The sequence below is a fragment of the Scyliorhinus torazame genome, chromosome 2, assembly GCF_047496885.1.
Source record: "Scyliorhinus torazame isolate Kashiwa2021f chromosome 2, sScyTor2.1, whole genome shotgun sequence".
NCBI lineage: Eukaryota > Metazoa > Chordata > Chondrichthyes > Carcharhiniformes > Scyliorhinidae > Scyliorhinus > Scyliorhinus torazame.
Window position 1 is genome coordinate 235,269,345 of NC_092708.1, and position 144,179 is coordinate 235,413,523.

The 144,179-nt window shown below is 50.7% G+C and overlaps 1 protein-coding gene across 1 annotated transcript; it reads right to left on the minus strand.

Annotated features, from left to right (window-relative positions):
- Window positions 1–11,318: 11,318 nt before the first annotated feature.
- On the minus strand, window positions 11,319–112,120 carry gpr176 (G protein-coupled receptor 176). Its single transcript, XM_072485080.1, has 3 exons — window positions 111,398–112,120; window positions 53,824–54,076; window positions 11,319–14,846 (listed from the first exon to the last, which is right to left on the minus strand). Exons 1-3 carry the CDS (start codon window positions 111,561–111,563, stop codon window positions 13,724–13,726), a joined length of 1,542 nt encoding a protein of 513 aa, XP_072341181.1. The 5' UTR covers window positions 111,564–112,120; the 3' UTR covers window positions 11,319–13,723.
- Window positions 112,121–144,179: the final 32,059 nt, after the last annotated feature.

The following is a 144,179-nucleotide window of genomic DNA, read 5'->3' on the forward strand; positions in this document are numbered from 1 at the left end:
GACTCGGGTTCAATCTCGGTTCCGGGTCACTGTCGGTGTGGAGTTTCAACATTCTCTCCGTGTCGGCCTGGGTCTCACCCCCACAAACCAAAGATATGCAGGGTAGGTGGATTGGCCCCACTAAATTGCCCCTTAATGGAAGAAAATAATTGGGCACTCTAAATTTTAAAAAAGATTTAATATCAGAGGGGTAAGGCTGACCGGGCCCTCCAGGCATCCCCCTGGGGCCGGGGGAAGCTGTCTCTGTCATGGACCTTCTGACTCCAATGGCTCCTTGGATGACCACAGAGGATGGCCACCTCCATAAAGATGGCAACTTCCTCACATCACATGGGCTGTTCTGCCACCAGTAAAATTCCAGCACCCAGGAAAATAGCCCTTAATAAAGCATTTACTTATTTAAATTAGCTGCTCACCTCCAATTGGCAGACAATTGATCTTTACCTTGTCTCGTTACTGGCAAACATTGTTTGAATATCCTTTTACCGTTTACATGTTTGTAAAATGTTTTTTAATTTTTCCCTTTTATATTACCCACTAAACCTTTCACATACTGTCTCTCTATGCCCCTATTTATAAAGTCCATGATTCCATACACTTTATTAACCATTTTCTCAACCTGTGCTGCCAATTTTCAATTATTGTGCATCGATATCTGCAGGTGAGAATGTGCATCATTTGTATCTGAATTATCTCTATTTTTATTAATTCATGTGCTATGGACGTCGCTGGCTAGGTCAGCATTTATTTGTCCATGAGAAGGTGGTGCCTTCTTAAACCGTTGCAGTCCATGTGGTGTGAGTACATCCACAGCACTATTCTGGAGGGATTTCCAGCATTGTGACTGTTATAACCTGCCTGCTTACCATTGGCTGGGGACTAATGACAATCCCACAATCCTGTGGGAGTATGAGCTTCCCCAATGAGGGGGGTGGAGAAACCATTAGTAAACTCCAAGTATAAATAAAGCTGGCCAGTTTAGGAACCAGCAGGAAGGAGTGTGCAGCAAGGAAAGTTGTTGCTGCTGTTTTATATATATATATATATATATATATATGTGTGTTATTGTAAATAAATGTTATTACTTTGTATCCTTAAAACTCGTGCTGGATTCTTCGTGGCCCTCACAAAACTGGCGACGAGGGTTAAAGTGAATAGCTGTCTACACTGCTGAAGCCACCTCCTTGGATTTTTGTTGGACACAGGTTGGAAGTTGTTTTCTATTATACCATGCCTCTGTATGGACGTTTGGATGTTTTTGATGCTGCGCTGGAAAGCTGGAACCAGTACGCACAACGGATGCGTTACTATTTCCGGGCAAGCAATATCACCGAAAACGAGTGCCAGGTGGTCATATTGCTCACCGCCTGCAGCCCGCATACGTTTGGGGTGATTAGGAGCCTTACGTACCCAGCTGCGCCGGACATAAAAACGTTTGATGAACTTGTGAATATAGTGGGGCAACATTTTAAGCCAACCCTGTCCACGATAGTCCAGCGTTACCAGTTTAATACCGCTGAAAGGACCCCTGGAGAATCCCTTGCCGATTTTCTATCCAGGCTACGCAGGATTGCGGAATACTGTGGCTATGGTGAGACCTTGTCAGAAATGTTACGCGACCGTTTGATTTGCGGTATTAACAATGCGGCCACCCAGAGAAAGTTGTTACGTGAGCCAACATTGACTTTTCAACAGGCCATTCAAATAGTATTGTCCCGAGAGAGCGCAGAACGAGGAGTGCAGGAGCTACAGGGAATGGAAGTGCATGCCTTGGGGCGCAACCCCTTCCATCCGAAAACGTTCCCCCGCACTCCTGCGGTACCTTGGGCGAGGCGACGTCCAGACCGATGCCAGTGGCCGCCTGACATTCCTCCCCGAAGGGAGCCTTCTCCAGAACCAATGGGTGAGGAGCCATGTCCGTGTCAAACTTGTAGGCGCCGACCCCGTCGCGGACGCCAGTCCTGGGGGCGCCAGAGGCGCCGTCGTTCCAACCGAAACTGGGACCAGCCCAGGGGCCGTAACTGGGACCAGCCCAGGGGCCGTACCTTCCATGTGGATGAACCTGCGGCGACTACTCCTGAGGACGTGGAGACGGAGGATGACTGCCTGCAGCTGCATTGTGTGGCAACTCCCCGTGTGGCCCCCATTAAGGTGACAGTACGGGTCAATGGTCACCCGCTTGAGATGGAGTTGGACACTGGCGCAGCGGTCTCCGTGATCGCCCAGAGGACATTCGACCGCCTCAAGCAGGGTATACAGACCGTTACATTAACTGACTCACAGGCCAGGTTGGCCACCTACACGGGGGAACCACTGGACATTGCAGGAACTACAATGACCCCTGTTGTTTATGGACGCCAGGAGGGGCGTTTCCCACTTATCGTGGTGCGCGGCCATGGGCCCAGCCTTTTGGGTCGGGACTGGTTGCGCCATTTGCGGTTGCAATGGCAGCACATCCTCCAAACAGTTTCTGAAGGGTTGACTGAGGTGCTAGGACGATACCCAGATGTATTCCAGCCTGGTTTGGGGAAAATAAAAGGGGCCATAGCCCGTATCCAAGTCGAACCAGGAGCCACGCCGCGTTATTTCCGGGCGCGCCCGGTGCCTTACGCCTTGCTCGAGAAGGTAGAAGGGGAGCTCACTCGTTTGGAGAGTTTGGGTATTATCAGGCCCGTCAGTTTTGCTGACTGGGCAGCACCAATTGTACCTGTCATGAAGCCAGATTCCACAGTTCGCTTGTGTGGCGACTATAAACTTACAGTGAATACGGCTTCCCGACTCGACCGATATCCAATGCCTCGCATAGAGGCTCTCTAGGCGAAGCTTGCAGGCGGACTCTCCTTCACAAAATTAGATATGAGTCACGCCTACCTGCAGTTGGAGCTGGACCTTGCCTCCCGACCATATGTAACGATTAATACACACCGGGGCCTGTATGAATATACACGGTTGCCCTTTGGAGTATCCTCTGCCTGCGCTATTTTTCAACGTGTTATGGAGGGCATTTTGAGAGGTTTACCACGTGTTGCTGTCTACTTAGATGACGTTTTGATTACAAGGACGTCGGAGCAGGAACATTTGGAAAATCTGGAAGCTGTCCTTAGAACCTTTTCGGAGGCTGGAGTCCGTTTACGTCGCACAAAGTGCGTATTTCAGGCAAAGGAAGTAGTCTACCTCGGTTATCGTGTGGACCGCGAAGGTTTGCACCCCGTCGCAGAGAAGGTGCGTGCGATTCAACAGGCCCCGCCCCGACTGACACTTCGCACCTTCGTTCTTTTCTCGGTCACGTAAACTATTACGGGAAGTTCCTCCCCAATCTGGCAACTACGCTGGCCCCGTTGAACCTTCTGCTAAAGAAAAATCACACCTGGGTTTGGGGTCAGCAGCAAGAAATCGCTTTCCGGCGGGTAAAGCAACAATTGTTGTCATCTGGGTTACTAACCCACTATGATCCTGGAAATCCTTTGCTCGTCACATGTGATGCATCCCCGTATGGTATTGGGGCCGTCCTGTCCCACAAGATGGAGAACAGGGCCGAGCGACCGATAACTTTCGCCTCCCGCACATTGACTGCAGCGGACAAAAAGTACGCGCAGATCAAGAAGGAGGGCCTGGCAGTGGTTTTTACGGTGAAACGCTTCCACCAGTACGTGTATGGCCGCCATTTCACTATCGTGACTGATCATAAGCCTCTTCTGGGACTTTTCAGAGAGGATAAGCCAATACCGCCCATTGCTTCTGCACGGATCCAGCGCTGGGCTTTGTTGCTTGCTGCATATGAGCATTCTCTGGAGCACAAACCAGGAACGCAGATAGCAAATGCCGACGCACTGAGCCGATTGCCTTTATCGACCGGCCCCATGGCAACCCCCACGACCGGTGAGGTGGTTGCAACCCTAAATTTTATGGACACCTTGCCTGTCATGGCATCACAGATCCGTGAGTGGACCCAGACGGAGCCAGTCCTGTCAAAGGTTCGGCACATAGTCCTGTATGGTGGGCAGCATAGACAGCTCCCAGGCGAATTGCGGGCATTTTCCTCCAAGCTGTCAGAATTCAGCGTGGAAGACGGCATCCTCTTGTGGGGGACGCGTGTGATTGTCCCGGAAAAAGGCCAGGAGCTGATACTAAGAGACTTGCACAATGGGCATCCAGGTGTGACCAAAATGAAAATGTTGGCCCGGAGTTATGTCTGGTGGGCAGGCCTCCACACCGACATTGAGAAGGTGGCCCAAAACGGCTCCATTTGCCAGGAGCATCAGAAGCTTCCGCCGGCCGCTCCCGTACATCACTGGGAATGGCCAGGGCGGCCTTGGGCACGCTTGCATGCAGATTTCGCAGGCCCTTTTCAAGGATCCATGTTCCTTCTATTAATCGAGGCCCAGTCTAAATGGCTTGAGGTGCATAAGATGCAGGGGACAACGTCCTGCGCAACAATTGAAAAGATGCGTTTGTCCTTTAGCACGCATGGCCTCCCCGAGGTGCTGGTCATGGATAACGGCACTCCATTCACGAGTGAGGAGTTTGCGAGGTTCATGAAGGTGAACGGCATACGCCATATCCGCACTGCCCCTTACCACCCGGCTTCAAATGGGTTGGCAGAGCGCGCAGTGCAGACATTCAAAAGAGGACTAAAGAAGCAGTCTTCCGGATCAATGGACACGAGACTGGCTCGCTTTTTGTTTACGTATAGGACCACCCCCCCCCATGAGGGCAGCTCCCGCAGAACTCCTAATGGGCCGGAGACTTCGCACCCGCCTTAGTATGGTTTTCCCGGACATTGGCGCAAAAGTACGCCGCACACAAGAACGGCAGGGACAGGGATTTTCTCGGCATCGGCCAATTCGGCAGTTTGCGCCCGGTGACCCAGTGTTCGTTCGGAATTTTGCTGGTGGTGCCCAGTGGGTTCCTGGCGTAATCTTTTGCCAAACGGGCCCTATATCTTACCAGGTGCAAGCCCAGGGTCGTCTCCAGTGCAAACATGTAGACCACTTTCGGTCCAGAAGACTATCCCCTCCAAAGATTCCCCGCCCCGGAGCTCATTTCTACAGCCGCAGAGACCAGAGACAAGGGAAGGTAGTCCTCACAATCGTCCACTGGTGCCTCACTCAAAGCCTGCGCAGGTCGTTACAGAACCGAATGGAGATAGAGACGCTGACATGACGGAGGCAGCAAACTCTGACTCCGAGATGGAGACACAGGACGCATCAGAGGGGGAATCCTCGGGTCCACGGGCCGTGGATTCCTGCTGCAGATGGGAATTTTTTCCGAGACCAGGAATTACCAACTGTAGCAGAGAGACTGGTCCTGGAAGAAGAAGTGATGACAACAATTGCATTTATATAATCACTTTAACAAATTAGCAAGCGCAATATCACAACACTCCGGGGTTGTTTTTGCTGCATACATCTCCGTATTTAAGTGGCAATCTTGTGGTGCAGTGGGTAGCAACCCTACCACTGGACCAGAAGCTCTGGGTTCAGGGTCCTACTTCAGGCCTTGATGGACACAGGTGTGTCCATCAAGGCCAAACAAGTTGATTATCAGCCTGTAAACCCTTCCAACATGGCAGGGGGTATGAGCAGGAGCAGCACAAGAGTTGCCTGGTCTGCAGAAGACAATGACAAACCGCTGCCTTTGCCAAGCATAATCATGGACCAATCCAATGGAAATCCATGGTGGTCAATGCCCTCTTAGGGCATGATACCAGGAGGATACTCGCTTAAATATATGTTTATGTAAATATTTCTGTCATCGCAAGGAGTGATGCAATGTCACATCATGCAGCCATCTTTGTTAGCCTGCACAGTAAACAGGACATGTAGCAGTAGAAAGAGGAAACCTCCATTCGAGTCCCGTGTTCAACCTCTACACTGGCCTTCAGCTTCCTTTATATTAGTCCACAAAGACATATTGCAACATGGCGACAGAGGTGGGATACAAACTTTTCTACCTTGTTTCCATTCCCATGAATACAGTATCGCAGGCTGATGCCATAACTATTTACATAAACATATATTTAAATGAGTATACATATTAGCAAGAACACCATCAATATTTGATAAGCTCATAATGAGATATTAGGATAAGTGATCAAAAGCTTGGTTAATGAGATAAGGATTTAAGGGGTGATGTAGAGGTTGCAGGAAGAAAATCCAGAGCTTAAGGGCCTAGGCAGCTGAATCCACAATCGCCAATGTTAGGGGGCTAAACAAATCAGGGTTTGGCAAGAGACCAGAACTGAAGGACAGAGATTATTATTTTTTTAAAATAATTTAATAAAATATCAATAACAAAATGAGAAAGAAAAAAGAACCCAACAGGGCTAAGTGCAAAACACAATCTAAAAAAGCAACCCCCCAAACCCCTCCCCCCCCGTACATAAATAATAAATTAACATTAACACCCCGACTAAACACAACAGGTGTATACACCCCCTCAGACCTTCCAGTGTAAATAACATAAACAAAAATAAAGTTACCCCCCACCCCCCCCCCCCCCACCCCGAGCTGCTGCTGCCATTGACCAATGTCTATCGTTCTGCCAGAAAGTCTAAGAACGGTTGCCACCCCCTAAAGAACTCTTGCACCGACCCTCTCAAGGCGAATTTCACCCTCTCCAATTTAATGAACCCTGCCATATCGCTGATCCAGGATTCCACGCTTGGGGGCCTCGCATCTTTCCACTGAAGGAGAATCCTTTGCCGGGCTACCAGGGACGCAGAGGCCAGAATTCTGGCCTCTTTCGCCTCCTGCACTCCCGGCTCCTCTGCCACCCCAAATATTGCGAGCCACCAGCCCGGTCTGACCCTGGATCCTACCACCCTCGACACCATCCTCGCTACGCACTTCCAAAATTCCTCCAGGGCTCGGCATGCCCAGAACATATGGGTGTGATTTGCTGGGCTCCCTGAGTACCTAACACACCTGGCCTCACCCCCAAAGAACCGGCCCATCCTTGTCCCGGTCATGTGTGCCCTGTGCAGCACCTTAAACTGTATGAGGCTGAGCCTCGCGCACCAAGAGTAAAAATTCACCCTCCCTAGGTCATCTGCCCACGTCCCCTCTTCGATCTCCTCTCCCAACTCCTCCTCCCTTACCTTTCAACTCCACCACCGAGGCCTCCACCTCCTCCTGCATCACCTGGTAAGTTTCCGAGATCTTCCCCACTCCCACCCACCCCCCTGAGAGCACCCTGTCCTGTACTGTGTATGGCAGTAACCGCAGGAATTCCATCACCTGCCGTCTCGCAAACGCCCTTACCTGTAAGTACCTGAAGGTGTTCCCCGTACTTCTTCTCCAGCTCACCCAAGCTCGCGAACTTCCCGTCCACAAACAGGTCCCCCAACTTTCGTATCCCTGCCCTGTGCCACCCCGAAAACCCTCCACCTGTTCTTCCTGGGGCGAACCAGTGGTTCCCCCATAATGGGGTCCACGCCGAGGCCCCAACTTCCCCCCTATGCCGCCTCCACTGCCCCCAAAGTTTGAAGGCAGCCACCACCACCGGGCTCGTGGTATACCTCCTTGGAGGGAGCGGCAGCGGCACCGTTGCCAGCGCCCCCAGACTCGTACCCTCACAAGACGCCGTCTCCAGCCTCTTCCATGCAGCCCCCTCCATCACCCACTTGCGCACCATCGTCGCATTGGCGGCCCAGTAGTGCCCACAGAAGTTGGCCAGCGCCAGCCCCCTCCTATCTCTACTCCGCTCCAGGAACACCCTTCTCACCCTCGGAATCCCTCGTGCCCACACAAACCCCATTATACTCCTGTTAACCCGCCTGAAAAAAGCCTTCGGGATAAACACGGGGAGGCACTGGAACAGGAAAAAAAACCTTGGGAGCACCATCATTTTGATTGACTGCACCCTACCCGCCAAGGACAGCGGCAACGCGTCCCACCTCTTGAACTCCTCCTCCATTTGCTCCACCAGCCTTGTAAAGTTAAGCCTATGCAGGGCCCCCCAGCTCCATCTCCGCCCTTTTTAGTGGGAGCTCACCAATCCCTCTCTCCTGGTCCCCTAGCTGAACTACGAACAGCTCGCTCTTCCCCATATTGAGGTTGTACACCGAAAAGTCCCCAAATTCCCTAAGGATCCTCATTACCTCCGGCATTCCTCCCACCGAGTCCGCCACATACAGCAGCAGGTCGTCCGCATAAAGCGACACCCTATGCTCCTCCCCACCCCGCACCAACCCCCTCCAGTTCCTCGACTCTCTCAGTGCCATAGCCAGGGGTTCAATCGCCAGTGTGAAGAGCAGGGGGGACAGGGGACACCCCTGTCTCGTCCCTCGGTGCAACCAAAAGTACTCGGAACTCCTCCTATTTGTGGCCACACTCGCCATCAGGACCTCATACAATAGCCTAACCCACCTGGCAAACCCCTCCCCAAACCCCTTCAGCACCTCCCACAGGTACCCCCACTCTACCCTATCGAAGACTTTCTCAGCGTCCATCGCCACCACTATCTCCGCCTCCCCCTCCCTCACCAGCATCATGATAACGTTCAAAAGCCTCCGAACATTCGCGTTCAACTGTCTCCCCTTCACAAACCCTGTCTGGTCTGCATGGATGATCTGCGGCACACAATCCTCAATCCTCGTGGCTAAGACCTTCGCCAGCACCTTGGCATCTACATTTAGCAAGGAAATCAGTCTGTAAGACCCACATTGCAGGGGATCCTTGTCCTGCTTCAGGATGAAGGAGATCAGTGCCCGGGACATCGTCGGCGGTAAAGCCCCCCCTTGCCTCATTAAAGGTCCTAACAGCGGGCCCAACAGGTCCATATATTTTTTCTAGAACTCGACCAGGAAACCGTCCGGCCCCAGTGCCTTCCCCGCCTGCATGCTTCCTATCCCTCTGATCAGCTCCTCCAGCCCAATCGGGCCACCAGTCCCTCTTCCACCTTTGGAAACCTCAATTGATCCAGGAAACGGCCCATCCCTCCCTCCTCCCGTGGGGGCTCGGATCGTACAATTCCTCGTAGAAGTCCCTGAAGACCCCATTGATGCCAACCCCACTCTGCACCACGCTCCCTCCCCTGTCCTTAACTCCCCCGATCTCCCTAGCTGCCTCCCGCTTCTGAAGCTGATGCGCCAGCATCCGGCTTGCCTTTTCCCCATACTCGTAGACCGCCCCTGGGCCTTCCTCCACTGCACCTCCGCCTTCCTGGTGGTCACCAGGTCGAATTCGGCCTGGAGGCTGCGCCTCTTCCTCAACAAACCTTCTTCAGGCTCTTCTGCATACCTCCTGTCTACCCTCACCATCTCCCCTACCAGCCGCTCCCTCTGTCCCCGCTCCCTCCGCTCCTTGTGGTCCCTAATGGAGATCAGCTCTCCCCTCACCACCGCCTTCAGTGCCTCCCATACTATCCCCACTCGGACCTCCCCATTGTCGTTGGTCTCCAAGTACCACTCTATACTTCCTCGGACCCGCTCGTTCACCTCCTCATCCGCCAACAGCCCCACCTCCAAGCGCCACAGCGGGCGCTGGTCCCTCTCCTCCCCCATCTCCAAGTCCACCCAATGCGGGGCGTGGTCCGAAATGGCTATTGCCGAATACTCGGTATCCTCTACTCTCGCTATCAGCGCCCTACTCAAAATGAAAAAGTCGATTCCAGAATAAGCCTTATGGACATGTGAGAAGAATGAAAATTCCCTAGCCCGCGGCCTTGCAAATCTCCAAGGGTCCACCCCTCCCATTTGGTCCATAAGTCCCCTCAACACTCTAGCCGCCGCCGGCTTCCTACCCGTCCTAGACCTGGAGCGATCCAGTGCCGGATCCAACACCGTGTTAAAGTCTCCCCCCATTATCAGGCCCCCCACTTCCAAGTCTGGGATCCGACCCAACATACGCCGCATAAAACCCGCATCGTCCCAGTTCGGAGCATACACATTGACCAGTACCACCCTCTCGCCCTGCAACTTACCACTTACCATTATGTACCTACCGCCATTATCTGCCACAATGCTCGACGCCTCGAATGACACCTTCTTTTCCACCAAGATCGCCACCCCTCGATTTTTGGCATCTAGCCCCGAGTGAAACACCTGACCTACCCACCCTTTCCTCAGTCTTACCTGGTCTGCCACCTTCAGGTGTGTCTCCTGGAGCATAACCACATCCGCCTTGAGCCCCTTCACGTGCGCGAACACGCGGGCCCGCTTAACCGGCCCATTCAGTCCCCTGACATTCCAGGTTATCAGCCGGATCAGGGGGCTACCTGCCCCCCTCCCCGCCGACTAGCCATGACCCCTCCTCGGCCAGCCACGCGCCCGCACCCCACACCCAGCCCGTTCCCCACAGCGGCATACCCCCGTCACGACCCCCCCACCCACTAGCTCTAGCTCCTCCTTGACATTAGCAGCAACTCGATTTACCCCCCCCCCCCCCCCCCCCCTCAGCTAGGACCCATCCTAGCTGGTTTACTCCCCCATTGCACTTCCGCAAGTCAGCTGGCTCCTGCTGACCCCGGCCACTCACGCCTCCCCTTCGACTCCTCCCATTGTGTGGGACACCCTCCTCTCCCGCTCCCCATCCACAGGCTCTCCCCCTCCCCCCTCCGTTCTCAGCGCGGGAAACAATCCTCGCTTCCCCGCCCTCCCCCCCCCCATCAGTCAGGACAGAGATTATTGAGGGTTGTAGGGATGGAGATGGTTATAGAAATAGGGAGTAGAAACGCCATTGAGGAATATGAATACAAGGATGAGAATTTTAAACTGAGGCATTGCAGGGTTACAGAATGGGGGTGGGTTAGGGGACAGGCAGAATTTGGGGACTGGGTTCAGGGTTAGTGGGATAGGGAACTGGCAGGGGATTAGAGGACTGGGGCTTGGTTAGGGATTGGGGGTGGGGATAGAGCATTGGAGGAGGGTTTCAGGGTGAGAGGCCAGTATTCGGGATAAGGGCAGGATTAAGGGTCTTGGGCCACGGTTAGAGGATGGAGCGAAGCTATGGGGATGGTACAGGAAATGGCACTGAGGTAGAAGGTCAGCCATAATCTGGTTGGATGGCGCAGCAGGTTCAATGGGCCGATTAGCCTACATCTGATCCTGTTTCCTTTGTTCCAATGTTGATCTGGGAGCCAATGAGCACAGGAGAGATGTGTGAATGGGATATAATGCAAGTTGGAGCCAGGACTGATGATTAAATAGTGCATGTATCCATTGTGGCTGCCTGGCTGCAGTGCTTTTAGTCATTCATTGTCTTCAGGAAGAATCCACAAATCTGAAACACGCTCTAAAATTCAAACTATAAAATGGTTCAAACATAAAATAACATTCACAGATTTGTTTAGGAAGTGCAATTTGCAAAAATACAACACCAGGTCAATAATTTATTTTCACACCAGACCCAAGAGCCTTACAGTGAGGGTACAGAGTTATCTGTGTGTCTAACAGCAATACTAAATGTAAATCACAAAACGTTAGAAACATACACATTCATGCTGTCTAAAAACTGGTTAAAATCTGTGCAGGTCAACCAATGTCGGCCAAGAAAAAAAGAATAAAAATGTTTTTACATTAGAAACAAATAAATGATTAACAATTTCAAATGTAGAGCACAAATTTTATATTAAATTTTACATTATTTTATAGTAAAAATACTGGCCACATGACATCATGGCAGCGTTTATACTTTGTGGAGTTTATCATACCAAATATACAATACACTAAGTAGAATGATGAAAAACTGCTGATATTTTTTTGTATAAAAAGATAACACTTCAGTGTTGAAAATTGATCCAAAGCATTCAGCTGGTCAGTAAAGTTCAATCTGCACCCTTCTTCTGGTTGCATAAAGGATCAGCTACCAATGTGACTTGACAGACCAGATTATGGTCAAGTTTGTGTTTCCAGAAATGGTGGAATAGAAAGCGGTCAGTTTCACAGTGCATCAACAAAACTAGGGCGTGATTTACCGACCGCGTTCCAGGACGCAGCCGGGAAATCCCACGAGAGGCCTCTTCCAGGATTCCTGACGGTCGTAAAGCCCCACGAGATCCAATGAGGTCTCGCGAGACTTCGCGATCTGGATCCCGCCCCATAGTTAAGTGAGGTTAACTGCTGACTTAACTATTCGTACACCCGATCTAACCAGCGCCCGGGATCTATCGGCCTCGCCGAGGAGACCCCAGCTGGGCACCGTTTAGCACTGGTCACTAGGCTGAACGGCACTTTGGGTGGGGAGGGGATCACCCCAGGTGGTTGGCTTCTGAGCAGGGTGGCACCCTGGGACTACTCTTGCCACCCAGGTGGTTGGTTTCTGAGCAGGGTGGCACCCTGGGACTACTGATGCCACCCAGTCACTGTCTCTGCCAACCTGGCACCCTGAGTGCCACCCAGGTGCCAGTCTGGTGGCACTGCCAGGGTGGCAGTGGCAAGATACCCAGGTGGCATTTTGCCCATTCTGGGGATCAGACCTGGAAGTGCCCCGCCCCTATCAGGTGGGACGCAGTGGACCCCACAACAGGTGAGTTGTAGCGTTGTGGGGATGGGTCCGGGGTTGCCCGGGGTGGGGGGAGACGGGGCGCAACAGTAATCCTGAACTATTAATTTGCAGCCTGTACGGAGCTCAAATGCCGGCATGGAAATTTGAGAATTTGAATTCAGTTTTTTTTTAAAGTTAGAAATAAAGAAGTACTATCAGTAAGAGTGACCATGAAGCTGTCGGTTTGCCATAAAATCCTCGTAATCCTTCCTTTCGGGAAGGAAAACTGCCATCTCAGCTAGGCCTTTCGGTGACTCCAGTTCCACATTGATGCAATTGACTCTGAACTGGCCTCTGATGTGTCCCAGCAAGCCACTCGACGGCAGCAAGCAAACCAAGAGGAATGCCCATCAGGGAAACTAGGAGTGGGTAATAACTGCCAGCAGTGCCCACATCCAAGAATATCATTTAAAAAGAAACCGCTAGGGCAGCATGGTGGCGCAGTGGTTAGCACTGCGGCCTCACGGCGCCAAGGTCCCAGATTCGATCCCGGCTCTGGGTCACTGTCCGTTTGCACATTCTCCCCAGTTTGCGTGGGTTTTGCCCCCACAACCCAAAAGATGTGCAAGCTAGGTGGATTGGCCACGCTAAATTGCCCTGAAAAAAAAATGAATTGGGTACTCTAAATTTAAAGAAAAAGAAAAAGAAACTGATGTAAAGGATTGAATTGTGATAAGCAGTTGGAAGAATCAAAACTGCTGCCCTCACATGATTATAGACAGGTTCCTCTGTGTGATTGTGGGCAAGACGAGCTGGAAAGGGGATAGGACAGCCATCGAAGTATGTTTCATGTGTAACCAGTAGCCTAGAGTTGCTGTCTGCCCCCTCACTGTCACGATAAACAAGACCAAAACCAGTTTAAAAAAAAATGTTTCAGCACTCCGATATAAATTGTATAAGAAAATAAATAATTTTTGAACAGTTAGTAGGTCATTCCCTTTTGGGATTTAACAATGTCAATCAGAGGACCACCCACTCATTCTTCCACATCAAAATATGAACTGTGTGCACAGTTCTGAAGATACGGTAAATAGAGCTTTTCAGCTGAAGATGAACAACAGCTCTGGGTACAAGTCTTTCTCGTCAGAACTTAGAGGAATGTTGTATTCAATACCTCATTTTTTTCATGAAAGTTTGACACACATGATATAGACATTGCTATGATACTCTGTGCTATAGAGGTCCATGGGGCTGAGTTTCCAAAATAACGTCTACTGTTGTTAGATTAATTCGAAAGACTAAGAGTCCACTTTAGGAAAAATGCTGACTTTATTGTTCCGACTTATCTTCCAGTCTGTTCTGAACTTTGGCTGCTTTTCAGTTGTTTGAATGAGCTCTTCTGGTGTGTTGCCCAAGGGAGGCAAGAGCCTTTTCTTGCTGTTCCGTGTCTCAGAAAGCCACTGTGGAGGCAGTTCGAATGGGCCAAAGCCAAACTGCATTGCATACTTGTCAGAGATTGCGTCTGAATCTGGAGATGCCGCTGCTGCTGCCCCGACTGCAGCGGAGTCATTGTTAGTGTGTGCGGCAAATTGTTCCACTAAAGTCTGTTCCACCTCCAAACTGGTGGTAGCTATTTCTTTCTGTCGGCACTCAGTGGATGCAAGTGACTTAATCTCATTTTCATCGTCCTCCTCCTCGGGGGGTTTGAAGATCTGCTGCTGCCCGATGTGAAACATTTCAAGCAACTGACTACCCGAACGGACCCCAGGCTCGAGAGTGGCATCAGTGAGGCCACCAGAGCTTACGATGTTCCGTCTACTGTACCTACGATGAAGCTGAATGACAGTCCCCACTAAGCATTTCCGAACGGACTTATTAACAGTCAGAAAGAGTAATGGGTTAGTGAGCAGCGAAACCTTGGGCAGCCAGACTGCCGTCAGCATTAAAAAGACAGAGATGTCGGAGATGTTAAGAATGGTTCGGTAAATCACGAAAACCATATAGGGGACGCTACAAACAATGAAGATGAGCACCATGGAGAGAAGCATAGCATGCAGTTCTGCCTCCCGCTGGGAAACATATGGAATTGAAATTGTGTTCTGCGGAGTTCGTAAAGCAGCAATGATTACTTTCTTCTTCTGGCTGGCGCTGAGAGCTCTGCGGATCAGAATCATGAACAAGAATACCACGGCAATGGGCAGAATCACCGTGGTGATGTTGTATACAATTACATAAGCCAGGTGCCCGAAGGAATAGCTCCAGGAACTATTGCACGTGGACATGGCATAGACATCTGAAACATTGGTCACTGCGAAAACTGGAACACTTGCTAAAACTGCATGAATCCAAATGTAGATCACCAAGTCCCGGGATTTTGTATCCGAGATCTTCCTTTCTAAAGGATACAAGACAGAGTAATACCTGTAATTAGAGAGAGAAAAGAACAATCAATGAATGCACAAATCTCTCTACCTCTTTCAATCTCTTTGAATTTATGTGCAGTAAAAGTCTTGCCACACGTCAGACACCTTTGGTATTCCTTGCAAGTGTAAAACTTACTTACAGTTCATAATTTTCCCTCACTATTTACTGTTCACTTTGATTATTACATTACATATCAACTTTCCAGCTATGACTGGGATTTTCTATCTCCGCCTGGAACATCTAGGGTGGCAGCAAAAAGTCCATTGACTTTCGGCAGGAATTCCGTACCTATATCTTACCTATATCTCCGAGCCCAGTGCCTCTATGCTATTTGTTACAATCACTTCTAAATTGCTACTTCACACCAATGTGATTCACTCTGAAACTGGCTCTCTGAATCACATTGTCCACATTTTTTTTTTGACAGGAACCAAATCTTTGATGAATGGATCAACAATTCATGGCAGTACCAGCAAGTGTTTCAAATACATTTTCAATTCTTGTTCTTTGATTCTGCTCTTCTCTGATTAGGGTGATCGCTTTCAAGAAAAATAACATTTGAAAATTGAGTCCCTGGAGAAAATCAACAACTCAAACTCGGTCTTTGAAACCTCTGGTGGAAAGTTAAATTGTTGGCTATATGATTGGTCTGCATAGGAACAGAGGTGCAGAGGGGGTCACTCAAACCCTCAAGCATGTTCCTCCATTCAGTCAAGATCAGGTCATGGCTGATCTATATCTTCACTGCATTCAGCTGTCTGAGCTCTATGTTCCTTTACCCTTGTCTAGCAAAAATCTATCAGATTGAAAATGATCAACTGAGTGAGCAATTGCCTCTTTCTGTCAGAGAGAGCTCCACACTTCTCAAACCCTTTCCATGAAGACGTGTTTTCTGACTGCACTCATGATTGGCATATCTCTGTACATCTTTGGACTGAGGGAGGAAACTGGAGCATCCGGAGGAAACCCACGCAGACACAGGGAGAACTTGCGAACACCACATTGTCACCCAAGGCTGGAATTGAACCCAGGTCCCTGGTGCTGTGGGGCAGCAGTGCTAACCACTGTGCCACCATGACGTTGGTGACTTATTGGGTGTGATTCTCCCGAATGAAATGTTCGTCCCCACCAATAGAAAAACTGGAGTGATTCCCGCTGGCACTAGGAGCGAATCTGACGTTCCATGCGATGGTACTTAGAATCTTAGAAAAAACAATATCAGTGGTTTTTTGCCATTCTTTGGCATGTAGTAAATTTTTTGAAGAGGATCTGAGTTTTCCCTGGACCTGAGAGGGACAAGGCCTAACCTCTCTGATGGGACTTGCTCCTCAGAGATTGGAAGGGCGCCCCAATATCAGAATGATGCTGCAGCAACCCCACACCAACCGCCCCTCCTCCACCCCTCCCAACCAGCTGCCAACCTAGATTGCTGGTCTTTCCAGGAAGGTTTTCAGGTCTTCAGAACAAACAGACAGCCTGTTTTTTAAAAAACTGTAATTATAAAAACAGCAGCTCCTCAGGGTTAATGGACCCTATCACAAATAAACAACAATTATCCCTCCTTTGATACTGCGTGGATCTGTCAATCAAAAGGCTATGGTGGCGAAGTTGAACATAAATAATGCAGTTCAAAGCTTTAAGGCTTCTAGGCAGGCACAGACTTGAAAAAGGTATAGGGCAATGAAATTGACAGTGTAAAAACTCAGTTCAAAAGGTTTCCACCATGTTAAGGGGCATACTTGTACCATCATTTCATGCTAACAGACAGTTTAAAAGGGTTAAAGCTGTAGATGACCCTCGACCTGAGCGCCTCTCGCCCAACAGAATTTCCCCCCCAACCCCCACCTCCCATGAAGGACCTCCCTCGGCACCTGGAGGCAAGTGTAGGGAGGGTACTCACCTCCATGCCACCCATTGGAGTGCAAGCTGCCAGGCCCAGTTTGTGAGGACTTGCACCAATTTACGCCAGCGGAATTCTCAGCTGGGGCTGCTGGAGCATCCCAGGAAGCAGGTGAATCTGGCGCCCTGCCATAAATAGCACGGTTGCTTCACAGCTCTAGGGTCCTAGGATCGATTTGCGACTTGGGTCACTGTCTGTGTGGAGTCTGCACGTTCTCCGTAGCTGATGTTGAGTTTAAGTTCCGGCCCGCCGATTCTCGGGCTCCCGCGGGATCACCGCCATGCCGGTCGGGGGCCGTTAAAAGCGCCCCCCCCCTCTCCGGCGATTCTCAGGGCCTCGACGGGCCAAGTGCCCACCGAGTTCGGCCGAGTCCCGCCGGCGTGGGTTACGTGTGGTCCCACCGGCAGGACCTCGGAGTGCTGTCTGCGGGGGCCGTCCTGGTGGGGGGGCGGGGGGGGGCCTACCAATCGGTGGGCGGGCTAGTTCCTTGGGGGCCTATGTTCCTCTGCGCCGGGCCCCTGTAGGGCTTCGCCATATTGCCCGGGGGCGGCATGGAGACGGGAACCCACTTGCATGCGCGAACTCGCGCCGGCCGTGGCACGCCGGCTTTCGGGCACCGGAGCCGCGGCCAGCACTCCGGCGCCTTACTAGCCCCCTCAGAAGGGGTGGATACCTGCCATTTGAGGCCCGCTGACGCCGGAGTGGCTCGCGCCACTTTTCACGCCTCAGAACGTGGCCGTGGGATTGGAGAATCCTGGCCTTGGTCTCTGTCTGATGTCCATGTGATTAAGTCTCCTCTTGTGAGTGCTTTTTGCTTGATTTCAAAATACAATTCAAGGATCATTATCCCACAGAGATAAACTTCAGACTATATTGTGGTATCTAACTGTGCAAAAACCTTTGCTACCACTACATGTCCGTAGCCAAAGTATCGAATTACAGAAAACAATTTTTGAAACAGACTTCTCAATTGTTACAAGTTGCTGCTATCGTGCTGGTTTTGAATACAGGATGGTTCAGCAACCATACAGTGAGTTGGCTGCAGAACACAAGAAATAAAAGAAAAGAGAAGAGAAGAGATATTTGGTATATAAGATGCTAGGTTTGTGTCATAATATACACCAGTATATTATGGTGCAGACACACACACACACACACTGATGGACATGCAATGGGACCAATCAGCATACACAACACCTCAGCCAATCACCAGTGAGAGCACACGCACTATAAAGACAGGGGACAGGAGAGTTCCCGCTCATTCTAGTAGCAGCCAGCTCGGAGCACAGAGCTCACAGCCTGCAACACAGACATTCACCATGTGCTGAGTGCATCACATGGTTAGGACTAAGCAAGGGTCAACAGTTAAAGCTAGTATTGCATTTACCCACAGTTCAAGTATGTTAATATAGTTAACCTTATAATAAAATAAAGTTGCACCACTTCCAGTGTTGGTGACCTGTTTGTGATCCAGAACACCCAACACATCATGGTACAAGGAGTGGTTGTATACTAGCACTTCTGAGACCCACCTGCAACTAATCAGCATTCCGGCATCCTGAAGTATGGAGAACATCAACCCTCCGCCGCCGCTCCGCATCGCCGGCAATCTCAGGGTCAATTGGAAGATTTTCAAACAGCGCTTCCAGCTCTTCCTCAAAGCCACGGACAGGGAGAACGCCTCGGACACCAGGAAGATTGCTCTGCTCCTCTCCACGGCCGGGCAACACGCCATCCACATCTTCAACTCCCTCACATTCGCAGACGACGAGGACAAGACAAAGTGCAAAACGGTTCTCCTCAAATTCGATACCCACTTCAGCATAGAGGTCAATGAAAGCTTCGCGAGATACCTGTTCCAGCAGCGCTTGCAGGGTAAGGATGAGCCTTTCCAATCCTTTTTAACACACCTCCGCATCCTTGCGCAGTCCTGCGGCTATGGGCCCACCTACTACTTCATGAAACGCGACCAGATCGTATTTGGTGTTCTGTCGGACGCCCTGCGTCAGCAGCTCCTTAAAATTAAGCAACTCACCCTAGCGACTGCCATCGAGACCTGTGTCCTGCATGAAAATGCCACCAGCCGGTACTCCCACATACAGGCGGCTGAAACGGCGCGGCAAGGTCCCCACGAGGCGGAACGGGTCCAAACAATTGAACACCTCCAAGGCTGCAGCCTGGATGAGGGCGGCCATTTCGTGCGCTTTTCACGGCCTCCCGCGCTTGTACGCGCCATACGAGGGGACGGTGACGTGGAGGAACGTGATGCGCAGGCGCGCACCACGCAGGACCGCACCGCACATGCGCGGTGGCGCAACGAGCGTACTGACGTCACGCCGTGTGGCAACTGTGGCTCCGCCCATTTAAAGCGGCAATGTCCTGCAAAATCTCGACAATGCCTACGATGTGGCAGACTTGGCCACTATGTTGCCTGCTGTCGAGGAGCTCAGCCTGCCAATTCGCATCGCTTCAGCCAGCCTCGCAGGAACGTTCGGGCAATTCAACCCACGTTCACCGAGTCCGATTCCAACTTCCCGCAGATCAGTGACACCGAGGACCCGAGGGAGCCTTTTCGAGTCACTGTTATAACAAAGAACAGGCTGTCCCCGAATCAAAACCACCAGCCGCTGTCGGTGCTCAGCATTGATCCAGACGACGAGTGGTGTGCCACCCTGACGGTCAACCGATCCCAGATACAATTCCGCCTGGACACTGGTGCTTCCGCTAATCTCCTAGCGTGGTCAGCCTTTCAGACCCTTGGGGTTAAACCAACCATTCTTCCGTCGACCTGCCAACTAGTGGACTACAATGGCAACGTCATTTCTGCTACCGGTTCATGCCAACTCGAAGTGACGCACAACTCGCGAAAAACCATCCATCCCTTCGAGTTCGTGGGCTCCTCGAGGGACTCTCTGCTAGGCGCACAGGCGTGCAAACTCCTAAACCTCGTTCAACGAGTACACTCTCTCTCCAGAGGACACGTCTGCCTTCCAGGATGCGGACTTCAGGGCGCAACTCAATGCCATCATCGACCAGCCCCGAGACGTTTTCGAAGGCATGGGCACGCTTCCATACACTTACAAAATCCTGCTCAAACAAGACGCCATGCCTGTGGTTCATGCATCTCGCAGAGTCCCAGCACTCCTCAAGGACCGCCTCAAGCAGCAGCTGCAGGACCTCCAGGACCAAGGAGAGCTCTCCAGAGTGACGGAACCAACCGACTGGGTCAGTTCCATGGTGTGCGTAAAGAAGCCTTCCGGCGAGCTCCAGATCTGCATTGACCCAAAGGATCTGAATCGCAACATAATGAGGGAGCATTACCCTATCCCCAAGCGTGAGGAGATCACGTGCGAGATGGCTCGGGCCAACATCTTCACCGAACTTGATGCCTCGAAAGGATTCTGGCAAATTCAACTAGACAGGTCCAGCAGAAAGCTGTGTACCTTTAATACCCTGTTTGGCAGCTACTGCTACAACAGGATGCCATTTGGGATTATATCGGCATCAGAAGTATTCCACCGGATTATGGAGCAAATGATGGAGGGCATTGAGGGTGTGCGCGTCTATGGTGACGACATCATCATTTGGTCCACCACCCCGCAGGAGCATATCAGTCGCCTCCAGCGCGTTTTCAAACGAATACGGGACCAAGGCCTTCGCCTCAACAGAGCCAAATGTTCCTTCGGCCAGACAGAACTCAAGTTCCTAGGGGACCACATCTCCCGGTTGGGTGTGCGACTGGATGCAGACAAGGTGGCAGCCATCACGGCCATGTAGAAGCCAGCGGATAAGAAGGCGGTCCTCTGATCTTTGGGCATGGACAACTTCCTGGGGAAGTTCATCCCCAACCTCATCTCCCATACCACAGCTCTCCGGAACCTGGTCAGGAAAACAACAGACTTCCAATGGCTTCCCACCCACAAGCGCGAATGGGAGGAGCTTAAGGCCAAGCTTACCACGGCCCCGGTATTGGCATTTTTTGATCCCACGAAGGAAACAAAAATTTCAACGGATGCCAGTCAATCCGGCATTGGGGCGGTGCTCCTGCAACGCGATGAGGCCTCATCATGGGCCCCCGTTGCATATGCGTCCCGTGCCATGACCCCCATGGAACAGCACTACGTGCAGATCGAAAAGGAGTGCCTGGGCCTGTTGACTGGGGTCGACAAATTTCATGATTACGTGTACGGCCTCCCCCAATTCACTGTCGAGACCCACCATCGCCCGCTGGTCAACATTATACAAAAAGATCTGAATGATATGACCCCTTGCCTCCAGCGCATTCTGCTTAAACTCCGACGGTACGATTTCCAGCTCCTATACACCCCGGGCAAGGACCTGATCATAGCCAATGCTCTGTCCAGGACAGTCAACACCCCGTGTGACCCAGAGGGGTTTGTATGCCAGGTTGACACCCTTGTGGCCTTCACGGCCTCCAATCTGCCGGCCACGGATGAACGCCTTATCCACATTCGCCGCGAGACTGCGGCTGACCCCCTACTACAGCGTGTCATGCGCCACATGACGGAAGGGTGGCTCAAGGGCCAATGCCTGCAGTTCTACAATATCAGAGATGATCTGGCAGTAGTCGATGGTGTTCTCCTGAAGGTAGGCGTTGACCTGTTCCATGCGTTCGGCAGGGACTATGTTCTAATTGTAGACTATTTTTCGAACTACCCGGAGGTCGTACGCCTGCACGACATCACATCATCGGCGGTCATTCGTGCCTGCAAGGAGACCTTTGCTCGTCACGGCATCCCACTCACTGTGATGTCGGACAATGGCCCCTGCTTCGCGAGCCAGGAATGGTCCACCTTTGCCAGCAGGTACAACTTTGTGCATGTGACATCCAGTCCCCTGCACCCCCAATCCAATGGCAAAGCGGAAAAGGGCGTCCACATCGTCAAACGGCTCTTCTGCAAGGCTGCCGATGCAGGATCCGACTTCAACCTCACCTTGCTGGCCTATCTTTCGGCCCCACTCTCCACGGGCCTGTCGCCAGCCCAGCTGCTCATGGGTCGCACCCTCAGGACCACGGTGCCGTCCATTCACGTCCCAGACCTCGACCACGTTCCGGTCCTTCAGCGGATGCAACAGTCTCGTGCACAATACAAGGTGGCGCATGGCGCTCGGGCGACTGATCTCCCTGCTTTGGTGCCGGATGATAACGTCCGCATCCATCTTCCAGAGTGTGGCTGGTCTGCAACTGCTGTGGTTCTTCGGCGGGTGTCTCCCCGCTGGTTCCTGGTTCGTCTGCCAGATGGTTCCATTCGCCGCCGCAATCGGCGTGCCCTTCATCTCATTCCACGCTCGCTACGTGATCCTCCACCGGTGCCACGCACTCCTGTTGTCCCCAACCTGGACTATGTGGAGATTCCGAATACTCTGCATCTTCCTCACTCTGCCATGGCCCAGCCCGTTCCTCAGCCGGTGGCTCCTGACCCACCCTTGAGGCGGTCAACCAGAATTTGTCGCCCACCTCAGAGACTTGACTTATGAGTTTTACAATGTTGGACTCTTTGATCTGTCCTGTTATCCTGTTTCATCGTTCCAGTAGTTTGTATATAATGTTCATTTTGTTGTTGGTGTGACACCCTATTTCTCTGCACCAGGCACCTTCCCAGGTAAATAGATTAGCCTCATGTACATAGTCATGTAAATAACACGCGCACACATAGTCAGGTACATTCACTGCACGATATTTATTGTCACGCAGGCACATGTTCTTTATATAAAAGGGGGGATGTCATAATATACACCAGTATATCATGGTGCAGACACACACACACACACTGATGGACATGCAGTGGGACCAATCAGCATACACAACACCGCAGCCAATCGCCAGTGAGAGCACACACACTATAAAGACAGGGGACAGGAGAGTTCCCACTCATTCTAGTAGCAGCCAGCTCGGAGCACAAAGCTCACAGCCTGCAACACAGACATTCACCATGTGCTGAGTGCATCACCTGGTTAGGACTCGGCAAGGGTCAACAGTTAAAACTGGTATTGCATTTACCCACAGTTCAAGTATGTTAATACAGTTAACCTTATAATAAAATAGAGTTGCACCACTTCCAGTGTTGGTGACCTGTTTGTGATCCAGAACACCCAACACATCAGTTTGCATTCAAAGTCATGAAAGGTTTGTACAGAGTAGGTATCGGGGTGGAAGGGGTTGAGAAGCAGGGGACACTAATTGCTGGTGATTGGCAAATAAACCAATGGCAGCAAATGGTTAGGATCCACAGGTGCCTGAAGAAAAACATGGAAAAGCTACGAGGAGAAGGTTGGGAAGTAGGATGAGCTGAGTTGATCTCACAAAGAGCCAGCATGGGAGAGATAGGCCAAATGGCCTTCTTCCATGCTGTAACCATTCTATGATTAGCCACAAAATAACAACATGCTACTAATCTGAACCTTGCTTACAGACTTACGAGAGATCAAAAATAGAACAAGCGATGTGATGGCAATTAGACTGTTGATTTAAGGGAGTACACCTGTTACTTTTATTCCTACAGCTAAATCATGTCACAGATTCTTCCCCCAGTATTGCTGCATAAGAATTATGCGAGCAATTTTCAGCTTGTTTTAGCCGTCAGCGAGAACGGGGACACGGGTGCAAAGTAAGTCGCGAATTGGGAAACGCGATTCTCACTGGTGAGGTCACATTTTCTGATTTTCCAGGTCCCTCGCTGGTGACGTAATGACAATCCTGGCAGGGAAGGTCATGAACTTAATTTAAATACATTAGCATATTATTAATGAGCCCTCCTGCAGGGACTCCCCCTGCTCCCCCCCCCCCCTCCGCCCCCCCCCCCCCCCCAGCTGAATCCACAAGGTCAGAACAGAAGCGACCATGAGGTTCATGGGTGGGGTGCCAGGCGACACAAACACACGGCGGGGGTGAGTGCAATCAGAATGAGCCCCACACTCAGGCTGTACTTTGAAGCCAGAGGGTGAGGTTTCTGGAGGTTCAAGGCCATTGGATATGGAGGCCAGGCTATCAGGGATTAGTGTCTGGGTGGCTGGCTGTTCAAGTTAGAAGGCTCATTTAATTCACAGCACAGGGGAGCTGGGGAGTGAAGGTGCATTCTAAGGATGAAGTTGACTTCAAGTTGCCTAATCAGCTCCCTGACACTTCCTGACAAGCCAACTGTGGCAATTTAGTCAGCATTGCAATGCAGAGACTTCCTCGGCCTTTTGGCTAAGATGAGCGTGAGGTCAGGTGTAATGCCTGGATCTGGTATGTCTCTCTTGTGAAGACTATGAATTGGATTGAATTTGAATTGGTTTTTGGAGCAGGCAAGGAGCTGGATTAGGGGTTTGCCCCTGTCCACACTCTGAGCTCTGGCTTTGGAACTCTGATAAAGTAATTTTTAAAAATGGAAGGTGAAGACGCAAACGAGGTGGCTGCCGCTGGAGTACTGTACATTTTGTCCCTTTTCTTAGTCTCACAAATTGCTTACTCTCGGAAACCCACATAGTTGTTGTAATAAAGGTCTTGTATGACTGAAGCATTGCAATGCATGAGTCTGCCACTGAATGGCACTCAATTCATAACCCACTAGGGAACAGTCAATTTTGGATTTGGTGATGTGTAATGAGGCAGACTTGATGAGGGGAATTAAGGTGAAGGAACCCTTAGGGAGCAGTGACCACAATATGATAGAATTTACCCTGCAGTTTGAGAGTGAGAAGCTGGAATCAGATGTAACGGTATTACAATTAAATAAGGGTAACTACAAAGACATGAGGGAGGAGCTGGCCACAGTTTATTGGAAAAGGAGCCTAGCAGGGAAGACAGTGGAACTGCAATGGCAGGAGTTTTGGGGGGTTATTTGGGAGGCACAGCAGAAATTCATCCCAAGGAGGAAATATGCTAAGGGGAGGACAAGGCATCCATGGCTGATGAGGGAAGTCAAGGACAGCATAAAAGAAAAAGCAGACAAAGTGGCAAGGATTAGTGAGAAGCCAGAGGATTCGGAAGCCTTTAAAAGCAAGCAGAGGACAACTAAAAATGCAATAAGGGGAGAGAAGATGAAGTATGAGTGCAAGCTAGCTAGTAGTATAAAATATATAAAAGGTAAGAGAGAGGCAAAAATATGCATTGGACCACTGGAAAATGTGGCTGGAGAAGTAATAATAGGAAACAAAGAAATGGAAGACAAACTGAATAGTTACTTTGCATCAGTCTTCACGGTGGAAGACACTAGTGGGATGCCAGAGCTCCAGGGGGCAGAGGTGAGTGCAGTGATAGAGGATTGGCTGACTGGCAGAAGGCAGAGAGTGGGGATAAAGGGGTATTTTTGAGGATGTCAGCCGGTGACTAGTGGTGTGCCTCAGGGGTCTGTGCTGGGACCACAACTTTTCACAATATACATTAATGATCTGGAAGAAGGTACTGAAGGCACTGTTGCTACGTTTGCAGATGATACAAAGATCTGTAGAGGGACAGGTAGTATTGAGGAAGCAAGGGGGCTGCAGAAGGACTTGGACAAGCTAGGAGAGTGGTCAATGAAGCGGCAGATGAAATACAATGTGGAAAAGTGTGAGGTTATGCACTTGGAAGGTGGAATTTAGGCATAGACTATTTTCTAAATGGGGAAATGCTTCGGAAATCAGAAGCACAAAGGGACTTGGGAGTCCTTGAGTGGAATTCTCTGATAATGAAGAAACGGGCGCGAATCACTGGACTTTTTTCTAGAAATTCCAGAGTGATTCTCCGTTTTGAAGGGGGCTAGCAAGGCCCTGGAGTAGTCCACGCAGCTCCGGCTGCTGATACGTGGCCCTGCACTTCCGTCCATGCATGCGGCTGCGGCGGTCTGTGGTGGCAGCCACGCGCAACATGGCGGACCCATACAGAGGGCCGGCCCCGACAATATTGGCCCTCCCCCCCTCCCAAGATCCCGCCCGCCCGCCGATCGGTGGCCCCCGACTGCGAGCCTGGCTGTCCTGGAGGCCCCCTCCAGTGACGGAACCCCCCGCCCCCCACCAGGGTGGCCGCAGACTATGTCCGCAGTCGTCACTCCGAGTGCCGCCAAGTGGAACTATGAGTGAACCACGCCGGCGGGAACTCGGCCAGTTGCCGGCGGAGAATAGCTGCGGGGGGCTCTTTCAAGGCCTCTTTGCGCGCGCGATTGGTGGCGATTCTCCGGTCTGCGGAGAATTGCGTGAAGACATCGGACCCGATCGCAGGTCTGACACCCCATTTTCCACCCCGGCGGCAAGCGCGATTTCGGCGCGGACGCTCAGAGAACCCCACCCCTTGTTCACGATTCTCTTTTTTTTTATTAAATATTTTATTGAAAATTCTTGGTCAACAAACACAGTACATTGTGCATCCTTTACACAATATTATAACAACACAAATAACAATGACCTATTTTATAAACAAAAAATGAATAAATAATAAATAACAAAAATGAAAACTAGCCCTAATTGGCAACTGCCTTGTCACAAGTAACACTCCAAAAATATAATTTAACAGTCCAATATATAATTATCTGTAGCAACGACCTATACATACCATACAGTATAGATTAACAACCCTGAGAGTCCTTCTGGTTCCTCCTCTCCCCCCCCCCCCCCGATCCTGGGCTGCTGCTGCTGCCTTCTTTTTCCCATTCCGTCTATCTTTCTGCGAGGTATTCGACGAACGGTTGCCACCGCCTGGTGAACCCTTGAGCCGACCCCCTTAGGACGAACTTAATCCGCTCTAGCTTTATAAACCCCGCCATGTCATTTATCCAGGTCTCCACCCCCGGGGGCTTGGCTTCTTTCCACATTAGCAATATCCTGCGCCGGGCTACTAGGGACGCAAAGGCCAAAACATCGGCCTCTCTCGCCTCCTGCACTCCCGGCTCTTGTGCAACCCCAAATATAGCCAACCCCCAGCTTGGTTCGACCCGGACTCCTACTACTTTTGAAAGCACCTTTGTCACCCCCATCCAAAACCCCTGTAGTGCCGGGCATGACCAAAACATATGGGTATGATTCGCTGGGCTTCTCGAGCACCTCGCACACCTATCCTCCACCCCAAAAAATTTACTGAGCCGTGCTCCAGTCATATGTGCCCTGTGTAATACCTTAAACTGAATCAGGCTTAGCCTGGCACACGAGGACGACGAGTTTACCCTGCTTAGGGCATCTGCCCACAGCCCCTCCTCGATCTCCTCCCCCAGCTCTTCTTCCCATTTCCCTTTTAGTTCATCTACCATAGTCTCCCCTTCGTCCCCCATTTCCCTATATATATCTGACACCTTACCACCCCCCACCCATGCCTTTGAGATCACTCTGTCCTGCACCTCTTGTGTCGGGAGCTGCGGGAATTCCCTCACCTGTTGCCTCGCAAAAGCCCTCAGTTGCATATACCTGAATGCATTCCCTTGGGGCAACCCATATTTCTCGGTCAGCGCTCCCAGACTCGCGAACTTCCCATCCACAAACAGATCTTTCAGTTGCGTTATTCCTGCTCTTTGCCACATTCCATATCCCCCATCCATTCCCCCCGGGGCAAACCTATGGTTGTTTCTTATCGGGGACCACCCCAAGGCTCCAGTCTTTCCCCTATGCCGTCTCCACTGTCCCCAAATCTTCAGTGTAGCCACCACCACCGGGCTTGTGGTGTAGTTCCTCGGTGAGAACGGCAATGGGGCTGTCACCATAGCCTGTAGGCTAGTCCCCCTACAGGACGCCCTCTCTAATCTCTTCCACGCCGCTCCCTCCTCCTCTCCCATCCACTTACTCACCATTGAAATATTAGCGGCCCAATAATACTCACTTAGGCTCGGTAGTGCCAGCCCCCCCCCCCCCCCCCCCCCCCCCTATCCCTGCTACGCTGTAAGAATCCCTTCCTCACTCTCGGGGTCTTCCCGGCCCACACAAAACCCATGATGCTCTTTTCAATCCTTTTAAAAAAAGCCTTCGTAATCACCACCGGGAGGCACTGAAACACAAAGAGGAATCTCGGGAGGACCACCATCTTAACCGCCTGCACCCTCCCTGCCATTGACAGGGATACCATATCCCATCTCTTGAAATCCTCCTCCATCTGTTCCACCAACCGCGTTAAATTTAACCTATGCAATGTGCCCCAATTCTTAGCTATCTGGATCCCCAGGTAACGAAAGTCCCTTGTTACCTTCCTCAACGGTAGGTCCTCTATTTCTCTACTCTGCTCCCCTGGATGCACCACAAACAACTCACTTTTCCCCATGTTCAATTTATACCCTGAAAAATCCCCAAACTCCCCAAGTATCCGCATTATTTCTGGCATCCCCTCCGCCGGGTCCGCCACGTATAGTAGCAAATCGTCCGCATACAAAGATACCCGGTGCTCTTCTCCTCCCCTAAGTACTCCCCTCCACTTCTTGGAACCCCTCAACGCTATCGCCAGGGGCTCAATCGCCAGTGCAAACAATAATGGGGACAGAGGGCATCCCTGCCTTGTCCCTCTATGGAGCCGAAAATATGCAGATCCCCGTCCATTCGTGACCACGCTCGCCACTGGGGCCCTATACAACAGCTGCACCCATCTAACATACCCCTCTCCAAAACCAAATCTCCTCAACACCTCCCACAAATAATCCCACTCCACTCTATCAAATGCTTTCTCGGCATCCATCGCCACTACTATCTCCGTTTCTCCCTCTGGTGGGGCCATCATCATTACCCCTAACAACCTCCGTATATTCGTGTTCAGCTGTCTCCCCTTCACAAACCCAGTTTGGTCCTCGTGGACCACCCCCGGGACACATTCCTCTATTCTCATTGCCATTACCTTGGCCAGGACCTTGGCATCTACATTTAGGAGGGAAATAGGTCGATAGGACCCGCATTGTAGCGGGTCCTTTTCCTTCTTTAAGAGAAGCGATATCGTTGCTTCAGACATAGTCGGGGGCAGTTGTCCCCTTTCCTTTGCCTCATTAAAGGTCCTCGTCAGTACCGGGGCGAGCAAGTCCACATATTTTCTATAGAATTCGACTGGGAATCCATCCGGGTTCGGGGCCTTTCCCGCCTGCATGTTCCTAATTCCTTTCACCACTTCTTCTACCTCGATCTGTGCTCCCAGTCCCACCCTTTCCTGCTCTTCCACCTTGGGAAATTCCAGCCGATCCAAGAAGCCCATCATTCTCTCCCTTCCATCCGGGGGTTGAGCTTCATATAATTTTTTATAAAATGTCTTGAACACTCCATTCACTCTCTCCGCTCCCCGCTCCATCTCTCCTTCCTCATCCCTCACTCCCCCTATTTCCCTCGCTGCTCCCCTTTTCCTCAATTGGTGTGCCAGCAACCTGCTCGCCTTCTCCCCATATTCGTACTGTACACCCTGTGCCTTCCTCCATTGTGCCTCTGCAGTGCCTGTAGTCAGCAAGTCAAATTCTACATGTAGCCTTTGCCTTTCCCTGTACAGTCCCTCCTCCGGTGCTTCCGCATATTGTCTGTCCACCCTCAAAAGTTCTTGCAGCAACCGCTCCCGTTCCTTACTCTCCTGCTTCCCTTTATGTGCCCTTATTGATATCAGCTCCCCTCTAACCACCGCCTTCAACGCCTCCCAGACCACTCCCACCTGGACCTCCCCATTATCATTGAGTTGCAAGTACTTTTCAATGCACCCCCTCACCCTTAGACACACCCCCTCATCTGCCATTAGTCCCATGTCCATTCTCCAGGGTGGGCGCCCTCCTGTTTCCTCCCCTATCTCCAAGTCCACCCAGTGTGGAGCGTGATCCGAAATGGCTATAGCCGTATACTCCGTTCCCCTCACCTTCGGGATCAATGCCCTACCCAGCACAAAAAAGTCTATTCGCGAGTAGACTTTATGGACATAGGAGAAAAACGAGAACTCCTTACTCCTAGGTCTGCTAAATCTCCACGGGTCTACACCTCCCATCTGCTCCATAAAATCTTTAAGTACCTTGGCTGCTGCCGGCCTCCTTCCAGTCCTGGACTTCGACCTATCCAGCCCTGGTTCCAACACCGTATTAAAATCTCCCCCCATTATCAGCTTTCCCATCTCTAGGTCCGGAATGCGTCCTAGCATCCGCCTCATAAAATTGGCATCATCCCAGTTCGGGGCATATACGTTTACCAAAACCACCGTCTCCCCCTGTAGTTTGCCACTCACCATCACGTATCTGCCCCCGTTATCCGCCACTATAGCCTTTGCCTCGAACATTACCCGCTTCCCCACTAATATAGCCACCCCCCTGTTTTTCGCATCTAGCCCCGAATGGAACACCTGCCCCACCCATCCTTTGCGTAGCCTAACCTGGTCTATCAGTTTCAGGTGCGTTTCCTGTAACATAACCACATCTGCCTTAAGTTTCTTAAGGTGTGCGAGTACCCGTGCCCTCTTTATCGGCCCGTTCAGCCCTCTCACATTCCACGTGATCAGCCGAGTTGGGGGGCTTCCTACCCCCCCCCCCTTGTCGATTAGCCATCACCTTTTTCCAGCTCCTCACCCGGTTCCCACGCAGCTGTATCTCCCCCAGGCGGTGCCCCCCCCGCCCATCCTCTCCCATACCAGCTCCCCCCTCTCCCCAGCAGCAGCAACCCAGTAATTCCCCCCTCCCACCCCCCCCCCCGCTAGATCCCCCGCTAGCGTAATTACTCCCCCCATGTTACTCCCAGAAGTCAGCAAACTCTGGCTGACCTCGGCTTCCCCCCGTGACCTCGGCTCGCACCGTGCGACGCCCCCTCCTTCCTGCTTCTCTATTCCCGCCATGATTATCATAGCGCGGGAACCAAGCCCGCGCTTCTCCCTTGGCCCCGCCCCCAATGGCCAACGCCCCATCTCCTCCACCTCCCCTCCTCCCCCCATCACCACCTGTGGGAGAGAGAAAAGTTACCACATCGCAGGATTAGTACATAAAACCCCTCTTTGCCCCCCACATTCGCCCCACCACTTTGTTCGAACGTTCTTTTTAATAACCCGCTCATTCCAGTTTTTCTTCCACAATAAAAGTCCACGCTTCATCCGCCGTCTCAAAGTAGTGGTGCCTCTCTCGATATGTGACCCACAGTCTTGCCGGTTGCAGCATTCCAAATTTTATCTTCTTTTTATGAAGCACCGCCTTGGCCCGATTAAAGCTCGCCCTCCTTCTCGCCACCTCCGCACTCCAGTCTTGATAAACGCGGATCACCGCGTTCTCCCATTTACTACTCCGAGTTTTCTTCGCCCATCTAAGGACCATTTCGCTATCCTTAAAACGGAGGAATCTCACCACTATGGCTCTGGGAATTTCTCCTGCTCTCGGTCCTCGCGCCATCACTCAGTATGCTCCCTCCACCTCCAACGGACCTGCCGGGGCCTCCGCTCCCATTAACGAGTGCAGCATCGTGCTCACATATGCCCCGACGTCCGCTCCCTCCACACCTTCAGGAAGACCAAGAATCCTCAGGTTGTTCCTCCTTGCGTTGTTTTCCAGTGCCTCCAACCTTTCCACACATCGTTTCTGATGTGCCTCCTGCGTCTCCGTCTTCACCACCAGGCCCTGTATATCGTCCTCATTCTCGGCTGCCTTTGCCTTCACGACCCGAAGCTCCCGCTCCTGGGTCTTTTGTTCCTCCTTTAGCCCTTCGATCGCCTGTAGTATCGGGGCCAACAGCTCTTTCTTCATTTCCTTTTTGATCTCTTCCACACAGCATTTCAAGAACTCTTGTTGTTCAGGACCCCATGTTAAACTGCCACCTTCCGACGCCATCTTGGTTTTTGCTTGCCTTCCTTGCCGCTGTTCTAAAGGATCCACTGCAATCTGGCCACTTCCCCCTCCTTTTTCCATCCGTATCCAGGGGGGATTCCCTTCTGGTTTACCGCACAGTGTTTTTAGCCGTCAAAATTGCCGTTGGGGCTCCTATCAAGAGCCCAAAAGTCCGTTTCACAGGGAGCTGCCGAAACGTGCGACTCAGCTGGTCATCGCCGCACCCGGAAGTCCGTTCACGATTCTCTTAAGGTTAACGTGCAGGTTCAGTCGGCAATTAGGGAGGCAAATGCAATGTTAACATTCACGTCAAGAGGGCTAGAATACAAGACCAGGGATGTAGTTCTGAGGGTGTATAAAGGACCCATTTGGAGTATTGTGTGCAGTTTTGGGCCCCGTATCTAAGGAAAGATGTGCTGGCTTGGCTTGGCAAATGTCCAGAGGAGGTTCAAAAGAAATATCCCTGGAATGAACAGCTTGTCGTGTGAGGAATGGTTGAGGACTCTGGATCTGTACTCGTTGGAGTTTAGAAGGATGAGGGGGGGATCTTATTGAAACTTACAGGATACTGCGAGGCCTGGATAGAGTGGACGTGGAGAGGATGTTTCCACTTGTAGGACAAACTAGAACCAGAGGACACCATCTCAGACTAAAGGGACAATCTTTAAAACTGAGATGAGGAGGAATTTCTTCAGCCAGAGGGTGGTGAATCTGTGGAACTCTTTGCCGCAGAAGGCTGTGGAGGCCAAATCACTGAGTGTCTTTAAGACAGAGATAGATAGGTTCTTGATTAATAAGGGGATCAGGAGTTATGGAGAGAAGGCAGGAGAATGGGGATGAGAAAAATATCAGCCATGATTGAATGGCGGAGCAGACTCGATGGGCCGAGTGGCCTAATTCTGCTTCTATGTTTTATGGTCTTATGGTTTAACCTTTTGGAAGCCTAGCCCCAAAGCATTCAACTCCAAGGCTAATACTCATCTCCACAATAGAGAGGTGACACAGATTTGACCCCCACTGCAAGGCGTTATGGTGAATTTGCTCACCAGACACTTCATTCAGGAGATGATGGATGGCAGCCGCTCCTTCCCCCATGAGGTCAAGACGCAGGTCCATTGAATGCACTCAGCTGCCCTCACTCCTCACCATTGAGGGAGTCACATGGCCCGCTGAGGCTCTCAGGGGTCAAGATGGTTCATTCAGGTGGAGTTGAGAGGGGCAACTATGGTGAAGAGGCTATTGCGTGACAGGGCAAGGTAGTGAGGCTTACATAGCGGGATCCGCACAGGTGGATGCCCCAGATCCTGAATGGGCTGTGGTCAGGGCATTGTCAGGACTCCTCATCACTCACTCTGATGTTCTCTTCCTTTCAGTTTTTGATTTGATAGAACCATGGAGCCAGTCAAGCTGGCAATTCTTTTGATTGTGATTGAGCAGCAGCAGGGACATATGGGTAGCACAGTGGTTAGCTCTGTTGCTTCACAGCTCCAGGGTCTCAGGTTCGATTCCCAGCTTGGATCACCGCCTGTACAGAGTCTGCACGTGCTCCCCGTGCCTGCGTGGGTTTCCTCCGGGTGCTCCAGTTTCCTCCCACAAGTCCCGGAAGACGTGCTGTTAGGTGAATTGGACATTCTGAATTCTCCCTCGGTGTACCCGAACAGGTGCCGGAATGTGGCGACTAGGGGCTTTTCACAGTAACTTCTTTGCAATGTTAATGTAAGCCTAGTTGTGACAATGAAGATTTTTTTTTTTTTAAAGTATGTGCCACTCCACACAGATAGGACCAGTGCCCTGCAGAGGAGTGAGAGGCAGGCCTGTTGATCATCTGGGAGCAGGGCCACAGATGGTGGAGCCTTGGCTGAGATACTACCGGTCATGGGTATTCCGCCGGAGAATCTCCTTCATCCAGATGTCAGAGGTTTAGTGCCGGAGAAGATTACGTTTGCTCTGGGAATGGTGGATCACCTATGCTAGGTGATGCGATAGTTGGCACCACATTGCCTGTGGCCCTGAAAGTCGCTGCTGCTCTGAACTTGTATTCCAGCGGCTTGTTTCAGGGCTGCATGGGCCATCAGTCTGTCACGCACAAGTGCATAAGGGAGGGCACAAATGTGCTATTTGCGAGGGCCACATGTACATCAACTTGGACCAGGGCCAGGCGAAACAGGATGCCAGAGCCATGGGCTTCACCCGCAACATGGGCATGGCCCAGGTGCAGAGTGCCATCAACTGCATCCACATGGCTCTGTGCTCCCTATGGCAGTATGAGATGCCATTTGTGAACGGAAAGTGACACCACTCCCTCAAAGTCCAGATCGTCTGTGACCACGCGATGTGTATCATGTAGGTGTGTGTCTGTTTCCCAGGAAGCATCCATGATAGTTCCATCTTGGGGGCACTCTCAGATCCCAGCCATTTTTGAGGGAAAGCAGTAGCTGGAAGAATGGTTCCTCAGGGACAACGTGTACCCACTCAGGAGGTGGCTGATGATGCCAGTGCGGAGGCTACAAACACCTGTTGAAACTCACTGCAACGAGGCTCATGCATCAACCCGTGCGCTGATCGAGCAGGCGATTGGACTGTTCAAGATACAGGTCCGGTACCTGGCCTCGTTGAGTGAAGCCCTCCTATACAGCCCACAGAGGGTGTCCTGCATCACTGTGGTCTGCTGTACTCTGCACAACCTGGCACTGCAGCGGGGTGAGCAGCTGGACAAGGAGGAGATGGAGGAGGTTTCTTCAGATGAGGAGGATGTTGAGAAGGGTGGCGGCAAAGGACAACCCACGGAGGAGGAGGAAGGACCTCAGGCGATGGCCAGGACCCGCATGGGGCAGAAGGCTAGGGATGCCGTCATAGCCTCTTAGTTTGGTAAAGACATCTCCCACCATGGGGTCTGACATCAGTTCATGGCTGTGGTGCCTGTGGGAGGTCATCATGACAGTGGCTACATTCATGGGCAGCGCACTAAAGCAATTGGCCGGACACTGCAGGAGAATGATGAGGACTTGCAGTGAGGACAGAGCGATGCTCCTCTTATCCTCTGCAAAATGCCCGACTCTTGCCTGACACAGAGCTGAACACAACCTGCCAACGAACGGGCTTATTTTGGGGCCCAGAGAGGTTGAATGACTCATCTCCGCTGCTCGTTTCTCCTCTGAGGTCAGGGGTCCTGGTATTTTACTCCAGATACTGACCGAGGTGACAGACCCTCAGCACGTTTTCAGCCCTTGGCATCCTCATAACTGCAGAATACTGAGTTATGGGAGGCCTGAGTGTTGATGTTGGCTGGGTGGGGGAGTTTGAACCTTCCATGGATGGGGGTTGTGCGGGGAGGTGGTACCCATGCCAGTAGTGGCGCAGCTTCCTGCATCCTCAGTACGGGAGGTGGGAGAGACATGGCGCTGCCATTCTCACTGCACAGGGATGAAGCGGCGAGTTGCCCCCGGGGTTAGTGGAGCATGGCGCCATGACATGACATTGTGGAGGATCTGTATGGGTGAAAATTTAATGCAAGTGTGATATTAAAATGGTCACTTACCTCCACAGGTGCCGAGGTTCACCCAATACCCTCGAGGTGTCTGTGCTTTTTACTCTTCCTCATCCTCCCACTAGATCTAGGTGTATCATCAGGATCCACCTGATGGCGGAGGGTGCGAACAATGCAGAGCCTCACTGACAGCGGAGGGACCAGAGATCCCACCACCAGCCTCCGTGAAACCCGCCACGGTGGACGGACAGACAATCCCACCCGTGGTCAATCATGATCACCTGACTATCTTGGTGTGAAGCAGGCCTGTGGCCTTTTCCTCCCCATTAGTTTATCATGCTCCTGTGTAAGGTCGATCTGTGACTTGCCATCGTTTGTGTGGGGCCATAGGCTTCTGTTGCTCTGCTGGAGAGTTAGATGGGTGGTTATAGTTTGAGGGGCACTACCCTGCTCCAAGCATAACTAATCAGGAATCTCTCCTGCTCTCACCGCTTGCCATGGGCATGTTGGAAGGATTAGCAGGTTGATTATCAACCCTGTTTGGCTGCGTCACAAACATGCCTTTGTGACCAACAAGGACTGGAGCAGAACTGGAATCTGCATCTTCTGGATTAGAGACCACGGGCACTACCCAATGTGCCACCAGACCTCCCCATATGTAAAGTACAAACCTCAAATAGAAGGCAAGGGTAACTTCACAATTTAAAAAAATATGTAGCTGCTGCTGAGTGAGGCAGAGTAGTGTGGGAGAGGTGGTTCCAACATTGACCTTAAGGAGACCTGCACATCTGTATGCAAATACAGGGAGAAGTTTAATTACTTTACAGATCATCAAATAAGAGAAATTAATTCCACTCCATTAATTCAGTGCACTGAGCACCAACAACACTCACAATTATCTTCCCTCACACTGTCTTAAATTACTTGCAATGCTTGCGATGAATGCCCATTAAGCACAGGGTGCAATTAGCACCCTTTCCCTAGAAATGCCCCTTCACTCACGTCTTTGCAGACATTCAGGCTGAAATAATGGTCCCTTTGAATGTAGCTTCACGATGCAGGTAAATGTCATCCCATCCATCGTGAGCTGCCTGCCAACACTTGGTTATCACTGTCGACAAGGAAATTGCAGCCTGTCGCTTCTGCTGTGCTCGCAACTCATGACAACAAAGAATGAATATGCCCAGGAGGTGGAATGCCCAACAATCAGTGGCTAAGAGGAGGAAGCCCTGCTGGACAGAGTGAGTGATGAAGGGAGGGGAGTAGCCCAAGATTAAGGTTCATGCCAACTCCACTGTTACTCTCTTCTCCCATTCTAAACCTATCATTCATTAACTAGCAACATCCCTGATACTGAAGCACTTTATCGCAGTGGAATGGCTAAAGCACAGAAGGAGACCTTGTCAGTGTCAGGTCTCTGCGACAGAAAAGCAACTAGTCCTATACTCCAACTCTTTCCCAAACCCCTCCCATCTTCTCTTCAGAAGCTTATCCCTCTTTTGCCCCGTTTGAATCTGCCTCTGCCACACTCTCAGGCAGATCCTAACCACTCACTGCATAAAATGTGTTTTTTCCTGAATTTTTTGACAAACAACTTAAATCGGTGTCCTTCCAATTTCAGACCCTTCCACCAAGGTGAACAGTTTCTCTCTTATGTAGATCCCTCTTCCCAAAGGAAAACAGTGCCAGCTTCTCCAATCTGTCGATGTAACTGAAATCTCTCATTCCTGGAACCATTCTCGTGAATCTTTTCTGCAGCCTCTCTAAAGCCTTCACATCCTTCCTAAAGTGTGCTGCACAGCATCGGACAAAATATCCTAGTTGAGATCCAACCAGTGTTTTCTAAAGATTCATGTGACATCCTGGTCGGGATTCTCCATTTCTCAGTCTAAGTGTTGACTCCAGCAGAAAATCCGTGGACCTTCATGTCAGAAAAATCAGCGTCACACCTGCACCAATTCTGCTACCGGTGAGGGGCTAGCACCGGCACCGCGTGGAACACCATCGAAGCACACAAAAAATGGTGCGTGATGGCGATTCCTGCACCGTTTGTATTTTGTATTCTATCCCTTGCCGGTTGCAGTAATGGTGTTGCGTACCTGTCCACCCCAACCCCACAGCCCACCTCCTGGCCACCCCCCACTACTCCCCCCGGCCCTGGCAGAGGCCTCCCGGCCAGCAGCAGGCGAAGCATGGCGGTGTTGGATGCTGTCCGTACCCCCTCTCTCTCTCTAGCCACCACGCCATGATTGGGGAGAGCGCACGTGGGCCGTCAGGAACCTGGCCCATCGGAGGTGGAGAATCGCGGGTAGGCCCACTAATGATACGCAAACGGTGTTGCAACTACGCACGTCGTGCAACGCATTGACACTGTTTTTGAGGAGGCGGAACTTGCGATCAGTCGTCAAACCATCACCTGCCAAAATATCGGCGTCGGGAGCTATTCTCCGCCCGATCGCACGTCCCGATTTCGGTGTCGGCTAACAGAGAATACTGTGCCCTATCTTTTGTATTCTATGCTTCAATTTAGAAGGCCCAGAATCCCAAGAGCCTTTTTAACCACTTTCTCAACCTGGTCACCAATTTGTGCACATATACCCCCAGATCTGTGTCCCTGCACCCACTTTAGAATTGTACCTTTTATTTTGCACTGCCTCTCCTCGTTCTTCATCCTAAACATATCTTTTCACACTTCTCTACATTAAATTTCACCTTCCAATAATCTCAGACCCAGGACAGCACTGCAGGGTGGCAAAGCAGCACAGTGGTTAGCACTGTGGCTTCACAGCGCTAGGGATCCGGGTTCCATTCCTGACTTGGGTCAATGTCTGTGCGAAGTCTGCACGTTATCCCGGTGCCTGCGTGGGTTTTCTCCGGGAGCTCCAGTTTTCTCCCTCAAGTCCCGAAAGACGTGCTGTTGGACATTCTGAATTCTCCCTCTGTGTACCCGAATAGGTGCTGGAGTGTGGCAACTAGGGGATTTTCACAGTAACTTCATTGCAGTGTTAATGTAAGCGTACTTGTGACACTAATAAAGATGATTATTAAAAAGGAGTATCTCAGGTTAGTGTCCTCAACCAAACCATCTTCAGTAGCGTCATCAATGGTTTTCCGGGCAGCGCACTGGTTAGCACTGCTGCCTCACGGCACCAAGGACCTGGGTTCAATCCCGGCCGTGTGGAGCTTGTACATTCTCCCCGTGTCTGCATTGCTCTCACCCCCACAACCCAAAAAAGATGTGCAAGGTAGGTGAACTAGCCTCGCTAAATTGCCCCTTAATTGGAAAAAAAAAAAAAATTTTAAATAAACATTTTATTGAGGTACTTTTTTTGCCATTGTAACAGCAGCAATATAAACAATGTACATGAAAATATAAATATAGTGCAAATACCACTTCTCTCCCCAACAGGTCCCACCATTAATTAACCCCCTAATCTACGCTAAGCTAACCCCCCCCACCTGCTGACGATTAATTTTCCGCGAATAAGTCGATGAACGGTTGCCACCTCCGGGCGAATCCTACCAGTGACCCTCTCAAGGCGAACTTAATTTTCTCCAGACAGAGAAAGCTAGCCATGTCCGATAGCCAGGTCTCCGACTTCAGGGGCTTTGAGTCCCTCCATGCTAGTAATATCCGCCTCCGTAAAGGCCAGAACGTCGGCCTCTTTCTCCTCCTGGATTCCCGGATCCTGCGACACCCCGAAAATCGCCACCTCCGGACTCGATACCACCCTTGTTTTTAACACCGTGGACATGACATCTGCAAACCCCTGCCAGAATCCCCTAAGCTTCGGACATGCCCAGAACATGTGGATGTGGTTCGCTGGTCCTCCCGCACATTTTGCGCACCTATCTTCCACCCCAAAGAATCTGCTCATCCAGGCCACTGTCATGTGAGCCCAGTGAACGACCTTGAATTGAATCAGGCTGAATCTGGCACAAGTTGCGGTCGCGTTGACTCTACTCAACGCGTCCGGCCAAAGGCCCTCCTCTATCTCTCCCCCCCAGCTCCTCCTCCCACTTTTGCATCAGCTCCTCAGTCTGCGTCTCCTCTGATCCCGTCAGTTCCTTATAAATGTCAGAAACGCTCCCCTCACCGATTCATCCTCTGGAAACTACTCTGTCCTGAATCCACCTTAGTGTCAGGAGTGGTAAGGTTGGTACCTGTCTAAGCAGAAAGTCCCGCACCTGCAGATATCGAAATTTGTTTCCCCCACCAATGCAAACTTCTCCTCCAGCGCCCACATATTCGAAAAGCTCCCCTCTATAAACAAGTCCCCCATCCTCTCAATCCCCGCTCTCCACCATATTCGGAACCCCCCATCCATCCTTCCCAGGCAAACCGGTGATTATCGCAGATTGGGGACCAGATCGATGCTCCTACTGCTCCCACATATCTTCTCCATTGCCCCCAGACTCTCAAGGCCGCCACTACCACGGGGCTGGTGGAGTACCGCGCCGGCGGGAATGGCAACGGCGCAGTTACCAGTGCCCCCAAACTTGTGCCCTTGCAAGAAGCCGCCTCCATACGCACCCATGCCGACACCCCCCCCCCCACCCCACCCCCACCCCACCCCCCCTACCAGCCACTTCCTAATCATGGCAATGTCAGCCGCCCAGTAATAATTGCTAAAGTTCGGCAGCGCCCGCCCTCCCTCTCCCCGACTCCACACCAGCATTACCCTCCTCGCTCGCGGGGACTTGCCTCCCATACAAAGCCCGCAATAACTTTATTGACTCGCTTAAAAAAGGACTACGGAATGAAGATGGGGAGACATTGAAATGCAACCAGGAATCTCGGGAGGACCGTCATTTTCACCGTTTGGACTCTACCAGCGAGAGACAACGGGAGCGCATCCCATCTCCGGAAATCATCTTTCATCTGATCCACCAACCGGGCCAAGTTCAGTTTATGTAGCCGGTCCCAATCCCGCGCCACTTGGGTACCTCGGTACCTGAAACTGTCCCCTACCAATCTAAACGGCAGCTTCCCCAGTCGCCTCTCCTGACCCCTCGTCTGGACTGCAAAAATCTCATTGGAAAAAATAATTGGGTAGGCTAAATTTACAAAAAAAAATAATCAATGGGCGTTCCTCCATCAATGGTCAGAGTGGGGATGTTCACTAATGATTGTACGGTGTTCAGTACCATTCACAACTCTTTGGATATTGAATCAGTTGTATCAGCATGCAGCAAGACTTGGACAACATTCAGGCTTGAGCTGAATGTCACACAAGTGCCAGGCAATGACTATCTCGAACAAGAAAGAATCTAACCAACTCCCTTTGATGAACAACAGCATTACCAGAATCAAAACCCTGGAGGATCACCATCAACCAGAAACTCAACTGGAACAGCCGTTTTAATACTCTTGAGTACTCAGAAAGGTCCGAGGTTTGGTATTCTGCAATGAATAACTCACCTCCTGGCTCGCCAAAGCCTGCCCCTCTTCTACAAGGCACAAGTCACGAGTGTGAACAGAAAGATGGGAATTTTGAAACTGAAGCATTGCCAATCAGGAGATAATGTAATTCAGCAAGCACATGGAGTGATGGGTGAATGGATACAAGTTAGAATACAGCATGTATTGGATAAGTTGGAGTTTATGGATGATAGATGGTGGGAGATCAGCCAAGGCATTCAATAATCAGATCTGGAGGTAACAAAGGTACGGATGAGAGTTACAGTACTCGACAGGGTGAGGAGATTGGTGATATCATGAAGGTGGAAGCAGGCAGTCTGATGATGGTGAGGATATGGTTCCAAACACTAGGGATAGAAGGAAAACATTTTTTTTGAAAAGCAAGATCGATTGAAAATAACACAAGGAATATCTACAATTTCAAGGAATTGTTGCAATAGGATTCCTCATGCATATTCACCCTCTGGCCACACATCTGAAGGCTGGGATGGAAGATTGAAAAGTTTGCATCATGTGTTTTTTTATGGAATTTAAAAGCAGAGAAAGTACATTAAACTTATACAGAACCTTGATCAGATCACCCAAAGAGTACTGGGGACAGTTCTGTCTCCATATTACAAAAGGACAGAGAAACACTGGAGAAGGGGCAAAGTGGATTTATAAAGATGATCTGAAAGTGACAGATTCCCCCATGACATGCATATGGTGAGCAAAACCCGTCGAAGATGCAGAGGTGAGTATAGCCCCAGGGGGAGTGGGTCATGACCGGGCAGTACCCTGGCACTGCCCTGCCCTCTAAACACTGCCCAGGCACAGATCGGACACTGCCTCCAGGCAGTGTCCGCAAAGTCGAGGTGGGCGTTCCATGGGGGTGGGTGGTGGATGGTGTGGACTTCCGTGCTCATGCAGGGGTCTCTGTGGTTGGGGGAATTCCATAGGGGCGTGGCTAAGCAAGGGTGGGGGTGGGAACTCCATGAAAGAGGGGGAGGGGGTTCTATCTTTTAAAAAACAGGGCACCCTGGTCTTTTAAGAACCAAAGTTGCTGGTGGGCAGGCTCTGCTGCCAGTGTGATGTTGTGGGGCCGTCCCTTAACGTTCTTTTTCACTAAGAGCCTAAAAATATGGCGGATGAAGCAGCCCTTGGGGCCGGTGGCTTCGACCTCATTTTTCACACCCACTGCGACACTCTACAAAAAAAAAAATCAGAAAATTCTGCCCCGCATCAGTGATGTAAGTCTAATCCCAATTTGTAGGGCGGAACGGTGGCCCAGTGGTTAGCACTGCTGCATCACGGCACCGAGGACCTGAGTTCAATCTCGACCCCGGGTCACTGTCCGTGTGGAGTTTGCACATTCTCCCCTTGTCTGAGTGGGTCTCACCCCCATAACCCAAAGAAGTGCAGGGCAGGTGGATTGGCCACACTAAATTGCCTCTTAATTGGAAAATAAAACTGGGCCACTCTAAATTTAAAAAAATTAAATTAAAAAATAATCCCAATTTGTGTTCCTGTCCTGCCTCTTTTAAATGATGTTCCATGTCCAGTTTCCATTTAACGGTTGTGATTGGCTCACCTTCAACACCACGTATGCTCTTGCAGTCCCTGTTGTAATAGCCCTTTACATGAAGCTTTCTTCCCGCTACCCCCTTCACGTTTAAAACAGTAATCATAAATATGCACCTCCTTGTTACCAGTTCTGAAGAAGATTGAAGCCGACATTTTTTCCTGACAGGCCAAGCAACTCCATGTCGTCCTTGTCAGGATTCATCATCACCCCCGAGTTTAATACTCCCCAAGGAGCACGGGGAAGACAAGCATTCCCACCCCGTAGGCCCCGTGCAGGATATTACACCAAGGAAATCCAAAAAGTTAACTAAACTCCTGCAATAACACAACACAGCACTTCCACTAACTCTCCGCAGTAAAAGTAAGTCAAAAGCACCTCGCCTCATCGGGATGATGGTTCTAACTTTAAATTGCACGATTGGATGGGTGGTCCATTATTGTGCAGCTGAACACATGATCAGCTTGGAGTGATTGTTAGAGGGATTTATATAGAACCTGCACCCTAAAGAGGCAGATCAGGTGTCAAATCAGCATGAGAGGCTGTTTGGCATTCTGATCGGCCCACTCCACAGGCTTCTATGCCCACACTTCACACCCACACAAGCCCGCTGACAGTGCAAGTCACACTGGATGTGGCCGGAAGGAACCTGACCAACATGTTTCCAGTTCAGGGCCGCTGCTATAGAGACTAATTTGTCACCCACATCTTTTAATAAGGATTTCAATAAGTAATGATGCCAATCGTGTTTCTCCACCTGCTAAAATCTGGAAAAAAAATATTTGGTATTATATCTTTGTGCAGCCAATTATCCTTCACAGTCAATAACGGCAGACCACTCCATGGCACAGTGGTGGGCTCTCAACTCCACAAAAGCAAAGGATATATTCATCATGACATTTCCTTCAAGCACTAGTAAACGACAATTAGAATTCATCAAAGGACTCCTGTGCTGATTATGTAATTGCGTGGGCCAAAGAGGATGCTCTCCGAGCAATATTGAATCACTTGGACTGGATTACAGTTTATAAATAGAATAAATGTTGCTTAATTTAACTGTGGGAGTGGCCTGGTTTCAGTTGCTTTGTTTGTAGCTTCCAAAGAGAGCACAGGATCTGATATTAGTCTTCTGATGAAGAGGAACAACAATATTGTGAACAGCTGTAGGATTAAAAACTCCGCAACTGTTTCAAATTGAACAGCTGTGGGCAGGAAAGCAGAAATACATTTGCAGCTTTAATAAAAGTACGGGGAGTCCAAGGCCAGTTGTAGGGGCATTTATTGACATTATATACATGAGGCCCGGCTAACAGCTTACCGGGTTCTCTCTCCTTTCTAGTCAACCTTACACTGGCTGACCCTTTACCACAGTGCTACCCAGTTCCAGCAGGCGCCAGAAATTACATCTGACCTGACATCCCCCACAGGTCACACACAGCAGGCGAAGTCGTCAACAGCCAGACCCCAGGGTCGGCGCATGACAACAGCATCTAACACAAGGCACAAATTGCCACAGCGTTCCTTGCAAACCTCACAGGGACAGTGTCTGACAGCATCCCACTCAATATTCTGAGTGCTCAGGTGGAAAATCAGATCTATGTCACTCACAAAACACCAAGGAGCTGTCGCCCCAAATCACCTTCTGTACTCCTTTCAGAACCAGATAAAACTGCATTGCAGGAGTGAAGAAACAACAGCAGGGTCCACCACACTCCGCGCACCAATTGCCTGCTTCCACAGCGCAGAACCCTTCAGCAGCTCCATCTGCAAACACCCACAGTCACATCATAACCAGCAGCCTGCTGCAGGTGGAATATTACTGTTGTGCGTCCTGCAGGGCCATCAGTCACAGAACATTGCAGTCAACAGAGCACCATACAACACTCCCAACTCCACCAAACTTCAGCAGAAAACTTGGCAACAGACTCCCCAGAAAACCACTCCACCACATCAACCCATATCGCAAAACAGCGTTAGATGGAGTTTGGACCAAAACGTTGCACCACCAACTCAGTTAATGAGAAAGGTGACACCACATTCATTACCGGCAGATATGTAAGGCCCTGGACCTCTCCAAACATACACACAATGCAAACCAGCAACAAAACCTCAGCCTGGCGCTTGTTTTCCCAAGTCATTACTGGCTCCAAAAAGCACCACACACACACTGCACTCTGATTCCAGACATCCACACCAGGGTCAAAATGCCCAAACACCAGCAACATAACTCAACAAACTCCATACCTCAGTTCAAAAAAATTTTTCAGGGAGGTAGCTCAGCCAGACAGATTGCACGTCAAGAGATCCAGTTTTACCCTCGTCGCCAGTTTAATGAAGGCACGGGGAATCCAAGGCGAGTTGACGAGTCATTTATTAACACAACCGACAAACAGTGGCAGCCGTGTGTACCACCTACAAGATGCACTGCAGTAACTCATCAAGGTTCATTAGACAACACCTTCCAAACCCACGACTACTACCATCTAGAAGTACAGGAGCAGCAGTCACCTGGTAACCCCACCACCTGGAGGTTCCCCTCCAAATCACTCACCATCCTGACTTGGAAATATATCATCGTTCCTTCACTGTCACTGGGACAAAATCCTGGAACTCTCTCCCTAGCATGTACCTACACCTCAAGGACTTCAGCGGTTCAAGAAGGCAACTCACCCTCACCTTCTGAAGGGCTTCTAGGGATGGGCAATAAATGCTGGCCTGACCAGCGACTCCCACATCCCGTAAATGAATAAAAAATAAATTTTTTAAATATACATGAGGCCCAGCTACAGCTTTCCGGGTTCTCTCTCCTTTCCAGTCGGCCTCACAGTGGCTGAGCTTTTATCCCAGTGCTGGAGCCTGCACTTCCAATGGACACAGGGAAACTATCATCCTCAAATGGATGCGTCATGTGCAGGTTTTTACAACAGCCAAAGAAAAAATCCCGCTTACAGTAAGAAATCCGGCCCCAGGTTTAATATCACAAGTGTTCTGGCCCCAGTTCAGTTATCTAACATAGCTTCCAGTTTGACACTTTAATATTGGTGGAATCGCTTTGCCTTCTTTGAAGAGGCCTAAAAGTGTCTTGTGGTCTGTGATGATAGTGAAATGCCTCCAGTATATGCACCGATGAAACTTCTTGATGTCGTAGATAATATCCAGGCTTTCATTTTCAATTTGGGGGTACCATCTTTCCGCGTCTGTACGGTTCTTGATACATACCCAATAGGTCTCTCGGGCCTGTCCTCCATGGTCTGGGATAACACAGCCCCTACCCATTGTAGCGCACAAAGACTCACGAGAGACGAATAGAGATGAAGTTGATGAGGCTTTATTAAGCGTGACTTAGTTCCCCGCAGTTCAGTAGCTGACTGGCCTGCGGGGGAGAACTCCAGGTTCTTATACTCCGCCTTCAGGGCGGAGCTAGAGGTCAACAGCCAACCAGGACCCGGGATCTGTCAGCCAATGACATCACGGCTTCACAGTCCCACATGACCCCTAATGCATACTACCACATTCACCCCTTGTTAAAAATGAACCCGGCGGGGTGGTGCTTCGTATGGTGGTAAGGGTTTACAAGGCTGGTCCTGGGAGGAAAACTTTTGCATGTACAGAGGGTTTTTTTTGTGTTTTGAACTATTTACAGTAAAAGGGGGAAAAGGAAAACGTTCTCGTTACAGTCCACAATATAGTAATGTTACATTGATGCCACAAGTCGGTCGGGCAGTCTGGTCGTCCTCGTCGATCGCCTCGGCCCCGGTGGTGGTGCTTGTTCCCGTGTTGTCGTCTCCGGGAGCCTTACGGTTTCTGCTTCCGCTTCACTTCTAGTCGGACCTGGGAGGAGGACCGATCCCCCCGGGAAGGGGGCGCTCGCGGGGTGCGCCGGTGGCAGGGAGGGGGTGATTGGTGTCGGGGGGGTGTGTGTGTTGCCGGCGGGCGCCAGATCTCGCAAGGAGACCGTGTCCAGTCGGCCGTCGGGGTACTCCACGTAAGCGTACTGCGGGTTCGCGTGGAGGAGGCGAACCCTCTCGACCAACGGGTCCGACTTGTGCGCCCGCACATGTTTTCGGAGCAGGATGGGTCCTGGGACCGCCAGCCAGGTCGGCAGCGACGTTCCAGAGGAGGACTTCCTGGGGAAGACAAGGAGGCGCTCATGAGGCGTTTGGTTAGTGCTAGTACACAGTAGCGACCGGATGGAGTGGAGAGCGTCCGGGAGGACCTCCTGCCACCGTGAAACTGGGAGGTCTCTGGACCGTAGGGCCAGTAGGACGGTCTTCCAGACCGTGCCGTTCTCCCTCTCTACTTGCCCGTTCCCCCGGGGGTTGTAGCTGGTCGTCCTGCTCGAGGCCATACCGTTGCTGAGCAGGAACTGGCGCAGCTCGTCACTCATAAAGGAGGACCCCCTGTCGCTGTGGACGTATGCGGGGCAACCGAACAGTGTGAATATGGTGTTAAGGGCTTTAATGACTGTGGCCGCTGTCATGTCAGGGCAGGGGATGGCGAAGGGGAAACGGGAGTACTCGTCCACCACGTTCAGGAAGTATATGTTGCGGTCGGTGGAGGGGAGGGGCCCTTTGAAATCCAGACCAAGGCGTTCAAAAGGACGGGAAGCCTTGATCAGGTACGTACCATCCGGCCTGAAAAAGTGCGGTTTTGCACTCTGCGCAGATGTGGCAGTTCCTTGTGACTGTACGGACCTCCTCCACAGAGTAGGGGAGGTTGCAGGACTTTATAAAGTGGTAGAACCGAGTGACCCCCGGGTGGCAGAGGTCCTCGTGGAGGGTTTGGAGGCGGTCAATTTGTGCGTTGGCACATGTGCCGCGGGATAGGGCGTCGGACGGCTCGTTCAGCTTTCCGGGACGATACATGATCTCATAGTTGAAGGTGGAGAGCTCGACCCTCCACCTTAAGATCTTGTCGTTCTTAATTTTGCCCCGCTGTGCATTATCGAACATGAAGGCTACCGACCGTTGGTCCGTGAGGTGAGTGAATCTCCTGCCGGCCAGGTAATGCCTCCAATGTCGCACAGCTTCCACTATGGCTTGGGCTTCCTTTTCCACTGAGGAGTGGCGGATTTCTGAAGCGTGGAGGGTTCGGGGGAAAAAGGCCACGGGCCTGCCCGCTTGGTTAAGGGTGGCCGCTAGAGCTACATCGGAGGCGACGCTCTCGACCTGGAAGGGGAGGGACTCGTCGATGGCGCGCATCGTGGCCTTTGCGATATCCGCTTTGATGCGGCTGAAGGCCTGGCAAGCCTCTGTCGACAGGGGGAAGGTCGTGGTCTGTATTAGGGGGCGGGCCTTGTCTGCGTACTGGGGGACCCACTGGGCGTAATATGAAAAAAACCCCAGGCAGCGTTTTAGGGCTTTTGAGCAGTGCGGGAGGGGAAATTCCATGAGGGGGCGCATGCGTTCGGGGTCAGGGCCTATTATCCCATTGCGCACTACATATCCCAAGATGGCTAGCCGGTTTGTGCTAAACACGCACTTGTCCTCGTTGTATGTGAGGTTCAAGGCTTTAGCGGTCTGGAGGAATTTTTGGAGGTTGGCGTCGTGGTCCTGCTGATCGTGGCCGCAGATGGTCACGTTGTCGAGGTACGGGAACGTGGCCTGCAACCCGTGTTGATCAACCATTCGGTCCATCTCTCGTTGGAAGACCGAGACCCCGTTTGTGACGCCAAATGGGACCCTTAGGAAGTGGTATAATCGCCCGTCGGCCTCGAAAGCTGTGTACTTGCGGTCACTTGGGCGGATGGGGAGCTGATGGTAGGCGGACTTGAGGTCCACGGTGGAGAAGACCTTATATTGGGCAATCCGATTGACCATGTCGGATATGCGGGGGAGAGGGTACGCATCTAGTTGTGTGTACCTGTTGATGGTCTGGCTATAGTCTATGACCATCCTTTGCTTCTCCCCTGTCTTGACTACTACCACCTGTGCTCTCCAGGGACTGTTGCTGGCCTGGATTATGCCTTCCTTCAGTAGCCGCTGGACTTCGGACCGAATGAATGTCCGGTCCTGGGCGCTGTACCGTCTGCTCCTAGTGGCGACGGGTTTGCAATCCGGGGTGAGGTTTGCAAACAAGGATGGGGGCTCAACCTTGAGGGTTGCGAGGCCGCAGATAGTGAGTGGGGCTATTGGGCCGCTGAATTGAAACGCTAGGCTCTGCAGGTTGCACTGGAAATCTAATCCCAGTAATGTGGGCGCGCAGAGTTGGGGAAGGACGTAGAGCCTGTAGGTTTTAAACTCCCTCCCTTGCACCGTTAGGGTCACTATGCAGAAACCTTTAATCTGTACGGAGTGGGATCCTGCAGCTAGGGAAATCTTTTGCGCACTGGGACGGATGGTCAAAGAACAGCGTCTTACCGTGTCGGGGTGGATGAAGCTTTCTGTGCTCCCGGAGTCGACTAGGCATGGTGTCTCGTGCCCGTTTATCAGCACCGTTGTTGTCGTCGTCTGGAGCGTCCGGGGCCGTGCTTGGTCCAGCGTCATTGAGGCCAGACGTGATTGTAGTGTTTGAGCTTCTTCCTCGAACCCCGTGGAGCCGTCGACACTGGGGTCCGTTGTTGCCGTCCAAGAACAAAATGGCCGCCCCCATGCATCGCACATGGCTGGGGATCACAAGATGGCGGCGGGGGTGGACAAAATGGCCGTCCCCCTGCGTCGCACAGGTCTGGGGGATCCCAAGATGGTGGTGCCCCTCCTCCCCTCGTGGTGGCCGGGACCCAAAATGGCGGCGCCTGCGGGTCGCACATGGGGCGCTGGGGGGGTTGGGGAGCGTCAGAAACGCGCAGATCGCCTTGTTCTCCGGGGACAGCGGTAGTCGGGACCCAAACTTGCTGCGCCTGCGGGTCGTACATGGGGCGCTGGACAGCGGTGGCCGGGACCCAAACTGGTTGCGCCTGCGGGTCGTACATGGGGCGCTGGGGGGGGTTGAGGAGCGTTATAGGCGCGCAGGAATCCTTGTTCGCCGGGGACCGCGGCGACCTCCCGGGACCGGCACACAGCCGCGAAATGGCCCTTTTCCCCGCAGCTCTTACAAGTCGCTGCGCGGGCCGGGCAGCGCTGCCGGGGGTGTTTCGCCTGGCCGCAGAAATAGCAGCGGGCTCCCCCGGGACGACTTGGCGTCTGAACCGCGCAAGCCTGTGGGGTGGGGGGGAGGGGGGGGGGTTTGTCATGACGGGGGTCCACGGAGCCCAAGGGGCTGCCGCGCGGTCGGGGCCGTAGGCGCGGGCGTTTCGCGCGGCCACATCTAGTGAGGATGCAAGGGCCCGTGCCTCTGAGAGTCCTAGCGACTCTTTTACTAAAAGTCTTTGGCGGATTTGGGAAGAGTTCATACCAGCCACAAAAGCATCACGCATCAACATGTCCATGTGTTCCATCGCGTTTACCGGCGGGCAGCCGCAGGCCCGTCCCAAAATTAGTAGCGCGGCGTAGAAATCATCTATCGATTCTCCGGGACTTTGCCGTCTCGTTGCGAGTTGGTAGCGTGCGTAGATCTGGTTCACTGGGCGAACATAGATGCTTTTTAGTGCTGCGAACGCCGTCTGGTAATCCTCTGCGTCTTCGATGAGAGGGAAAATTTCCGGGCTTACCCTCGAGTGCAGGACCTGTAGTTTCTGGTCTTCTGTGACCCAGCCGGGGGCCGTTCTGAGGTAGGCCTCGAAACAAGTCTGCCAGTGTTTGAAAACTGCTGCTGAGTTCACTGCGTTGGGGCTGATCCTCCGGCATTCCGGGATGATCCTGAGCTCCATAGTTCTTTTAAGCACGCTTAATAAATTGTAGCGCACAAAGACTCACGAGAGACGAATAGAGATGAAGTCGATGAGGCTTTATTAAGCGTGACTTAGTTCCCCGCAGTTCAGTAGCTGACTGGCCTGCGGGGGAGAACTCCAGGTTCTTATACTCCGCCTTCAGGGCGGAGCTAGAGGTCAACAGCCAACCAGGACCCGGGATCTGTCAGCCAATGACATCACGGCTTCACAGTCCCACATGACCCCTAATGCATACTACCACACCCATTATGGTGATGCATCGCATATAAGTACTATCCTCTTTGATCGATTCTATGATCTTTCCCAATTTCTCCTGGAACACATCTTAGTTTTATTTATGACTTCAGCCTGGCCACCACCGCTCCTTTACTTTAAAAGGTTCCAGCCAATTCAACTTGACCTCCTGTATTAACTCAGGCCTTGGCCCGACGCCACTAACAATGGTAGCCACGCAGACTGCTGTCCATGTCTCACTGGAGTCGTGGTCACCCTGATGATTTTTGTGACTTCTCCGGTATTTATAGCCAGTCTAGCTACAGTATTCTTTAACCTCAGGGGTTGAACACCTTCCTGGAGATACCGGTAAGTCTGTTCACTCACGACAGATGCTGACACCCCCATATCCACTTCAATTTTCAGTGTCTGGCCATTCCATAGAATCCCTACAGTGCAGAAGGAGGCTAGTTGGCCCATTGAGTCTGTACCAACCCTCTGAAAGACCAGGATACCCAGGCACACTCCCTGCCCTATCTCCACTATCCTACCTAACCTGCACATCCCTGGACACTGAGGGGCAATTTTAGCATGGCCAATGCACCTAACTTGCACACCTTTGGACTGTGGGAGGAAACTGGAGCACCTGGAGGAAACCCACGCAGATACGGGGGAGAAAGGCAGTCACCCAATGCCGAATTGAACCCCGGTCCATGACGCTGTGAGGCAACAGTGATCATCACTGTGCCACAGCGCCGTCCCCACTTCACTAACATTACCACTGTAATGGGAGATACCTTTCCCGCTCTCTCTCATTGTTCGGGGACAAAATATTCCCTCCACCTGCTGAGCTATCCTCCATACTCTGTATAGGGGCCAGATTATTTACTCTGCTGGTACTGGACAGGCACTGCCTGTTTTTACACCTGTGCCTCAGATATCCTTCTCTTCCACACATGAAGCAATCTGCTTCTCTAAATCTAAATATTTCTGGGGAGTGACTTCCCCCGCACAAATAGCACTCTATTATTGCTAGGCTGATGTTTAAAACTTTGATATCTTGTGGCTTTTCTGGTTTCTGTGTTTTTCTCCCTATTTAAACCAATGCCTTCACTCCTGGTACCACTGCCACTTGCAGTTTCCCACCTGAACTGGTGGATCTTGGCACTTAGGCGCCTTTCTCAGCACTCTCTATCGCTGATGCTATTACCAACGCTTTCTTAAAGGTTAACTTTGATTCAGCTAACAATTTTCTTTGTATAGCTGCATGGTTCACACAACGTACCAATCGGTCCATTAACATGTCATTCAACACTGACCCAAAATTGCCGTGCTCCACGACTTGTCTTAGTCTTGGTACAAAGGCTGAGATGGTCTCCCGTGGGCTTCTTCCGATAGAGTTAAATTTGTATCTTTGTAATATTACTGAGGGCTTTGGGTGGTATTGCCCCTTAATGAGCTCTGCAAATGTCTTCATGTCGGGAGCATCCAGGGGCATCCAGCTCGGCGCTGCCAATGGTTGGGGCCTGAAGGGGGGCCTGAACAGGGGGGGGGGGGGGTGTCACTCACTTGTTGGGGAGGGGGGGGGGGGGTGGAATGCACCTGATGGCATAATTGGGGGCTATTCTTTACCGGGGATTGGGGGTGGGCCGTTCTGGCAGATTGTCTTAAGGTCGGAGTCCACTCTGAGAAGGCAGCTTTGACGCCGTCTTTAGGTCCCGCACCCCTCATTCACGGCACAAGTCACTCCAACCTCCAAATAAATGTCTACGGTGTGGGTGGATTACGATCTGAATTGTGCTGACCCACGCAGAGGGAATCACACAGCATTTCCCCTCCGGGGACCACACTTGGAAATTTTTGAGGACAATTGCGCTCATTATCTGTGCAGTCTCCCAGCGCAGTTAATTAAATTTTTGTGGGAAATAACTCTGCAGAACATCAGAAAGGCAAAACAACACCAGAAAGCTGCTTTACTTAACTATCATACAGTTGCAAAATAATCCTGAAGAAATAGCCAATGGGCGGGTTCCTTCAGTCCGCCAGCCGCGTTTTCCTGGGTGGCACGCCCTTGCCAGCAGCGGGATTCTTACTTCCCGGCATATGCCAATGGAATTTCCTATTGTGACCACCCCACGCCTCCAGGAAACCTGCGGGCATGGATGCACTGCCGATGCAACGGAAAATCCCACTGGCGGAGAATCCCACCCAATATTTTTTGTTTCCGATGAACACCAAAGAAAAGTACCAGGTAAAGAATAATAAAAATCCAAGCGGTTTTAGATGTCAGTGTTGTGAGGTCGGTCAGGCAATTCTCTAATTTAATCTAATTTACAATGCAATGGTCAGACTATCTTTGGAGTATTATATTCAATTCTGGCGACTACTGCAGGAACATAAGAATGAACAATTCTGCTGAACACTTGCAAGTTTAATTTCATGATAACTAGCTGATCAGTAAATATTTGCACCCGTAACACTTGTGCAATTCACTCGCAATTTCACACCCTCCATGTTGGTGGTCTTGTGCCGCAGTTTCTGGAAGCTCCGGGTTTGACTCCCCTCCCAGGACTTGCTGATCAAGGCAGATACATTGATAACAAGTTGAGTATCAACCCGTAAATCTTTCCAACACCCACCATTGGCAGTCAGTAAGAGCAGAAGAGATTCTTGGGCAGTCACATGATGGAAAGGAAGTTGGAGCCGCTACCCTCACTATCATAGTTCCACATTATAACATATATGTAAAAGTACATGCTACCACAGTAAGTCGGGCTCCCTGAGTGAACTGCAACGCACTGTCACCACAAGTTATCTGACCAGCTATATTATGTAGATATTTACCACAAGCCACATATACTCGTGATGCAACTTTAATTTACTTTTAGATAATCATCACAAAATATTAACTTATTGAGTAATATCAAATCCAGTTTAATGACAGCTAAAAACCACAAAAAATGTTATATGAATGCATTATTAATTAGAATGAAGATCGGAGCACAGCAATGCCAGTTTGTAACTATAGTAGAATTTAGAAATAATGCTATTCTATATTCTATCTAGATCATTATCAGAAAATAAATCTACCTGTACATATCGATTTGACCTTTGATTATATTATACATTAAGGTAATTATAAATCAGATGGGGAGATGGTGGCATTGCGCCAATGTCACTGGACCAGAGGCTGGTCTGGGTTCAACTCCCACCACGGGCAGCTGGGGGAATTTAAATTCAAATAGTAAATCTGAAATATAAACCTCACCTCAACTATCATTGATTGTCATAACAACCCATCTGGTTCACCAATGCCCTTTCGGGGAGGAAATCTGTCGTCCTTATCCGATCTGGCCGACATGTGACTCCAGACTCACAGCAATGTGGCTGATTCTTAACCGCCCTTCGAAATGGCCAAGCGAGCTTCTCATAGAATCATAAAATCCCTACAGTGCTGAATGAGGCCATTGAGCCCATTGAGTCCTGCCAAGGCCCATTGCCCACCCTACCCCCGTAACCCCACCTGACCTTCACATCTTTGTGACACAAAGGGGCTATTTGGCATGGCAAATCCACCTAACCTGCAAATCTTTGGACTGTGGGAGGAAACGGAACATGCGGAGATTTGGGGAGAATGTGCAAACTCCACACAGACAGCCACCCAAGGCCGGAATTGAACCTGGGTCCCTGCCGCTGTGAAGCAGCAGTGCTAACCACTGTGCCACCGTGCCGTACTCAGTTCAAGGGCAATTAGGGATGGGCAACAGTTGCTGGCCTTTGCCAGAAATAGCCATGTCCCGTCAAAGAAAAATAATATTTTTGTCATTCAGCCTAAATTTATTACTATAACTCCTTGGTCGTATACAGAATTACTGAGAGTGCATTTTAGCAGCCTAGTAATAAGATGTGACCTACCTGTCCAGTGCAATGACAGTAAAGCTGAGGACAGTGACGGAACAGAAGACCTTGTGCAAGAATTTGATAATTTTACAGAAGAGCAGTGTGTAGATCCACCAGCAGCAGTGTGGACTGGCACTCAGGATGATATCGAAAGGCACACAAAAGACACTTGCACAGATACCAGCACAGGCCAGGTTTTTGATGAAACGGTTTGTGACGGACTTGAATACCGACGTGCGGCATGTTGACCATAACACCATCAGGTTTCCTGCAGCAAATAAAGTGGCAAACTGGTGAGAAACATGCGGGGATAAAATGCAGCAGAGGCCAAATGGGGTTTCGTTTGGATGTCGCGCGCTTTTTTCACATAATGTGCCTTTAACACATAGCATAGAAGAAAAAAAAATCCATATGATTTATTTTACAGAAGTGACAGCACACAGGAATGGGTAACATACAGGAACAAAAATGCCTGAAACACATTTGCTTCCTCGATTCCACCATTCTCCCCATCTTTCCTGGAACTACTAAATCTTGTATTATTCTACATGTATGACTTTTGTCGCCATTCCTTAGCTGTCAGTGAGCATTATTAGGCTATTTGACTATGTGCAGGATTATAGTCCTGCCTAACCCTCAGAAACACGATTGGGGCAATAATCGGCTTTGGCTGACTTTATTTTTCTTTTTGCATCTGAAAAACATTGTCACATTCCTAGTCTAACAACTGCTCCAGTTGAGATAAGCTAGGTCAAGGTTAAGACCTGAATTTAAAGCTGTTGTCACAGTTTATATGATTTTGCAGCACAACAGATAGTGTCTTAGCCTAGTGTTTTTCAAACTTTTTTTCCGGGGACCCATTTTTACCAACCAGTCAATCTTCGGGACCCATATCGGCCGACCTTCACGACCCATACCGGCCGACCTTCACGATCCATGCCGCTCGGCTTTCGCAACCGACTCCCAAACTTTGTGTCCCACCACTTTAATGCGACAGGTGATCCTGCTTGGTCCTACAATCTCACTTGTTTTATCATTCAGCGTTACATTTCTGTATGGGTTATTCATCAGAGGTCTTGGAGCTCATACCACCACTGCTTTGTCCTGTTGTGGACTCTCCTGACAGCTCACACCACCACTGCTTTGTCCTGCTGTGGATTTTCCTGAACCACTCACTCTAGCAGGTTTAGTTCTGAGATCCTGGCCTATTTGTGTCTCTGGCCTTTTCTTTCTTATTACAAAACAATCCATTTTAAATTTTTCAGCCCTGTTGCTTATTTGCTGCTGACAAAATGGAGGAATCGCTATCGCGCCCAGAGCACGTGACATCAGTGTTCGAGGCACGTGACCAGCTCTCTGCCTCGCTTCAAGCAGGAAGACTGATTGAATTTTTAAAAAAATCTTCTCCTGAGTCATGGCGCTGACATCAGGAGGAGGCGATGCTTCTCACTGGCCTCCGGGCATGCGCACTGATGAGCGGGCACGCATGCGCAGCATGCCCGCATTTAAAAGCCGGTCGCGGCCGTCATTTTAAAAGCCCCTCGCAGCCGGCATTTTTAAAAACTGGCCGTTGCGCGTTAATGCCCGCGATCGGGAACGCCGTGATGGATGGCTCTGCGACCCTTCCGACATCCGCCCGCGACCCCGACTTTGAAAATGACTGTTTTAGCCCATTGAATTATGGAGGGAGGTTAGCTGGCATTCATTTCAAAACAAATTTATGTGTAGTACTAGCTTTTATAGGCTCGGCCATGAGAAGACAGGATATTATTCTTCTGGTCTCCAAATGAACACCTTCAAAGGTTGCTCCTTTGAATTAATAGGAAACTGTAACTTCACAAGAACATGAAAAATTGAGCCTAATCCGCCATTCAATATGATCGAGGTTTTCGATATGATCTTGAACTTCAACTCCATTTTCCCACCCACTCCCCCATATCCCTTAATTCCCTGAGAGACCAAATATCTGTCCATCCCAGCATAAAGCATATTCAATGATGAAACATCCACATCATCTGGGGTAGAGAGTTTCAAAGATTCACAACCCTTTGAGTGAAGTAATTTCTCCTCATCTCAGTCCTGAATGATCGGCCCCCTTATCCACAGACTGTGCCCCATGATGTTGATTCCCCGACCAGCAGAAACAATCTCTCAGCGTAAAACCTGTCAAACACCTTCAGAATCTTGTTGGTTTTAATGAGATCGCCTCTCATCCTTCTAAACTCCAGAAAATATCAGACCAATTTACTCAGCCTCTCATCACAGGACAACCCCTTCATCCTCGGGACCAATTTAGTGAACAGTCGCTGTACCGCCTCTAATGCCAGCGCAAACAGCCCCCACCATTCATGGGGCGTGTGTTCCTGCAAATTCACATGAAGTGTGAAATGGCGAATGCCGCACTTGTGCATGTCCAGAGATGGCACATGCACTGTGCAGGTTTTCTACGTGGGAACGACATGAGAAAGATGAGAGTTCAGTATTCTAAATCACAGTGAAGTTTTGAGGCCACGAACCATGATTACGTGTGCAACTACATTCGCGCAGGTAAACAAATTCACAATGGAGAGGGTCGCGAATGACGGGAGCTGACCGTATATCTTTTCAAACGTGGAAGCCAAAATTGCACACTGTGTTCCAGATGTGGTCTCACCAAAATTTGTAGCAAGACCTCTTTATTCTTGTACTCCAATCTCATATTCTAAACCCCTGCCACATCCACAGATTACCCTAAGTATTCACATATTGATTACAATAACGGAACACGGAGCAAATAAAAAAACAAAGATGGCAGATATTATAGAATGGAAGGTAAATGGCTTTGTCCCAATAGAGTTGGAACCTCATGAAGGATTGTGTAATGATATGTATATTCTAAGGAGAGTAAAAGGTTAACAAGATGATGTTCATGTATATCAACACTAGATAGCATCACTGAGTAGTCTTATAAAAGGCTGCCTCTCTAGCATTCTGGGAGAAACTGTTGGAAAAGTTGAGTTAGAGTGTAGGTTATATATATTAGAGAGATAATTAATTACTGTATCATAGATTCAATACTATTATTTTGTTAACTTTTGCTCAGTAGAGTGTGCGAACCATTTCAAGTAGTGGAAGGTCATAACATGCTACCAGGAGTGTAAAATAAACTAGTGTTGATTTAAACATATAGCTTTATGTTCTTTGTCAACACAGGAGTGTAAAATAAACTAGTGTTGATTTAAACATATAGCTTTATGTTCTTTGTCAACACTACGACTTTGGCTATTTTGGAGTATACAAGGAATATAACAAATTGTTCTTGGCTCGACTGGTCCATGATTTTGTGGAGATTGAAGTAATTCAGCCATCCAACCAGATTCTAGATTGTTAAATTAGTTCCTCTAGATTCAATTCCATATGTTTGTCTTCAGAAGCTCAAGTTGAAAACTTTAATCCCTTGAGCCCACAGTCTGGTGGAGAAAGAGAGGAGTCAAATCGAACATGGGTTGGTGGAGCCTGGGAGAGTCCAGCAACACGGATCACTCCATCACTGCTGAAAACTGATGTTTAGGTGGGAACAATTTGTACTCGGAAAGACAAGTTTTTTTAGAGTACCCAATTATTTTTTTTTCCCAATTAAGGGGCAATTTAATGTGGCCCATCGACTTACCCTGCGCATCTTTGGGTTTGTGGGGTTGAGACCCATGCAGACACGAGGATAATGTGCATATTCCACACATGACCCGGGCTGGGATCGAACCTGGGTCCTCGGCGCCGTGAGACAGTGCTAACCACTGCGCCACTGTGCCACCCTCTCGTGCCACCCTCTCGGGAAGACACTTAATCATATTTAGAACACATTCAATCAATATCAAAGCATTTCTAACATCAATAGTGTTTAGATATATATTAACATATATTAACAGTAGTTTACTATATTGAGGTTCTGAATCTGTACTTGTACTGAACATAAAAGTGTATTTTTTATTTAGTTTGTTAAATGATGTCTCAATAATCTACTACATACGGTAAGTAGCATAATAGTTTTATCCAAAGAGATATAAACTCATCATTTATTGGAGTTTGTCAAAAAATACTCATGGACCATATTCATAGAATCATAGAATCCCTACAGTGCGAAAGGAGGCCATTTGGCCCATCAAGTCTGCACCGACCTTTTGAAAGACAACCCTACCTAGGCCCTATCCTCCATCCTATTCCTGCAATCCCACCATAAGGGGCAAATTAACATGGCCAATGCACCTAATCTGCACATCTTTGGACTGTGGGAGGAAACCGGAACAGCCAGAGGAAACCCACGCAGACAGGGGAGAAAGTGAAAACGCCACAGTTACCCGAGGTCAGAATCAAATCCACATCCCTGGTGCTGTGAGGCAGCAGTGCTAATCACTGTGCCACCGAGCCACCCATTTTTCTTGTTAACTTTTACAAATTGACTCCAAAAATAATTAAAATTAAAATGTGTAGGGCGGCACCGTGGCACAGTGGCTAGCACTACTGCCTCACGACACCAAGGACCCGGGTTCGATTCCGACCCTGGGCCATTGTCCGTGTGGAGTCTGCACATTCTCCCCGTTTCTGTGTGGGTCTCATCCCCACAACCCAAAGATGTGCAGGGTAGGTGGATTGATCATGTTAAATTGTCCCTTAATTGGGGAAAAAATAGAATTGGGCACTTTAAATTTATTTCAAAAAAATTAAAATGTGTTGCTGGGTGTAACAGCGCCAAAGAACAAAAGAAAGAGAATAACAGACACCTGAAAATTGCCCCTTCCAAGCCACACACCATCCTGACTTGGAACTATATTGTAGTTCCTTCACTGTCACTGGGTCAAAATCTTGGAATTCCCTTACTATGACTATATCTACACCAGATGGACTGTGGCAGTTCAATAAGTCGGATCACCACCACCTTCTCAAGGGCAAGCAGAGATGGATGATAAAATGCTGGCCTGGCCAGCGACACCCATGTCTCATGAAAGAATATAAAATAATACATAATATAGGGAAAGAGGGGTGCTGCCCCCGACGATGTCACAGGCCACGATTTTGCTGATTTTGAAGTGGGACAAGAACTTGGAGCTGTGTGGGTCCTACTGGTCGATATCCCTGTTGAATGTAGATGCCAAATTGTTGGCCAAAATGTTGTCCTCCAGGATCGAGGATTGTGTCCCGGACATTATTGGGGAGGACCAGACGGGGTTTGTTAAGGGTAGGCAGTTGGTGACCAATGTAAGAAGGCTGTTAAATGTGATCATGATGCCCCCGGAAGGTAGGGAGGTGGAGCTAGTGATCGCAATGGATGCAGAAAAGGCTTTTGATCGGGTAGAATGGGATTATCTGTGGGAGGTACTGGGATGGTTCAGATTTGGGTGGGGCTTTATTGACTGGGTCAGGTTGCTGTACCAGGCTCCTGTGGCAAGTGTACGGACGAATAGGACAACATTGGACTATTTTAGACTGCACCGGGGGCGAGACAGGGATGCCCCCTCTCCCCACTGTTGTTCGCGCTAGCTAAAGAGCCGTTGGCAATTGCTCTGAGAGCCTCAAGAGGCTGGAAGGGGCTGGTCCGGGAGTGGTGGTGGGGGTGGGGGGGGGGGGGGTGGGGGGGGGGGGGGGGGGCACAGAGTCTCGCTCCATGCAGACGGCCTGCTTCTGGATGTATCGGACCCAACAATACAGGGGATGGAAGAAATCATGAGGATTCTTGGGGAATTTGGCCGATTTTCGGGGTATAAGCTAAATATGGGGAAAAGTGAGATGTTTACGGTCCAGGCGAGGGGACAGGAGAGGCGATTGGGGGAGCTGCCATTTAGATTAGTAGGGGAAAGCTTTAGGTACCCTGGCATTCAAGTGGCGCGGGAATGGGACCGGCTGCATAAATTTAATCTGGCCCAACTGGTAGACCAAATGAAGGACGATTTTCGGAGATGGGACCCGCTTCCGTTGTCACTGGCTGGGAGGGTGCAGACGGTGAAGATGACGATCCTCCCGATATTCCAGTTTGTATTTCAGTGTCTCCCCATCTTTATTCCGCGGTCCTTTTTTAAACAGGACAACAAAGTGATCTCTGGCTTTGTTTAGGCGGGCAAGACCCCACGTGTAAGAAAGGTAATGCTTGAGCGGAGTCGGGGAGAGGGCGGGCTGGCGCTGCCAAATTTTAGTAACTATTACTGGGCGGCGAATATAGCCATGATCAGGAAGTGAGTGGTGGGGGAGGGGTCGTCATGGGGGCGTATGGAGGCGGCTTCATGCAAGGGCACCAGTCTGGGGGCGTTGGTAACTGCACCTCTGCTGTTCCCGCCGGCACGGTACTCCACCAGCCCTGTGGTGGTGGCGGCCCTGAGAGTCTGGGGCCAATGGAGGAGACATGTGGGAGCAGAGGGAGCATCGGTCTGGTCCCCAATCTTTAATAATCACCGGTTTGCCCCGGGAAGTATGGATGCGGGGTTCCGGATATGGCGGAGAGCAGGGATTGAGAGGATGGGGGATATGTTCATAGAGGGGAGCTTTCCGAGTATGAGGGCGCTGGAGGAGAAGTTGGGGTTAGCAAGGGGAAACAAATTTAGATATCTGGGACAGGTGCGGAACTTCCTACGTAAACAGGTGTCAACCTTCCCGCTCCTACAGCTAAGGGGGATTCAGGACAGGGTAGTTTACAGAGTGTGGGTAGGAGAAGGGAGCGTCTCTGACATTTACAAGGAACTTATGGGGTCGGAGGAGACGTAGACCAAGGCGCTGAAGCGCAAGTGGGAGGAGGAGCTGGGAGGAGAGATAGAGGATGGTCTATGAGCGGACGCGTTGAGTAGAACATGTGCCAGGCTCAGCCTGATACAATTCAAAGTCATTCATTGGGCTCACATGACAGTGGCCCGGATGAGCAAATTCTTTGGGGTGGAAGACAAGTGTGCAAAATGTGCGGGAGGACCAGCGAACCATGTCCACATGTTCTGGGCATGTCCGAAGCTTAGGGGATTTTGGCAGGGGTTTGCAAATGTCATGTCCACGGTGTTAAAAGCAAGGGTGGCACTGAGTCCAGAGGTGGTGATTTTTGGGGTGTCGGAAGACCCGGGAATCCAGGAGGAGAAAGAGGCAGATGTTCTGGCCTTTGTTTCCCTGGTAGCCGGAAACGGATACTATTAGCTTGGAGGGACTCAAAGTCCCCGAAGTCGGAGACCTGGCTATCGGACATGGCTGGCTTTCTCTGTTTGGAGAAAATCAAGTTCGCCTTGAGAGGGTCACTGTTAGGGTTCGCCCGAAGGTGGCAACCGTTCGGCGACTTCTTCACGGAAAATTAATCGTCAGCAGAAGGGGTGGGGGGTTAGTTTAGCTTAGAGTAGGGGGTTAATAAAGGTGGGACCTGTAAGGAAGGGAGACGGCTTTTGCACTATGTTCATAGTTTCATGTACATTGTTTATTGTGTTGTTGGTTCCTCTTGTGGGGCATCCTAAAACGAGAGGTCATAATCTTAGAATAAGAGGTAGAAAATTGAAAACAGATTTGAGGAAATACTACTCCCGAAGGGTGAATCTGTGGCATTCGCTACCCCAGAATGCGGTGGATGCAGAGACAGGAAGTAAATGTAAGGAGGAGTTAGACAGATGTTTAATTAGTAATGGGTTGAAGGGTTATGGAGAATGGGCAGGACAGTGGATTTGAGGTCAGGATGGGATCAGCCATGATCACATTGAGGGTGTCAGGCCCGAGAAGCTAAATTGCCAACTCCCGCTCCTAGGTCGTGTGTTCGAGGGAGGAGATGCTCTGGCTGATTTCACAATCCAGCTCTTGGTCTGTAACATTAGGGGCTGGTTTAGCACAGGGCTAAATCGCTGGCTTTGAAAGCAGACCAAGGCAGGCCAGCAGCACGGTTCATTCATGTACCAGCCTCCCCGAACAGGCGCCGAATGTGGCGACTAGGGGCTTTTCACAGTAACTTCATTTGAAACCTACTTGTGACAATAAGCAATTTTCATTTCATTTCATTTTCATTTGTGGGTAGCAGATGAAGAACATATCAGCCGTGACAGAATGGCAGAGCAGACTCGATGAGCCGAATAACCTAATTCTGCTCCTATATCTTATGGTCTTATGAACTATGGCAACCACTGATAGCATTAATCTCCTCTAATAGTTAGATTATATTAGTAATTTATAATCATTGCTTGACCCTCAGAACAAAGTTACAGCCTTGAAATCGCCTCGCTTTACTGAATTGTCTTTGGATAATAGGAATGCGGCAGAATAGCTTCATTCAGATACATTTCTAAGGTTTTTAACTGCCTGTCATTAACAGGTACAGATGGATAACTCATTCCAAAGCATTCATTCATGATGAACGTCCACACTGCAAGATTAATGATCATCTCCCTGTCACCACAGGTTTATTGAGTAATAATGCGTCACTGATTGCTAAGGAATAACACGGTCAATAAATATAATTTAGAATTTCCAATATCTCAACAGCAGCTGAATTTTATATGGTCAACCCAACATGGAGCACAGGCTTCAAAATTAAACGCTACATATATTCAGAAACTTGAAGCTCTGACAAACTGAAGCAATAAAATTGTAGCAGGAGGTCAGTTGGATACTGCTGTCCTTTTATTTAACAACATTTAAAAATCAAAATACTTTTAAAAGACTGACATATAAAAGAGCTCAACTCCAGAGAGATCTATAGCCATCAACAAAACCACATTTATCAATCCAGAAAGGAAAACCACAATTTAATTTCAAATCTACTTTGGACAGAACCTTTCAAGCTGCACAGTTGGAATGGACTTTTATACTTTTGAAAATATCATTGAACACAGTGACCCTGCATTAAATTTGGGCACAATTGAAGTCAGCATTGAAGAATGAATTGCATCTCTACTTGACTCAAATTGAAATGATTTATAAAACTTTTCAACTGTGCCAATCTATAATTGCTGTCATGTGACTGATGAATTCTCAGGTGAGTAAGTCTTCGGCTAAATGCAGCGCACACCATAAAATCTGATTTAATTTGTTCTGCGTCGCCTAATCTTCAAGTGGGATTGCATTGTCTGAAAGTTGCTGCACTTCCATGAATCAATAAATATCACGCTACAGGTCTCAAGGAGAGCTCTCCCAAATTTACAATGTGCTAATTTGGCTGTTTTTCCTCGGAACTGGTGACTCATTGCATTCCAGGTGATAGCACCCATGAAAGACGGACATTACAAATTGGCCACGCTGCATGCACCGAGTGACTGAGGTAAGATTGTGTGATGCACAAAACATCCAATGCAACAAAAACATTGTTGCCTGTGGCACCTTTGTAATGATGCCCTGCTGTGTCCCAGCATTACCAGACCCTACTGACAGTGCAGCAGCATTTTCAATGGTCAAAGTTAGACAGGAGGCAGGCAGAATTTTTTGCTGTTGTTTGAGGGGACATGGGTATCACCAGCCGAGTCTCGTTCAGGCACATTGCTATGGATCTGGAGTCACATGTAGGCCAGACCAGGTGAGGATGCCAGATGTGTTTCTACAGCAATGGTTTCATGGTCATTATTAGACCTTTTAATTCCAGATTTTTATTGATTTCAAATTTCACCATCTGCCATGGTGGGCTTCGGATCCGGGTTCCCAAAGCATTGCCCTGGGTCTTGGGATCACTAGTCCAATGGCAAAGGCTATTAGGCCACCATGATCCTAGAATAATCGATGTTTGTGGCTCCCAGCCAAATAGAATCTGTCAGTCTTACCTTTGGTTGGCCAGATGCTGCATAAGGACAGAGTGATGAGAGCTGACTTGTTAAAAATGACTTAAGAATGAGTGGCAAGCTCTTTCAGCACAAATTTTTAGAGACGAATATGTTTCATTCGGAGGTGGATGAGCAGCGGGAGCAGAGAGACACCAACTCTAAACTGGCCACCGTCCAGGAGAGAATCAAGAACTACAAGACAGCGCGTTTCCCCAACACAAACCAGATGCGGAACTGTTAACAGAACTACGTGGATTTCAATTGATGTCAGTAAGCCCTTTCAAAAACTGACAAAGATGTCTTGCTCTGCAACTGGCTCCACAAGGTCTACAAGTCCATCTGCCCAATGTTTTGGGTTAACAGGTGGGATGAGCAGTGTGAAGCTGGGACCTTCACTGGCAAGATCAAGACCACCACCAGTCGTGCGTTCCATGCCTACCAGTCTTGTCCCCCCCCCACCCCTCTGAACTCTCTACCACGTCATATAGGCTGTTGAGATGCAGGGGAGCTTGACAGCAACAACCCCTACTCTTATTTATCTAACTTAGTTCCATTGCTTGATGATGAGGGGCTGGTTTAGCACTGGGCTAAAGAGCTGGCTTGCAATGCAGAATAATGTCAGCAGCGTGAGTTCAATTCCTGTACCGGCCACACCGAACAGGCACTGGAATGTGGCGACTAGGGGCTTTTCACAGTAGCTTAATTGAAGCCTACTTGTGACAATAAGCTATTATTATGCATGGAACTGTTTGTCTGTTACATTCTCTGAAAATAAAGGCTTCAAGCAACTTCTTGAACACTGAAAGAAAAAGATGGATGTGATAACGTGCAATGGCGGAAATCTATATATAGCTAAATTTGACTCACACTTTTAACATTTGTGTTTTGGAAAAAAGTTAAACAAAGGACAGAAGAAAGAATGAAAAGAAAATGAAGTAATAACAATTGTAAATCAGCTTTCATATCCTCAGAGTTTTCCATTCTGCTTTACACCCAATTACACTGAAGTTTAGTCACTGTTGTTTTGTGGGTAAGCGTAGTAGTCACTTGGCAGGCAAGCAGGAATTGAATAAATCTCTGTTAATCTGTTTTGGTCACATTGGTTGATAATGAATGGTGCCCTGGACAAAGGGGGAGCTTTGTCTCAATAGTATCACTCTCATCGCTGTTCCAGGGGATTGCAGGTCAAGTTCCAACTCACGCACTTAATCTTACACTGCAAAACTGTGCAGTACTGACAGAATGCTGCACGGTTGGAGACATCAACATTTGATTGGAACATTAAACCAATGACCCAAGTGCTCTCTCATGTGTACGTAAAAGATCCCTTTGGCACTGTTTCATAAAAAAACTGTATCCTGGCTAACATTTATAACTCCGCCAAAATGACAAAAGCTAATTATCTGGTCACTGTCTCATGGCTGTGTTTGGAAGTTTGTGGATGCAAATTGCCTGCTGCATTTCCTGCATTTCAACAATGGCTACATTTCAAAGAGTTCTTCGTTGGCTGTTAAGTGTTTGGAGATGTCCCAAGGCAGTGTCTTCCAAACTATTTTTCCCGGGACACACTTTTGCCAACCATCTGACCTTCGGGATCCACATCGGCCGACTTTTTACGATGCACTTCGTGTTTGAGTACCTTTAATGTGCAATGGGAGCCTGCTTGGTCCTCACAATCTCACTCCAATCAGGTTCACGGGAGGAAGGGCAATGCGCATATCAGTTACAGACTTCAGCCAGTTTCTTTGTGCCATCTTCATCTTTGTGAGAACAGAAAATCCAACCGTGCTCATGTAGGTCATTGTGAAGCGCAATAGCAACAAAATGCTTGTTTTACTCAGCGTGGATACTCCTGGGAGATGCTACTCCCGAATGCTGACAGCCTCATGTGCCTTTGGCATGTTTTTAATGTGCTGTCACAGGTCAAGTACAGTATTTATAATTTGGAGTCAGCTGTAAGTAAATAACTGACTCTGAGGTCTCAAACACAAAATACATTTTTCACACCAGTTTTTCAAAATCTGAAACTTCTCTCATTTGCCAGTACTTCTCTGCATAACAACACACATGGGCTTTGCATCCTTTGCATTGGCACAATTGACAAAACCATACCTCAAGAAATCATCTTTATATTGCTTTGTTCCCGAGTTAAGTTTCTTCTTTGTAGGCTGTTTATCAGAGTGCCTGGAGCTCTGTGCAGAGCGAACACTGGCACTGCTCTACCCTGCCCTGGACTCTAATGAGCAGCTCTCTCCAGCAGATTCAGATGTGAGTTGCTGGCCAGCAGGGACAGTGCCTATTTATGTCTCTGGCTGTCTCCATTTTCAGATTCATCTTGCCTTGCTTGCCAGCAGCTAGAAAATTGAAGAAGCTCTCCTTCATGATTTGGCTCCAAAAGTATTGCGTACAGGGAATTTGATGCCCAGTGTCCGTGCAGGGCCCGTGACTTGCTCACTTCTGCCGCTTATGATCAGACGACTGCGCCCAGTCTAATTTTGATCCCATTTAAAAGCCGGTAGCAGGCACCATTCTCAATTTAAATAACTGTTGGGCGCCTCTCCCATGATCAGGACCACCGCAGGAATGGCGCAACCCTCCCAACACCTGCCCGGGACCCAACCCGTACTTTGAAGATTCCCGCCCCAAGGTCATGAGAGGTGCTATTCAAATGCAAATATTTATTTTCTCTTCTTCCAATGTGGGATTTACTAACTGACTGCTTCAGTTTATAATATATAATTTGCAAGGAGGCACTTTGAATAATAAAGCAGTTTCACGCTACTGATTAAATTATGTGCTAAGCCTTGGAGTGGAGCTTGAAAGCTCAACCTCTGACTCAAAAGCAAGAGTTTGAGTTCTGCATGAGCCAATGCTTTTAGCAGTTAAAACAGCAACAGCAACGCTGCAGCTAAATAAAATCTAAGAAAGTAATCTTTTTCCATTCTGTTGGTTTTGGATGTCAAGAAATAAGCCACAGAGTTGGTTTACACAGATGAATTTCAATTTGGCTGTTTGAATTATGCCACAACACAGACCTGCTGAACAAAATGATGGCGTTTGACTGATGTTAATGTTTGTACTGTTAGTTAAGATCATCTTGCAAAGTATGATAAATATCATTTATCTTAATAACCTCATAACATGGGCAAAACTGATGTTTGTCAGAATGATTATAGGTTATCATCCTGATTTTTGTCCTCATAAAATAATCGGGAAAGCTCCATCACAGCCACAATAAGCTCGCTCACACAATGGATCTCAACTATTACGGAATATTTGGTGATTAATTAACCTTCTTTTATCTGCCTCATAATTTATCACCACAGAGTAAATTGATGATGAGTGCATTCAATATGATTGCCTAAGAGGAGGCTGGACAAGATAAGCCTGAGTGGTGTAGTGAGTCAGAACGCTGCAGTTTCAGCTTGAATCCATTTCAGCTAGATTGGAATGACATCTCTGATATGTTAAAGAGGCACTTGTTGCCTTGATGAAAGATCGTTGAAATGTTTGCTTTCTCTCGCTCTCGTGCGCGCGCTCTCTCTCTCACACACAGATGTTCCACTTGCCTGGTGCTTGCAGCATTTTATGTGGGGCTGGTTTAGCACAGTGGGCTAAATAGCTGGCTTGTAATGCAGAAAAAGCAGCATGGGTTCAATTCCCCTACCAGCCTCCCCAAACAGGTGCCGAAATGTGGTGACTAGGGGCTTTTCACAGTAGCTTCATTGAAGCCTACTTGTGACAAGTGATTATTATTATATTTTTATTTCAACATCGGCGGTATTTTGCTTTTGTCTCCTTGACCTGAAGTGTAGAAACCACAATGTGAACAATCTATAGGGTAAAATGGTCCAGAATTTAGCACCATTTAGCAGCCGGAGTAGGGAATATGGAAATCAAAAACATCATTGGTGTTCAGGGACATCATTGGAACCTGGTACTAGTTTAGCTCAGTTGGATGAACAGTGGGTTTGTGAAGCAGGGCTAGGCCAGCAACGAGGGTTCAATTCCTGTTCTGGCTGATATTACTAATGAAATGAAAATTGCTTATTGTCACAAGTAGGCTTCAAATTAAGTTACTGTGAAAAGCCCCTAGTCACCACATTCTGGTGCCTGTTGGGGGAGGCTGGTATGGGAATTGAACCGTGCTGCTGGCCTGCCTTGTCTGCTTTCAATGAACAGCCCCTGCAAGGCCCTACCTGAGGTGTGGTGAGCCTCAGGATACTAGTCAGTACCTCCCTCCAAAGGAGAAAGCCTATGGTCATCTGGAACTATAGCAATTTTACTTTAATATGAACAATGTTAAATGTGTTTTATTCTTTCATGCCATGTGAGCATCACTTGTAAGGCCAGCATTTGTTGTCCATCCCTAATTGCCCTTGAACTGTGAGCCCTGCATGACCATTTCATGAGGGCAGTTAAGAAGCAACCACAATGCTGTGGCTCTGGAGTCAGGTGTAAGCCAGAGCAGGTAAGAATATTAGTCAACCAGATGTAATTTGATGATAGGTTTAGCTTTCTATTCCAGATTTATCCCAGCTATCATCATGGAATTTGAACTGATGTCTCCAGAGCATCAGTCTGGGCCTCTGGATCATAACAGTGAGATTACCACTACGCCACTATCAAGTACAGAGAGCTAGTGTTCCATTCAGTTATCTTTTGCCTTGATAAGAACAAAGCTCTGATGTTAAATATTGTGTTTTCACTGTTTCAATTTGGGGGGCTGGATTCTCCTTCGGCGTGATCCTCCGTTTCACCGGCAGGGCACTCACGCCCGCGGATTTCCCGACGGCGTGGGGGTGCCCACAATGGGAAACCCCATTGGCCGGCTGCTGGGACGGAGAATCCCGATGCCAGCGGGGGTTCACCACACACGAAAACGGGTGCGGTGGGACGGAGAATCCCGCCCAGGATCTTTCACCGCTGCCAACCAACAGACCCAAAGGCTTAGAAATCTGTGCAACACTCAGAAATGATGGTCTGGAATTTACACTGAGGGCAGGCCCCTCCCACATCGGAGCGTAAATTATTCAGGGCGAGCTAGCTGTCTCTGCTTGGCCTGCTCGTTCAGCTTTAATATTTTTGCGTGATGTACCTTTAATTAATCTGAGGTGGATAGGACTTCCGGCAGGGTAGGAGAGCGGCCGCGGGCAACGGAGCTCCGACAGTCGCGTCCCGTTCCCGGGGGAGAGACAAAACAAAAACGCGCAAACCGGCTGGATTGTCCCCTCCTTTCCCCCCCCCCCCCAACGCACGGCAGGAGAGGCAGGAGACCACGCTGACCGAGCCAGCGGCGGGGACCGACCCCCCCCCCCCCCCCCCCCACCTCCCCGGCGGCGACCACGAGGCAGGCGGCGGAACAAAGGGGGACACCCGGCCCAGCTAGAAGCCTCTTTCTCTCGCGACCCACCCGACCTGGCGTCTGCGTTGAGGGAGAGAATTTTTAAAAACTCAGCCAAAAATATTTTGAAGAGGAAACTTATAAAGAGAAAGAAAACATTTTTCTTTCCCCTTTTGTAAAAAAAAAATGTTTCTAAACGTTTTTTGAAAAAGGGGTTTAAGAGGGGGGGAAAAAAGTGTTAAAGGAGAGAAGGGAAGGGGAAAAGAAAAGGGGGAGAAAAGAAAAGGGAAAAGGGGGAGAAAACAAAAGGGGGGGAAAAATGCCAGAAGGTAGCCAAAGCAGGGGGAGAAAGGGCACCAGAAGCTGAAGGCCATGGGCGAGCCCCCTCAGACGAACTAACCGGCACACGAAGCGGTGGAACGGAAGGTTCGCCGCAACAAAAAGAACAGGGCAGACAGGAGCATTTTCCCCCTGAGCCAGGGGGGTACTGGAGTTGGAAGGCAGCCGAGGCGCTGAGGGAACATCAGCAGGAAAACAAGGCAGAGGCTAGGGCAGACATAGAGGCCGCAGTGCAGGCAGCAATGGCCAAGGCCCTGGCGGAGGTGCAGCTCGCCCTGGGCAGAACAGAGAAGAGACTGGAAGCCCAAGAGGAGAAACTGGAAGCCCAAGAGGCGACCATTAAGGAGCTGGAAAAAGCCGTGACTGACAAGAGCGACCGGATCACGGCCCTGGAGAAGGAGGTGGCGAGACTGGGCACAACGCATGGGAGCCTGGAGGGCAGAGTGGACGATCAGGAAAGCCGCTCGAGAAGGCACAATGTAAGGACAGTGGGCCTTCCAGAGGGGATCGAGGATAGAAACCCCACGGCATATGTGGCTGAGATGCTGGGTAATTTAGTGGGGAGGAAAACTTTCCCCAACCCACCAGAAATGGACATAGCACACCGGTCGCTGCGCCCGAAGCCCAAAGCAGGGGATCATCCGAGGGCAGTTATAGCTAAACTGCACCGGTATCAGGACAGGGAAACAATCCTGTGCTGGGCCAGGCAAAACAGAACCTGCAAATGGGAAGGGCACTTCATTAGAGTCTACGAGAACATTGGGGCAGACCGAGCCAGGAGACGGGCCGAATTCAATAAAGTAAAAGCAGCTCTTCACAACAACGACGTACGTTTTGGTATGCTGTACCCAGCGAAACTCTGGGTCACATACCAAGAAAGAGAATACTTCTTCACAGCCCCCGCCGAAGCAAACAGGTTTGTCGAGGAACACGGGCTGGAAAGCCGACAGCAAGGGTAGAAATAATGGGCCCCTGATGAGGGGTAACAGCACGGCAACGGGTGGTGTGAGGCAACGCCAGGCCCCCCCATCCCCTCCCCCCGCCATGACAAGCGCACCCTGAATGAAAAGCAAACCAGTACCCGAGGGACCGCTTCAGGTGGGAGACCAGGCCCCAACACGAGGGACCGAGAGTAGCGGAGAAGAGAGAGCAAGCAAGAGGAGTGCAGGGTAGGATGGGGGAAGAGCGGGCAGAAAACCGCAGAGGCCGGGCGAGAGAGAAGCGAGACAGTAAAGCCCGAGAGGGGGGCCACCGTACTAGCAGGAAAGCTGGCACCGGGGGCATGCAACAAAGCAGGGCCGCAGCACGCCCCCAACAGGGGGGGCATGCAACAGAGACGGGAGAGAAAACGGGGATAGGAGCAGGAGAAAGAGGGACAAAAGAGAGGTATACAGAAGGGGGAGGATAAAGGGGGCGAAAGGGAGGGACAAACAAGGTGATGCACGATCAATTACACTCAAGACGAAGTGATTTCATAACTGAAGGCTTTAATCGACTAGAACTTGTTCCCCAGCAGCTTCGGTACAGAAAGTGAAGGCTGCTGGGACGGCACCGGTTCTTATACTCCGCCTGTCAGGGTGGAGCTACGTATCAACAGCCAATGGTAAACTCCTAGGTTTAACCAATGGTCATCAGCCTCTTAGGTACCGCAACACCTGGTACTACCACATTCACCCCCTGTTAAAAAAGAGTCTGGCGGGGGTGGCGGCCAGTGGTAACAGTCGCCTTTAACATGGTATGATAAGATATGGAGGTACCGTGATACCTCCTTACAGGGCTGTCGAGAATATTTACAAAGTGTTCATTCACAGTTAAAGTCACAGCGAAGCAATCAGTCGATCGGGTGGCCTGGTCGTCCTTCTGGAGCGTCTGGGCTTCGGTAGTGATTCTGGTGGGGGTCCAGGTGGTTGCGACACCGGGAGCGTGGTTTCGGCCTCCCTGGCAGCTTTGTCACCCCTAGGCGGCGCTGTTGGGGCAAACGGTTGACACGGGGGGTGGGACGCCTGTAGGGGGCATCGGTGGGTGAGCGGGCCTAGGCAGGAGCGGCAGGAGTACTGACCCTCCAGTGAGGTGCTGTGGGGGGGGGGTGGGGGTGGGGGTAATGGTTCGGGTGCGCGTGGGGCTCCGGCGGGCGCCAGGTACCGTAGGGAGACCGTATCTTGCCGGCTGTCAGGGAACGCCAAGTAGGCGTACTGGGGGTTAGCGTGCAGCAGGTGGACCCTCTCGACCAACGGGTCCGACTTGTGCGCCCAACGTGCTTCCGAAGCAGGATGGGTCCAGGTGTTCATGAGGTGTCTGATTGGTAGTTGTACAGAGCAGCGACCGGATGGAGTGGAGGGCCACCGGGAGGACTTCTTGCCAGCGGGAGACTGGGAGATTCCTGGACCGTAAGGCCAGTAGAACAGTCTTCCAGACCGTTCCGTTCTCCCTCTCCACCTGTCCGTTTCCCCGGGGGTTGGAAATGGTCGTCCTGCTTGAGGCAATGCCCCTGCTGAGCAGGAATTGACGCAGTTCGTCGCTCATAAAGGAGGACCCCCTATCACTGTGTATGTACGCGGGGAAACCGAACAGTGTAAAGATACATTGGAGGGCCTTGATGACGGTGGTTGCGGTCATGTCTGTGCAGGGGATGGCGAATGGGAGCCGGGAGTACTCGTCAATCACGTTCAGGAAATACGTTTTGCTTTCGGTGGAGGGGAGGGGGCCTTTGAAATCCATGCTGAGGCGTTCAAAGGGACGGGAAGCCTTTATCAGGTGCGCCCTCTCTGGCCGGTAGAAGTGCGGTTTGCACTCCTCGCAGATTTGGCAGTCCCTGGTGACTGTCCTGACCTCCTCGATGGAGTAGGGCAGGTTGCGGGTCTTGATGAAGTGGAAGAAACGAGTGACCCCCCAGGTGGCAGAGGTCCTCGTGGAGGGCCCGGAGGCGGTCCCCTTGTGCAGTGGCACAAGTGCCGCGGGACAGGGCATCAGGAGGCTCGTTTAGCTTCCCGGGACGGTACAAGATCCGTAGTTGAAGGTGGAGAGTTCTATCCTCCACCGCAAGATCTTGTCGTTTTTAATCTTGCCCCGCTGTGCATTATCGAACATGAAAGCAACCGACCGTTGGTCCGTGAGGAGAGTGAATCTCCTGCCAGCCAGATAATGCCTCCAATGTCTCACAGCTTCAACTATGGCTTGTGCCTCTTTTTCGACCGAGGAATGGCGAATTTCGAAAGCATGGAGGGTACGGGAGAAGAAGGCCACGGGCCTGCCCGCTTGGTTGAGGGTGGCCGCCAGAGATACGTCGGACGCATCGCTCTCGACCTGGAAGGGGAGGGACTCGTCGATGGCGCGCATCGTGGCCTTTGCAATGTCTGCTTTGATGCGGCTGAAGGCCTGGCGGGCCTCCGTCGACAGGGGGAAGGTTGTGGACTGGATTAGGGGTCGGGCTTTGTCTGCGTAGTTGGGGACCCACTGTGCGTAATAACTGAAAAACCCGAGGCAGTGCTGCAGGGCCTTGGGGCCGTGAGGGAGGGGGAACTCCATAAGGGGGCGCATGCGCTCAGGGTCGGGGCCTATAACTCCATTTCGCACTACGTAATCTAGAATGGCTAGACGGTCGGTGCTAAATACGCATTTATCCTTATTGTACGTTAAGTTAAGGATTCTCGCGGTCTGGAGAAATTTGCGGAGGTTGTTGTCGTGGTCCTGCTGGTCATGGCCGCAGATGGTGACGTTATCCAGATACGGGAACGTTGCGCGTAAGCCGTACCGGTCAACCAAACGATCCATCTCTCGCTGGAAGACTGAGACCCCATTAATGACACCAAAGGGAACTCTTAAAAATTGATAGAGCCGCCCATCTGCTTCGAAGGCAGTGTACTTGCGGTCACTATTACGGAGGGGTAGCTAGTGGTAGGCGGACTTGAGATCCACCATGGAGAAGACCTTGTATTGCGCGATCCTGTTCACCAGGTCGGCTATACGGGGGAGAGGGTACGCGTCCAGCTGCGTAAACCTGTTGATGGTCTGACTGTAGTCAATGACCATCCTATGTTTCTCCCCGGTCTTTACCACCACTACTTGACGTCGCCAGGGACTGTTGCTCGCCTCAATGACCCCTTCCCTCAGCAGTCTTTGGACCTCTGACCTGATGAAGGTCCGGTCCTGGGCACTGTACCGTCTGCTCCTGGTGGCGACGGGTTTGCAATCCGGGGTGAGGTTCGCAAACAAGGCAGGTCGACCTTAAGGGTCGCGAGGCCGCAGACAGTAAGGGGGGGTATAGGGCCGATGAATTTAAAGGTCAGGCTTTGCAAGTTACATTGGAAGTCCAACCCCAGGAGGGTAGCCGCTCAGAGGTGCGGCAGGACATAAAGGTGGAAATTGTTGAATCTCCTGCCTTGGACAGTGAGGTTCGCTAGGCAGAACCCCTTTATCTCCACCGAGTGTGACCCGGAGGCCAGGGAGATCCTTTGGTTTACAGGGTGGGTAACAAGTGAACAGCGCCTTACCGTGTCGGGGTGAACAAAGCTTTCCGTGCTCCCAGAGTCAATCAGGCAAGACGTCCCGTAGCCGTTGATGAAGACCGTCGTTGTTGCTGTTGCGAGTGTCCGAGGTCATCTTTGGTCTAGTGTCACCGAGGCCAGATGAAGCAGTTGCGAGTTCTGATCGGGCAGCGTGTCGTCGACCGTGCTGGGGGCCTGGGCCCCATCCAAGATGGTGTCTCCCATGGGTCGCACATGGTGGCCGGGGATAGACAAGATGGCGGCGGGGATGGACAAAATGGCGGCGCCCACCCGTCCAGCGTGATGTCCGGGGGGCAAGATGGCCACGCCCGTGGCCCTAGGATAGGGGGGTGGCGGTGAGCGCTGGCCGGTCGGGGCCTGAAGGGGGGGTGGAGGGGAGGGGGCCTTTGAAATCCATGCTGAGGCGTTCAAAGGGACGGGAAGCCTTTATCAGGTGCGCCCTCTCTGGCCGGTAGAAGTGCGGTTTGCACTCGGCGCAGATTTGGCAGTCCCTGGTGACTGTCCTGACCTCCTCGATGGAGTAGGGCAGGTTGCGGGTCTTGATGAAGTGGAAGAAACGAGTGACCCCCAAAGTGGCAGAGGTCCTCGTGGAGGGCTCGGAGGCGGTCCCCTTGTGCAGTGGCACAAGTGCCGCGGGACAGGGCATCAGGAGGCTCGTTTAGCTTCCCGGGACGGTACAAGATCCGTAGTTGAAGGTGGAGAGTTCTATCCTCCACCGCAAGATCTTGTCGTTTTTAATCTTGCCCCGCTGTGCATTATCGAACATGAAAGCAACCGACCGTTGGTCCGTGAGGAGAGTGAATCTCCTGCCAGCCAGATAATGCCTCCAATGTCTCACAGCTTCAACTATGGCTTGTGCCTCTTTTTCGACCGAGGAATGGCGAATTTCGAAAGCATGGAGGGTACGGGAGAAGAAGGCCACGGGCCTGCCCGCTTGGTTGAGGGTGGCCGCCAGAGATACGTCGGACGCATCGCTCTCGACCTGGAAGGGGAGGGACTCGTCGATGGCACGCATCGTGGCCTTTGCAATGTCTGCTTTGATGCGGCTGAAGGCCTGGCGGGCCTCCGTCGACAGGGGGAAGGTTGTGGACTGGATTAGGGGTCGGGCTTTGTCTGCGTAGTTGGGGACCCACTGTGCGTAATAACTGAAAAACCCGAGGCAGTGCTGCAGGGCCTTGGGGCAGTGAGGGAGGGGGAACTCCATAAGGGGGCGCATGCGCTCAGGGTCGGGGCCTATAACTCCATTTCGCACTACGTAACCTAGAATGGCTAGACGGTCGGTGCTAAATACGCATTTATCCTTATTGTACGTTAAGTTAAGGATTCTCGCGGTCTGGAGAAATTTGCGGAGGTTGGTGTCGTGGTCCTGCTGGTCATGGCCGCAGATGGTGACGTTATCCAGATACGGGAACGTTGCGCATAAGCCGTACCGGTCAACCATTCGATCCATCTCTCGCTGGAAGACTGAGACCCCATTAGTGACACCAAAGGGAACTCTTAAAAATTGATAGAGCCGCCCATCTGCTTCGAAGGCAGTGTACTTGCGGTCACTATTACGGAGGGGTAGCTGGTGGTAGGCGGACTTGAGATCCACCATGGAGAAGACCTTGTATTGCGCGATCCTGTTCACCAGGTCGGCTATACGGGGGAGAGGGTACGCGTCCAGCTGCGTAAACCTGTTGATGGTCTGACTGTAGTCAATGACCATCCTATGTTTCGCCCCGGTCTTTACCACCACTACTTGACGTCTCCAGGGACTGTTGCTCGCCTCAATGACCCCTTCTCTCAGCAGCCTTTGGACCTCTGACCTGATGAAGGTCCGGTCCTGGGCACTACAGACGTGAGGCTCACCGGTCTATAGTTGCCGGGGTTGTCTCTGCTCCCCTTTTTGAACAAAGGGACCACATTTGCTGTCCTCCAGTCCTCTGGCACTATTCCTGTAGCCAATGATGACATAAAAATCAAAGCCAAAGGTCCAGCAATCTCTTCCTTGGCCTCCCAGAGAATCCTAGGATAAATCCCATCAGGTCCCGGGGACTTATCTATTTTCAGCCTGTCCAGAATTGCCAACACCTCTTCCCTACGCACCTCAATGCCATCTATTCTATTAGCCTGCGGCTCAGCATTCTCCTCCACAACATTATCTTTTTCCTGAGTGAATACTGACGAAAAATATTCATTTAGTATCTCGCCTATCTCTTCAGACTCCACACACAATTTCCCATCCCTGTCCTTGACTGGTCCTACTCTTTCCCTAGTCATTCGCTTATTCCTGACATACCTATAGAAGCTTTTGGGTTTTCCTTGATCCTTCCTGCCAAATACTTCTCATGTCCCCTCCTTGCTCGTCTTAGCTCTCTCTTTAGATCCTTCCTCGCTACCTTGTAACTATCCATCGCCCCAACTGAAACTTCACACCTCATCTTCACATAGGCCTCCTTCTTCCTCTTAACAAGAGATTCCACTTCCTTGGTAAACCACGGTTCCCTCGCTCGACGCCTTCCTCCCTGCCTGACCGGTACATACTTATCAAGAACACGTCGATTTCGGCGGGAGAATCAGCTGGTGACTCAGTTTCAGCGGGAGCAGTGCGGAAGTGGCTGCTGGGAGGTAAGTCTGTCCTTTAAAAGCACTTGTCTTTGCAGGGGCAGGCCAGTCGATTTCGGCGGGAGAATCAGCTGGTGAGTCAGTTTCAGCGGGAGCAGTGCGGAAGTGGCTGCTGGGAGGTAAGTCTGTCCTTTAAAAGCGCTTGTCTTTGCAGGGGCAGGCCAGTCGATTTCGGCGAGAGAATCAGCTGGTGAGTCAGTTTCAGCGGGAGCAGTGCGGAAGTGGCTGCTGGGAGGTAAGTCTGTCCTTTAAAAGCACTTGTCTTTGCAGGGGCAGGCCAGTCGGTTTCGGCGGGAGAATCAGCTGGTGAGTCAGTTTCAGCGGGAGCAGTGCGGAAGTGGCTGCTGGGAGGTAAGTCTGTCCTTTAAAAGCACTTGTCTTTGCAGGGGCAGGCCAGTCGATTTCGGCGGGAGAATCAGCTGGTGAGTCAGTTTCAGCGGGAGCAGTGCGGAAGTGGCTGCTGGGAGGTAAGTCTGTCCTTTAAAAGCACTTGTCTTTGCAGGGGCAGGCCAGTCGATTTCAGCGAGAGAATCAGCTGGTGAGTCAGTTTCAGCGGGAGCAGTGCGGAAGTGGCTGCTGGGAGGTAAGTCTGTCCTTTAAAAGCACTTGTCTTTGCAGGGACAGGCCAGTCGATTTCGGCGGGAGAATCAGCTGGTGAGTCAGTTTCAGCGGGAGCAGTGCGGAAGTGGCTGCTGGGAGGTAAGTCTGTCCTTTAAAAGCACTTGTCTTTGCAGGGGCAGGCCAGTCGATTTCGGCGGGAGAATCAGCTGGTGAGTCAGTTTCAGCGGGAGCAGTGCGGAAGTGGCTGCTGGGAGGTAAGTCTGTCCTTTAAAAGCACTTGTCTTTGCAGGGGCAGGCCAGTCGATTTCGGCGAGAGAATCAGCTGGTGAGTCAGTTTCAGCGGGAGCAGTGCGGAAGTGGCTGCTGGGAGGTAAGTCTGTCCTTTAAAAGCACTTGTCTTTGTAGGGGCAGGCCAGTCGATTTCGGCGGGAGAATCAGCTGGTGAGTCAGTTTCAGCGGGAGCAGTGCGGAAGTGGCTGCTGGGAGGTAAGTCTGTCCTTTAAAAGCACTTGTCTTTGCAGGGGCAGGCCAGTCGATTTCGGCGGGAGAATCAGCTGGTGAGTCAGTTTCAGCGGGAGCAGTGCGGAAGTGGCTGCTGGGTGGTAAGTCTGTCCTTTAAAAGCACTTGTCTTTGCAGGGGCAGGCCAGTCGATTTCGGCGAGAGAATCAGCTGGTGAGTCAGTTTCAGCGGGAGCAGTGCGGAAGTGGCTGCTGGGAGGTAAGTCTGTCCTTTAAAAGCACTTGTCTTTGCAGGGGCAGGCCAGTCGATTTCGGCGGGAGAATCAGCTGGTGAGTCAGTTTCAGCGGGAGCAGTGCGGAAGTGGCTGCTGGGAGGTAAGTCTGTCCTTTAAAAGCACTTGTCTTTGCAGGGGCAGGCCAGTCGATTTCGGCGGGAGAATCAGCTGGTGAGTCAGTTTCAGCGGGAACAGTGCGGAAGTGGCTGCTGGGAGGTAAGTCTGTCCTTTAAAAGCGCTTGTCTTTGCAGGGGCAGGCCAGTCGATTTCGGTGAGAGAATCAGCTGGTGAGTCAGTTTCAGCGGGAGCAGTACGGAAGTGGCTGCTGGGAGGTAAGTCTGTCCTTTAAAAGCACTTGTCTTTGCAGGGGCAGGCCAGTCGATTTCGGCGGGAGAATCAGCTGGTGAGTCAGTTTCAGCGGGAGCAGTGCGGAAGTGGCTGCTGGGAGGTAAGTCTGTCCTTTAAAAGCACTTGTCTTTGCAGGGGCAGGCCAGTCGATTTCGGCGGGAGTGGAGCTGGCTGGTTAGTCAATTTCAGCAGGAGCTAAGAATTTTTTTTTTTTAAATTAGTGTTTTAGGCGGGAACAGGAAGTCGACCCGCGGACGTCTGGGAAGACCCTCACCAATAAATTCTGGTGGAGAGGAAACCCGAGACACTACACGTGTAGTGTCTCCCACCCGCCCTCCTCCTCTAACCTAATAATAAAACCCATTGGTCTGAGGTAAGTACCATATTTTATTAAATTATTATTATTTTTTATAAAAAATTTAATTTAGTTGTTAGCCAGATCTTGGTAGAAAGTTAGAGGAATGGCAGGGAAGGGAGTGCAATGTTCCTCCTGCAGGATGTTTGAGGTGAGGGATGCAGTTAGTGTCCCTGCTGATTTTACCTGCAGGAAGTGCTGCCATCTCCAGCTCCTCCAAGACCGAGTTAGGGAACTGGAGCTGGAGTTGGAAGAACTTCGGATCATTCGGGAGGCAGAAGGGGTCATAGATAGCAGCTTCAGGGAATTAGTTACACCAAAGATTGGAGATAGGTGGGTAACTGTAAGAGGGACTGGGAAAAAGCAGTCAGTGCAGGGATCCCCTGCGGTCGTTCCCCTGAGAAAAAAGTATACCGCTTTGGATACTTGTGGGGGGGACGGCTTACCAGGGGTAAGCCATGGGGTACGGGCCTCTGGCACGGAGTCTGTCCCTGTTGCTCAGAAGGGAAGGGGGGAGAGGAGCAGAGCATTAGTAATTGGGGACTCTATAGTCAGGGGCACAGATAGGAGATTTTGTGGGAGCGTGAGAGACTCACGTTTGGTATGTTGCCTCCCAGGTGCAAGGGTACGTGATGTCTCGGATCGTGTTTTCCGGGTTCTTAGGGGGAGGGGGAGCAGCCCCAAGTCGTGGTCCACATTGGCACTAACGACATAGGTAGGAAAGGGGACAAGGATGTCAGGCAGGCTTTCAGGGAGCTAGGATGGAAGCTCAGAACTAGAACAAACAGAGTTGTTATCTCTGGGTTGTTGCCCGTGCCACGTGATAGTGAGATGAGGAATAGGGAGAGAGAGCATTTAAACACGTGGCTACAGGGATGGTGCAGGCGGGAGGGATTCATATTTCTGGATAACTGGGGCTCTTTCTGGGGAAGGTGGGACCTCTACAGACAGGATGGTCTACATCTGAACCTGAGGGGCACAAATATCCTGGGGGGGAGATTTGTTAGTGCTCTTTGGGGGGGGTCTAAACTAATGCAGCAGGGGCATGGGAACCTGGATTGTAGTTTTAGGGTAAGGGAGAATGAGAGTATAGAGGTCAGGAGCACAGATTTGACGTCGCAGGAGGGGGCCAGTGTTCAGGTAGGTAGTTTGAAGTGTGTCTACTTCAATGCCAGGAGTATACGAAACAAGGTAGGGGAACTGGCAGCATGGGTTGGTACCTGGGACTTCGATGTTGTGGCCATTTCGGAGACATGGATAGAGCAGGGACAGGAATGGATGTTGCAGGTTCCGGGGTTTAGGTGTTTTAGTAAGCTCAGAGAAGGAGGCAAAAGAGGGGGAGGTGTGGCGCTGCTAGTCAAGAGCAGTATTACGGTGGCGGAGAGGATGCTAGATGGGGACTCTTCTTCCGAGGTAGTATGGGCTGAAGTTAGAAACAGGAAAGGAGAGGTCACCCTGTTGGGAGTTTTTTATAGGCCTCCTAATAGTTCTAGGGATGTAGAGGAAAGGATGGCGAAGATGATTCTGGATAAGAGCGAAAGTAACAGGGTAGTTATTATGGGAGACTTTAACTTTCCAAATATTGACTGGAAAAGATATAGTTCGAGTACAATAGATGGGTCGTTTTTTGTACAGTGTGTGCAGGAGGGTTTCCTGAAACAATATGTTGACAGGCCAACAAGAGGCGAGGCCACGTTGGATTTGGTTTTGGGTAATGAACCAGGCCAGGTGTTGGATTTGGAGGTAGGAGAGCACTTTGGGGACAGTGACCACAATTCGGTGACGTTTACGTTAATGATGGAAAGGGATAAGTATACACCGCAGGGCAAGAGTTATAGCTGGGGGAAGGGCAATTATGATGCCATTAGACGTGACTTGGGGGGGATAAGGTGGAGAAGTAGGCTGCAAGTGTTGGGCACACTGGACCGGTGTGTCTACTTCAATGCCAGGAGTATACGAAACAAGGTAGGGGAACTGGCAGCATGGGTTGGTCATCAGCCTCTTAGGTACCGCAATACCTGATAATACCACACAAGGCTAGAAAGAGAATAACAATAGAGCTACAAAGTGCCACAACCAAAGGCTCGAAACAAGGAATTGCTGCAAGCACCCACCCAGTACGGTCTCTGGGCAAAGGGAGACTCCAGAGTGCAGGGGACTACCCGCATGGCGGACGCAGTGGGCAGCCATGTCAGGTGCTCCCTGGACAAAGGGACACCCCGGAGCGCAGGGACCTGACCGCATGGAGAGAGCAGTGACAGCGGCCACCCTGGATGGCCCCCTAACAAAGGGAAACCCTGGAGTGCAGGGGCACGTCCACCAGGTAAGTATGGTTAATCCCACAGGAGCGAGGGGGCAGATGCCCCCCACCAGGATAGTCACCTGGAACGTAAGGGGACTCAACGGCCAGATGAAAAGATCCAGACTCCTCACCCACCTAAGAAATATGAGGGCCGACATAGTCTTCCTCCAAGAGACACACCTGAGAGAGCAGGACCGACTGCGGGTAAGAAAGGGCTGGGTGGGACAGACCTCCCAGTCCTGCTGTGGGACGAGGGCCAGGGGGTGGCAATACTGATCAGCAAGAAGACTATGTTTAGGGCGACAAAGACGGTTACGGACCCAGGGGGGGGCGGTACATCATGGTCAGCGGGGCCCTGGATGGGGCACCGGTAGTACTGGTTAACGTGTATGCACCCAACTGGGAAGGCACGAGCATCATCAAAAAGACCATGGCAGAACTCCCCGACACAGCGACACATCGACTAATCATAGGGGGGAGACTTCAACTGTGTACAGGACCCAACGACTGACAGATCAAGCTCCAAAACAGGGAAAAATTCAAGCATGGCAAGGGAACTCGGTCATTTTATGGAACAGATGGGAGCGGTGGACCCCTGGAGGTTCGCCCACCCAGGGGAGAAGGAGTTCTCCTTCTTCTCCCCTGTGCACAACGTACAAACCAGAACATATAAAACGGTGCTTCCAGGGATAGACAAAGTGGAATACTCCGCAATTGTGATATGCGACCACGCGCCACGCTACATGGACGTGAGGTTAGAGACGGGCAGGGCCCAACGCCCCACATGGTTGGACATTGCCCTACTAGTGGACAAGGCCTTCAACAAAACGATATCACGGGCCATAGCAGAGTACACAGAGAACAACCAGAACCGTTCACCCTCCACATTCTGGGAAGCATTAAAGGCCGTAGTAAGAGGGGAAATTGTCGCTTTCAAAGCTCAAAGAGATAGGGAGGAAAGGGCGGCTAGGCAGCAGCTGGTCGACTCCATACTGGAGGTAGACTGTAAATACTCCGGGGCCCCGACCATAGAGCTCCTGGCGGAGAGGAAAGAGCTACAAAGGAACTCTGGCCTGCTCTCCATCAGGAAAGCAGTGCACCAACTCCGCCAGGCACGTGGGACCCTATACGAACACGGAGACAAAGCCAGCCACCTGCTGGCACACCAGCTGAGAAAGCAGGCAGCCACCAGAGAAATTACACAAATCAGGGATACCAGAGGCACATTTGAAACAGACCCAGAAAGGGTCAACAAAACCTTCGAGGCCTTCTACCAAGGGCTGTACACCTCAGAGCCCCCAATGGGGGAGCCCGGGATGAAATGGTCCCTTGATGGACTGGACATTCCAGTCGTGGGGGAGGGCAGGAAACGGGGCTTGGAAGCACCACTAGCACTGGGAGGGATCATGGACAGTATTAGTTCCATGCAGGCGGGGAAGGCTCCGGGACCAGACGGGTTCCCGGCAGACTTCTACAAAAGATTTGCGACAGCACTGGCCCCGCACCTGCGGGAGATGTTCACAAACTCGCTAGCTAAGGGCACACTGCCACCCACGCTAGCACAGGCCTCAATCTCGCTGATACCTAAGAAGGATAAAGACCCAACGGAATGTGGGTCATACAGCCCCATCTCACTGCTGAACGCACATGCCAAAATACTGGCCAAAATCCTAGCCAAAAGGCTAGAAGACTGTGTACCAGAAGTGGTCGCAGAGGACCAGACGGGTTTTGTCAAAGGTAGGCAGCTAACCTCGAACATTAGGCGCCTGCTGAATGTGATAATGACCCCATCCGGGGAGAGAACACCAGAGGTGATCGGCTCCCTAGATGCAGAAAAGGCCTTCGACAGAGTCGAGTGGAAATACCTCACAGAGTCACTGGAGCGGTTCGGGCTTGGAACAGGGTTCACCTCCTGGGTGAGCGTGCGGACCAACAACACCAGCTCCCGATACTTCCAGCTGCACAGGGACACCAGACAAGGATGCCCACAGTCCCCGCTGCTGTTCGCTCTAGCGATCGAACCACTAGCAATCGCGCTCAGAGCAGCAAAAAGCTGGAGGGGGATCCGAAGGGGCGACAGAGAGCACAGAGTCTCAATCTATGCAGATGACCTGCTCCTCTACATTTCGGACCCACAAAGCAGCAAGGACAGAATCATCGCGCTCCTGAAAGAGTTTGGCGCCTTCTCGGGCCACAAATCAACATGAGCAAAGCGAGATCTTCCCGGTACACCCACAAGGAGGGGGGGCAGCCCTAATGGGACTGCCGTTTAAACAGGCCTGACTCAAATTCCGCTACCTGGGGATCCAAATAGCCCATGACTGGAAAGGGATCCACAAATGGAACCTCACCAGTCTGACAGAGGAAGTAAAAAAGGACTTGCAAAGATGGAACACACTCCCACTCTCCCTCGCGGGGAGAGTCCAGACGATCAAAAGGAATGTACTGCCCAGGTACCTCTTCCTACTTAAATCCATCCCGATCTAAATCACCAAGGCCTTTTTCAAAGCACGGGGCAAACTAATCATGGCGTTCGTATGGGGGGGGGGGGGGGGGGGGGGGAGGGGGAGGGGAAGAATGCTAGGATCCCGAAGAAGGTCCTACAGAAAACAAAATCCAGGGGGGGGGCTAGCCCTCCCAAACCTACATTTCGGCGGCAGCGGTGCGCAGGGGCCTTCTTTGAGGTGAGTAGTTAGTTTAAAACCACTTACCTTTACAGGAGCAGCCCTTTGGATTTCGGCGGCAGCGGTGCGCAGGGGCCTTCTGGGAGGTGAGTAGTTAGTTTAAAACCACTTGCCTTTACAGGAGCAGCCCATTGGATTTCGGCGGCAGCGGTGCGCAGGGGCCTTCTTTGAGGTGAGTAGTGAGTTTAAAAGCACTTACCTTTACAGGAGCAGCCCTTTGGATTTCGGCGGCAGCGGTGCGCAGGGGCCTTCTGGGAGGTGAGTAGTTAGTTTAAAACCACTTACCTTTACAGGAGCAGCCCATTGGATTTCGGCGGCAGCGGTGCGCAGGGGCCTTCTTTGAGGTGAGTAGTGAGTTTAAAAGCACTTACCTTTACAGGAGCAGCCCTTTGGATTTCGGCGGCAGCGGTGCGCAGGGGCCTTCTGGGAGGTGAGTAGTTAGTTTCAAAAGCCTTGCCTGGTCCCGTGTCTGTTCTTCTTTTCAGTTTTATTTGTTTTTATATAAGGCGGGAACCGGAAGTTCTACCTCTGGCAAGTGCCCCCCCCCCCAACCAATAAATTCTGGTGGAGAGGAAACCCGAGACACTACACGTGTAGTGTCTCCCACCCGCCCTCCTCCTCTAACCTAATAATAAGACCCATTGGTGTAAGGTAAGTGCCATATTATATTATTAGCATTGTGCAGGTCAAGGATCGGTGGTGGAGGAGCAGTCTCTGTCAGCGAGAGAACCTGAGAACATCTCAGACACTCAGAAGGCAAGTAAGTGATTTTTACTTTTCTACCTTTTTTCAAAATTGTGTGTCGGGGGGGAAATTGAAGCGACATCACAGAAAAGCTGTGACCTGAGTGGCTGGTTGGGATTCTAACCTAAATTTAAAAAATATTTGAGTATTTGGGAACTAATTAATCATAATAACTTAATTATAATTTAAAGGATATCTAAGCCAGAGATCGGAGAGTATTATAGTTAGCTATCGCATTTCTATTAGAAATCTAGTGCTAGGAAACAGATAGTTGACAGTAACTTTGCAATTTAAAAAAAAAAGTATTTAAAAAAAAAAGAGACAAATTTTAATTTTAATTAATTGACGCAATGTCAGTTAGAGGGGTGCTGTGCTCTGACTGTGAGATGTGGCAGGTCCGGGAGGCTTCCAGCGTCCCGGGTGGCTTCATCTGCAGAAAGTGCACCCAACTGGAGCTCCTCACAGACCGCATGGTTCGGTTGGAGCAGCAATTGGATGCACTTAGGAGCATGCAGGTGGCGGAAAGCGTCATAGATCGCAGTTATGTAAATGTGGTCACACCCAAGGTGCAGGCAGAGAAATGGGTGACCACCAGAAAGGGCAGGCAGTCAGTGCAGGAATCCCCTGTGGTTGTCCCCCTCTCGAACAGATATACCCCTTTGGATACTGTCGGGGGGGATAGCCTATCAGGGGAAAACAGCAGCAGCCAGAGCAGTGGCACCACGGCTGGCTCTGATGTTCAGAAGGGAGGGTCAAAGCGCAGAAGAGTAATAGTAATAGGGGACTCTATAGTCAGGGGCACAGATAGGCGCTTCTGTGGACGTGAAAGAGACTCCAGGATGGTATGTTGCCTCCCTGGTGCCAGGGTCCAGGATGTCTCCGAACGGGTAGAGGGAATCCTGAAGGGGGAGGGCAAACAGGCAGAGGTCATTGTACATATTGGTACTAACGACATAGGCAGGAAGGGGCATGAGGTCCTGCAGCAGGAGTTCAGGGAGCTAGGCAGAAAGTTAAAGGACAGGACCTCGAGGGTTGTAATCTCGGGATTACTCCCTGTGCCACGTGCCAGTGAGGCTAGAAATAGGAAGATAGAGCAGACAAACACGTGGCTAAACAGCTGGTGTAGGAGGGAGGGTTTCCGTTTTCTGGACCACTGGGAGCTCTTCCGGGGCAGGTGTGACCTGTATAAGATGGACGGGTTGCATCTAAACCGGAGAGGCATAAATATCCTGGCCGCGAGGTTTGCTAGTGTCACACGGGAGGGTTTAAACTAGTATGGCAGGGGGGTGGGTACGGGAGCAATAGGTCAGAAGGTGAGAGCATTGAGGGAGAACTAGGGAATAGGGACAGTGTGGCTCTGAGGCAGAGCAGACGGGGAAAAGTTGCTGAACACAGCGGGTCTGGTGGCCTGAAGTGCATATGTTTTAATGCAAGGAGCATTACGGGTAAGGCAGATGAACTTAGAGCTTGGATTACTACTTGGAACTATGATGTTATTGCCATTACAGAGACCTGGTTGAGGGAAGGGCAGGATTGGCAGCTAAACGTTCCAGGATTTAGATGTTTCAGGCGGGATAGAGGGGGATGTAAAAGGGGAGGCGGAGTTGCGCTACTTGTTCGGGAGAATATCACAGCTATACTGCGAGAGGACACCTCAGAGGGCAGTGAGGCTATATGGGTAGAGATCAGGAATAAGAAGGGTGCAGTCACAATGTTGGGGGTATACTACAGGCCTCCCAACAGCCAGCGGGAGATAGAGGAGCAGATAGGTAGACAGATTTTGGAAAAGAGTAAAAACAACAGGGTTGTGGTGATGGGAGACTTCAACTTCCCCAATATTGACTGGGACTCACTTAGTGCCAGGGGCTTAGACGGGGCGGAGTTTGTAAGGAGCATCCAGGAGGGCTTCTTAAAACAATATGTAAACAGTCCAACTAGGGAAGGGGCGGTACTGGACCTGGTATTGGGGAATGAGCCCGGCCAGGTGGTAGATGTTTCAGTAGGGGAGCATTTCGGTAACAGTGACCACAATTCAGTAAGTTTTAAAGTACTGGTGGACAAGGATAAGAGTGGTCCGAGGATGAATGTGCTAAATTGGGGGAAGGCTAATTATGACAATATTAGGCGGGAACTGAAGAACATAGATTGGGGGCGGATGTTTGAGGGCAAATCAACATCTGACATGTGGGAGGCTTTCAAGTGTCAGTTGAAGGGAATACAGGACAGGCATGTTCCTGTGAGGAAGAAAGATAAATACGGCAATTTTCGGGAACCTTGGATGACGAGTGATATTGTAGGCCTCGTCAAAAAGAAAAAGGAGGCATTTGTCAGGGCTAAAAGGCTGGGAACAGACGAAGCCTGTGTGGCATATAAGGAAAGTAGGAAGGAACTTAAGCAAGGAGTCAGGAGGGCTAGAAGGGGTCATGAAAAGTCATTGGCAAATAGGGTTAAGGAAAATCCCAAGGCTTTTTACACGTACATAAAAAGCAAGAGGGTAGCCAGGGAAAGGGTTGGCCCACTGAAGGACAGGCAAGGGAATCTATGTGTGGAGCCAGAGGAAATGGGCGAGGTACTAAATGAATACTTTGCATCAGTATTCACCAAAGAGAAGGAATTGGTAGATGTTGAGTCTGGAGAAGGGGGTGTAGATAGCCTGGGTCACATTGTGATCCAAAAAGACGAGGTGTTGGGTGTCTTAAAAAATATTAAGGTAGATAAGTCCCCAGGGCCTGATGGGATCTACCCCAGAATACTGAAGGAGGCTGGAGAGGAAATTGCTGAGGCCTTGACAGAAATCTTTGGATCCTCGCTGTCTTCAGGGGATGTCCCGGAGGACTGGAGAATAGCCAATGTTGTTCCTCTGTTTAAGAAGGGTAGCAAGGATAATCCCGGGAACTACAGGCCGGTGAGCCTTACTTCAGTGGTAGGGAAATTACTGGAGAGAATTCTTCGAGACAGGATCTACTCCCATTTGGAAGCAAATGGACGTATTAGTGAGAGGCAGCACGGTTTTGTGAAGGGGAGGTCGTGTCTCACTAACTTGATAGAGTTTTTCGAGGAGGTCACTAAGATGATTGATGCAGGTAGGGCAGTGGATGTTGTCTACATGGACTTCAGTAAGGCCTTTGACAAGGTCCCTCATGGTAGACTAGTACAAAAGGTGAAGTCACACGGGATCAGGGGTGAGCTGGCAAGGTGGATTCAGAACTGGCTAGGCCATAGAAGGCAGAGGGTAGCAATGGAGGGATGCTTTTCTAATTGGAGGGCTGTGACCAGTGGTGTTCCACAGGGATCAGTGCTGGGACCTTTGCTGTTTGTAGTATATATAAATGATTTGGAGGAAAATGTAACTGGTCTGATTAGTAAGTTTGCAGACGACACAAAGGTTGGTGGAATTGCGGATAGCGATGAGGACTGTCTGAGGATACAGCAGGATTTAGATTGTCTGGAGACTTGGGCGGAGAGATGGCAGATGGAGTTTAATCCGGACAAATGTGAGGTAATGCATTTTGGAAGGGCTAATGCAGGTAGGGAATATACAGTGAATGGTAGAACCCTCAAGAGTATTGAAAGTCAAAGAGATCTAGGAGTACAGGTCCACAGGTCATTGAAAGGGGCAACACAGGTGGAGAAGGTAGTCAAGAAGGCATACGGCATGCTTGCCTTCATTGGACGGGGCATTGAGTATAAGAATTGGCAAGTCATGTTGCAGCTGTATAGAACCTTAGTTAGGCCACACTTGGAGTATAGTGTTCAATTCTGGTCGCCACACTACCAGAAGGATGTGGAGGCTTTAGAGAGGGTGCAGAAGAGATTTACCAGAATGTTGCCTGGTATGGAGGGCATAAGCTATGAGGAGCGATTGAATAAACTCGGTTTGTTCTCTCTGGAACGAAGGAGGTTGAGGGGCGACCTGATAGAGGTCTACAAAATTATGAGGGGCATAGACAGAGTGGATAGTCAGAGGCTTTTCCCCAGGGTAGAGGGGTCAATTACTAGGGGGCATAGGTTTAAGGTGAGAGGGGCAAGGTTTAGAGTAGATGTACGAGGCAAGTTTTTTACGCAGAGGGTAGTGGGTGCCTGGAACTCGCTACCGGAGGAGGTAGTGGAAGCAGGGACGATAGGGACATTTAAGGGGCATCTTGACAAATATATGAATAGGATGGGAATAGAAGGATACGGACCCAGGAAGTGTAGAAGATTGTAGTTTAGTCGGGCAGTATGGTCGGCGCGGGCTTGGAGGGCCGAAGGGCCTGTTCCTGTGCTGTACATTTCTTTGTTCTTTGTTGTTCTTTGTACAATTCTTCCACTAGGCAGCGACGGCCGAGCGAATAAGGGAATGGATCAAGGAGCTAGAAGCCGAGTGGGTGCATGCGGAGGAGGCCTCCTGCAAGGGGACCTCCCTCCGGGCCCTCGCCACGGCAACACTCCCAGCCCCATCCAAAAAACACTCCAGCAGCCCGGTGGTGAGAGCCACCCTCCAGTCCTGGAACTAACTACAGCAGCAATTTGGCCTGACCAAAATGGACAAAGCTCCCATCTGCAACAACCATAGGTTCACACCAGCACTGACTGACGGCACCTTTAAAATGTGGGGGCAGGACGGAGGGATGCTGATAGTCAGGGACCTATACACGGACGGCAGGATCGCAACAATGGATGAACTGACAGCGAAATTCCAGCTAGCCAGGGGGAACGAGCTAAAGTACCTGCAACTCAAAACCTTCCTACGAAAGGAGACAAGGACGTACCCACAACCGCCACGGAACGTACCCACAACCGCCACGACAGACATTACTGGATGCAAGCATCCTAGATAAAGAGAACTGTAGCAACATGTATGAGCGACTGATAGAAAGGGCCGACACCGAACTGGACGCAACAAGAAAGAAATGGGAGGAAGACCTGGGGATTGAAATAGGGTGGGGACTCTGGAGCGAAGCACTGCACAGGGTCAACTCCACCTCCACGTGTGCAAGGCTCAGCCTGACACCGCTAAAAGTGGTACATGGAGCCCACTTAACAAGAACCCGTATGAGTAGGTTCTTCCCGGAGGTGGAGGATGGATATAAGCGGTGCCAAGGAGGCTCGGCTAACCAAGCCCACATGTTCTGGTCTTGCCCCAGACTTGCGGGGTAGTGGACAGCCTTCTTCGAGGCAATGTCCAAAGTGGTGGGGATGAGGGTGGAGGGTGAAGCGGAGGTGATTGCGAGACGACAACGGCAGCGAAAACCGTCCGGGAGAAGCAAGCGACAACACCAACACCAGATCCATTCGCGTATTGCCCTCTGTAATTGTTCTGTATTTGTTTCCCAGGCGCCCAAATGTATATGTACCCCCCCCTCGCAAACAGATGCCTACTTATGTGCTAAAAACAATATTGCCAACTGTACAGAGCTGCTGTTGTTAAGCCAGCACATAAACCCTACCAGTTATTTTATTCTATCATTTTTTTTGTTGTTGTTTGTTTTGTTTTTTGTGCGTGTTCCCTTCTCGTCTATGTATATAATATATGGTATTCTATTTTGTGTACATAATGGTAAATATACTTTGTTCAAAAACCCAATACAAAACATTTATTTTAAAAAAATTAATATGAGGTGGGAATTTTGTCTGTCTCCAGGAGGAAGTCCCGCCTTATAGCGCTACCAGCCTATTGGAGGGCAGCAGCTCTGTGCCACAGCAGGATTGGTGGCCACTGCTGGTGGTCAATTACTAGGGGCATAGGTTTGAGGTGCGAGGGGCAAGGTTTAGAGGAGAGGTACGAGGCAAGTTTTTTACACAGAGGGGAGTGGGTGCCTGGAACTCGCTGCCAGAGGAGGTGGTGGAAGCAGGGACGATAGTGACGTTTAAGGGGCATCTTGACAAATACATGAATAGGATGGGAATAGAGGGATACGGACCCAGGAAGTGTAGAAGATTGTAGTTTAGCCGGGCAGCATGGTCGGCGCAGGCTTGGAGGGCCGAAGGGCCTGTTCCTGTGCTGTAATTTTCTTTGTTCTTTGTTCTGCGAAGAACCATTGATGCCTCCAAACGCAGGTACGGTCGGGTCTCACTGGGGCCAGGGTAGCAGGAACCATTAGAGGAGTAGGAGGCATGCAGCATAGGTAGAATAAACTGAGAAGACAAACTGTGGGAGGAGGCTCCAATTGGCACAGCGGGGAGCCAGGGAAAGATCACCCACACCCTCTTTGACTGATCCGCTGGGCTACATGTTGAGCACAGGCCTCTCCTGCTGCCCATTACAGAAGGGGCACAGGATGAGGCCCATAACTGGGCATTAACTGCCCACTTAAGGGCCTCAATTGGGCCACAGGTGGTGGCCCATCCAACACCTTCCACGCTCCAACTGTGGTTGGGGCAAATGGTCCAGTGATGAGTATGCCGCCAGTGGCACTGTGCCCAAAATTTACAAATTCACCTGCCTGCTTCCTGCCCACAGGAGGTCTATCAAGTTCAGCCTAATCATATCAACTATGCACCGAAACAAACAGAGAGAGAAGGTATATTAATATCAATAGAAAATGTGAACATGCAGTCATGCATGTTTTATTCAATACCTCTCAGTATAATGTTAATGTAGTTCTCACCAGAGGCTATGATTAAATTGAGAAATTATGTAATAATTTCAACCTAGGTTAAGCTTAAAACTGTTTCCGGATTTGACCCTTAACCCTGAGTCCGGCATTTCTGTTCACGGTCCAATATTTCCATGTGCGATATCTCACCAACCAGTCACTGAAGCTAAGGCAAAGTACTGCAGATGCTGGAAATGTGATATGGAACAGAAAATGCTGGAGACACTCAATAGGACAGGCAGCATCTGTGGAGATAGGAACAGAGAGTCAATGTTTCAGGTTGTCGTTAGTGGTGATCCTGTTTGCCAGGCTGCAGGTCCTTGCCGATTATTCACCGAACCACGGCAAAGTGCTGTGATTTCTCTGCTACGGGCAGGGCGAGGAGGTAGGCCCCAAGTCTACCTCAGTCTGAACAGGGATCGAACCCCATGTTGTTGCTGTTAATCTAACCCACGTGCTAGCCACCATCACCAGAACACCCATATTGGTGCCACATCACTTTAACAGCAGTTTGCTTCAGTGTACTGTGCTGGTAAAAGGATAGAACGAAACCTAGTCAGCTACTGATACTTATTACAGACAGCCCTTTTTACAGACATACACACTACCTACTAATGACGTAAAACAAACAACTTTGAAAACCTCACCACTGGCAGAATGGCAGCGTGAAACTGTTAGAAATGTACAGAACTGGGCTAATTTTCAATTTTACCATCAGATCTTTATTTTAAAATAAAGGAGTTAGGAGGAGATTTGATTAAATTTAACGTCCATAATTTTTCCACTTCTCTGACTTTTTGGTGAATATTTTTGTTTCAGATAATTGCTGGTATTGGCCTGAATGACGGTGGAATTAATATTCACCGTAGTAACAATCCACTGAAGCACTTTATATTAATTGCTGTTTCACCTCTTAATGCTAATCCAGCTCCTTCACATTCCTTCAAACAGGACAATGATTTGCTCCCAAAAGAGTCAAGTCAAAAATAGCATTTAATTGCTGCATTTCAGATCTACAAACATACTAAATCAAATGTGATGTCTAAATTTAGCCTTTGAGTCAATAGCCATTCATAATTACGATGCTCATTCTGAGCAAACAAGAAACCAGAAGGAGAGCTATCTTTAGGCACGGCCAACAAAATGCTAGGAATCTGAAGCCTCAATCAAAAGAGACAGCGTGCAGTATAAGAGTTTTTAAAAATCAAGATAGCAGATTGACAAAGGAGGAACTGCTTATCTCTGTCATCCATGCAGAAACACTCGGCTCTGTGAATAGCCACAAGAGAACCTTCTCCAACGACGCCATCTGTTCCTGACAGTCTATTAAGTGCAGTCCCAGTAGTCAGTAACTGGACAGGTTATGCAGGTTTTCTTAATAGGTGCCATGCCTCAAAAACATCATTTTTCACTGTCAGGATGGTCTAATGGGTGATTATAGGTGATTGCAGGTAACCACCTCAACTTTCTGTGACGTGGACAGATGGAACTGCAACAAGCACATTAAGAGATGAAAGTATCTGACATTGACGTCAATTCCTATTTATTATTGTTTTTCCCAATTAACTTTGCCCTTTCCCTGTAGACAGATTCTACGCAGTTTCCAGGAGTATCAACACCTCTACAAGATTTCCAACAACACTGTGCAATTATATAGTGCGTCTCACACAGGAAATATCCCAAGCTGCATTGTCGAATTAGGTGACCAAAGAATATGATGGCCATTGTGGGCGAGTGAGGAAAGCACAAACCTTGTCACCAAAGAGGTTTTTGAAGATGGAAAGGAAGCAGAGAGACAGAGGGGCTTCTGGAAGAGTACCAAAGAGTAGGGCCCCCCTCTAATTCACAATGCCCCTTGCATCCGAACCCTGGCACTGCCAGCCTGGCAGTGCCCCTGGAACCTTGGCAGTGCCACCTGGGCATTGGCACTGCCAGGGTTGGCACTGCCAGCGTGCAAGGGGGAGTTCCAGAGTAACACCTTACCCTGTCCCAGCCCACCCAGGGGTATCCAATGGTCTGCGAGAACCCTCCGAGGTGCCATTACAACGGGTCCACGTTTCTGTGGACCAGTACTAAACGGCACCCTGGCAAGGTCTCATGGGGGCAACGATTGAGTTCCAGATGCCAGGTGAATCCAGCGTAAGGGTATTTTAATGACCAATAAGCTCATTTCAATACGCTGATCTGGATCTCGTCCTCGCTGGAGCGAGTTGGGTGACCTACAAACGGCCGGCGCCAGGCGCTAAGCCTGATTTGGGGCTCTTGCATGATATACCCTTTTGAACCTGTGTCCCCAGAGCAATAGCCTGGGCCTTTGGATTCCTAGTCCAGTGATATTGCCACATCTCCCCCTTATGAGGGATCATCTGAATTATTGCTATTACATCTGGAGCGGGATGTTTCGGCCACGCCCGCCCAAAGACCGCAAATTCCCACCCAAGGTCAACAGGCCTTTACATGGTCCCCGTCCGTGGCAACCTTGCGGCGGGCGCAGCTGAAAAATCCCACCCCTGAGCTGGGAAAATCATGCAAACTTACAACAATGAAGGCGTTGGTTAATTACACCTGTGATGTATCTTTTAAAGAGCAGCAATGTTTAGTCTCACATCCCTGCATCCTGTCTATGAGCTTGTACGACCATCATCCTCTAATACCTGCCCAACTCTCCTTACAAATGATTCCAGCAGCACAGTGGTGCAGTCGTTGCACTGCTTTCTCACGGCGCTGAGGAGCCAGGTTCACTCCCGGCCCCGGGTCGCTGTCCATGTGGAGTTTGCACATTCTGTGTGGGTCTCACCCCCCCCCCCCCCCCCCACCCCACAGATGTGCAAGGTAAGTGGATTGGTCAGGCTAAATGCCTGTTAATTGGGGGGGGGGGGGAGGGATTGGATACTCCAAATTAATTTTTTTTAATGATTCCTGACACTACATATTAAGTGTCCAGACCCCGTTAACTCTCTGGAATTTCCTATTTAGATGTTGCTAATGGTTTTGAATCTATGTCCAGTGGTTACTGAATCATTTGCCAAAAGAAATAATCATTCTCTATCTACTGAATCAAAACCTCTCCTGGTCTTCAAAGCTCTGATGAACTCACGTCTTCACATCACTATTCCAAGGAGAACATTCCTAACTAGAGCTGGGCTCTCATTATTTATAAAGATCGAGTATGATCTCTTTGCTTTTATATTCAAATCATTTTTTCACCACCTGATCAGTTTACCCTGTTTGGAGGTACCAAGGTCTCGCTGGTCATCCACACTTTACAAATTGTGCCATTTGTATTGTAGAATTTACAGTGCAGAAGGAGGCCATTCGGCCCATAGAGTCTGCACCGGCTCTTGGAAAGAGCACCCTACCGAAGCCCACACCACCCTATCCCCATAACCCAGTAACCCCATTCAACCAACACTAAGGGCAATTTAGCATGGCCAATCCACCTAACCTGCACATCTTTGGACTGTGGGAGGAAACCGGAGCGCCCGGAGGAAACCCACACACACACGGGGAGAACATGCAGACTCCACACAGACAGGGACCCAGTGGGGAATCAAACCTGGGACCCTAGAGCTGTAAAGCAATTGTGCTAACTACTATGCTACCGTGCTGCCCCTTTGTACTATCCTTTTTTTCCACCTTAGTCCTTCCTTCCAAAGGGCAGCGATCACTTCACGCTCCTCCTCCTTGAACTCCATTTGCTGTGCTTCTGCACATTTTGCCATCCTATCGTTCTCATTCTAGAGGCTACAACTATCCTCATCACATTCTATTTTTTTTTTGCAAGTTTTGTATCTTCCGTAAACCTTATAATGCTGCTCCCTAAACTAAATCCAGGCTGTTTATAAACATTTTTTAAAAGAGTAATGGACCCTTGAGAAACACAACTGCGAACTATCTGCCAATCCAAAAAACATCCAGCCACAACCACCCTCTACTGTCACTGAGCCAATAGGAATGCCATTAAATCTAATAAACAAATTACCACCAGTGGGATCATTGTTAATCTCTTGGTTGTGGATTGAGTTTAAGAAAAGGTACAATGGGTAAGAAAAGTATCAAGTACACATTTGTGTCGGGCTGTAGAGTGGATAGATAATGGAAAAAAGAAAATAATAAGAGAAAAAATACATAAAGCAAGTTTTCCAACATGCTGTAGTGATATTTCTGCAAATAGTTGTTTTTTTTTTGTTCTTTAAGTTATTTCTGTCTGCTTTACCCCACCCTTTCCTAGATCCTCATACAACACACTCTGGTTGTGAGGACTAGTCAATAACCTCCCACCAATGTTACTTCAGAAGGAACACCACTCGAATCCACTTGGGCTTGTTTCTCTACGGGGCATAATACTTTCCTATGGGGCAGTGCCTGGCGCCTCCTCTTTATTCCTGAGAACAGAGCTGCCAAGAAACTCAATTCATCTTTTGTGTTTACAAAAACGTCATGCCAAGATTCTGTTCCTGGAAGTGTGTCTGTCTGGAAAACAGGTTGGAACAGGGCCGTGGGTGGCACGGTGGCACAATGGTTAGCACTTACGTTTCACCGCACCAGGGACCCAGGTTCAATTCTGGCCTTGGGTGACTGTGTGGAGTTTGTACTTTTTCCCCCTGGCTGCGTGGGTTTCCTCCGGGTGCTCCAGTTTCCTCCCACTGTCCAAAGATGTGCAGGTTAGATGGGTTGGCCATGCTAAATTGCTCCTTAGTTTCTCAAAACGAGCAGGTTAGGTGGACTTATGGTAATAGGGTGGGGCAATGGGCCGAGGTAGGGTGCTCTTTAGGAGGGTTGGTTCAGACTCGATGGGCTGAATGGCCTCATTCTGCACTGTAGGGATTCTATTCTATGATAACATCAACTACAATGTCCCACATGCACGCATGACACTTATTTATTGGTTATGGTTGCCTAGTGTTTATGTACTGGACTAGTCAAGGCAAAGGACATGAGTCTAAAACCAAACACGGCAAGGTTGTGAAAGTGAATTCAGTCGATATGGTCATTCATGAGTTGGCCTTAGGGAATAACCAAGAAAGCAGCTGGAGTGTTCAACAAAAAAGACAACTCATTCACTCATCATAGAGACATACGCCATAGAAGGAGGTGACTTGATCTATCGTGACTGTACTGGGCCACTGAAAGAGCTTTCCACATAGTTTCAGTCCCTTGCTCTGTCCCCATAGCTCTACAGATCTGTTTCAAATGCTTATCCAATTTGAAGGGTAACCGTCAAATCTGTTCCCATCGCCCCTTCAGGTTGTTCGTTCCGTGGGCAGCACGGTGGCGCAGTGGTTTGCACTGCTGCCTCACGGCGCCAAGGTCCCAGGTCCGATCCCGGCTCTGGGTCACTGTCAGTGTGGAGTTTGCACATTCTCCCCGTGTTTGCGTGGGTTTCGCCCCCACAACCCAAAGATGTGCAGAATAGGTGGATTGACCACGCTAAATTGCCCCTTAATTGGAAAAAATGAATTGGGTACTCTAAATTTAAAAACTAAAGGTTGCTCATCCCAGGCCGGAACTTACTCGGTACCTGAAAAGAATTCTCATCTCCACGCCGCTTCTTTTTCCAATTCCCTTAAGTCTACTTCTGTGGTACCAACCCGTCTCCTTGGTTATTCTATATCTAAAAAATTTAACACAGAGATGGGAAATTGCCAACCCTTGCCAAATCTGGCCTACCTGTGGCTCCAGCCCCACACTATTATTGTCTGTTATTGCCCTCAAGTTAAATTGGGATTGACAGTGTCGTCCACACCCCAAGAACAAATTTCAAAAACCTTCAAGGAGGTTAACCAACAACTGTATTGCCAGGGTGACTAATCTCTACGCAGCGTGAATCACTGCTTTCAGAGAAATGGAGTGGGATTCTCCGTTTCCTGACGCCGAAACGCGATTGGGCAGAGAATATGTTCCAACACCAAAATCGCGGCGGGTGCCGATTTGACGCCAAATCCCAATTCAGAACGTACGTACTGTAAACACTGTTTGCATATCATTAGCAGCCCGACCCGGTATTCTCTTGGGACCTCCGCGATTCTCCACCTCTGATGGACCGAGTTCCCAAAGGCGCGGCTCATTTGTGCTTTTAACAATCATGAAACCAACATCATGGCTGATGAGGGAGAGAGAGGACACAGAGAAGGGCGACTATGGGCTGCCGGGCCGGACACTGGCCGGGCTGGCTGAGGTGGGGGGAGGCCCTGCTAGGTCCGGGCTGGGGTTGTGTGATGGGAGTACAGGCCGAGTGGCTGGGGTGACCCCCCCCCAAGGGACTGGGTTGGTGTCCAGTCACGAACTGCCATTACCGCGGCCTACAAGGCAGCCATCTTGCAGCGCTCCCCACTGACCACCCACTTTGGCCCCTGTTTCTGCAGAGTGATACCGGCCATATGGGCACCCCCATCCCTTCACACCCGCACCCCACCCTCCGCCACAGCCCTCCCACCCGCCCACCCAGGGCAACGCCCGCAGTAGCCCCAGGGGGTCACGGTTCATACCCCTGGCGAAGGCAGTGCCAGCCGACAGTACCCCTGGCATCAGGGATGGGGGCCAGAGGCCCCCACGGTGCCGGCCACCGGAACGGCCATGGTTGTGGGAATGGGGGGACATGCGAGGTTGGAGCCCGCCATGCGTGGGTGGAGCCCGCAGTGCCGACCGGGGCCACCATATAGCCCGTTGGACCGGGTTGGGCACGGGGGTATGCACCATGCTAACATATCAGCCTTTCACCCTCTGCAGACAATGGATATTGGAATTCAACCAGCAATGATGGCCTTCCTGCTAGTCGCCGCAATCCTGGGGGATGCACTGTGGCTGTATGAGCTGGAGCTGCTCAAGGAGGAGGAAGTTGCAGCACCGGAGGCTGATCCAGAGGAACAGGAGGCCGCCGTCCAACAGGCCAAGGGCAAGGAGGTGCCAAGGAGGTGCTGTATGAGGTCGCTCGTGTACTGGCACCACCTGTCATTCGAGCATGCCGGACCGGGCATTCCGTCGAAGACTCCTGCTGAGCAGGGAGACAGTGCGACATATCTGCCAGATGGTGGCACACGTGGCATCGCGGGTGTGCGTGAGAGGACACCCACTCCCGGTGGCTGTCAAGCTAACGGTTTCCCTGAACCTTTACACCATGGGGTCCTTCCAGGCGCGAGTGGGGTCCTGCCCGGCATCTCACAGACCTCGGTGCACAAATGCATCCGCGCCGTCACAGAGACCCTATATGCCCAGGCGGCTCACTACATCGACTTCAATGTGGACCGAGCCCACCAGGCTTTACAAGGTGGCGTGGCTCGCCGCCATCGCCGATATGCCCCGGGTCCAAGGGATGATCGACGTTAAGCATGTCCCCCTACGAGCTCCTGCAGATGACAGGCCGCTCTACACAAACTGAAAGGGGTTTCACTCGATGAACGTATAGTTGGTTTAGGACCTTCATCCTTCACGGGCAGTGTGCAAGACACGTTCATCCTGGCACGCTCAATGGTTCCTGACATGTTCGACATACCCCCTCAGCTGCAGGATTGGCTCCTGGGTGACAGGGTTATCCACTGGGGTCTTGGCTGATGAAACCTATCCGGAGTCCACAGACCGACGCAGAGACCAGCTACAATATAGCAAGCGAGCTGGTCATTCCATCAAAAGATCTATAGAGCAAATAGGAGCTTGATCAAGCGGTGCTTCGGCCTCCTGAAGATGTGGTTCAGGTGCCTGGACCGCTCTAGAGGGGTCCTCCAGTACGATGCATGAGAGTGTCGCCCTATTATGGTGGCCTATTGCGTCCTCCACAACATCGCGCAGCAGAGGGATGATGTGCTGGAGGAGGAGGTGGAACACCAGTCCTCATCTAATGAGGAGGATGCGGGGAGGGCGAGGGTGGGCAGGATAAGGCGCCCAGGCAGGCACGGGGAGGCCGCATGACGTTTGCACCAGGGCCAAGGCGCACGCGGCACTCTGATTGACTCTGGCTTCACCAACTGGGGGGTGGGGGGGGCCTGGCCATTGGCACAGACACCGCATCCCACCCCCTCACTACCCCCCCTCCCCGGCCATCCCCCGCCTGCAACACCCTCCGTGATACCTGCCGCACTATGGGTTGGGGTCCTGGGTTGGCAGTAACAGTGGGTCTGGTCCATGGGATGGAGGATAATGACAACCCGCTCTGCGATGAGCTTTGAGCTCCACATCGTCTGACTCCTGCCAACAGTTGCACTTCCCACCATCCACCTGGGTGATCCCTGCATGCGAGCTGGCCATTCCAGTGGATCCCTGAATTGACGGTGGTGGGGACAGTCGGGGGAGGGGGGCCCACGCACCCACAGTGTCTTCCCATTCTCCCCCCCTCTGTGGCCAGCCCAGATCTGCCCAGCCCTCACACCCATCAGGCAGAGCACCAAGACAGTAACAGTATGGACAGGTGTTTAATGTGGACGGATGTTTACAAATTTGTTCCTTAGCCCCTATAAGGAGACTGTGCCCTGCACCCGTGCCAACTTAACTGGTGTCTAAACTTTCTGCCTTACGGGTCCTAATGCTACTCCCAGGTAGCTCCCCAGATGATACAGCAGGAGTGGAGGCGGCCTGCTGTCATTCCCACCCTGCGATCTGGGTCGCCGTTGGCGAGCGCTTTCTGGGGCGACCAGGCCTGGATGGGCCCAGCTGCTGCTCGGGCGTCCCAGGTGGCATGGTGCCACCCTGTTCTGCCCGCTGCCCACCAGATGCACCAGGGACAGGAGGGGGGGGGGGGGGGGCCCAAGGTGCTGCAGTGTTTCGGAACCTCCCCTGCGGGAGTCACCAGCACACACTTCCGCCACCTCCTCCTCTCTCGAGGTGCCCAATGACCCCCGGGATGCTCCATGGGACGGGGGTGCACGCACACCTATCCCCTGAGGCTATCCGCCACCTGGCAGTGCCAGACCTGGAGGTCCGCTCTGGTCTCGATCAGGGTCTGCATGCTCGAGGCCATGGATCATCTCCATCTGGGATTGTGGACCAGTGACTGTGCCACCACCTTCTGCGCCATGTCGGCCAACGCCTGGGCAATACCGGTGACATTCCCAACCATGGCCTGCAGTGACTGGGCCATGCTCAAGAGCGTCGCTGCAATTTCCAGGTGGCTCTGGCACATGGTCACCTGTGAGACGGCAACCCTGCCCTGGGCCTCGACCAACTCCCGCACAGAATGTCTCATGTCTTGGACATGCTGATCCATGGCCAAAACTGGCATTCCCAAGGCCTCCACCACGGACGCCACCCGTGCAGTGTTGGCCTGGGTAGCACGCATTATCGACACCACCTCCTATTCCTGTACGCGGTTGGACTCCTCCAACTGCACCTGCAGGTGCTGGATGCTCGCTGACAACCCCTCATGTAGTCCCTAACTCCGCGACTGTATCTCCACGACTGATGGGACTGTCCATTCCAGAAGATCGAGACCTATCTGGACAGCAGCCAGTCTCTGGGGTCAGCCCGCCCTCCGACCGTTCACCCCCTCGGGTATTCCTACCTCTACCTGCTGTACCGAAGGAGCTGTGTGGTGCTCACCATATAGTGTGCCAGGAGCCTCTTCACTAACATGCCCAACCGAGGTGCGTGTCTCTGGGATAGTGGAAGGTGTTGGAAATAGTTGTGACGGGTGATCAGTGTCATCCTCAGACACGAGCTCTGGGGTTACAGGTGTGTGGGACAGGGTTGGTGCCATGGTCACAGTGCTGCCTACTCACCTTGACCACCCTGAGTAGGTTGTGCAGCTTTGTGCAGCACTGCTGGCTGGTCCAGACGGCGTTGCCCACGGACACTGACCGCCTCTGCCATCTGCTCCCAGGCACGGCAAACAGTGGCAGCTGGCAGCCTCTTTTCCGATCTGGGGTACAGGGTTATCCTCCTCTCCTCCACGGCGTCCAGGAGGGTCTCAAGCCCTGTGTCCGCGAAGCGTGGGCTGCTCATTTGCTGCCATCTTGTTGGCTGGGATGGTGTGTGGGGAGTGAAGTGTGTATATACAGCTGCAGCTTGTCAGCCTCCTAAGTGTGAATTGCGAAACCGACGAATCCGGCACTGTTTCTTGTTAGAATCGATTGTGTTCCACGTGGCACCGGTGCGATCCCATTAACAGGCGCTAAATCGGTCCAGGTGCGGCGCCAGCTTTTCTGTCATGAAAGTCCACAAATTCTGCGCTGACGAACACACTTAGTCTCCGGAGAATCCAGCCTAGGATGTTATTCATGTCAACTGCACCCAACGTTCATTGATTTGGAGACTACGTTTGATCAGATGTTGCACTAAAGATCAATCGGCATATTGCAAACAGTTAGAATTGATCAGAAATAAATTACATGCATTTGGAATCTTCACTGGGAAAAAAATACAGCGGTCCGAATTGATGGTGAACTGAGAAAATTGATTTTTTTTTAATGAAGTTAGAGTACCCAATTATTTTATTTTCCAATTAAGGGGTAATTTAGTGTGGCCAATCCACCTAACCTGCACATCTTTGGGTTGTGGGGGCGAAACCCACGCAGTCATGGGGAGAATGTGCAAACTCCACACGGACAGTGACCCAGGGCCGGGATTCGAACCCGGGTCCTAAGTGCCGCAGTCCCAGTGCTAACCAATGCGCCACATGCTGCCTCTCCAGGCCCAAAGATAAGTTGCGAGGGAAGGGTCCCAATCTCCTAGGGGGCGGGAACAGGTTGACAACAGTCACAGTACAAGGATCCAAGAGGAAAATATGGTTCACCTCCAGTTCTTATTTCCAGCCGTATATAAAGAAACAGGAGTTTACGCTCTGGGATCGACCAGATCACCCAGTTCAATCCCAAAATGGCATATGCCAAATAGTAAATACCAAAAATGAATCTTAAGCGCAGCAGAGGACCATGATTTGCTTTTGGAATAGCCTGACAGCCTGGCTTAAAGGGACATTACACTTTACCCAGCAATAAGCTGGTTAGCTTCGCCAGGGGGGCATTAGTAACATAGGTCATTGCTCGTCACTTTCAGTATTATACTGTCCCATTTCCATCTGAAGATTCAGTCGAAACATCTCTTAACCTCTTCATCTAATTACAGGAATATAAACTCTCTAAATAAGGGCTTTGTGTGAAAGAGATCAATTTGTTTATGAAATCAGTGCCTGTGTGTGTTTGGAGAATAGGATGGCATGAGTTGCTGCTTTATTAATGAGTCACATCCAGGTTCAGAGCCTCTTATTGCCATTATTGCATTGTTTGTTTCACGGAAACAAAGCAAGTTTCCATTAATAATACTCAGATGTTTCCCTTACAACTGAATTGATATTATTGTGTATTGCCGAGGCTTAGATTAAAGATATTTAATGCAGATCAGTACACAAGAGTCATCTTGTGATCCCTGATTAATAAAGCTTTGCTTTACCTTCCTTCCATCTACAACGTCAGAACATAGTATGGCCATGTGGGCATAATGTTACAATCCCCATAGAGACCAATAACTTTTGAAAAGAAATTTGAACTTCCAGTCAATAGCTGAAAGAATGACACATCAAGATTTTGGGTTTTTCGATCACCAAAAACACTTTTAACGAAGCAGTTTTTGCAAGCAACTTATACTTTAAACCATAAAAAGGAATACCTCCTTCCTATACTCAGCCAACCAAGAAAAACACACTTCACAGGTATACTTCGCGGTGCATTATGTAGCTAAGCAATCTTCCCAGAATCAATCCAAAGTGATTCTTCGCTCCTGAAGGTGTCTTCCTGTTCTTTATTTTTCTTGGCCTGGTAACTTTCAATTTTAGAAGGGTCTTTCACAGTGAAGTTTTCTTTTCCCAGACATTCTCCCTCTAGCCCCAGCTAGATAAATATTCCCGCTTCATTTTAACTACCCACAAATTTAGTCTTTTCAATCCAAGCCACGATATTCCACTTGCATTTCTGTGCGGCAAAATCAAAGAGACTTTTTTGGTCTCAAGCTGCTTCCACTCTCCCAGATCTAGGTAGACTCAAAACACTGCCTGTGATAGTATAGGAAAGATTGTAACCAGATCTGTATAATGGCTTCCTCTGCGTCCTCCTCCATGGCAACGTGAATCACATAGGCCATGTATCTAGTTAGAAATGTGAATTAACTATCCTTATGAGTCCAATTCTCTTTCATCTTGGAAATACATAGACAGTTTAAAGCACAACTGTTTACAGCCTGACAGTTTCAACAATTTTCTTGTTCACACAGGCACCATTGTTTCCAAGCATAAATACCTTGAATCTTCTTCCCAGTGAAACAATCTAATCCATTCTTTGATCTCTAACAATCAAATCTTTCTGTCACGCAGACTTCACAATAGGCATGACAGCCCCCTTCATTTTATCTTATTTTAAAGTCACGGCTGCAAAACATAATAATCTTATGAACCATAATTTTAATGTTACGCCTGGCCCAGCTTTCTCCCCTTCCATCTACTCTATTGACAGATCCAGTTCTACTTTTTTGCTTTTCAAAGATTTTATCCCCTACCTTCTCATGTGTTGGGTAATGAGCCCACATAATAAAAAGGTTTTTTTGAAAACACATATTATGCTGTCCAACTATTAAAGATTTTGGAATCAGGACTTCCGGGTGCGGCGATGACCAGCTAAGTCGCACGTTTCGGCACCTCCCATTTTAATGGACTTTTGGGCTCTTATCGGGAGCCCCAACGGCAATTTTCGAAGGCTAAACCCACGGTGAGGCGACATAGAAGGGAGTCCCCCCAGATGTGAATGGATAGTAGAGATAATAGTAGCCAGATTGTGGAGGATCCTCTGGAGCAGCGGCAAAGAAGGGAAGTGAGAAGCAAGATGGTGGCGGAGGGCGGCCAGTTGCTATGGGGCCTGGAACAGCAGGAGTTCCTCCGGCGATGTGTGGAGGAGCTCAAGAAGGAGGTGCTGGCGCCGATGCTGCAGGCGATTGAGGGGTTAAAGGAGGCGCAGAAGACCCAAGAGATGGAGCTCCGTGGAGTGCAGGCAAAAGCTGCCGAAAATGAGGACGAGATACAGGGCTTGGTGGTGAAGACGGAGACGCACGAGGCACTGCATAAGAGGTGTATGGAGAGACTGGAAGCCCTGGAAAATAGCTCGAGGAGGAAGAACTTAAGAATCTTGGGTCTTCCCGAAGGGGCAGAGGGAGCGGACGTTGGGGTGTATGTGAGCACGATGCTCCATACCTTAATGGGAGCTGAGGCCCCGACGGGCCCCCTGGAAGTGGAGGGAGCGTATCGAGTCCTCGTGAGAAGACCAAAGGCTGGAGAAATACCTCGAGCCATAGTGGTGAGGTTCCACCGCTAAAAGGACAGGGAGATGGTCCTGAAATGGGCAAAAAAGACACGGAGCAGCCGGTGGGAGAACGCGGTGATCCGCGTGTATCAGGATTGGAGTGCGGAGGCGGCGAGAAGGAGGGCGAGTTTTAATCAGGCCAAGGCGGTGCTCCACAAGAGGAAAGTGAAGTTCGGAATGTTGCAGCCTGCAAGACTGTGGGTTACACACCAGGGTAAACACCACTACTTCGAGACGGCAGAGGAGGCGTGGACATTTATTCTCTATTATCTATGAATTTATTGAAGAGGAGAAGTTGGACTAGATTTGAGAAAGAGTGTTTGAAATGAAGTAGCAAGGTGGTGGCAATGGACTGTGAATCAGATGGGGGAAAATTTTCTTTCCCCTTGAAGGGGGGGCACACGAAGAAATGTGGGCGCCGGTGGGGAAGGGGAGGGGGAAGGAGAGAGGGAGCTGCGCCATCAGGGGCGGGGCGAGAGGGAAGCGCGGGCTTTGTTCCCGCGCTATGGAAATTGCGGCGGGAAATGGGGGCGCAGGGCGCATAATGGGAGGCTAAGGATAAACGGGGGACGCCGAGGTCAGCCAGAGTTTGCTGACTTCCGGAAGCAATATGGGGGAGCAACTAAGCTAGAGAGGGATCTAGTGGGGGGGGGGGAATTAACTGGGTTGCTGCTGCTAAGGGGAAGGGGGAACTGTTACGGGATGGGATGGTCGGGACGGGAGGGCACCGTCCGGGGGATAAGCGGGTGCGTGGGAACCGGGTGAGGAGCTGGTCTAAAAAAGGGGATGGCTAGTCGTTGAGGAAGGGGGGGGGGGGTAAAGAGCCCCCCAACCTGGTTGATCACGTGGAACGTGAGAGGGTTGAATGGGCCGATTAAGAGGGCAAGGGTATTTGCGCACCTAAGGAAGCTAAAGGCAGACGTGGTCATGCTTCAGGAAACGCACCTGAAACTGGCGGATCAGGTCAGATTAAGGATGGGTGGGACAGGTATTCCACTCGGGCTTGGATGCGAAAAATAGAGGGGTGGCAATACTGGTGGGGAAACGGGTATTGTTTGAGGCGAAGACCACAGTGGTGGACAGTGGGGGTAGATACGTGATGGTGAGTGGCAGATTGCAAGGTGAGGCGGTGGTGCTGGTGAATGTATATGCCCCAAACTGGGATGATGCGAACTTTATGAAGCGTATGTTGGGGCGCACCCCGGACCTGGAGATGGGAAAGTTGGTAATGGGGGGGGACTTCAACACGGTGCTGGACCCAGGGCTGGACCGGTCCAGATCTAGGACCGGGAGGAGGCCGGCAGCGGCCAAGGTGCTTAAGGGCTTTATGGAGCAGATGGGAGGAGTGGATCCCTGGAGATTTACTAGACCAAGGAGTAAAGAGTTTTCCTTCTTCTCCCATGTCCACAAAGTGTACTCCCGGATAGACTTCTTTGTCCTGGGAAGGGCGCTGATCCCGAAGGTGGCAGGAACGGAGTATTCGGCTATAGCCATTTCAGATCATGCCCCACATTGGGTAGATCTGGAAGTAGGAGAGGAAAAGGAGCAGCGCCCACTCTGGAGATTAGATAAGGGACTGTTGGCGGACGAGGGGGTATGTGTAAGGGTGAGGGGATGTATTGAAAGGTACCTAGAGATCAATGATGACGGAGAGGTCCAGGTGGGAGTGGTCTGGGAGGCGCTGAAGGCGGTGGTTAGAGGGGAGCTGATCTCCATAAGGGCTCATAAAGGGAAACAAGAGGGTAAAGAAAGGGAGAGATTGTTGGGGGAGATTTTGAGGGTGGATAGGCAATATGCGGAGGCTCCAGATGAAGGGCTATACAGGGAAAGATGGAGATTGCACACGGACTTTGACTTGTTGACCACAGGTAAGACGGAGGCACAATGGAGGAAGGCACAGGGAGTGCAGTATGAATATGGAGAGAAGGCGAGCCGGCTGCTGGCCCAACAACTTAGGAAGAGGGGGGCGGCGAGAGAGATCGGAGGGGTTAGAGACGAGGAGGGAAAGGTGGAACGGGGAGCGGAGAGGGTGAACGGGGTGTTTAAGGTATTTTACGAGAGGCTATTTAAGGCTCAACCCCCGGAAGGGAAAGAGGGAATGATGCGTTTCCTAGACCAGCTGGAGTTCCCGAAGGTTGAGGAACAGGAGATGACAGGACTGGGAGCGCAGATTGAGGTGGAGGAGGTGGTAAAAGGAATTGGGTACATCCAGGCAGGGAAGGCCCCGGGACCGGATGGGTTCCCGGTGGAGTTCTATAGGAAATACGTGGACCTGCTGGCCCCCCTTCTGACGAGAACCTTTAATGAGGCTAGGGAAAGGGGGACACTACCCCCGACGATGTCGGAGGCGACGATATCGCTGATCCTGAAAAGAGACAAAGACCCGCTGCAGTGCGGGTCACACAGGCCTATTTCCCTCTTGAACGTAGATGCCAAGCTTTTGGCCAAGGTGATGGCGACGAGGATAGAGGACTGTGTCCCTGGGGTGGTGCATGATGATCAAACGGGGTTTGTAAAAGGGAGGCAATTGAATGCTAATATACGGAGGCTGTTGGGGGTGATGATGATGCCCCCACCGGAGGGGGAGGCGGAGATAGTAGTGGCGATGGATGCAGAGAAAGCATTTGAAAGTGTGGAGTGGGACTACCTGTGGGAAGTACTGAGGTGATTTGGATTTGGAGAGGGGTTCATTAGATGGGTTCAGCTCCTGTACAGGGCCCCGGTGGCAAGTGTGATTACAAATAGGCAACGATCTGACCACTTCCGACTATATAGGGGTACAAGTCAGGGATGTCCCCTGTCCCTGTTACTGTTTGCATTGGCAATTGAGCCATTGGCCATAGCGCTGAGGGGCTCTAGGAAGTGGACGGGGGTACGTAGAGGAGGAGAAGAGAATCGGGTGTCATTATACGCGGATGATTTGTTGTTGTATGTCGCGGACCCAGTGGAGGGGATGCCTGAGATAATGCAGACACTCAGGGAGTTTGGGGAATTTTCAGAATATAAATTGAATATGGGGAAGAGTGAACTGTTTGTGATGCATCCCGGGGAACAGGGCAGGGGAATAGACGATTTACCATTGAGGAGGGTAAGAAGAGATTTCCGGTATCTAGGGATCCAGGTGGCCAGGAACTGGGGAACCTTGCATAGGCTTAACTTGGCACGACTGGTAGAGCAGATGGAAGAGGATTTTAGGAGGTGGGACATGGCGCCCCTGTCATTGGCGGGCAGGGTGCAGGCGGTTAAAATGGTGGTCCTTCCGAGGTTCCTTTTTGTGTTCCAGTGCCTCCCTGTACTGATTACAAAGGCCTTTTTTAAGAAGGTGGACAAGAGTATTATGAGTTTGTGTGGGCTGGAAAGACCCCAAGAGTAAAGAGGGGGTTCCTGCAGCGCAGTAGGGACAGAGGGGGACTGGCACTGCCGAGTCTAAGTGATTATTATTGGGCCGTCAACGTGTCAATGATATGTAAGTGGATGAGGGAAGGGGAAGGAGCGGCGTGGAAAAGACTGGAGATGGCGTCCTGTAGGGGAACTAGCCTAAAAGCACTGGCGACGGCGCCGTTGCCGTTCTCCCCGAAAAAATACACCACAAACCCAGTGGTGGTGGCAACTCTGAAAATTTGGGGGCAGTGGAGAGGACATAAGGGAGTGACGGGTGCCTCAGTGTGGTCCCCTATAAGGAACAACCATAGGTTCGTCCTGGGAAGGATAGATGGGGGATTTAAATCTTGGCAGCGAGCAGGAATTGCGAAATTGAAGGACTTGTTCTTAGACGGGACGTTCACGAATCTGGGAGCACTGACAGAAAAATATGGGTTGCCACCTGGGAATGCATTTCGCTATATGCAAGTGAGGGCATTTGTAAGGCAACAGGTGAGGGAATTTCCGCAGCTCCCGGCGCAAGAGATCCAGGACAGAGTGATTTCGGGGGCATGGGTGGGTGATGGTAGGGTGTCAGATATATACAGGGAAATGAGAGACGAGGGGGAGACGATGGTAGAGGAGCTGAAGGGAAAATGGGAGGAGGAGCTGGGGGAAGAGATTGAGGAGGGGCTGGGGGCAGATGCCCTAAGTAGGGTAAACTCGTCGTCTTCGTGTGCCAGGCTCAGCCTGATACAATTCAAGGTTCTACACAGGGCGCATTTGAAGGGAGCAAGGCTGAGTAGGTTTTTTGGAGTGGAAGATAGGTGCGGGAGATGCGCGGGAAGCCCGGCGAACCACACCCACATGTTTTGGTCATGTCCGGTATTGCATGGGTTCTGGGTGGGTGTGGCAAAAGTGATCTCGAAGGTGGTGGGGGTCCGGGTCAAACCAAGCTGGGGGTTGGCTATATTTGGGGTTGCAGATGAGCCGGGAGTGCAGGAGGCGAGAGAGGCCGACGTGTTGGCCTTTGCGTCCCTAGTAGCCCGGCGAAGGATTCTACTTATGTGGAAAGAAGCTAAGCCCCCGGGTGTGGAGGCCTGGATCAACGACATGGCAGGGTTTATAAAACTGGAGCGGATAAAATATGCATTAAAGGTTCGGTTCAGGGGTTCACCGGGCGGTGGCAACCGTTCCTCGACTATCTCGCAGAGCGATAAGGGAAAATAGGAAAGGCAGCAGCAGCAGCCCAGGGGGGAAGGGGGGGGGGGGGGGCTCATTCGGGTCTTCAGGGGTTTTATGTGTGTGTTTCTATATTAGTTATTTATATTTGATTTCACAAAGTTACTATTTTAGTTACTATTTCTGTTGTTTCTTATTTTGTTGTTGGCAGTTGCCGTTAGTTAGCATATTATTTATTTCAAAAACGATCAATGTATATATTATTACAAAGTTGTAAAATGGGAATTTTTTGTTTGATCGAAAAACTTTAATAAAATATATTTTAAAAATAAAAAAAAGATTTTGGAATCATACTGAGAAACATATAATAGCCCAGGCCATTATTGTAGTAAAATATCTAAAAATTTCCACTTTCCGTACACTGATTCAGGTTCACATTGTGCTAAAGCTCAGAAGCATTTTTATCATATTTTAACTCAAACTACATTGCAGCCAGCAAATGTAAAATCTCCCATGAATCTAGCAATCAATCGATAATTTTATTTTCAAAACATTTTTGTCTTAAAAAAATTCTTTAATATTTTTACGAGTGTTAACTTGATGCAACTTTATAAATACCAGCTGAAAATAGGTTTATCGTTAAAAAAAACATTTGAATCAATGTCTAACCCAGCGCCTGTGAGAGACACAACTTTAAATACCTGAAAATGGCTTTAAAAATTATACAGAACCATTTATTCGTCACATTAGTGCATGAAAGCCAGTTTTTTAGTAGACAAAGAAAAAGTATTTAAAGATTTTTAATTTGTGCCTATTCGAGTCCTTGCACTAAAAGAAACTTAATTTTAAGATCCTACTTGAAGATCCACAAACCATTAGCAGAAACTCGCCATGGTGATGAAGTAGATCTGGGGGCATGAGCAGTTTTGTGTTTCTTAAACTAGCAAACATCCCAGAAACACAGTTTGCACAGACCTTCAATATCCACTCCCTCCACCACACTGTCAGCAGTGTGTACCATCTACAAAATGTACTGCAGCATATCGCCAACCCTCCTTTAATATCACCATCTCAACCTGTAACCTCAAGCACCTAGAAGGGCAAAGGCAGCAAAAGCATGGGAACACCATCACCTGCAACTTCCCCTCCAAGCCACACATCATCCTGACTCGGAAATATATATCTCCATTCCTTCACTGTCGCTGGGTCACAATCCTGGAACATCCTCCCTAACAGCACTGTGGGTGTACCTACACCACATGGACTGCAACGGTTCAAGAGGACAGCTCACCACCACCTTCTCAAGGACAATTACGGATGGACAATAAATGCTGGTCTAGCCAGTGAGGGCGAATACATCTTTTAAATGTAGCTTACTTTTAAAATGTACTTACTTTGTGTTTGTATCCCAAGAGATGCGGACCAGTAAATGAATGCTATTACAATGAGTACACTTCAAAAAAAAGTGACGTGCTTCAGAATGTTGTGAAAGGCACTTTACAAATGCAAACCTTTCTCTAACATTAAGGCAAAGGGAAAGACAAACTGAAATTGGATTCAAGAACTAAGAGAGACAGATGGTTGTATCAAGAGTGGTAGCTCAGTGGGCACTGCGGTAAATGCAGGAGATTCCCACCAGTGGAAACAAAGGTCTTGCCAAGATGCCAAATTCAGGATCAAACAGCATAGGACAGTGAATTGCGCTGAAGAAATGCAACAGAGCAGAAACGCCAGACCATGGAGTTATGTCATCACTCTCCTTGTCCAAAATCCTGAATATCTTTGCAAATGGTTCCCAGTGCATCTGGCTTTTTATAGAGCTGCATTCTTCGTCATGATAATCCTCCACTGCACAAAACTAGACGGCACTTCCAGACATTGAACTTAGGTTTAAATCCAAAATGACTATTCAGAGACGAGCAGGGGTTTATTTCTGGCATAACTCCAACATTATAACAACGACTACCCTTCAAAAGGTACTTAAATTGGCTTTTAACTGTTTTAAGTTTTTCTGAGGTCCTATGAGGCAGCTTATCAATGAAAGCATTTTACACATGAACAATCCACTTCTGTTAATACCTGCATTCCCTTCTGCTATACTTGCTACTCAAATATATACAGTGTGCAGTCAGAGTTAAGTTTCAAGAATCTCACACTGAGGAACATAGAAAATGTAGAGTGTACATTCTGAATAAAACATGTTTTCAAATAGTGACTGCTCTTCAAATAAAGGAATGTAACCTGCTCTGAAAGGCTCTATATAAATGCAAGTTTTTCATTAGCATTAAAGCAGGAGGAAAAACGAACAGAATTGCATCCTCAAGAGTAACAGAGCCTTCCCACTGACTGTAAATGGAGAGATGTGTGTGATGGAGAGAAGGAGGGAGGAGGTTAAATCTAGCTGTCCTATGGGTGGGTTACTGTCCTGCGCCGTTTGATGCTCAAACCTTGACATCTTCCCATTTTCACTGGGGAATCCTTTGGATTTACTGCAGTGCCCACCATCGTACAGTGGAGGCTCCTGATGCAACTGACAGCTTTTTCAATCCCAATAGGATGCATCCCACACACATCCTAAACCACGCAGGCACAGGGAAACAGCAGCAGGCAGCGTGTATCATAATAGAGCATCAGTCTTTGCATCCCATTTCAACAGCACCTACAGACCACTCCATGGATTCAATGCTCCAAGCTGTGCATTTGTGCAATAAATTGACATTCCACAATCCACATAATGGATGCATTTTACTTAAGCGGGGGAGGGGGGAGGGTATCTAACAGAGTGATATTCCCAACGTGGAGTTTAAATAGCAGTAAATACTTGGTTAGTGCAGTCACTGAGCTATATTCCAGGCACAATATGTCATGGATGTGCAGGATGCTGTGTGTGTGGTGTGTGAAACGTTCTCAGCACTGGGGGGAGTGCAGGGCAGCCACCACTTACCCAGGACGGAGCCGATGAAGATGAGGATTTGCACCGAGGTGGTGAAGTCCCGATAGGTCCGCTCCTCCTGGCCGCCCTGCTGCTGCTGCCCTCCCGCGGTGCTGTTGTGGCTCAGGTTGCTGAGCTCCGTGCCCCAGCCCGGGCGGGAGCTGGCGTTCTGCTCCATGCTACTTGCAGCCTCCCGTGTGTGGCATCCTCAACTTCACCCCCGGCCAAACATTGTGCAAGGGGCAACGGGGGGAGGCAACCCCAGAAAAGATACCTTCGCCCACCCAAATCTTACTTTACCCCTACTGCCCCCCCCCCTTTTTTTTATTGACTGGAGGAGGGATGAACAAATTCTAACAACTGCACATCTTCCTTCGCCCAGATCCCCCCAAACTGGACACTGTACTAACCCAGAACAACCACTGCACACAGACAGGAACAGAATCCGTCAGAAACCGGTTGCCTGGTGACGGCAGTGTAACGGGAAAGAGAGAGAGGGGAGTCGGAAGGGGGGGGGGGGGGGGGAGAGAGAGAGAGCTACTTTTCATTTCGTCCCCTTTCTCCTTCTCCCTCTCCTGCTGCACCTTTCCCCCTCTCCAGCCTTGCCAGGGGGGGACTCTCCTCCCTTCCTTCCCTCCTCTACCTGAGGGTGAGTCGTCCTCCCTATCTTCCCCCTCCGTTTCTACAGGGGTCCACCTGCCTGACAGAACAGCCCTGAGCTATTTGACTGCATTACTAGATCAGGGCGTCATCAAAACCCCCCCCCCCCCTCCCCACACACACACACAACCACCCAGTTTGCCAGTGAGTCTGGATCGTCTAAAGAAAAAAAAGCAAAACGCGGATAATTTAACAAAACCTGTGAACAAAACAATGGCATTTTCTTTCTGAGAGGGGCGCTGTCCACGCACAACTGGCAGATAGGTTTTTATTTACCAAGCGCAAGGCTGTAAAAACTCCATCACAGTGCCTCATCTCGTTCTTTTAGCATTATCAAGGTGAGAGGATGTATGATGCTATTCAGACTCCAAGCAACAGACTTTCTTTTCGAAGACTAGCCCCAGATGCTTCATCCAAGAAATGGAATGTTTGACCGTTCACCAGAGAATTACTGTGTGTTTTTATTGTTTAGCCACCTTGAAACCGCCCCAGAATGATCTGCATTATCTTACCTTAGACAGTGTGGCTGGCAATTGCACTCCAACACTAAACTGACAGATTCTCCTTCAAGAAAATACATGGAGAAAAATTAAATCTAACAACCATTATTTCATAATATTTTTTCACTAACGGGCATTGGTGAACCAGATGGGTTTTTGACAATAGTTTCCAATACAGAAACTAGCATCATAATTCCAGATTTAGGCACTTTTGGTGATGGGGATGTGCTGAGCAGACGCACGGAAGATGGCTCTCCTCCTGAAAACTTGGAATCAGGCATTTTAAACTGAAAATAACCCACTAAAACCAGGAGAAAACACCAACAAGATGAGCCACAGCAAGTGGCAGCAATCTCAGCGGTTGAAGAGACGGCAGAGGCAACAACAAAAGGCGGGATAGGAAAGACGAGGAGATGGTGAGTATGAGGGGCAGCGATGCCCCAGCCACACTTGAGTGAGGTGGGCCGCCAGGCCTCAGGCAGAGCTCCCCTCCCCCTCTTGAACAGCGGATGGGGGGGAATTCCTCACGCAGGAGCTCCAAGAACTCAAGGAGGCCATTATGGTTGACATGAGGGCAAAGGTGAAGGTGGCTGGGGTGGAGGCACTGATCGCCTGACAAAGGGCCCTAAAAAAGGCGGAGAGGCAGCTGGCGGGACGCTACACTCAAGGAGCTGGAGAAAGCCTCGACCGATCAGAGCAACCGGATTACTGCTTTAGAAACAGAAGTAGCAAGGTTGGTGGCAGCACAAGGGACACTAAAGGGGAAGGTCGAGGACCAGGAAAATCGGTCACAATGCCAGAATCTTCGCATATTGGGCCTACCAGAGAGGACTGAGGGCCGGAGCCACATGGAGTATGTGGCTCAAATGCTGGGTAACCTGATGGGGTGAGACAGCTTCACACAACCTTCAAAAATAGCCCATAGGTCACTCCAGCCAGATCCCAAAGCCGGGGAACAGCTGAAGGTCATCATTGCAAAGCTGCCAGGACCGGGAAAGAATCCTGAACTGGGCCAGACAGAAAAAATCCTGCAACTGGGAGGGACACCCAATCCAAGTGTATCAAGACATTGGGGCACACCTGGCCAAGTGCCGGGCAAAGTTCAACAGGGCCAAGGCAGCACTTTATAAGAATAGTGTAAAATGTGGAATGCTGTACCCAGCCAAGCTCTGGGTGGCTTTCCAGGGCAGGAATACTATTTCACTGCGACGGTGGACACGGACAAATGTGTCCACAAACATGGGCTGGGAAGACAACAACAAAACCGTCGCTGTGCCAGACGCCCCAATGGACTGGGACAATGTGAAACTGTTTTGTGCGGGACTGTATAGCCTTGCTTTGTACGGTAGAACTAAGAGTTAGAAAGGAGGGGGCGAGAGCAGCAGAATGCAGGAGGGGGTGGAGAGGAGGTAGGGGGAGGGTAACAAAATGCACTGTGTCATGATATGCAGACATGCAGATAATGATACACAGACAGGCACAGACAGGCAGCTAATGAACACAGAGAACGGGACATGACCAATGAGCAGGCAGGACACTCAGGGGTGGTATCTCACTATAAAAGGCACGAGGCACTCACACTCCACCTCTTTCCACCGATGAACTTCTACAGAGTGAGTCAGGGTGTATGTACAGTATCACACCTCCAGCACGTGGCTAAGAGCTAGTCTGGTTCAGTCAGACAGAGTAACCACACATAGGTTAGCAGAGAGTCGAACTCATAGAGAACTGTGCTAACTGTGCTACTGGTTCAATAAATCAGATTGAACTAACTTCAAGGTCTGGAGTACCTTTTGGTTAAAGCTGCATCCAGTTGCAGCCTGCATTATCCCAGAGTACATAACACAACATGCTACCAGGAGACTGCTTAATCTAGGTGGTTTACCTCAGTCCATTCCGTGACGACCAGCGAATGTATCCCGGCACCATGGAGAAGATTCAGGCTCCTCACCAGCTCAGGAGCCCCGGCAATCTCAGTGCCAACTGGCGGACATTCAAGCAAAAATTTCTGCTGTACATCGAAGCTTCAGACCTCGTGGGTGCGTCAGATGCAAGGAGAATCCGCTTCTCCTCTCAACAGCGGGTGATCAAGCCATCGAACTCTTCAACTCTTTTCACTTCACTGAAGGCCAGGAGAAGACAAAGTTTCAGACCATCCTGGACAAGTTTGACAGTCACTGTGAAGTGGACACCAATGAAATCTTCGAGCGCTACATATTCACACAGCGTCTACAAGGTAAAGATGAATCTTTCAACTCCTTCTTATCTAACCTCCGCCTGCTAGCGCTGTCCTGCAACTTTGGTGATATTGCTGACTCCATGATCAGAGACCAAATCGTTTTTGGAGATCACTCTGATCCTCTGAGAGAGCAGCTAATGAAAATCAAGCATATGACCCTGCCAGTCACGATTGAAACATGCACAATGCATGAGCACACCAAAAATCTCTATGCCCAGTACAAATCGGCTGAAAATGAGAAACTTGCCTCCCATGAGGCAGTGTGCAGGCCATCTCCCGGATGCAGCGCCTCAGCATTGATGAAAGCGGCCATTTTGCATGCTTTTCCCGGGGCCCCAAGCATGCGCGATGCAAACGGGATAACGAAGTGGCCGACACCCGCACTGCGCATGTGCGACGACGCGCGGAGCGTCAAGATGCCGACGTCATGACGTGCTCAAACTGCGGCAACGCCCACTTAAAGAAACACTGCCCTGCAAGAGGCAGGCGATGTTTAAACTGCCGGAAGCCTGGACACTATGCAGCCTTGTGCAGGTCTGCACCTCCAGTCAGGGGCCAGCGCTCCCAATTCCGCCAACGGCGCGTTCAGAGTGTGCACCAACGATGACAGGATTCTGATCCTGGCAGCACAACGGATCCAGAGGAAAAATGCCTGGACTCCGCCTACTGTGTGAGCATCATTACCAAATGCGAATATGCCACATCCAACTCATCACAAATTCAATCCATCCTTGCTGTGGATTCTGCGGATGAATAGCGTGCGGTGATGCAAGTCACCCACTGTTCCATCCAGTTCAAGCTGGACACAGGTGCTTCTGCCAATCTCCTCTCACAGGCAGATTTCAAACGCATCAAGAAGCCCCCCAAGGCCCTTCCAGCAGCCTGCCGGCTCTTGGACTACAACGGAAATGCCATCACGGCACTGGGATCCTGACATCTACTCGTCTCCAACCAGAGCACCCGTGCACGGTTACGTTTTGAAATTGTCAAGCCAGACAGGGCATCCCTACTTGGCGCGCATGCCTGCAAGCAGCTGAACCTCGTGCAGCGGGTTTACATAATGACATCCTCCAATCAGGATCTTCAGGCCGGCATTGAGGATATCCTCGCTCAGTATCCGGATGTGTTTGACGGGATGGGCACACTGCCATATCGATACAAGATTCCGCTACGACCTGATGCCAAGCCAGCGGTCCACGCACCACGCCGGGTCCCGGCTCCGCTGAGGGAGCGCCTGAAGGCACAGCTCAAGGATCTTCAGCAACAGGGCATCATTTCCAAGGTAACCGAACCGACTGACTGGGTCAGCTCGATGGTATGTGTTAGAAAGCCTTCGGGAGACCTGCGCATCTGCATTGATCCCAAGGATCTCAATAAGAATACAATGCGTGAACACTACCCCATCCTGAAGCGGGAGGAACTCACCAGTGAGATGGCACACGCACGTTTTTACACCATGTTAGACGTGTCACATGGAGTTTGGCAAATAAAGCTGGATGAGTCCAGCATGAGGCTCTGCACCTTCAACACACCGTTTGGCAGACACTGCTATTATCGCATGCCGTTTGGCATTGTCTCGGCATCGGAGATCTTCCATTGCATCATGGAGCAGATGATGGAGGGCATTGAAGGGATTCATGTGTACATGGACGACATCATCATATGGTCCACGATCTCTGAAGAGCATGTTTCCCATCTCCAGCAGGTATGCCGCCATGTCCATGCCAATGGCCTGAAGCTGAACAGGTCCAAATGTTGCTTTGGCATGTCGACACTCAAGTTCCTAGGTCACCAGATCTTGCCCGGACACAGACAAGGTCAAGGCCATCGAAGCCCTGAAGACAAGAAGGCAGTGCTTCGCTTCTTGGGCATGGTCAATTTTCTGGGCAAGTTCATCCAAAACATGGCCTCACACACCAAGGCCCAACGACACCTGGTGAAGAAGTCCACTGCCTTTGAGTGGAAGGCAGCACATCAGGCAGAGTGGTTGGAGCTGAAAGCCAAGCTCACCTCTGCACCCGTCTTGCCAGATGCGAGCCAGGATGGCATCAGTGCGGTGCTGCTTCAACGCGATGACACTTCATCCTGGACACCGGTAGCCTACGCATCGAGGGCCATGACACCCACCGAAACAAGGTATGCGCAAATAGAGAAGGAATGCCTGGGTCTTCTCACTGGCACTCTCAAGTTTCACGACTATGTCTACGGCCTGCCGACATTCACTGTCGAGACGGATCACAGGACTCTGGTCCACATTATCCACAAGGACCTGAACGACATGACGCCTCGGTTGCAGCGCATCCTCCTCAAACTCAGAAGGTACGACTTTGACTTGGTATACACGCCTGGCAAGGAGCTCATCATCGCTGATGCATTGTCCCGTTCAATCACATTGCCTAGTGAACCGCTGGAAATCAGAATCACAGGTGCAGCTGTGTGCTAGCACCCTCCCGGCATCTGATGAGAAGGTGGTTCGTATCCGCGAGGAGACAGCCAAAGACCCCCTCTTGCAGCGTGTCATGCACCACCTCGCCAATGTCTGGCAGAAAGGGCAGTGCCCTCAATTTTACAATGTAAAGGACGAGGTGATTGATGGTATCCTCCTCAAGCTGGACCGGATTGTCATTCCACTCAGTCTCCAGAGCTTGGTGCTCCGCCAAATCCATGAGGGACATCTGGGCATTGAGAAGTGCAGACGCAGAGCCAGGCAGGCTGTCTACTGGCCCGGTATTAGCCAGGACATCTCGAACATGGTCCTCAATTGTGTGGCCTGTCAACGCTTCCGGCCAGTGCAGAGCAAGGAGATGCTCCAACAGCGTGAAATCAAGACCTCCCCGTGGTCCAAGGTTGGCATCGACCTCTTTCGTGCGAATGGTCGTGACTACGTTTTGATTATTGACTATTTCTCCAATTACCTTGAATTCATGAAGCTCTCAGACCTCACATCTCGGACTGTCATCAAGGCCTGTAAGGAGACGTTCTCCAGGCATGGTATCCCACTCACTGTCATGAGTGACAATGGCCCGTGCTGCAACAGCCACAAGTGGTCTATGTTTGCCAAGTCATACCATTTCAAACATGTCACTTCCTGCCCACACTATCTGCAGTCCAATGGGAAGGTTGAAAAAGGGGTGCACATTGTGAAACAGCTCATCTGCAAGGCTACGGATTCTGCTTCTGACATCTACTTCGCGCTGCTTGCGTACAGGGCGACCCCACTGTCCACTGGCATGTCGCCGGCTCAACTCCTGATGAATAGGGACCTGCGGACGACACTTCCAGCCATACACTTGCCCAACCTGGATCATGGGCAGGGGCAGCACGGTAGCCTTGTGGATAGCACAATTGCTTCACAGCTCCAGGATCCCAGGTTCGATTCTGGCTTGGGTCACTGTCTGTGCGGGGTCTGCACATCCTCCCCGTGTGTGCGCAGGTTTCCTCCGGGTGCTCCGGTTTCCTCCCACAGTCCAAAGATGTGCGGGTTAGGTGGATTGGCCATGATAAATTGCCCTTAGTGTCCAAAATTGCCCTTAGTGTTGGGTGGGGTTACTGGGTTATGGGGATAGGGTGGCGGTGTTGACCTTGGGTAGGGTGCTCTTTCCAAGAGCCGGTGCAGACTCGATGGGCTGAATGGCCTCCTTCTGCACTGTAAATTCTATGAAACCTCCCGGTGCTGCAGAAGGTGCAGCAGCACCGAAACCAGCAAAAGCAGGGCTATGATGCTCATGCCACCGATTTGCCCGTGTTATCCCCAGCAGACACTGTCAGGATCAAGTTACTGGATGGTGGCTGGTCTGCTTTCCACCCCGGCTAGACCACTCAGACCCTGTTCTGCCAGGCTCCGATGGCCGCAGCCCCTCCCCCCACCTCACTCCCGTTCACTGGCCGGCTTAGACCGGCCAACGTGGTGGCCCCCCGCCCGGGTCCCTTTCCCCCTTGCCCGGCCCTAGGAAAGCCCAAAGATCCCCTTTTAGCACACACACCCCGCATATCCACCTACACCCCAAAGAGCCCTCCTTTCGAGTGAAAGTCCCGTCCCTTCCCTTGTCCAAATATATGCAACATTGGCTCCTTTAGCCTCAACACCCGCGCGCAGTGATACAAAAAAAAAGAAGAAAATACAGTCATGAGGTTACATCGGCACATGGCCATTCCTCAATTTGTCAGTTCTGCCACAGTCCTTCTGCTTTCGCAAACTCCTCCGCTGCTTCCGCCTTTCCAAAATAAAAGTCCCTGAGCTTGTAAGTCACCCTCAGCTTCGCTGGATATACAATGCCGCACCGCACCTTGCTAATGTACAGTGCCCTCTTCACCCGGTTGAAGGCAGCCCGCCTCCTTGCCAGCTCCACCGTAAAGTCCTGGTATACACGTATACCAGCTCCAGCCCACTGCACCACCCGCTTCTGCTTGTCCCAGCTCAGGACCTTCTCCTTCACACTGTACCTACGGAAGCACAGAGTCACTGCCCTTGGCGGCTCACTCGCCTTTGGTACAGGCCTCTGCGACCGATGAGCCCGATCCAGTTCATATCGGGAGGGGTCCTCCCCCTCCCCCAGTAGTTTTGCCAGCATCGCGGCAAAATACTCAGTCGGCTTCGGTCCTTCAACTCCTTCGGGCATCCCCACGACCCTCAAATTCTGTTGCCTGGATCTGTTTTCCAGATCTTCCATTTTTCCTCGCAGATTCTTGTTCATGTCCATCACCTTCCGCATCTCCTTCCCCATCGAGGCAAGTTGATCACCGTGCTGCAATACCGTCTCCTCCACTTCATTCAGCGCCTCCCCTTGCTCTCGCACCTCCGCCACTGCGCTCGCCACCGCCGTCTTCACCGGGGAAACCGCCTCCTCCACCAGCACATTCAAAACCTCCCTCATCTCCTTCCTCACCGTCTCCATGCATTTCGCAATCTGTGCCAACTGCTTTTGGAATTCCGCAGCCATCACCTTAGTTAGTTCTTCAGCCGTAAGCACTGGGGCCTCCCCTGGTGCTCCAGCCTCCAATTTCTTTGTTGACCCCGCGGTGACCTTTCCCCTCTCCAACGGACTTTCAGCCGCTTTTTTCCCGGCCGTTTTTTTGGTGTTTTTCGACATCCTTCTTTTCCTTGCGCTATCTCCCGACTTTTACTGCCGTCGCTGGCCCTAGGACCGGGCGCAACTCCCCGAAAATGCCGTTCCCGAACGGGAGCCCTCCAACGCGCGGCTGCCTTCCGCCCGCCGTCACCGGAAGTCCCGTTTGGTGACACTTTTGATGGCTCCTTCTATCACATTGCTGATAACTGAGAGTCAACTAATAGGAGCGGCAGGGTGGCACAGTGGTTTACACTGTTGCTTCACAGCACCAGGGACCCGGGTTCAATTCCAGTCTTGGGTCACCGTCTGTGTGGAGTTTGTACTTTCTCCCCGTGTGCGCGTGGGTTTTCCTCCGGGTGCTCCGGTTTCCTCCCACAGTCCAAAAATGTCTGAGTTAGGTGGATTGGCCATGATAAATTGCCCCTTAGTGTTCAACAAGTAGTATAAATTTGCTAAATTTCCTGAAAATTTGCATTATTTCACAACTGCACACAAGGGAGGAACATAGAAGATATTCAATTCACTGCTTTAAAACAAAATTAAATCCATTCATGGTTGAACATATTTCAAAAGACAACATTTAGATTCACTATTCTCTAAACATAGAGAATTAATTTCTCCCCCTGCATAAAAAAAAAGTATTCTTTCAATAAATGATAAGAATCTCTTTCAACAATCAGTTGTCCTTTTTGCTGATGTTACTACATCCAGTATCTGAGGAGAAAACCAATGATGGACTTTGGGAACTGTGTACAACTCAGCATGGCAGAACATCCTAAAGGTCATCTAACACCAGTCTATCAGATCTGACATTATCACAAGAGAATCATCACTCACCTGGCATTCCAGCTCTGTTACTACAAGAAAAACCTTGCTTTAAGGGAAAAGATTATTTATTCACACGTAAAGCTGAAGTCCTGTTGGCAGCAGTTCAGGGTCTTCTCCAAAAAGAAGACATTGTACTATTGAGAAATAAATAAATATTTGGTCAAAGCATGTGCTTGCTTTGTAACATTTGGTGAATTGCGCACAGCTTAGTATGTTTTTGTTTTATTCAGGTGAAACTAGGGGTAGAATTTTCTGTGCCTCTGTCGATGTGTTTGGGGGGAGGTGGTGGACATAAAATTTCTTGGGTGGCCCTCCCACCAGGTTCCCATCTGATTTGACGTCTCCGCAAATTTACACTGGGGCGAGGCTTAGGCTGGCCCACCCACCTTTGCTCCAGTTGAAGCCCTTAAGGAGCCAATTATTGACCGCTTAAGGGCCATCTCCTGGCCAACCTTAATTTTCAGGCTGGCAGGGGGAATTCAGGGCCGGTGGGAGGATGGGGGAGGGGGTGTATGTGGAAAGTAACCTTGCTCAGCCTGTGGGCGGGAAGTGGGGGCCTCCATCAGCAGCCTCCTATTGACACCCTCATTGCCCTCCCTCCCCCCTCTAAAAAGGACTGGCTCCTGCAGATCCTCTCTACGCCCTGGCCTCTCCACCAACAACCCTACTCCATCCTCCTCATCAAACTAGCCAGACAAGAACAAGAACAAACAACAAACAACAAAGAAATGTACAGCACAGGAACAGGCCCTTCGGCCCTCCAAGCCCGTGCCGACCATGCTGCCCGACTAAACTACAATCCTCTACACTTCCTGGGTCCGTATCCCTCTATTCCCATCCTATTCATGTATTTGTCAAGATGCCCCTTAAATGTCACTATCGTCCCTGCTTCCACCACCTCCTCCGGCAGCGAGTTCCAGGCACCCACTACCATCCGTGTAAAAAACTTGCCTCGTACATCTTCTCTAAACCTTGCCCCTCTCACCTTAAACCTATGCCCCCTAGTAATTGACCCCTCTACCCTGGGGAAAAGCCTCTGACTATCCACTCTGTCTATGCCCCTCATAATTTTGTATACCTCTATCAGGTCTCCCCTCAACCTCCTTCGTTCCAGTGAGAACAAACCGAGTTTATTCAACCGCTCCTCATAGCTAATGCCCTCCATACCAGGCAACATTCTGGTAAATCTCTTCTGCACCCTCTCTAAAGCCTCCACATCCTTTTGGTAGTGTGGCGACCAGAATTGAACACTATAGTCCAAGTGTGGCCTAACTAAGGTTCTATACAGCTGCAACATGACTTGCCAATTCTTATACTCAATGCCCCGGCCAATGAAGGCAAGCATGCCGTATGCCTTCTTGACTACCTTCTCCACCTGTGTTGCCCCTTTCAATGACCTGTGTACCTGTACTCCTAGATCTCTTTGACTTTCAATACTCTTGAAGGTTCTACCATTCACTGTATATTCCCTGCCTGCATTAGACCTTCCAAAATGCATTACCTCACATTTGTCCGGATTAAACTCCATCTGCCATCTCTCTGCCCAAGTCTCCAAACAATCTAAATCCTGCTGTATCCTCCGACAGTCCTCATCGCTATCCGCAATTCCATCAACCTTTGTGTCGTCTGCAAACTTACTAATCAGACCAGTTACATTTTCCTCCAAATCATTTATATATACTACAAAGAGCAAAGGTCCCAGCACTGATCCCTGTGGAACACCACTGGTCACAGCCCTCCAATTAGAAAAGCATCCCTCCATTGCTACTCTCTGCCTTCTATGGCCTAGCCAGTTCTGTATCCACCTTGCCAGCTCACCCCTGATCCCGTGTGACTTCACCTTTTGTACTAGTCTACCATGAGGGACCTTGTCAAAGGCCTTACTGAAGTCCATATAGACAACATCCACTGCCCTACCTGCATCAATCATCTTAGTGACCTCCTCGAAAAACTCTATCAAGTTAATGAGACACGACCTCCCCTTCACAAAACCGTGCTGCCTCTCACTAATATGTCCATTTGCTTCCAAATGGGAGTAGATCCTGTCTCGAAGAATTCTCTCCAGTAGTTTCCCTACCACTGAAGTAAGGCTCACCGGCCTGTAGTTCCCGGGATTATCCTTGCTACCCTTCTTAAACAGAGGAACAACATTGGCTATTCTCCAGTCCTCCGGGACATCCCCTAAAGACAGCGAGGATCCAAAGATTTCTGTCAAGTCCTCAGCAATTTCCTCACCAGCATCCTTCAGTATTCTGGGGTAGATTCCATCAGGTCCTGGGGACTTATCTACCTTAATATTTTTTAAGACACCCAACACCTCGTCTTTTTGGATCTCAATGTGACCCAGGCTATCTACACACCCTTCTCCAGACTCAACATCTACCAATTTCTTCTCTTTGGTGAATACTGATGCAAAGTATTCATTTAGTACCTCGCCCATTTCCTCTGGCTCCACACATAGATTCCCTTGCCTATCCTTCAGTGGGCCAACCCTTTCCCTGGCTACCCTCTTGCTTTTTATGTACGTGTAAAAAGCCTTGGGATTTTCCTTAACCCTATTTGCCAATGACTTTTCGTGACCCCTTCTAGCCCTCCTGACTCCTTGCTTAAGTTCCTTCCTACTTTCCTTATATTCCACGCAGGCTTCGTCTGTTCCCAGCCTTTTAGCCCTGACAAATGCCTCCTTTTTCTTTTTGACGAGGCCTACAATATCTCTCGTCATCCATGGTTCCCGAAAATTGCCGTATTTATCCTTCTTCCTCACAGGAACATGCCGGTCCTGAATTCCTTTCAACTGCCACTTGAAAGTCTCCCACATGTCAGATGTTGATTTGCCCTCAAACATCCGCCCCCAATCTATGTTCTTCAGTTCCCGCCTAATATTGTTATAATTAGCCTTCCCCCAATTTAGCACATTCATCCTCGGACCACTCTTATCCTTGTCCACCAGTACCTTAAAACTTACTGAATTGTGGTCACTGTTACCGAAATGCTCCCCTACTGAAACATCTACCACCTGGCCGGGCTCATTCCCCAATACCAGGTCCAGTACCGCCCCTTCCCTAGTTGGACTGTCTACATATTGTTTTAAGAAGCCCTCCTGGATGCTCCTTACAAACTCCGCCCCGTCTAAGCCCCTGGCACTAAGTGAGTCCCAGTCAATATTGGGGAAGTTGAAGTCTCCCATCACCACAACCCTGTTGTTTTTACTCTTTTCCAAAATCTGTCTACCTATCTGCTCCTCTATCTCCCGCTGGCTGTTGGGAGGCCTGTAGTAAACCCCCAACATTGTGACTGCACCCTTCTTATTCCTGATCTCTACCCATATAGCCTCACTGCCCTCTGAGGTGTCCTCTCGCAGTACAGCTGTGATGTTCTCCCGAATCAGTAGCGCAACTCCGCCTCCCCTTTTACATCCCCCTCTATCCCGCCTGAAACATCTAAATCCTGGAACGTTTAGCTGCCAATCCTGCCCTTCCCTCAACCAGGTCTCTGTAATGGCAACAACATCATAGTTCCAAGTACTAATCCAAGCTCTAAGTTCATCTGCCTTACCCATAATACTTCTTGCATTAAAACATATGCACTTCAGGCCACAAGACCCGCTGTGTTCAGCAACTTCTCCCTGTCTGCTCTGCCTCAGAGCCACACTGTCCCTATTCCCTAGTTCTCCCTCAATGCTCTCACCTTCCGACCTATTGCTCCCGTGCCCACCCCCCTGCCATACTAGTTTAAACCCTCCCGTGTGACACTAGCAAACCTCGCGGCCAGGATATTTATGCCTCTCCGGTTTAGATGCAACCCGTCCTTCTTATACAAGTCACACCTGCCCCGGAAGAGCTCCCAGTGGTCCAGATAATGGAAACCCTCCCTCCTACACCAGCTGTTTAGCCACGTGTTTAGCTGCTCTATCTTCCTATTTCTAGTCTCGCTGGCACGTGGCACAGGGAGTAATCCCGAGATTACAACCCTCGAGGTCCTGTCTTTTAACTTTCTGCCTAGCTCCCTGAACTCCTGCTGCAGGACCTCATGCCCCTTCCTGCCTATGTCGTTAGTACCAATATGTACAACGACCTCTGCCTGTTTGCCCTCCCCCTTCAGGATGCCTTCTACCCGTTCGGAGACATCCTGGACCCTGGCACCAGGGAGGCAACATACCATCCTGGAGTCTCTTTCACGTCCACAGAAGCGCCTATCTGTGCCCCTGACTATAGAGTCCCCTATTACTATTACTCTTCTGTGCTTTGACCCTCCCTTCTGAACATCAGAGCCAGCCGTGGTGCCACTGCTCTGGCTGCTGCTGTTTTCCCCTGATAGGCTATCCCCCCCGACAGTATCCAAAGGGGTATATCTGTTCGAGAGGGGGACAACCACAGGGGATTCCTGCACTGACTGCCTGCCCTTTCTGGTGGTCACCCATTTCTCTGCCTGCACCTTGGGTGTGACCACATTTACATAACTGCGATCTATGATGCTTTCCGCCACCTGCATGCTCCTAAGTGCATCCAATTGCTGCTCCAACCGAACCATGCGGTCTGTGAGGAGCTCCAGTTGGGTGCACTTTCTGCAGATGAAGCCACCCGGGATGCTGGAAGCCTCCCGGACCTGCCACATCTCACAGTCAGAGCACAGCACCCCTCTAACTGACATTGCGTCAATTAATTAAAATTTAAATTTAAATTTAAATTTAAAAAAAATGTTTTGAATATTTTTTTTAAAATTTCAAGTGTTGCAAAGACAAGTGTTTTTAAAGGACAGACTTACCTCCCAGCAATCACTTCCGCACTGCCCCCGCTGAAATTGAATCACCAGCTGTTCTCCCGCCGAAATCGAAACCTGAAAGAGGATACAAAGCCTGGTCCAAACAGATTGCATCTATCTGTTTTAAAATAATCGAGGCATTACTACACATTTCAGCTGGAGAAAGGTGTAATGCTAATAGCTAATCTTACATCTACACTTAAGGAGGGAGTTAGAACATGTCCCGGGAATTACAGGCCGGTCAGCTCAACATTTGTGTGAGGAAACATAACAGAATCCTGACTGAAGGAGAGAATTGAAGGACATTCAGAAACCAAAACATAATAATGAACAGTCAGCATGGCTGAATGGGGTTGGCAAGCCTAGGGATATATGGGAGTACAAAATACACAAATTCATTAAAAGTAGTTCACAAGGCCATAAGAAAGGAAACCAAGCCCCAGCGTTTATTCCTAGAAGGATGGAATTCAATGGTAAAGAAGCAAATGCTAAATGTGTCTTTGAACCTCGGTTAGAGTACACCTGAAGTACTGTGTACAATCTGGCCACGGTAGTTATAGAGACATTGCAGAGGGTGCAATGATGATTTACAAGGATGATACCAGAAATGCCGAGCTATACCTATCAGGCAGCGGCTCTTTTCTTTCGAAAACTGAACACTGAAGGGGTCACCTAGTTTAAAAATATGAAAGGTTTTGATCGAGTAAGCACAGAGAGAATGGGCAGGTTTCTCCGTCCCACCGCGCCAGATTTCTGGCTCAGCACGCCGTCGGGAGTCACCTTTTCGCCGGCTGGTCAATGGGGTTTACCATTGTGGGGCAGGCCCACACCGTCGGGAAACCCCTGGGCAGCCGGCAAAATGGAGCATCCCGACGGTGGAGAATTCAGCCCAATGTTTCCACTTGTGGGCAAGAGGGGAACTAAATGTCACCACTATGTGGTCTTTACCAGGAAATCCAACAGGGAAGTCAGAAGAAACCTCTTTATCCAGAGTTCCGAAAATGTGGAACTTGTTACCACAGCAATTGTTTGAAGAAAATGGAATAATTGGATTATAGGGGAATATAGATAAACGTATGAGGGACAAGGGAATGGGGAGTTATGCAAATTAATTCCAACTGGGATAGAAACACCCTCCGTGTTGTTAGAAAGGAAGTTCCAGCATTTGAACCAGCAACAGTGAAGGAATGCGGAAATACTTCCATGGTGTGTGGCCTGAGGGAGAACTTCCTGGTGACGGTGTTCCCATATGCTAGCTGCCCTTGACCTTCTAGAAAATAAATCTTTGAATCAAAATGGAAACACAAATCAGAGGTTGCAGGTGCTAGTTTCCTTGTTTAGCTATCTTAATGTCAAGCATGAACCAATTAATTTACTGTAGGTTAAATCCTCTGTTGTGGGGGTCAGTTAGCTCAGTTGGCTGGATAGCTATAATGTGTGGATCGGATTATTACCAGCAGCAGTGGAATTCAGTCTTCTTTCCAGCTGATATAGACTCCTGAGTTACCTTCCCTTGTTTGCAGGTACCTTTTTTAAAAAAAAGTTGCATGCTAAAAATAAATCGGCTGATCCTCACTGAGGAAAGAGACAGGGGAATGGGAATGATTGGATTACTCTACAGTGAGTAGAGTATGGATTCGATGGTCTCCTCCTGTGTCATTATGACCTTGAGGCCTGAATTTACAGGATGGGGGAGTGTTCGGTGCCTGCCATCCTGACCGTCCGCACTTGGCTAGAAGTCCTGTCTCAGAGAGGTTAGCATCAGGAATTTGTGATCTCGGTGTTGGAGTCGGTTGGGGTGTTGGGGGAGTGGGGGGTGGGAGGAGGGGGGGGGGGAGAGGTCTCTGGTCCGTGAGGGGAGGGCATCCCTTGTCTAAGGTGTCTTCCAATTGAGGCGCCTCCCCCCCCCCCCCCCCCCCCCCCATATATACACACACACAACTTCCCACCTGAGATTAAGGGTGAAAACCTTTTCACTTTCCTACCCTCAGCTATTAGATGTCCACCAACCTAACAATTGAGGATGGGCAGGAACAGCCTCTTCAGGGCCTTAATCGGGGCATGGGTGGTTTTCCCGTCCGAGGCCCTGCCTGCCCCATCGCAAAATCGTGCCAGGGTCGGAGTGGGAAATGAGGAAATCCCACCCATGCTATTTGTGCTCAGCCCCCCACCTCAGAAGCTGCGAGGGGGGAGAAAGAGGGGGTAGGGACGAAACTGTAAAATTCTGACCTCTGACTCTAAGACTTGCCTCACAATGCTCATGGACGGAGAGATTGCAAATTAGAGTAGGGAGGGCAAAGTTTCGTATGAGCCCAAGTTTACAGAGGCTAAAAGAGGGGAGGCCATTTGGACAGCATTGGAATAGCCAATTTGGTAGGAGACAAAAAGCATGGATAAGGGCGAACACAAGAGTGAGGCAGAGAGATTGTTGTTTGGTATACTGCCGTTCAGTGAATGAAGCACAGCACATGCAAATTGGCTCAATACTAAAAAAACTAATTTTAGAACAAAAGTTCCGAATGTGACTTCTGGTTCCACAATGTAGGGGAAGCACATGCGTTGTTTCTCCCGCCAATCCTTTTTACAAGTTCCTTCTTAATGTGTCAGAATATCGTTATTTGCCTCTGCCAAAATTAATTTAAACACTCAAGGAAAAAATATGCCCAAGAATTTAAAACATATAGGCCGGAAAATATGAAATGATAAAGGTACCCCTGCTGAGCCAACTGCAGCTAAGGTGGTGGCCAGTTCACCCACACTTCCAACAAGCGAAACTCTGGGCGAAATTCTGGTCACTGATCTCGACAAATCCCGACGAAGTTTGGCTCTGGAGCTGAAAGATTCACTGGAAGAATCGCTGGGTCCTATTCAGTCCTCCCCTGACACCGTTCGTTTAGCTGTTGACTCTCACGCCAGCACCCTTACCGACATCATAGAATTTACAGTGCAGAAGGAGGCCATTCGGCCCATCGAGTCCACACCGGCTCTTGGAAAGAGCACCCTACCCAAGGTCAACACCTCCACCCTATCCCCATAACTCAGTAACCCCACCCAACACTAAGGGCAATTTTGGACACTAAGGGCAATTTATCATGGCCAATCCACCTAACCTGCACATCTTTGGACTGTGGGAGGAAACCGGAGCACCCGGAGGAAACCCACGCACACACGGGGAGGATGTGCAGACTCCGCACAGACAGTGACCCAAGCCGGAATCGAACCTGGGACCCTGGAGCTGTGAAGCAATTGTGCTAACCACCATGCTACCGTGCTGCCCCAAGGGGGCCAGGGACAGGATCAGTACACTGGAGTGCAGGTTGACTGGTGCGATGAAGGAGAGTGTGTCGTTGTGGGACAAAGTCGATGGCGGCGCTGTAGGGATTCTATGACTCTACTCTATAACCTGGAAAACCGGTCAAGGCGACATAACCTTCACATTGTTGGTCTACCAGAAGAGACTGAAGACCGACCCCGACACAGTTTATGTCGGAATTATTCAAAAAGGTGGTGGGCAAAGATACATTTCCTAAACCCCCTGAGGTAAACCAAGCCCACTGTACCCTTCGGCCGAAACCTTACCCTGGTGATCCCCCGCAAGCCATTATAGTCCGGTTTCATTGCTACAAGGAGCTTGTTTTCTAGTGGACGCAGGTGGCAGAGGCGGTCAGCGCCATGGGCAACACCGTCTGGACCGGCCAGCAGTGCTGTATAAACTGCATGACCTCCTCAGGGAAGTCAGGGTGAGTAGGCGGCACTGTGCCCCTAGCACCAACCCCTGTCCCACACACCCATAACCCACCCGCCCACCCACCTGGGGGGTGGCCGAACCCCCACCCTGCACCTGATGCCCTGGAGGCTGAAGCCACCACCTACCCACCCCCTGGGCTACATGCATTGGACTGTCTAACAATGTGCGTTTTCTGTTCCCCCCCACCCCCTCCCCAGGAGAAGGCCGTGTGCAACCGCAGGGAGCGGGAGAAGATAGGACGGGACCCGGTGGACCTGCACCCCCTCATCGCAACAGAACAGAGGGCTCTGGACATGGCCGGTGGGCCCAAGGAAAGGACATTCGTCGGGGTGGAGGTCAGCATTGGCCTGAGGATGTGAGACGCCACTGAGATGCGGTTCCCCATGGCATGCATGTCACACCCCTAGCACCACCCTCAGCCCCACATCACCCTCTCTCCACTGTTGTGTTCAGTGTTCGTTGTCTAACAAGGAACCCACATGTATTAAAGTACACATAATAATCTTTATTGTCACAAGTAGGCTTACATTAACACTGCAATGAAGTTACTGTGAAAATCCCCTCGTCGCCACAGTCCGGCGCCTGTTCGGGTACACAGAGGGAGAATTCAGAATGTCCAATTCATCTAACAAGCACGTCTTTCTGGACTTGTGGGAGGAACCGGAGCACCCGGAGGAAACCCAACAGACACGGGGAGAACGTGCAGACTCTGCACAGACAGTGACCCAAGCCGGAATCAAACCTGGGACCCTGGCGCTGTGAAGCAGCAGCACTAACCACTGTGCTACCATTCCACCCACTGTAAGGTAATGATCAGATACAGAGCAAGCTATCATGGAGTTTCGTTATACTCCCCTGGAACTACCCCTACGCACGACTGTTCTCTTGTACGTCTTACAACCTCCTCAGGATCACTGGATCTGCCCTGACTTCTCTCTGACTGCCTTGTCACATGACCTCTGTCTCAATTCCGCAGGGTGGCTCTGTGCCGCCACCTGCTGGTTGGGGGTCGCACCACCAACTATATACAACACCGTCTACAGGCATATCACCACATCCACCACCACACCCAAACCACCCCCACACCCCTTCTCCACCACCAAACCACCCTCATGTCACCCTTCCCCCACACACCCCACCACCCCCATACCCCTCTTGGCCCACACTGCAATCATGAGTCTTGTCTTGTGTCTTGAAGGAGCTGCTGCTGGTGCCCTTCTGGTGTCCCCCCACCCCCGACCCTGACCCCAGCCACAAGCAGAGCCCTGTGTGTCGACCAGCGATGATGATGACACCGACACAGACAGGAGCCCTCAACCCGCATCCCGAGACGCCCCGGAGCTCAAGTCTGGGGATGATGCTGGCTTCCCAACATAGTTGTCTCCAACACCTTGCATCATCCCACAGACACTTATCTCGTTTGGGCATTTAAGTGAAGAGGCTCCTGGGGCACTATCTGGTGCTCACCGCACACATGCTCCGGTACAGCAGATGGAGGCAGGAACTCCTGAGGGGGTGGACGGTCGGAGGTCAGGCTGACCCCAGGAACCAGCTGCCACCCAGACAGTTTTGGGCTTCTGGACAGATGGTCCCATCGATCGTGGAGATGGAGTCGCAGAACCAGGGTCTACATGAGGGGTTGTCAGGGAGCATCCAGCATCTGTAAGTCCAGGTGGAGGAGTCCAATCGCATGCAGGAGCAGGAGGTGGTGCCGGCCATGGGTTCCATCCAGGCCACCGCCACACAGTGGCGTTCAAGGTCTGGGGAACTCTGCAGACTGTGGCCGAGGCCCAGGACAGGATTGTCCTGTCTCAGGCAGCCATGTCCCAGAGCCAGCAGGATATTGCGGTAGTGCTCCAGAGCGTGACCCAGTCACAGGCACTGGCTGACTTGGCACAGACACAGAAGGAGGTGGCCTGGTCCCAGAGGGAGATGGCGCAGTCACTGGCTGATGTGGCACAGACCCAGAAGGTGGTGGCACACTCACAGCGTGGTGTGGTGCAGTCCCAGGTGGAAGTGATCCACTCCCTGTGCTCCATGGCCGCGAGCATGCAGACCTTGGCCGAGACAAGAGTGGGCCTCCAGGACTGGCAGGGCCTGGTGGCGAGGGAGCCTCAAGGGTTAGTTCCGCTCGCACCCCCATCCCATGGAGTATCCCGGGGGCCATTGTGTACCCAAGGGAGGAGGAGGTGATGGGGCTCATGCTAAAACTCCCGTAGGGGAGTTCCCGGAACACGGCAGCATCTCAGACCCCCCCCCCCCCCCCTGTCCCTGGCGCATCACATGGGCAGCGGGCAGAACAGGGTGGAACCTGGAACAACCGAACAGCAGCCAGGCCCATCCATGCCCTGTTGCCCCAGAAGACAGCTGCCGAAGGGGATCCAGGTCACATGGCAGGAACCGCAGCAGGCCGCCTCCACTCCTGATGTACTATCTGGGGCTCCACCTAGATGTAGCTTTCGGGACTGTAAGGCCAGAAAAGTAGACACCAGCTAAGTTAGCAAAGGTACAGGGCACAGTTTAGCATTAGGGGCTGGGGCACAAACTTGTATATATTTGTTCACATTAAACACCTGTGCACAATGTAACAACCTGCCTCAGTGCTCTGTCAGAAGGGTGTGAGGGTGCGCTGGTCTGGGTCGGCCGCAGAGGGGGCACAGGAGGAAGGGGCTGGATGGATGTTGTGTGTGGGATCGGTCCGGAGGCTGTGGTTCAACCAGCGCTCACCACTCCGGGTCATTGTAACGGGTCTCCGTGTCGGTCTGCGGCCTCCGGATAGGCATCATCAGCCACAACTGCGGTGGACAACCCCTATTGCTCAGGAGCGAACTCCCCAGTCAGGGGGGCGCCTCAGAGAGGGCAGGAAGCGTTGAATGTGCCAGAATGAAAGCATTGTGCACACTGCCCGGGTATTGAGCGCAGATGTTCATGATGCACATCTCATGGTCACACACTAGCTGCACATTCACTGAGTGGAACCCCTTTCGGTTTGTGAAGGTCGGCTTGTCATCTGCGGTTGCTCCTAGGGGGACATGCATCCCGCTGATCACCTCATGGACCGGGGGACTCTCGATGATGGCGGTGAGCCCTGCTGCCCGGGCCTCCTGGTCGGCTCAGTCCACATTGAAATGGATGTATTGTGCCAACTGGGCACAAAGGGCCTCCATGCCTGCGTGGATGCACCTGTACACCGAGCTCAATGAAATCCTGGACAGGTCCTCACTCGGCGCCTGGAAGGACCTTGTGGTGTTGAAGCTCATGGCAACCGTCACCTTGACGGCCACCAGGAGCGGATGTCTTTCCCCATACCACCGCGGTGCCAGGTGCGCCATCATCTGGCAGATATGCTGCACCATCTCCCTGCTCAGCCGGAGTCTTCGATGGCATGCCCGTTCTGGCAGGTCCTCGAAGGACAGGGGCTGCCGGCACACACGAGACATCATGCGGTGCTTCCTTTGCACCTCCTCCTCCTCTGTCTCTTGGACGGCATTCTCTCCAACCTCAGAGACTAACTCCTGTTCCTCTGGGTCAGGCTCCACTGCTGCATAGTCCTCCTCCTCGAGCGGTTCCAGCACGTACAGCCGCAGGGCATCCCCCAGGGCTGCGGTGACTAGGAGGAAGGCCACCATTGCTGGTTGAATTCCAATATCCATTGTCTGTAGCAGGTGAAAGACCGACATGTTAGCATGGTGTGTACCCCGTATCCAAACAGGTCCACCGGGCTACATGGCGGCCCCGGTTGGCATTGCAGACCCTGCCCCTGCATGCTCCCCCTCCCCCCCTGCTGCCCCAACCCTGCATCCCTGGCCCCTGGCCCCGTCGGTTCCCAGCACCATGGGGTATCTGGCACTGGCACCCATCCCTGCTGCCAGGGGCAACGTTGGCTGTCGCTACCCCTGCCAACAGTCCACTCCATGCCTCCATCCAGCACCCTTCTGTAGTGGCTACTGTGGGTGTTGCCCTTGGGTGGGCCACATGATGCCCCGCTGGTGGGTGGCGGCCGGTTAGGGGGGTGGTATGGCAGAGTGTGTGGAGTAGGGGGGTGCTAGGGTCGGGGCACCTAAGCGGCAGGTGTCACTCTTCAGAACTAGAGGCCATGCTGGATGGTCAGTGGGGTGCACAGCAAGATGGCTGCTTTTCAGGCTGCAGCAAAGGCGGTCTGTGCCTGGACGCCTCCCCAGTCCTGTCGGGGGTCACCCGGGCCCCGCAACCCGTGCCCCACCATCACCCCCGTTGCACCCCCCCCCACCCACCTCTGCAAGCCAGGTCAGTGTCAGGCCCGGCAACCCATAGTCACACCTCTGCGTCTCCCACCTCCTCTCTCTCTCCCTCATCAGCCACGCGCCTGTTTCCCGATTTTTAAAAGCACAAGTGAACCTCGCTGTCGGGAATTCACCCCAGTGGAGGGGGAGGATCGCGGAGAATACCGGCTCAGGCCCGGTAATGATTTGTAAACTGTGTTTACTGTACGTGTGGGATGGAACACATTGACGCCGTTGTCGGAGCACCGGAGAATTGCGATTTGGGGTGAACCTGGCGGCTGCTAAGATTTCGGCTTGAAACCCAATTCTCCGCCCAATCAGCTTTCCCGATTTCAGTGTCGACGGACGGAGAACACCGCCACATGTGTTTGAATACCTGTATAGGCCATTAAGTATCCAAATTCAGGGTATATTCAACTGTTTGTTTACACTAGAGCTCTTACAACACGGTTAGAACAAGAAACTTTCCAATGTTATATAACATAGCTCAAATATCAGGGGTATGCGGTCTGCGGTCATCTCCCTGCAAAACAGATATACCGCTTTGGATACTGTTGAGGGAGATGGCTCACCAGGGGAAGGCAGCAGCAGCCAGGTTCATGGCACCGTGGCTGGCTCTGCTGCGCAGCTGGGCAGGAAGAAGAATGGCAGGGCTATAGTGATAGGGGACTCAATTGTAAGGGGAATAGACAGGCGGTTCTGCGGACGCAATCGAGACTCCAGGATGGTATGTTGCCTCCCTGGTGCAAGGGTCAAGGATGTCTCGGAGCGGCTGCAGGACATTCTGGGGGGGGTGGTGAACAGCCAGCTGTCGTGGTGCACATAGGCACCAACAATATAGGTGGAAAACGGGACGAGGTCCTACAAGCTGAATTTAGGGAGCTAGGAGTTAAACTAAAAAGTAGAACCTCAAAGGTAGTAATCTCAGGATTGCTACCAGTGCCACGAGCTAGTCAGAGTAGGAATGTCAGGATAGAGAGGGTGAATGCGTGGCTCGAGAGATGGTGCAAGAGGGAGTGATTCAAATTCCTGGGACATTGGAACTGGTTCTGGGGGAGGTGGGACCAGTACAAACCAGACAGTCTGCACCTGGGCAGGACTGGAACTGATGTCCTAGGGGGGGTGTTTGCTGGAGCTGTTGGGGAGAGTTTAAACTAATGTGGCAGGGGGATGGGAACCGATGCAGCAAGTTGGAAGATAGTAAAACAGGGACAGAAATAAAAGGCAGTAAGGGGGAATGTGTAAGGCAGAGAAGCCATAGTCAAAAATCAAAAAGGGCGACAGTACAAGGTACAGTGACTGAGGGGAGCTCAGTGAATAGGACCAGGAATACTAAAAGAAATAAAACGGGAAGTGAAAACATTAATGGTAAACGACGCGGCAGGTTGTTACATGAAGATATGGGTTCAATGACAAGGAAAATTAGGAGGAAGGTTAAGAGGAAATATAACTTAGGAGAGGTTACTGATCAAGGTGTTAAGATTCAGAACAGAGGTAAAAAAGCCAACATAAGTGTTGGCTTTTACCTGAATGCTCGTAGTATTCGGAATAAGGTAAATGAGTTGATGGCGCAAATCATCGTGAATGACTATGATTTAGTGGCCATTACTGAAACATGGTTAAAGGATGGTCACGACTGGGAGTTAAATATCCGAGGGTATCAAACTTTTCGGAAGGACAGAGTGGATGGTAAGGGACGTGGTGTAGCTCTGTTATTTAAGGATGACATCCGGGCAACAGTAAGGGATGACATCGATGCTATGGAGGATAAGGTTGAATCCATTTGGGTGGAAATCAGGAACAGTAAGGCGAAAAAGTCACTGATAGGAGTAATCTATAGGCCACCAAATAGTAACATTATGGTGGGGCAGGTAATAAACAAAGAAATAACAGATGCATGTAGAAATGGTACAGCAGTTATCATGGGGGATTTTAATCTACATGTTGATTGGATTAACCAGGTCGGTCAAGGCAGCCTTGAGGAGGAGTTTATAGAATGTATCCGCGATAGTTTCCTAGAACAGTATGTAATGGAACCTACGAGGGAACAAGCGGTCCTAGATCTGGTCCTGTGTAAAGAGACAGGATTGATTCAGGATCTCATAGTTAGGGATCCTCTCGGAAGGAGCGATCACAATATGGTGGAATTTAAAATACAGATGGAGGGTGAGAAGGTAAAATCAAGCACTAGTGTTTTGTGCTTAAACAAAGGAGATTACAATGGGATGAGAGAAGAACTAGCTAAGGTAGACTGGGAGCAAAGACTTTATAGTGAAACAGTTGAGGAACAGTGGAGAACCGTCCAAGTGATTTTTCACAGTGCTCAGCAAAGGTTTATACCAACAAAAAGGAAGGACGGTAAAATGAGGGAAAATCGACCGTGGATATCTAAGGAAATAAGGGAGAGTATCAAATTGAAGGAAAAAACATACAAAGTAGCAAAGATCAGTGGGAGACTAGAGGACTGGGAAATCTTTAGGGGGCAACAGAAAGCTACTAAAAAAGCTATAAGAAGAGTAAGATAGATTATGAGAGTAAACTTGCTCAGAATATAAAAACAGATAGTAAAAGTTTCTACAAATACATAAAACAAAAAAGAGTGGCTAAGGTAAATATTGGTCCTTTAGAGGATGAGAAGGGAGATTTATTAATGGGAGATGAGGAAATGGCTGAGGAACTGAACAGGTTTTTTGGGTCGGTCTTCACAGTGGAAGACACAAATAACATGCCAGTGACTGATGGAAATGAGGCTATGACAGGTGAGGACCTTGAGAGCATTGTTATCACCAAGGAGGTAGTGATGGGCAAGCTAATGGGGCTAAAGGTAGACATGTCTCCTGGACCTGATGGAATGCATCCCAGAGTGCTAAAAGAGATGGCTTGGGAAATTGCAAATGCACTAGTGATAATTTACCAAAATTCACGAGACTCTATGGTGGTCCCGGCGGATTGGAAATTAGCAAACGTGACACCACTGTTTAAAAAAGGAGGTAGGCAGAATGCGGGTAATTATAGGCCAGTGAGCTTAACTTCGGTAATAGGGAAGGTGCTGGAATCTATCATCAAGGAAGAAATAGCGAGGCATCTGGATGGAAATTGTCCCATTGGGCAGACGCAGCATGGGTTCATAAAGGGCAGGTCGTGCCGAACTAATTTAGTGGAATTTTTTGAGGACATTAACAGTGCGGTAGATAACGGGGAGCCAATGGATGTGGTATATCTGGATTTCCAGAAAGCCTTTGACAAGGTGCCACACAAAAGGTTGTTGCAAAAGATAAAGATGCATGGCATTAAGGGGAAAGTAGTAGCATGGATAGAGGATTGGTCAATTAATAGAAAGCAAAGAGTGGGGATTAATGGGTGTTTCTCTGGTTGGCAATCACTAGCTAGTGGTGTCCCTCAGGGATCAGTGTCGGGCCCACAACTGTTCACAATTTACATAGATGATTTGGAGTTGGGGACCAAGGGCAATGTGTCCAAGTTTGCAGACGACACTAAGATAAGTGGTAAAGCAAAAAGTGCAGAGGATACTGAAAGTCTGCAGAGGGACTTGGATAGGCTAAGTGAATGGGCTAGGGTCTGGCAGATGGAATACAATGTTGACAAATGTGAGGTTATCCATTTTGGTAGGAATAACAGCAAAAGGGATTATTATTTAAATGATAAAATATTAAAACATGCTGCTGTGCAGAGAGACCTGGGTGTGCTAGTGCATGAGTCGCAAAAAGTTGGTTTACAGGTGCAACGGGTGATTAAGAAGGCAAATGGAATTTTGTCCTTCATTGCTAGAGGGATGGAGTTTAAGACTAGGGAGGTTCTGCTGCAATTGTATAAGGTGTTAGTGAGGCCACACCTGGAGTATTGTGTTCAGTTTTGGTTACTTGAGAAAGGACGTACTGGCACTGGAGGGTGTGCAGAGGAGATTCACTAGGTTAATCCCAGAGCTGAAGGGATTGGATTACAAGGACAGGTTGAGTAGACTGGGACTGTACTCGTTGGAATTTAGAAGGATGGGGGGGGATCTAATAGAAACATATCAGATTATGAAGGGAATTGATAGGATAGATGCGGGCAGGTTGTTTCCACTGGCGGGTGAAAGCAGAACTAGGGGGCATAGCCTCAAAATAAGGGGAAGTAGATTTAGGACTGAGTTTAGGAGGAACTTCTTCACCCAAAGGGTTGTGAATCTATGGAATTCCTTGCCCAGTGAAGCAGTAGAGGCTCCTTCATTAAATGTTTTTAAGATAAAGATAGATAGTTTTTTGAAGAATAAAGGGATTAAGGGTTATGGTTTTCGGGCCGGAAAGTGGAGCTGAGTCCACAAAAGATCAGCCATGATCTCATTGAATGGTGGAGCAGGCTCGAGGGGCCAGATGGCCTACTCCTGCTCCTAGTTCTTATGTTCTTATGCCCCATCAACAACGTTGGTTAGTCAATGGATATCATATGAGGCGGAATACCTTGGGCTGGATACTCCGCACCCCGACACCAAAATAGCGGCTGACGCGGGGGCCGAGAATCCATTTTCCCGCACAGAATCGGGCGCTGGTTCCCCGATTCTGCAGGCCCCAAAAAGCGCCGTAAACAGAGAGTACAACGCGCCGCCGAGCACCTACCTGGGGCCATTGCTGGAGGCCCGCTCCGTCATTCTCCGCCCATGACTGGCCGAAGTCCCAACGGCGTGGATCTAATGTGGTCCAGCCGGTTGGGAAAGTATTATGGGCAGCACGGTAGCACAAGTGATTAGCACTGTGGCTTCACAGCGCCAGGGTCCCAGGTTCGATTCCCCGCTGGGTCACTGTCTGTGCGGAGTTTGCACGTTCTCCCCGTGTGTGCGTGGGTTTCCTCCGGGTGCTCCGGTTTCCTCCCACAGTCCAAAGACGTGCAGGTTAGGTGGATTGTCCATGCTAAATTACCCGTAGTGTCCATAAGGGTTGGGAGGGGTTATTGGGTTGCGGGGATAAGGTGGAAGTGAGGGATTAATGTGGGTCGGTGCAGACTCGATGGGCCGAATGGCCTCCTTCTGCACTGTATGTTCTATGTAATCTATGTAATCTAGTGTGGCGGCTGCGGACTCAATCCACGGCTGCCCTGGTCGGGGGCAGGCCGATCGGAGGGCAGGGGAGTCTTATACCAACACAGCAAAATCCATCTCCGGGCTATCAGGGAGGCAAAGGCCAATAGAGTGGCCACTTGATATGCCTTCAATAAGCACACGACGAGTGATGAATGTAACTGAGGCTTTATTACACTAAACAGCTAGCCTCCTGGCCTCTGGTCCCATTCTGGGTCGGAGGCGGAGACTAGCCACCTTTATACATGGGCCCAAGGGGAGGAGCTACAGGCGGAGCCAGCCGGGACAAGCCCAGGCATGTACAACACAACACAATCCAACACAGTGGTTTACCACATTCACCCCCTGTTTAAAAAAAGAGTCCGGCAGGGGGTGAAGTGGTGTTAAAGGTCAAGTCTGTCGGGAGCCTTGACCTTCCGCCGTGATCGCCTCAGTCCCGGCTGTGGTGTGGGCACCGGTGTCGAGACCTGCGCATCCGGGAGCGTGTTGTCCTCTTCTTCACCCAGTTGTTGAGTCGGTGAAGGGGGGGGGGCGGCTTATGGGCGGAGGTGGTGGTAATGCTCGCCGGTGGGCCTGCGGGTGCTAGTTCGTGAGGTAGTTGGGCTGGGGTGGGGAAAGACGGTGTAGAGTCGGGGGTGGTGGCGGTGATGGTCGCTGGGGAGCCTGCTGGTGCCAAATCCCGAAGGTCCTGTTGCCCGTCCTGGTGTGCTGCGTAGACGTATTGTGGATTGGCATGGAGCAGCAGGAACTTCTCGACGAGAAAATCCGACTTATGGCTCCTCGTATGCTTCCGGAGGAGGATGGGCCCTGGGACTGTCAGCCAGGATGGGAGCGAGACCCCGGAGGTGGACTTCCTGGGGAAGGCAAACATACTCTCGTGAGGAGTCTCATTGGTGGCTGAACACAGGAGCGAATGGATGGAGTGGAGCGCCTCGGAAGGGACCTCCTGCCAGCAGGAGACTGGGAGGCTCCTAGACTGTAGGGCCAGGAGGACGGCCTTCCAGACCGTCGTGTTCTCCCTCTCCACCTGTCCAGTTCCCCGGGGGTTATAGCTGGTCGTCCTGCTGGAGGCGATGCCCTTGCTGAACAGGAACTGACGCAACACGTCGCTCATGAAGGAGGAACCCCGATCGTATGGATGTAGGCGGGAAGCCCGAACAGGGTGAAAAGACTGTGCAGGGCCTTGATGACGGATGTCAGGGCACGGGATGGCGAAGGGGAATCTTGAGTGCTCGTCAATAACATTCAGGAAGTACACGTTGCGGTCAGTGGAGGGGAGGGGCCCTTTGAGGTCCATGCTGAGGCGCTCAAAGGGGCGGGAGGCCTTTACCAGATGTGCTCTGTCTGGCGATAGAAGTGCGGCTTGCACTCCGCGCAGACCTGGCAGTCCCTGGTCACGGACCTGACCTCCTCGATGGAGCAAGGCAGGTTGCGAGCCTTGCTGAAGTGAAAGAAATGGGTGACCCCCGGGAGGTCATTGTGGAGGGCCCTGAGTCGGTCTACTTGTGCGCTGGCACATGTACCGCGGGATAGGACATCTGGGGGCTCATTGAGCTTCCCAGGTCGATGCAAGATATCGTAGTTGTAGGTGGAGAGCTCGAACCTCCACCTCAGAATCTTGTCATTCTTGATCTTGCCCCGCTATGTGTTATTGAACATGAAGGCAACCGACCGTTGGTCAGTGAGGAGAGTGAATTGCCTTCCGGCCAGGTAATGCCTCCAATGTGGCACAGATTCTACGATGGCTTGGGCTTCCTTTTCAACGGAGGAGTGTCGAATTTCAGAGGCATGGAAGGTACGGGAGAAGAAAGCCACGGGCCTGCACGCCTGGTTGAGGGTAGCGGCCAGAGCAAAGCCCGACGCATCGCTCTCCACCTGGAATAGGATGGACTCGTCCACCACGTGCATCGCGGCTTTGGCAATATCTGCCCTGATGCGAGTGAAGGCCAGACGGGCCTCGGCCGTCAGGGGAAAAACGGTGGATTTGATAAGTGTGCGGGCCTTGTCCGCATAATTGGGGACCCACTGGGCATAGTACTAGAAGGACCCCAGGCATCTCTTCTGGGCCTTGGGGCAGTGGGGGAGGGGGAGTTCCAGGAGGGGGCACATCTGGTCGGGGTCGGGCCCTAGGTCTCCGTGTTCCACGACGTAGCCGAGGATGGCTAGGCGGGTTGTACGGAAAACGCATTTTTATTTATTATAGGTGAGATTCAGGAGTTTAGCGGTATGGAGGAAGTGCCGGAGGTTTTCCTCATGGTCCTGCTGGTCATGGCCGCAGGTGGTGACATTATCTAAGTGCGGGAAAGTGGCCCGCAGCCCGTACTGGTCAACCATTCAATCCATTTCTCTTTGGAAGACCGAGACCTCATTGGTGACGCCGAAGGGGACCCTGAGGAAGTGGTGGAGGCGGCCATCTGCCTCGAAGGTAGTGTATCGGCGGTCCTCCGGGCGGATAGGGAGCTGGTGGTACGCGGACTTCAAGTCAACTGTGAAGAAGACTCGATACTGCGCAATCTGGTTAACCATGTCAGATATGCGGGGGAGGGGGTACGCATCGAGCTGCGTGTACCGGTTGATGGTCTGGCTGTAATCGATGACCATCCGGTACTTCTCCCCAGTCTTGACGACCACCACCTGGGATGTCCAGGGGCTGGTACTAGCCTCAATGATCCCCTCTCACAGGAGTCGCTGGACCTCCGACCTGATAAAGGTCCTGTCCCGGGCACTGTATCGTCTACTCCTGGTAGCGCCGAGCTTACAGTGCGAAGAGCGAGGGTGGGTCAACCTTAAGGGTCGCGAGGCTACAGACGGTGAGGGGGGGTAGGGGTCCACCGAACTTTAAAGTAAGGCTCTGGATGTGGCACTGGAAGTCGAGCCCCAGTAATAGGGCAGCGCAGAGATGGGGGAGGACGTAGTGTTTGAAGTTAGCGTACTCTACGCCTTTTACAGTAAGGGTTGCGACACAGTCACCCCGGATTTCTACTGTATGGGATCCGGAAGCCAGGGAGATTTTCTGGGTCGCGGGTAAGACTGGAGGGAGCAGAGCCTTACCGTATCTGGGTGAATGAAGCTGTCTGTGCTCCCGGAGTTGAAAAGACAGGCCGTCTCGCGCCCGTTGATCCGGACGGTCATCGTAGACTTTGCGAGGTGGTGCGGCCAGGACTGGTCAAGCGTGATGGAGGTGAGCTTCGGAAGGCGGTTTGTAGGCCGGTCGGAGGTAGCGGCGGCCAGCGTACAGTCGGGTGAGCCAGGCTTCCGGGAGGCAGCGGAGTGGTCCCAAAATGGCGGCCCCCATGAGTCGCGCGTGGCGGGTGGCAGCGGTGATGGCGTCCAAGATGGCGGCCCCCGTGGATCGCGGGTGGCGGTTGGAGGATGCATTAAAGATGGCGGCCCCCATGGGTCGCACGTGGCTGCCGAAATTGAAGATGGCGGCAAAGATGGCAGTGCCCGCGGGTCGCGCATGGCGGGTGGTGCGGCAGTTGGGGGCGGCCCCGACAGGCAGCAGACAGCGCTGCTGGGCCGAGAAGTTTTAGGGGGAGATAGGGCCTGGCAGGCTTTTGCAAAGTGGCTCTTCTTCCCACAGCCGTTGCAAGTCGCGTTCCGTGCAGCGCAGCGTTGTCTGGGGTGGCTGTCCTGGCCGCAAATGTAGCACCTCGGGCCTCTGGTGTTGGCGGGCCGCTGCGCAGCACAGGCTTGCGTCGCACCCAGATCGGATGATGGCTGCGCCCACGAGGCCCACGAGGGTGCCGCTCGGTGGGAGGTGTAGGCCTCCATGTTCTGGGAGGCCAGCTCCAGCGAGTTGGAGAGTTGTACTGTCTCTGGGAGGCCGAGTGTCCCGCCTTCTAGTAATCGCTGGTGGGTATAACTTGATTTCATGCCCGCAACATAGGCGTCCCTGATCAGCAGCTCCGCGTGTTGGGTAGCCGATATCGTCCGGCAATCACAGTTCCAGCAGAGTACACGCAAAGCACGCAGGAATTCTGCAAGGGATTCCCCCTGACGTTGCCGTCTCGTGGCGAGGAGGTGCCTAGCATACACCTCGTTAACGGACTTCACGTATTGTCCCTTCAGCAGCATTATTGCGTCCGCATACAAGGGGGCGTCCCTGATGAGGAGAAAGACTCTTGGGCTCACCCGTGCGTGGAGGATCTGCTTCCTCTGGAGGTCTGTGAAGTCTTCGGTGAAGGATGCGAGGTACGCTTCAAAGCAGCTTAGCCAGTGCTCAAAAGTTGTTGTGGTGTCGGCTGCCTACGGGTCCAGCTCCAGGCGATCAGGCTTGAGTGATGAGTTCATCGTAAAGTTTAGTGTAATAAATTGATATGCCTTCAATAAGCACACCTTTACACATGAGCCCAAGGGGAGGAGCCACAGGCGGAGCCAGCCGGGACAAGCCCAGGCATGTACAATACAACACAATGCAACACAGTGCAATACAGTGGTTTACCACACCGCTCTTCCCTATCCCTGCACTCCCGGGTCTTCCGCCACCCCTGATATCGCCACCTCTGGACTCAGGGCCACCCCTACACCCAGAGTCTCGTACATGACATCCAAGAACCCCCTCAACCTTGGACATGCCCAGACCATTTGGACGTGATTCGCAGGCACCCCCAACCCGCGCACCACTGACATCTATACTCCACCCCCTTAAAAACTTGCTCATCGTCACGCCTGTCTTGTGGGCCCAATGCTCTACTTTAAACTGGATGAAACTAAACCTCACACATGATGAGGATGCATTCACCCTCCGCAAGGCCTCAGCCCATGTCCCAGCCCTCACCTCCCCTCCCAGCTCCTCCTCCCATTTGCACTTAATATCCTCCAACAGTGCACCCTCCCTCTCCATCAATTCCTTTTAAATATCTGACATCTTCCCCTCCCCTATTTTGTCTTTCGATAACAGCTTGTCTTGCAACACCAGAGGCAGGGGACTTCCGGTGTCAGCCATGGAGTGAGTAGTCGCATATATACCAGCTCCCGCTCATGGTGTTTTTTTTGTCCCCTTTACGCTGGTTTGTCGCAGGAATTTTGTAGGATAAAGGTACAGAAGAGGGTGACCCCTAGTTTATGGTCCAGAGGTGCCCGGGAAAAAGCGAACCAGTTGGTTGAGGCGAGTGAGGAGCGGACAATGCGCGCGGAGATGGCGGATGGACAGGGTCTGGCCCTGTCGGCTCAGTGGTCGATGAGTCAGTTGGTGAGTTTCCTGAATGAGACGTTCGCCCAACAGCGGAAGGAAAGTTTGGAGGACCTGGCCCGGGCGGTGGTCTCGATCAAGGCGGTGGTGGACCGCGTGGAGACGAGACTGGCAGCCCAGGGACAGGCAATCCAGAAGTTGGAGGAGCTGGCGGGGGAGCAGGAGGAGCAGTCCACCTCGATGGCAGCAGAGATAGGGATGCTGCAAGACCAGCAGAAGCGACTGCTGGAGTAAGTGGAGGACCTGGAGAACCGTTTTCAGAGGTAGAACATCCGGATTGTGGGTCTGCCCGAGTGAATCGAAGGAACGGATTTGGGTGCGTATTTTGGGGAGGTGATGAAGAAGTTGCTTGGGGAAGGTGCGTTTGACCATCCGTTGGAGGTGGATCGGGCTCACAGGGCACTGACGCGCAAACCCCAGGGCGGTAAGCCGCCTAGGGCGATGGTCGTGCGATTGCAG

Excerpts from the sequence above, each read along its gene's own strand:
- gpr176 (XM_072485080.1), bottom strand. The coding sequence starts at position 111,563 with ATGGAGCAGAACGCCAGCTCCCGCCCGGGCTGGGGCACGGAGCTCAGC. Across the intron at positions 54,077-111,397 it reads CTTCATCGGCTCCGTCCTGG|GAAACCTGATGGTGTTATGG; the intron begins GTAAGTGGTGGC and ends TATTTGCTGCAG. Across the intron at positions 14,847-53,823 it reads ACTGTCATTGCACTGGACAG|GTATTACTCTGTCTTGTATC; the intron begins GTAGGTCACATC and ends CTCTAATTACAG.